At 42.9% G+C, this 103102-nt stretch overlaps 3 protein-coding genes across 14 annotated transcripts in view; 2 read left to right on the top strand and 1 right to left on the bottom strand.

The window, feature by feature from the left end:
- The window catches only part of GANC (glucosidase alpha, neutral C), a 44925-nt gene extending 31400 nt beyond the window's left edge, over window positions 1–13525 (bottom strand). For 3 of the 4 annotated variants that reach the window (XR_004645547.1, XM_034769198.1, XM_034769199.1), the window contains exons 1-6: window positions 13394–13525; window positions 7209–7271; window positions 5614–5722; window positions 3775–3902; window positions 3001–3183; window positions 1075–1123 (exon numbers count right to left, since the gene is read on the bottom strand). Coding sequence is in view for 3 of the 4 variants with exons in the window: in XM_034769198.1 (XP_034625089.1) it covers window positions 1075–1123; window positions 3001–3183; window positions 3775–3902; window positions 5614–5722; window positions 7209–7271; window positions 13394–13422 (561 nt within the window). In the remaining variant the exon portion in view is untranslated. The remainder of the gene's footprint in view (window positions 1–1074; window positions 1124–3000; window positions 3184–3774; window positions 3903–5613; window positions 5723–7208; window positions 7272–13393) is intronic. The other variant, XM_034769200.1, reaches the window with a different exon arrangement.
- A 1619-nt stretch (window positions 13526–15144) lies between these two features.
- Window positions 15145–47921, top strand: TMEM87A (transmembrane protein 87A). Of its 7 annotated transcripts, none has more exons than XM_034769157.1 (20): window positions 15151–15363; window positions 16407–16467; window positions 18556–18653; window positions 20425–20541; window positions 22645–22698; window positions 22814–22867; window positions 23907–24057; window positions 25075–25136; window positions 27178–27361; window positions 29185–29284; window positions 30671–30764; window positions 31437–31508; window positions 33437–33545; window positions 35398–35456; window positions 35778–35881; window positions 36348–36418; window positions 37928–37989; window positions 40286–40341; window positions 41993–42023; window positions 44089–47921. In XM_034769157.1, exons 1-20 carry the CDS (start codon window positions 15229–15231, stop codon window positions 44128–44130), a joined length of 1716 nt encoding a protein of 571 aa, XP_034625048.1. In that variant the 5' UTR covers window positions 15151–15228; the 3' UTR covers window positions 44131–47921. The 7 variants fall into 7 exon arrangements, with proteins under 7 accessions (XP_034625052.1, XP_034625053.1, XP_034625048.1 ...); XM_034769159.1 differs by having other exon boundaries at window positions 15152–15363; window positions 40289–40341; XM_034769160.1 differs by lacking the exon at window positions 31437–31508 and adding an exon at window positions 32155–32223 and having other exon boundaries at window positions 15156–15363; window positions 40289–40341.
- Window positions 47922–52230: 4309 nt separating this feature from the next.
- VPS39 (VPS39 subunit of HOPS complex) lies at window positions 52231–96665 on the top strand. 3 transcript variants are annotated; one of them, XM_034769156.1, is made up of 27 exons: window positions 52346–52433; window positions 54135–54214; window positions 56136–56201; window positions 57624–57688; window positions 57850–58006; window positions 58785–58827; window positions 59808–59902; window positions 62046–62144; window positions 62924–63016; window positions 64126–64309; window positions 64920–65040; window positions 66939–67059; window positions 67432–67561; window positions 68578–68720; window positions 80132–80275; window positions 80956–81097; window positions 81493–81579; window positions 83383–83456; window positions 84160–84258; window positions 84559–84676; window positions 86765–86893; window positions 87491–87593; window positions 90399–90444; window positions 91051–91200; window positions 91404–91538; window positions 91828–91919; window positions 94427–94502. In XM_034769156.1, the coding sequence occupies exons 8-27, from the start codon at window positions 62076–62078 to the stop codon at window positions 94500–94502; spliced, it is 2256 nt and encodes a 751-aa protein (XP_034625047.1). In that variant the 5' UTR covers window positions 52346–52433; window positions 54135–54214; window positions 56136–56201; window positions 57624–57688; window positions 57850–58006; window positions 58785–58827; window positions 59808–59902; window positions 62046–62075. The 3 variants fall into 3 exon arrangements, with proteins under 3 accessions (XP_034625046.1, XP_034625047.1, XP_034625045.1); XM_034769154.1 differs by lacking the exons at window positions 54135–54214; window positions 57850–58006 and adding an exon at window positions 57119–57145 and having other exon boundaries at window positions 52361–52433; window positions 94427–96665; XM_034769155.1 differs by lacking the exons at window positions 54135–54214; window positions 57850–58006 and having other exon boundaries at window positions 52231–52433.
- The last annotated feature ends 6437 nt before the right edge of the window (window positions 96666–103102 follow it).

Raw genomic sequence — 103102 nt, 5'->3', positions numbered from 1 at the left:
TGCAGGGGCTGAGCAGACAATTAACAGCTCCGGCCCTGGGTCAGGGCGGGGCTGCACACCAATAGTCAGTCAGTGGCCCAGGCCTTGTAGCAGGGGCTGGGTCAGTTTGGGTTAGCCCAGGCCCTAGGTCAGGGCGGGGCAGCAAATCAATAGTCAGTCAGGGGCCCAGGCCCCCTTGGACAAGGAGGAGGAGAGACTGCCACCCGGCGCGGGGTGGCAGGGGGGAACACAGGCCCACCCACTCCACTGTGTTCCAGCCCGGGGCCCTATCTGCAGCAGTCCGTCTGCCGCGCAGTCAGTGGGGATCCTGACCGCAACACACTGACATGGGTTCAGGGTCTGCTATCCCCGGGCCACTTCCCATCTCCTCCTCCATGGGTACCTGCTCCTCCTGAGTTCCGTCTGCTGGGTCACAGATTATGGGCTCCTCCGGGCCCCGAGCACCAGGTAGGTGTGTCGCTCCCTCTGGGCCCTCGGCGGGGGGAAGCTCAAACCGCTCCTCAGGATACCGGGCTCTCGGCAGGCTCGGCCAGTCCTCCTCAGGGTACCGGGCCCTCGGCAGGCTCAGGTCCGCGGGAGCTCGGGCACCAGCGTCTGTCCTCTCCCGCTGCCGGCCAGCTACTGAGCGCTGGGGCCTGGCCTTTATACTTCCTGTCCCGCCCCTTGACTTCCGGGGGGCGGGGACAGGCCGCAGTGGCTCCGCCCACTCTGGCGGCTTTTCTGGCTCATCACTTCCTGGGGCGCCTGGAAGCCAGGCCGCCCCGCTACACACAGCCTACTCAGAAAAAGATGTGTGTCTTTATCCACTGCCAATACTAAGTCTCTCTTCAAAGAGAATCCTGCAACAGTACCAGGGATGTATGTGCCTGAGAATATGCCTCTGGCCTATTTAACACAGGTGAAATGTGGGTCTCAGGCTCCTGGCAAGTTGCCAGTGTGGCCTCAGTTTGGCTGTTTGGAAACCCCTGCCATAACACTAGCCCATGCCATACAAACACAGAGTTTGTAATCATGACAATTGATCCATCCTTCCCACAGGGTACTAATGCCAGAATCAAACCAAGCTTGGGTTACCTGAGAGGAGCCAATTGATGTGTCCTCTTTCTTTTGTGCTGTAGTTTTGCTAATGAAAACAAATGAGCAGAAATAACCAGTTAATTGAGAGGATTTCAGATAGAAAACTTTAAAAACTACACCACCTCCTACACTATCTGGAACTTTCAGCTTTCGACTTTTCTGAAAAGCAATCGTGTATTGAGATCTGTAGTTGACAAGTGATTTTGGTATTTAATTTCTTACAGTGATCTTCTTTCCAAACCAGATCTAGTTTGGGTTATTCTGTTCAACTGGTTCCTGGGGTTTCTACAGTCACTTCTAATAATGTCAGCATTTTCCCCTCTTTATCCCCACAGAGAAGCTTTTCAGACTAGATATTTGTGTGTGTTCTGTCATGCAGAGGGCTCTCTGTCAATTACAAGTATTTTTTTAAAGTAATTATTTTCCCTAGGGTAGAGTTACCTACCACGTTGCTTTCTCAGCTCTGCGGAATGTCCCCACATTCCCAACTCCCCTACTTTATGACCCCTCATTCTTCCAGTATTTTGCAACAGGGCTGGAGTGCTAAATATTGCAGCTATATGATGAATGATGCCTTCATAAAGAGCAGGTTCAGCTATAATGAGGATAAGTAGATAAAATTAAGGTCCTGATCAAATGAGATAGTGGGCACCCTCAAATCCCCAGAAAAGTCAAGGGGAATTAAGGGTGCTCAGCATCTTATAGAATTGGCCCATAAATAGGATAAAGAGGCAGAATGAATGGGTTCAAACAGCTTTAAGTTAAACTGGTCCAGAATCCCTTCATCAAAGATTCAAGGAGATGAAAGCCCCTTTGGCAAATGATCTTGTTGCGTGGCTCTCAACCTTTCCAGACTACTGTACCCTGTTCAGGAGTCTGATTTGTCTTGTATACCCCCAGGTTACACCTCACTTAAAAACTACTTGCTTACAAAATGAGATATAAAAATTCAAAAGTGTCACCGCACACTATGACTGAAAAATTTCTCACTTTCTCATTTTTACTGTATAATTATAAAATAAATCAATTGGAATATAAATTTTGTACTTACATTTCAGTGTATATATGTAGCAAAGGTGGCCAAACTTACTAACCCTCTGAGCCGAATACGACAATCTTCAAAAGACTGACAGCCGGGCCGGGCCTGCTGGGGCTCGGGGCTTCTGCCCTGTGGCGGGGTGGTGGGACTCGGGGCTTCTGCCCTGCGGGATTGGGGGGGTCTCGGGGCTTCAGCCCCACAACAGGTGCCTCCTGCGGGGCTGAAGCCCCAAGAGCCCCCTCCCTGCTGGGCAGAAGCCCCGAGCCTCACCACAGGTCAGACGCGCCAAACTTCCCCCAAACAGTCTGGTAGGTGAAGAATGGGCGGGGGGAGGTTGTCGGGGGCTCCAAGAACCGTACTTTTACGCAGAGCCGCAGTTTGGCCACCCCTGGTATATAGAGCAGTATAAACAAGTCATTGTCTGTATGAAATTTTAGTTTGTACTGATTTCGCAAGTGCTTTTCATGTAGCCTGTAATAAAACTAGGCAAATATCAAGATCAGCTGATGTACCCCCGGAAGATCTTTACGTACCCCCAAGGGTACACATACCCCTGGTTGAGAACCACTGCTCTAGTTGAGTGAGCAAAGGGAGAACCCAGGCTTCAATATTTGGGGTGCCCTCAATCAGTGAGAGGATGGATGTGTCCTCACAGGATCAAATTCTGTCCTGACTTCAGTGGGGTCTCGCAGGGAGTAAGTCAGAGCAGAGTCTGTCCTTAGTTGTTGTGCTGGTACTTTTCTGAATGTCAGAGCCAAGAGTATTGCATGTAGATAGTAGCATTACAAATGGTGGCACTGCATATTTTTGCTGATCTGAATTCTTGTTGGTTTATTTTCAGCAGCATCACAAACACTGCACTGTGGGATATGGAGATTTCACACCTGTTTTGGGGTGGCGGTTGTAGATGCTCAAAGTACAACAGGCCATTGGTGTTCACGCTCAGTACGGTCTCACCCTTGGACTCTAGTTCTATCTTGAATGGATTTGCTGTGATATGAAGCTTGCGGTCCTCACTGGCACATGTCAGTACCAGAATACCTGCCTCCTTCTGGGCTATAGAGAGCCTGGCAAATAAAAAAAAAAAAAAAAGGGGGGGGGGGGAAAGGATTTCCATAGGTTTTAGATAATTGTAGATAAACAAAAAATTAGACAAATTAGACAAAAGATAATTTAAGGATAATTGTGTAACATAAAGCCAAATCTTGAAACTGCTATTGAAGCAAAACTCCATTCTCTTAAATAACTGTGGGTTCTGAATAAGCACTAAGGACTCCTGGATCTGGCCCACAGACTGAACAGTGCAATAGCTGGCTACAAAGTTTCCTTCAACATTCTCAATAGTTTTTATTTTCTCAATACAACTAGACTACACATTAGGTCAAAATGATGCATACTAAGGTCTCTAGCCCACTTTCTGGCTGGCTCATATAGTTACAGGTTTCACATATGAGGCTATATCATCTTTCTCAATGTGCAACATTTATCCTTAGGCACAAATTCACCTTCATAAGCCAATTGCTTTTTTTCTATTCCTATAACTTCCTGATATTCATGAGGGTAAATACAATTGTACTCAAATGAGAGGGACGAGAACACACAGTTGAGGGGAACGGGGTATAAGCAATTAAGAGACTATATCATCTTCCAGAGCTTACCTCTGAGTGGTAGGTTCTTTTATGAGAACATCAGGGACTTCATACCTTGATTTGAGAGGAGATACCTCATTAATTTTAAGCCTGAAAATGTTGCCTTCTATTGCATAAATTTCCACTAGGAGAGGAACCTGGGAATAAACAAACAGGTACATTAGCAGCTAGTGCTACACTGTGATAAAGGCATCGATTTATATTTTGATTCAGAAATTCTGGATCTCATATCATCAGACATTTATTTTTTGAAAAAAATCTATGTCTGCCTTCTGATCCAGCATAGTTTAGTAGGCCCAAAACTGCACACAGTCACTATGCATTTGAATTTTCACCAGATAGGTCTATTTCACTGTTTTTAAGAAACAAATTTTCTTAGTTTGTAAGTGAAACTGGACTGAATTTTTTACAAACAGCCAAGCCGGAGGCTTTGTTTAGCATTTTGCAGGAAATTGCCACTACTGTCTCCACCAATACCAACAACAGCCAGAGCACTAGTGTCAGGGCCGGCTCCAGAGTTTTGGCCGCCCCAAGCAGCCAAAAAAAAAAAAAAAAAAAAAAAAAAAAAGCCGCAATCGCGATCTGCGGCAGCAATTCGGTGGAAGGTCCTTCACTCCGAGCGGGAGTGAGGGACCGTCTGCCGAATTGCCGCCGAATAGCTGGATCGGCCGCCCCTCTCCGGAGTGGCCATCCCAAGCACCTGCTTGCCAAGCTGCTGCCTGGAGCTGGCCCTGACTAGTGTCGACAAGGCTCGAGGCTCAGTCGTTGAGAACTGCTGTGGTAGGGTTAGGTGGCATGGTGTTAAAAATGTCAATGCCCTATCTACAGTAGTACTCCCAGTGGTGCTTACACTATTAGAGCTGCACAGTGGGAAATTAAAAAAAAAAAAGGTTGTAGAATTACCTACCCAGTAGGTCTATAACTGGTCTTTGTAAACTTGGTAATTCAGAGGTATGTAAAGTGGAGTGTAAGCCACATAACTCTATCTCACCCCAAATAACTCCTTTTTTTCCCCACCGTGTAGTGTCTGCTACATGCAGGAACATTGAAGATCTTCACAGTGGCATTCCTCCTCCCCTCCCTTCCCCCCCTTTTCTAGGATGGAGGAACGTCACTGTCATTCCTTCTATCAGACTGTAGGGATTCTTGTAAGGCAGTTCCTCACCCTAACAGCTTACAATGCTAACTTAATAGACTGGACTTATGCTCCTATTAGTGTGAGAGGCTGAATTTGGCTGATCCTGGATCTTTTGTATAGGAAATCACTAGAACCATGAGATAGCAATTGTCTTTGCTCATTTAACTTCCTTATTTGTAAAATTTTGAGAAGGAAAACTTTCCAGACAAAATGTTATAGGATGCAAGATTATTATTTTGAAAACTACAGGAGTTTTCATTATAGCTAAAGTTTTTCAATTGGCATGCACTACAACACACAAAGGAAATCACCTTGCTCTCATTCCATTTGGGCAGACTTGAATTTGTTATTTTGGAATGGGGGAGAAAGCCCTAAATCTAAAAAACCTTTTTCAGGTAAAAAAGACGTCTGTTTAGGTTTTTTGTATTGTCACTGAAACTAAAAAAAAAAAAATATATATATTTTATTTCTTTAAATGAGCCTCTCTTTATATTCATATAAATTATCTGTAAAATAAAGGACATCTTTGTGATGATAATATTTTGCATTATATCACAGAACTACCTACATCCAAGGATCTCAAATGACTTTACAAATGTGGGCAAATATTATCAGTCTCATTTTAAAGAGAGTCAGTAGAGAAAGGACTCAGTTTCCCAATTCACAGTCTCATCTTTTACCATTGCCTCCCTTAGTGTGCGAGATCTTACCTTATTCTTCTCATTAATTATTTGGAGTTTGACACTATCATTGCATAATGTAACTGAATTCAACAATGCTTGATACAAGGACTTCCCAGGATGCAGAAGTTTCTGACGCCTGCAAAGACAGAATTGTTGTTGGCGTCTATAAATGTCATGGTTTACATGATGTTAGGGAATACTACGTTAAATAGGAATTGTTTACTGAGTAGGATAACTCTCTCTTGCATTTTTCATATACTGGCTATTTTTCATTATGTTAAGACATTATTATTAATTATTTATAGCACCTGGAAGCCCTGACCAGGACTAGGTTCGGGCTGTGTCAGGTGCCATACAAAGATAAATAAAGACATGGTTCCTGTCCTGAAAAGTTTATAAAATATATCATGTGTATGAGTTACAAAAGGGAGTTTTTTGAGTTCATAATCACTAAAAATATCAGTACAACTGTTTTTGCAATAATAGGGTTAACCCAAGTGCCCTGGCCAAATTCCAAGTTAGGCAATCATATTCTGCCTCCTTAACTTCCTCCTGAAGACAGTTTAAAATGGATAACGTTTACTTCACTTTCTGTCATATTCCTGGCTTCAGATACCCTGGTAAATAGCTACTGCATTGCACTGGTGGGTGAAGCAATTCCCTTGTGTGTATGTATGCATGATTTATCTGTATTTTGTATAGATTAGAATACTATGGAGAAATATAGACTCATTTAAAAATGGTGTCTTTAAAAGCATGACCAAGAGGGGACCTAACATAAAAACTACTAATCAAGAAAAGCTATCCTGCTGTGCATAATTAGGCCTTTAGGATGGAATTTGCTGCAGAAGAGAAACAAACATGTAAGATTAAAACCTTAGTCAGATGTGTAATTGACTAATTGGTACAACTGCTTTTCTCCACATAAAATCAGATAATAGTTGGAAAATGTATTCCAGGTAGATATAGGAGAAGGGACTGTTTATATTTGGAGTAATTTCATCAGAATAATAGGGCATGGAGTTCAGGTTTGATGTTAAACTATGGCTATAGTTCAGGTTCAGCACCACTGAAATCCTCTGAGTTAGTCTTATAAAACTTTGGCCCCAAGGGGCAGAAATCTCAGGAGAACAATTGATCTCTGTGAGATTTCTGCCATTTTGGGCCACAGAAGAACAATAACCAGAAAACAATCTCCTACAGTCTTATCCAAATGTAAATAGTATAGGTGCTTGTTAAGACATAGAGATTCAAATTCAGATTTTTCTGGAATTTTGGGGGAGGACGAGATGCTGCTGCATTTGAGATTTCAGTCGGACCCCATTTCTATTTAGAATATACTAATTATTTCCAAAAATGGTATTGCTGTTGAGTGGAAAGTTCTCCTTTAAAGTCATATTCATTCTCAAACTCTGTGTATTCTTTGGTTGCTTTAAACTAAGGTATGGTTATGAACTGTAATTTATTTTTTGTTTTAACTTTAATATTGTTGGCTTAAAAAAAACCAACAACGCCACCTCCCTTATTTAGAATCCTTGTTATAGATGTCCATGTAATATAATGAAATAAATCAATCATGCTGTGTGTGAAAAATACCCTTAGGTTGGAGCCCACATCCTTACCTGTAGAAAGCAATGTGGTTGCAGTTCTTAAAGTTGCTTTTGTCCACAGCCTCATCTTGAACACTAAAGAAAACAGATCGTTTAAGAAGTCTGTTTTCTAAACACCTGCTAAATGATCATATATTGACAGCCCCTGCACAAGAGCAGGGGGGATTAAAGAAATTGCTTACAGTTTACATAGCACTGAAATGCAAAGAGTATTGGAACTGAACCATTTTGAGCTTTCGTACCGAAATAAATGAATTATTCTTATGATTTTGAGTACTAAATGATTTCCATTTAATACCTTGATATTTAGACAAAAATCATTAAATCAGTGACTAAAAGAGCTGACTATTAGCACAAATAACTACTTGGGGGTTCTGCAATTTGAGGTGAGTTGTCCTACAGCAGTCTCAGTGACTCAGTTAATGGTCTACTTCTAGAGGTGGGAATGGAGAGGGAGAAACTCAGAAATGCCTTCTCTTGCCTCCCCTACAGCTGGCAGGGTGAGGGGAGTGCTGGCTATGCCTGTTGTAGAATTTATTACATCTCTTCTGCTCAGCCATTGTGTGCTTCCCCATTATCTCCGGAAGTAATTGTTCTTCCCAAAGGCATAGTGGGTCTGAACCTAGTAGGTACTGAGCACATACAACTCTCACTCATAGATGATCAACCCTTTTAAGAACAGGCCAAAAGTTCCCAGATAACACAACTTGGGTTGTGAGAGTCAGCCCTCTAAAGTATCATAGCTGAGCCCAAAGAATTCAGAAAAATAGATGCTAGTAATTAAGTACTGTGCTTTAATTAATGGCTAATTAATAACTAAATACTTATGTTATCCAGAGGAAAATAAGGCCAGTAGTTCTGACCATTCTAAAAACATAAGTGCCTTACATCTTCCAACAGATTTTGATCTCATTTGTTGTCAATATGTAATACCTGCCACTTATAAAACATACATTCAACAAATTCAGCTAGTTGTGGGGGAGGGATAGCTCAGTGGTTTGAGTATTGGCCTACTAAGCCCAGGGTTATGAGCTCAATCCTTGAGGGAATCACTGAGGGATCTGAGGCAAAATCAGTAGTTGGTCCTGCTAGTGAAGGCAGGGGGCTGGACTCAATGACCTTTCAGGCTCCCTTCCAGTTCTATGAGATTGGTATATCTCCATATATTTATTTATATTTTATTTCTGAAAAATGTCAGCTCAATGCATAGCAGTGGTCAAAAAGACTAACAGAATCCTAGGAGATATTAGGAAAGGGATAGAAAATAAGACAGAAAATATCATAATGTTTAGGGTTACTTAACTTAAAAAAGAGACAATTAAGGGGGAATATGACCAAGGTCTATGAATAGTGTGGAAAAAAGTAGAGTTATTTTCCTTTTCCACAGTATAAAAATCAGGGGTCACCTGGCAAAAAAAGTAGGCAGCAGGTTTAATACAAATAGGAGGAAGTATTTTTTCATGCAATGCACAATTAACCTGTGGAACTCATTGCCATATGATGTTGTGATGGCCAAAAGTATAATTGGGTTCAAAAAATAATTAGATTAATTCAAGGATCATAGGTCCATCAATGGCTATTAGCCAAGATGGTCAGGGATGCAACCACATACTCGAGATGAGCCTATACCTCTGACTGCCAGAAGCTGGGAGGGGAAAACAGGGATGAATCACTTCAACTGCCCTGTTTTGTACACTCCCCTGGAAACTCAAGCAATAGCCACTGCTAGAGACAGGATACTAGGCTAAATGGACCATTGGTCTGACTCAGGATGGCCGTGCTTATACATGCAACATATAAAATTGCAGATAGATGCAATATATGCAACTATGGCCTGATCATAAACAATATTATAGTCAATACATGGATTCATACATTGTAAATCAGAGGGGACCATTATGATCAAGTCTGACCTACTACATAATATAGGCCAGAGAACTACAAGTGATTCCTGAATCAAGCCCTAACTGCTGGTTGAAATAAACAAATACAATGGCAAATGTATTAATTAATCTGTATCTTTATAGATAGAATTGACAGTGACTCCTGTATTTAGGCTGCTTAAAATGTTTCATTATGAAAGGTTTTTTTGACCTTTTTTTGAGAGGTTTGAATACGTCCATTTTTTGCAGTAGTTTTTGGATTTCCACAGGGAGAGAAACCTCGGGGTAGAGAAGTGTTTTTTCTTTGTCCCATTATGATTGGGTGTATTAACGCCGTACCGGCCCAGCAGGGATTAACCACTCACTGGGGGCTCAAGAGGCCACGCTTCCTCACCCTTGCTGGGCATGCTCCAGCTGGTCGTAGGGTATAAAAGGAAGCAGCTCAGCTCAGTATGGCCTGCCTGAGGAGGTGAGTGGATGCAGGCCGTGAGCGCCTGCTGGGAAGTCCCCAGACTGCAGAGGCTGAACACACTAAGTCCACTGCAGGACCCCAATCAACTGGAGACAGGTGGCTACTGCCCCTGGGGGAATTGCTGGAGCTAGAATCCAGGGTAGGAAGTGGCCCAGGGAATCTGTTTGTTGAGATAGGAGTCTGAATCTGAAATCAGGACTACTGGTTCTACAGGGCCCTGGGTCGGACTCGGCAGAGTAGGGTGGGCCTGGGTCCCCCTACCCTTTCCAGCACCTACTATGGGTTATGGCAGCTGCCTGAGGGATTAAGCGCTATTGCCAGATACACTTAATACAGGGTGCTAGTACCTGAGACAATGGCCCTGGACAACTGACTTTGGCTGCTAGGCTTTGCCTCCCAGAAGGTGAAGGGCTGCAGTCTCTGAGAGAGGGCAAGGGCCCTCCCTCCTCTAGGGTCTGATGCTCCATGACAGCCATGAAATATTCAGGCTTTGCTGAGATATAAACTTTAGAAAATCACCATTTCTCTTCTCTTGCTCTCATTCCTCAGGAAAATTCTGGCAGCATGTCAAAATAACACAAACATTCTAAAGTGCCAGGCTCACGCCACCACCAAAGCAGTTGGGGCAGCACATACTGTACTGGGAATTAAATCTCTAGGATCTGCCTCAGCAGCTGTAGTAGGGGTGTGGGGAAAGAGCTTGGCCTAGGATCCCCCCATTCACACCCCCTGCAGACTCAGCAAATGGCCCGAACAGTCCAGCTTCCCCACCTCTGGAGCTGGGGGTGGCAGAAAAACTAGCTGCTCTTCTTCCAAACACTTCCAGGCCTGGCAGGTGGTTCAAGCAGCCCATCTCCTTTCTGCCAAGAAGTCATCTTCTGCTGCCAGCTATTGTAGGACTAGATTCACAAAGGGATTCCGGGATGTAACTGCTTCTTTGGGTGCCTAAATCCAAAATTTAGGCACCACTGACCACCAAGCAGCTGCCACCTAAACCTGTAGGGGCCTATATTTTTGCTTGTGGGCATACACAAAACTGCCTGTGTCCTGACACAGCAGAGCTGCTCAGCACCCTAGCTCACACCTAAACCCCAGCAGGCTTCTCAAACTAGACTTTCCCCACTTATCTCCCTGTGGAGCCAGATCCAGTAGGCATGCTCAGAGCACTCTTAACCAGGGCCGGCTCCAGCATTTCTGCTGCCCTAAGCAAAAAAAAAAAAAAAAAAAAAAAGCCGCGGCAGGTCCTTCGCTCCTAGAAGGAGTGAGGGACCTGCCGTCCCAGAATTGCCACAGGTGCCGCCCCTCTCCCTTAGCCGCCCCAAGCACCTGCTTGTTAAGCTGGTGCCTGGAGCCGGCCCTGCTCTTAATCCCACAAATGAAAGCTGGGATGAGCAGGTCAGGAATTTTTCAGGCTAGTGGATGTGTTTGTATACCCTGTGGTTAGGGCACCCATCTAGAATGTAGAAGACCCAGGTTTGAATCCTCCTTCTGCCTGTTTTAGAGCACAGACTTGAATCCAAGTTTCCTATATTCCAGGTGAATGATCTATTGGCTATAACTGGTTGAGGGTTGGTCTCTGTCCCCCATGAGAAAGGGCTTCTGTGCCTATCTCCAGGAGAAGGCTCACAGATGTGAATCCTCAGTGGCAGTAGGCTCCTTCCTCTGCCCCACTAGTTGGGTACCAAAGGCCTAGATCTGTGGGAGGTTGATGCTTAAGTCCCTTTATGGACATGGGTCCTTAGCCCCCCTGCTTTCCTCTGTGTGTTACTGCTGGATAGCTTTGGTGACTCCTTGCTGGCTTCTGTAAATCCCCTTCTTAGGTGCCTAACTGTGCCCCCAGAAGGCATGGGCACCTAAGTGGGCCTGGCCCAGTAAATTCCATTGGGAGGCAGATCCCTAGGAGCTGGAACATCTAAGTCCCCTTTGATAGTCTAGCCCTTAGTTCTTTAGCTCAAGTGGTAGAAGTCTATACTGATTTGTTCTGGTTCAAACCCTGATGTCCATGCATGAGGGAAAGATTCTTCCAGCTTGCAAGGGCTCCTGCCTCTTGGGTCAGGGCGCTCCCTTCGGGAGGTGTGTGGAGGAGTCAGTAGGTCAGCTGCATTTTGTCGGGGAGGTCTGACTTGTGGTCGTGGCACTGCCCACTCTGTACTTCCAATCTCCAATGGAGGACCCAGCACTCAGCCTATCAGCTGGTAGCCTGGGCCCCTGGATAGAATAGGGTTCAGGCCTCCTGAGTGCAGGCTGAGTATGGCCCACAGCCTCCTGGCTGGAGCAAGCAACAAGAGTCTGGGCTTGAACAAGCAAATAATCTATAGTCCTTGGCCTCCTGGTGGAGGAAATCAACAACAATCTGGGGCAGGCTTCCTGGCCTAAAGTAAGGACGCAGCAAGCCCACATGGGGGCCAGTCACTGGGGGGGGGGGGCAGTTGGGAGACCTGTATGCATCCTGCTCCACCAAGTCCCAGCCCAGTGCCCTAGCCATGGCAGGTGATCACACCACGGTGTCAGCAAGGGAACATAAAATCACTGCATCATGTCCTGGCAGCACAACTGTACCCAGGTCTGGTTTCCCTGTGCTACTTGCCACCCACTTCTGCTGACGCTGCTCTGTCACTGCCAGACTCCAGCTCACAGCCCTTCCTCTGGTATCTCCCCAATGTCTTCCATCTCCTGGGACTGTAGGATGCCAGTCTACTGAGGGTTCAGCACTCCAGTAAGGAATCTGCCTGTAACTGAGCTGCAGGGCCCTACTCTACTTCCTGCTTTGCCCCTGCACTTCCTGCAAGGGAGGTGGGGTTGGGTTAGCTGTGCCCACCAGGAAGAGTATAAGGCAGTGGTTCTCAAACTTTTGTATTGGTGACCCCTTTCACACAGCAAGCCTCTGAGTCTGACTCCCTCCATATTAATTAAATACACCATTTTTAAAATATTAAACGCTATTATAAATGCTGGCAGCAAAGCGAGCTTTGGGGGTGGAGGATGATAGCTTGAGACCCCCCACAGAATAACCTTGTGACCCCTTTATGGGTCAAGAACCCCACTTTGAGAGCCCCTGTAAGGGTTCCTCCCTCTTAGGACTAGAGGGAGGCCAGTCTGTCTCACTGCACAGCTGCACATAACAAAATTTGTTTTTACCTTTTTCCTTAAAAAAAACAAAACAAAAAAAAACACCTAGGAAATTACATACAAAATACCTATGTTAAAAGAATGTTCTTTAGGTTGCAAATTCAAGCACTCAAAAGTTTGGACAACAACCCAACTCTTAAAATTAACCACCTAGAGATGCACATGCCTAAACTGAATAACTGCACAATCTGATTGCTGTCACTCTTGACCTTTTCCACCCCATCCACTTCTCATTCTTTGTAATGTGACGAAATGGGGTATCATATAAAATTGGATTATAAACTACTGGGGCAAGGGCTGTACCATTCTGTGTGTCAATTCCATGAAAGTAGACCGATTTGGTCACCAAACATACTTTATACATATTCAATATATTTAGACATCAACATAGAAAAAGGTAGGTTTTTACAAATCTGAGTGTCAAGTTATTTCTCATTATGTTGTTTTCTAATAATGTTTGCCTGCTATTTTCAGTGCCTTCTCAATATTATTCTGTAAATATTTGACCCATAACTTTTCTTATTGTATGTTAAAGGAACGATGTCCTCAAATGATGACAGCCGTTAAGTCTGCAAAGTAAAATTGAAAATGAGGAAAGAGTGTGCTGGAAGAAAAAGTGCCTTTCTCTCCCCTCCCTCCCTTCCTCCCCAGGCAAGCACTATCCTGTCAGCTCAGATGTGTAGGTAGCAATTGCACAATTATTTGTGTTTTACCTGCTTTCTTCTTCCTTAGCTGGTTCCATTAAACTCAGTGTTTTTTGAACTACAGTGCTCTGATCTGATCTCTGTCTGTCGGTAAATGTCTCCTCACCTTCACTACTGATCCTGCAGTACCAATCACAGAGGGAAGCCTTCAGCCAATGACAACCTTTGACTCCACAGTCTCTGAAAGGATTCTGGGAAATTGAGTTCTTCTTTAGTCAGCAGTTCATCTGAATGCCAATTTGCTTGTAAAGATTAACTGCAAATGACAGTATGGCGTGACATGTTTATTAGTGTGGTACCCAGAGAACTGCTATCAGGGATGGGATCGAGAAGGTATTTAGAAAACAAACAGCTGGCAAACATCTACAAGCCTGCATTTTTTATTTAAGTGCTGGCAGCATCACCAGACTTGCAGCTGACAATCCTATGGGCAAACCCACAATTTATTTATAGAGCAATTTCACTAGAGGCAAATTTTTCCTGCCTGCCCTAGAGGTCCCTCCTTTACAGTCAGATGGGAATTCAGTTCACATGATCAGCCAGTTATTAGTATCTCTGCTGTGATTACCAGTGAGTTCCATATTTGGTGGTAGTTCTTATAATGTGGTCACTTGTTTACCAGGAAATGGACTGTGTTCCTTCCAACAACTCATTTCATATAAGCCACCAAACCTCTTTCAGAGTGTAACAAGTTTGGTCATCACTGACCTGGGTTAGACTCAGTTCCCTGGATCAGGTTTATACTTTAAAAAAGAAAATGTGGTGGTGATTGGCAAATTTCTCCCACTTTTAATGGCTTGACTGACTCTGTGACAGTTTCTAATGTAGTCAAAAGCCTCATAATGGGATTAGACTTCATCTCCTCACTCTAAAACAACTAAAACTGCAATCCTTACTCTTCTGGAGACCATTTTCTGTAAACGGACCTGCATATGGAGATTTCATATTTTAACTTCTTATTAAGCTTTGTTCTTCTTTGTAAAGTAGAAAACCAGGCACTGTTTAGTGAAATCTAATAAAAGTAAATAAATATGCAACAAAATGGTGTCAATGCTGTGCCCCAATACACTCTGAAAAAGGCTTCAATGGCTGGGAAAGTATGATGATAAAATCTGCCCAACCTATTTTTAGTTTGTGTAGTTGGACTAACTTTTGCATCGCCTCATCATGTGCCACAATTAGATGAAAGTGACAGTCTATAGCACAATGTTCATCCTTTTTACAAAACTATGATACATTTTGTACAAGACATGCATTGCGAGGTATCAGTTGAAAACTCACAATCTGCTGCGCATTATTGTCCTGATAAAATATGTGTATCAGCATTGTATGCAGCGTTATAAGATTCTTATTCCTAGGGAAATTCTGTGCCTAAAAATTCTACACACATTATTTTAAACTTCTGCATGTTTTATGTCAAAATAACACTATATCATCATGCCAGTTTCAATTATTTGGATAATTTATTTCAAAATACCTGTCAGCAAGTATGTCTGTAACAATTTAGACACCTGCTGGGATATAGTAACTATTATCCTGGTGGGACAGGACCAATACAAATTGATGTCACGACATCACTAGGATGATGCAACACTGCTTGTGCGCCCCTGGCGGGGATGCAACAAGATGATGTCACCTCAGCACATCAACACAACCTGCTCCAAGAGTGATAGCATCCCTCTGCCTCGCAAGGTTGTGATGACGCATGAATACTACGTGAGCCAGAAGCTCGTCCCCCGTTCCCCTCCCCGACGCTGGCGGCAGTGACACGACCCAGCAGCCACGCCCTGCCGTCCAGGCGTGGAAGGGGCGAGGCCAGCTCAGCGCTCACTCGCTGCTGCAGGATGGCTGCTCCGCGGCGCTGGTGGCGGCGACTCCGCTTGATGCCGGTGGCGGCCCTGCTGCTGCTGCTCCCGGGCCCGGGCCCGGGCCCGGCCGGCGCCGCCCAGCACTCCAAGTGGAGGCTGCCGGTGCCCATGGTGAGTGCGGGCCGGGGGGGTAGCTCCATCCCGGATCCCGGGGGCGGGGCAGATCCGGGACGCGGAGGCCGGGGGACGGGACGTTGCCCCGCCCTATCCCCGGGCGGGAGGGGGCTGCGGTGCGGCGGGCCCCGGCGCAGGGAGAGGCGGAGGTGTCGCTGGGGGTGTCCCGGCGAAGCGCCGCTAGGGTGGCCGTGGGCTGACGCCGGCCCGCCCGGGACAGCGTGTGCGCGGAGCTGTCTGCTCGTTTGCTCGCTGCACTGTTGGGTTTTTTCCTGGGGCATGAGAGTCTTGCCATTGTCTTTGCTCAGTAATATGGTCCTAGACTTAAAGGTGACCTTCAGAAGGGAACAAAGTTGGGCTTGTTGGGCCCCTTTTTCTTTCGATTTGTGTAGAAGGGCCGAAAACTTAGATTTATTTATTTTTGGCCTCTCCTGTTTTGCATTTGTATAGTCCAGAAGACACTCCGCTGCCTTTGGTGCTAGTGAAATGACCTCAAAAGAGTCTAGAAAATGAAAACTGCATTTGAGAGGAGGAAGGCTTTCTTATCAGACTGCTAAACTGTGTTTTATACCTGTTTAACGTTAGTGATTAAAAGCTCTTGGTGAAAGGACTTCTCTTTTAGAGAATCAGCTTCTCTCCACTGTCAGCCAAGCTGTGAAAACTAACAGCTCACATCCTCTGAGAAATCCTTGAGGTCTTCCAGCAAAATTAGAGAGGATCACAGCTCCTGTTAGGTTTAGGGCTAAAACTCTTTTTTAAAAAACAAAATCTAGACCTTTTTTATAGCTCACAAAGAAGCAAAGTCTGATTTAAATAAAACACTTTTGCAAGAGCTCTTTTGTAGGTGTGGCTGGATATGTTGGAATTGGGGGTGGAAGAATCATAAATACTAAATCAGTTAGGCTACTTCTTGCAAGAGTTTGGCTTCTCTTGACTATTGTGCTTGAAATTCTGGGTGAAAGAAAGCAGTGTTTACTTATTTAAATGATCTAATGCTATCCAATCGTCTTCCTCGTCTCTTTACTTGTTTGTCTTTGCAGGGGAAGAAGTTTTTTCATTTTGAGAAGGTTCTCTTCAGCAACACTACAATTTTCCTGAAGTGTAAGTGCTTTTGGTGGATGAGTCTGTTATGCTAGTCTCTACGCAAGCTAGTAGTCATCACACTGTAGTAATACTTGGATGAAAGTGCTTGTAAAACTGTGACTTATCCAAAGATATTAAACTGGTTACATTGGTAGATTAAAATCATGTGCCCATACTGATACTGTTAGATCTGATAGCAGCCTTTGACACCTCTGATTAAGAGGTGGTGTTTACTTGCTGCAAATTGCAGTAGGAGTGGATGGTGCTGCTCTTGGGTGGCTTCCATCTTTCTTGACTAAATATTTCCGGAAAGTGATATGGGAAAGTTGCTTCTCTTTCCTTTGGGTACCATAATATGGACTTCTGCAGGGATCTGTCTTGTCTCCCTCCTGTTGAATGTGTGGGGCTGTTGGGAGGGTTAGTCAGAAGATACAGGCTGCGGTGTTTTCAGTAGGCTGATGACATTCAGCTCTGTCATTGTCTCCTGATATAGCCATGATAGGCCAGTGTCAGAGGAAGATTGGGGCAGTGGTGGAAGCCAGCTAGCTGATGCTCAATTGAGATAAGACGGGTACAGTTGGGAGTTGGGGGAAGCAATTGGGTAATATGGTGGTGATGATTTCTCTCCTTTTGACTGTGGGTGTGTTCCTACCATTTGTTTACCCACCTTCATTGGGAATAGTATGGGGTCTGCAGGTGCTGTTAGAGGATCAAATAGCAGCAGTGTCCAGGAGAGCTTTTTACCATCTGTGTGTGGCCAGGAGACTGAGACTGTGGTTGGGTTTTTTTTGTGTTTTGTTTTTCTTTTCAAATGCAAATCCTCTTGCAGTGATCCTTGTCTTTGTCACTTCAAAACTGGATTATTCCAGTTGACTCTGCATGAGGCTATAGTTGAGGTCAATTTGGGAATGTAAGGTTGTGTAGAGTGCGGCAACTTGCCTATTAACTGGTGGTACTTGGTGGCAGCACATGTTACTGGTGCTCCATGATGTGCCCTGGCTATCTACTGGTTTCCAGATGGAAGATGCTGGTTTTGATATATCAAGTCTTAATTGGGACTTGATACTCTGATACTTGAGAAGACCACCTCTCCTTGTGCCATATTGCTATCATTGCTATCATATCATCATTATCTGGTCTGACCTCCTGTATAACACAGGCCATAGAACTTCCCCATAATAATTCACAGATCATATATGTTAGAAAAACATCCGGTCTTGATTTAAAAATTGTCATTGATGGAGAATCCATCATGACCCATGGTAAATTGTTCCAATGGTTAAATTATCCTCACAGTTAAAAATTTACACTTTGATCTGACTCCACCTTGATTTAAACAAGGTGGCTGATGATAGTGTTCTTTGTGAGGGGTCATCATCTCAGGAATAGGCTTTCCCCACTAGTCCAAAATGGCCCAAAGTTCCACTGAACTTTATAGCACCCTGCAAGATGGCTGTTATGCAGGCTGCTGTGGAGGCAAGCCTTGGAAAGAAATCTGATATGTTGGTGAGAGGGATGGCTGGTGTTTTTAAAAATTTAAGGCATGGGCGTCTAGAGCCTTAGTACTTGACCCTCTTTATTTCTGTATAAATCTTATTATAATTATTAATTTGCATTACAGTAGTGTGTAGAAATCAGGGCTGTAAGTAAGGATTGTAAGACAGATTGTGAAGCATTTGCAACTGAAATAAATGAGCAGGCAAAGGGCAGGAGGGGAACCAGAGGCACATAGAAATGAAATTTTGTCCATGGTCACACAACCGGTCAGTGGCAGAGCTGTCAATAGAATCCAAGACACTGTGTTAAAGAATAATTTCACACATCTTCAGTCACCCAAATGGAATCCTGTAACATCAGAATGAATGGAATTCTAGTCTCCATATGGATCACTTTGTGTTCTTTTGAACAATAGTGACTGTCTCAGAAGAACACACTTTCTGCTTTTCTGCTGCTGGTCCCTTGTTTGAATAAGCATATTATTCTTCATTGTTTATTGTAGTTGGTCAGGGGAGTAACATTATATATGGTACTAGTCCATTAACAGCTAGGGGACAACCTGGCATATGAGGGCTTGTTATATTTTTTTCTGTCTTGTTTTCCTTGTAGTTGAAGGAGACGAGAAAGCTTGTGATCCCTTGCAGGGTTACAATGTTACCTGGTACTTTAGATATTCTGATTGCTACAATGAAGTCTCCAACTTTGGGGTAAGAATCATCTGGAACTGCATGGTGGGTTGTTTTTTTGGGGGGGTTTTTTGGGTCATGGTGGCTTAGTGCAGGGGTGGCCAAGGTGTGGCTCCGGAGCCACACGCGGCTCTTCAGAAGGTAATGTGCGGCTCCTTGTATAGGCACCAATTCTAGGGCTGGAGCTACAGGCGCCAACTTTCCAATGTGCTGAGGGGTGCTCACTGCTCAACCCCTGGCTCTACCACAGGCCCTGCCCCCACTCCACCCCATCCAGCCCCCTCCTCTGAGCCTACCATGCCCTCGCTCCTCACCCCTACCCCGGAGCCTCCTGCATGCCAAGAAACAGCTGATCAGGAGGTGTGGGGAGGGAGGGCACTGATCAGGAGGGCAGCCGGTGGGTGGGAGGCGCTTGGGGAGGGGGAGGGTAGAGCTGATGCGGGGCTGCTGATGTATTACTGTGGCTCTTTGGCAATGTACACTGGTAAATTCTGGCTCCTTGGGCTCAGGTTGGCCACCCCTGGCTTAATGGATTTGAGCTTGGATACTTCATTTATATCTCATTCCTGTCAGTCTGCTGTTCTGTGGAAGGCATCTGTACTCTGGTGGTAAGACTCCTCGGTAACTGGGAAATTCAGAAGGCATAACCCAAAGCTTATTGAATTCAAGGGGAGTCTTTCTATTGACTTCAGTGGATTTTGGATCGGGCCAGTAGCTCTTGAGTGTTTACACTAATTTTCTTCATCTAGATGCAGAGGATAAAAAAGCAACTAGAAAAACCCAAACAAACCCATCAACTCTGATTAAAAACTCAAACACTTAATATTCAGTACAAAAAAAATTAGAGAATTTAGCACTCCAAGGTCAGCAAATACCTAAACTGAGTTTGTATTCAACCTTAATTCTTCCCCCATCGCATATGCTATTTACAAGTCTGTACATTATATAAATGCTACTGTCTCTCAAATACAGTAGAACATACAACTTTAGATACTTCTGTGTGGCACTTTGTGATAGTTTTCTTGTTTACTTAATTTTCATTCTCAGGTTCATAAAATGTACTGAATATAACTTTTTATATTAAATTCTCTCTTCTGTCTAAGGTATTTTAATAATTTAGATTTCCATGTTGCAGATTTATGCTTCTCCTCTAAATTTAAGCATATAAGTAATCCCACTGATTTCATCCCGATTACTCATGTACTTAAAATTAACCACAGGTGTAAATGTTTGCAGGCTTGAGGCCTTAACAGCCATGTTGACTTTTTTTTAAACCAGTGGTACAATCTTATTTCAGGTGCAGTTGATTATTAAGCAAGTTAGCTCTGAACTTAGGTTCCTTTTATATGGTAACAAATATTCACTATTAGTATTGTATAATATATGTTGTATATTTATAGTTTACAGTGCAACTTTAATGAAAATAACTTTGTAGACTGCATTCAGTTCTGTATGTATATAATTGTGTAAGATTATGTTTAAAAAATCATGGCAGAACTAGTTGCCACTCTCTGGTTAGAGAACGGAGAGTTCAGTTATAAGATGTGTTTTGATCCCCATTCTAAATTTACATGGAAGGATTTTTGCTATGAATATCTTTGTAATTAATTTGGGTGGATTCATTTTGTATGGACAGGCTGGGAAATACTTTTTTTGTTTTAGATGTCCTTTTCTCTTCATAGATGTTTGTATGTTAAGAGAAATTGTGTTGCTTTCCAGTTTTTCTAGCTGCGGAGAAAAATCATTTTATATATCAAATGCTAAAACATAACTTATATTATGTGTCTGACAGGATGATCAAGCAGTGTCTTATTTTGGAACCACTGCTGAAGCACATACGGGTTGGTCAGGATCCTATGCCATGGCTTCACTCTTCTTCCCCAACTGTTCTGAGCTCTTCAAACCACAGGTATGATGTTGGTGAAGGCTTTGTAATCCCACCATGTTCTCTAATACCACACTCAGAGGAAAGGATTGGGATGATTCCTACTGGAACAGTGGGGTTTGTTGCAACTATTGCCTTAGCTGATGAGTACATATCCCCTACCTTAAAGCGGAGAAGATGTATCTTTATGTGTGTATATAATTTGTTTGGTTGTCTGTTATTTGTTAATTATGATTTCTTTGTTTTGGTTTATTTAATGTTTACTGTTCAAAGTCTGGCCCCAAAAAGCAGACTTAAATGGTGGAGTTTTCCATATTGGCAACACTGTGTCTTCTTCATATTGGGGAATGGCATAGAGCTCACTGCTGGGAAGGTTGTGGGTGTGTCCATGTAGTCAGAATGGGTGCTGCTTTTGGCGGGGCTGTGGGAAGTACACAGCAAACTGGGGTTTACATTCCTTGCTGAATAATACCCTCAGCTTTTTGCCAGGTGAGTGTACAAGACTAACATTTAAATAAACATAAATTTAAAGACTAGGTGGATAGGTAGATTATATAACACATTGTCGATAAATTAGAAACTTCAAGCAACTTTTGCCTTTTCAAAAGAGTACTTAAAGCATAAGACCAAACAAGAGGGGGAAGAGGAGGGCCCAAGTGGGCAGTGACACGTGGAGGTATGTGCTTGTGGAAAGGAATCCAGGGGGCGTGTACAAGTACACGCCCTAGACCAGTTGTATCTTGCCACGTGAATCTGCACAACTCTGTTAATACTAAATGTCAGTAAACGTACTGTTTGTTTAACAGTTTGTACATAGAGATTTCAAGGAGAAATGTGCAGCTTGGCATCTGTATTAGACTGTTCCCAGTTGAAACAAAGGACATTCTGTAGTGAACACCAGGAAATTTCTCTTAACTACTGAATCTGGCGTACTAAGTAAGCAATGAGGCATAGTTAAAGGTGACTGGAAAAAGAAATTTTAAAAATCATATTTGTGCTCTTTTAACTACTTTGATGTATAAAGATGGCTTGAAACACATTTTAAAATACGTTGCCTGCTTTTACATTTAGAAATATCAGAACTGTCAACTGTTTTCTCTGCTTTTAGTGGAAGAGCTCTTGTGCATCTCAGCTAGGTATTAGGAGGCCATATATTAATAGAATGGCCAAGGTGGCAAGGGTGGGATTTTCAAAAGACCATAAGGGTATGTCTACACTGCAATAAAACCCTTTATCGCTGGTCTGTGTCAGCTGACTCAGGCTGCTGGGGTTATAAAATTGCAGTGTAGATCTTCAGGCTTGGGCTGGAGGCTGAGCTTGAATGTCTGCACTGCAGTTTTGTAGCCCCGCAGCCCAAGCACCCCAAGCGCAAGTCAGATGACACAATTAGCTGTGGATGTATTATTGCAGTGTAGACATATACCCTATGTGACTTTTCCTTGGGCGCCTTTGAAATCCCAACCAAAATCTTGAACAAAGACATCCTTTCTCCCAATGTGTATCAGCTAATAAACGATTGTAAACAGTCTGGCAAAGACTCTTTCACACTCAGTTGCTTAGCTTTCAGGGTCTTCTAAAGTAGTAGTTTCATTAGTTTTCCAGTCGCTGTACTGTCTTTCCAGGTAGTAAAGATCATGTAAAAAACAAGCAGCAGCAAAAAAAGTCTGCAAATACAACCCAACTAAACCCACCCTTTCAGGACTCTTTTATGCATAAAGAAATAAAACGGCTTGGGTCCAACTTTTTTCTTCATGAGTTACCTCTCACAGGGAGGTGCCTAGAACTCTCTAAGTGGTGCACACTTTATTATGGGAATTAACTTCTTTACTCCTCAAATTAAATCTGTCGGTTCATTTCTAAAAAATGAAACCTGTTGTATTTAGTAATTCCGTCTCCTAAAAGGGCTAGTCTAAGCAAGGGCACAAAGCTTTATCCCAGCTGTGGAGAGAGTTTGGGTTAGGGAAATGAGAAAAGGGCTTCTCCCTGTAAATTAACCCTCTGTTGCTATGTTTCAGAATGTGCTTTCTTTCTTGTAATCTAATTTTAACAGCAGAAGCACTGCTGGTATAACTTGTCTTTATATTTCTAAGAAAGTGTTTATATATATATATTTTTTTTATCTTAAAGATTTTCTATAAAGAGTATATTCCCCTAGAACACCTCTCAGATGAAAAGCAAGAGGTAATTATGTTTCTTTGGTGTACATGATTTTAAAATGGGGTTGATGGTGGTGTGTGTGTGTGTGGGGGGGAAGCTTTTGGAATCTTGATTAATTGCTGCTTTTCATGTCTTTAAGAGCTTAAAAGATAAGGAGAATGCAACAAACCACACAATGGTGGCAGAGAAAACTGTAAGTATCTGAGGATTTTAGGCATAAAGGGTGGTGTGGAATCTAGCAACTCTAAATAAAATTGTTTATATTTGCACAAATTCTTTTTAGTATCTATTAACGGTAGTGCTATTAATTTTGCTACACTGAATTTTATGGAAGCTAGATATGTTTTAGCCTTGTCATAGTGTAATAATTATGTGGAACGTAGGTAATTTGGCAATAGTTCTAGGTGTTCCACATTCTTCATATGAAATGTTTAGTTCTTTTAAGTCCATGTTCTCTCTGGATTCCATTAAAGGTCAGACTGGTTTTATCAGAAATAAAATTAAATACAATAGTTAGGTTTAAATTTTTAACACACTGATGTTGGTATATAATCTATATCAGCTTTCACAGATTTTTATCATTGATAACTTTGTCTTCTCAAATATCTGATTTATTGGCAGATCTGAGTTGTAAGCATGAGGGATGTCCCACAGCCAATAGTAATTTCTACAGCAAATGATCAATATGGAAAGTTCTTAGTCCATCTCAATAACCTTTGCTGTTTCATGTTATACAATTTGAATTGCTACTATCAAAGCCAAATAACTCGGTATAGTTCTGTTGTTGCTTTCAGAGAGTAAGAAGCAAAATAGTCTTGGTGAATGTGTTTGTTAGTGGAGCTGAACCCAGGAAAGCGACTCTTTTCTGACATCACTGTAGCTTTTGTGGTAGTCTGTCTGATTAGCTTTACTAACTTTTAGTGCATTGCATATAAACCACATTTTTTTAGGAGCCTGGCTCTAGTGTATTACAAGTGTGAGAACAAGTTGGAGATTGAATGAAAAGTATTAGTATATATCCACTAGGTGGACATCTCCCATCGTGTTATGTAGTCGTATTCATATTTCCCAGCATAAGGGCTTTGGGGGAGAACATCGTGATTGTAGCCTCATCTGTGAATACTGTGCCTGCTTAAAATCTTTTCAGGAGTCTTATCACAAGATGTTAGTTTTTCATTGATCTGATTTGCTCTGTGTTGGTCTGTACATACATCTGGAAGCTTGTTTTTCAGGCAAGGAATGCTGTGATCCAAACCCGGAAAGATGGGCCATATATCTTCATTGTACAAATTGGGATTTCAGCCTTGAAGGAGTCTAGTATCAACATGAAAAGGAGGGAGATAATGGCACCCTCCTCTGATCCAAAAGAGAGTCTCTTTACAAGTAAGCTGTATATAGCCATCTTTCATTCTCTTATTTATTTTTGACATATTGAATGCTCTTATCAGACATTCTTTAGGTGCTTTTATGTAATATATACTGTGCAGCCTAGTGTCAGTTTAAAGACTTCCATCTTCTATCTCACACACAATTACATTCTTCATTACAGCTCCCCTCAGCCTAAGGCAATAGATGAGCCATGCGTGGTATCAGGAGGATAACAGCTTTAGGTTTTGTCAAACTAATGGTGGAAACTATCGAGTCGTCAGTAATTCAATTCTGAGTATTGTCCCTCCATGTAAGGATCTCGGAAGAACACCCAACTAATGTAGTTGTTTATAGTAACGCTCTTAAGTAGAAAGAACAGGAGTACTTGTGGCACCTTAGAGACTAACATTTATTTGAGCATAAGCTTTCGTGGGCTACAGCCCACTTCATCGGATGCATAGAATGGAACATATAGTGAGGGGAGATATATACACATTCAGAGAACATGAAAAGATGAGAGTAGCCAGGCCTCAAGTGATGTAGCATTGCAAGATCAAAATTAACACCTTGCAGTTGCTACTAGCAGTGACTTGGAACCATGTGCACACCGTTGAGGAAATACTAAACTCTTTAGCATATCTTAAATTAAAATTTTATTGGCACGACAATTGTTTTAAAAGTGGCTACAGAGCGTAGGCAGTTAAGAAAAATAAGGAAATTCAAAATTAAGGCTTAAATGTTGTCTTGAACTAGCCCTCGTCTGCACAGGCTCTTCGTAGCACAAATTAATATAATTTACTTTTCACTAATGACTCCTATATATAACAGGGCATGTCATTTTGAATACAAGCATGTAATTCATTGTTTTATATAAGGTTTAATCTTTTGTGATTGAAGTACAAATTACATTTAAGAGGTGCTGCACTATGTAAAGATTTGGAATATCTCTGTTATTGTGCTGATGTCAGAATTAGGTTGTTCTAGTTCCCTGTTTTGGTTCCTGTTCAAACCAGTTGGATTGTTTTTTGACAGTGACTGTGGAACTGAAGGGTCCATATGAGTACCTCTCTCTTGCAGACTATCCTCTCATGATTGTAAGTAAAACTGGCTTTCTTTAGTTCGCCTACAGAGTTGACATAAATCCCAGTAAATTTTTTTTCTTGAGCACTGTAGTCAACCACAGTGACTTAGTGGCTCAGCATGAATAAAGAACATTATTTTTCATGTATTTTCCCTACTCTGCAAAGTTCAGGAATTAGCATGTTCCAGTATTAATTTTTTTTTTAGTGTCTGAGTGCTATAACATAGCTGCCGTAGACTAGTCATGACAGAAGGCAACAATATCATTAGTATAGTTATCCACTCGTGAATTGCAACTTTCAGTACATACTCTCCTGTCTTAGGTCATCTGGGGAAACTCATTGTTCTTTTTTTTTTTTTTTTTTTTTTTTGCTTAATGTTACCATTTTGTGTGTCATTGCTTTCTCTGCTCTTCAGTGGTAGCCACCCCCTACTGTTCTTCACTGTCACCAGACAGTGACCGAATAACTCAGCTTGTAGCTGACTCAGTTCTTAGTTGTTTCTTTCCAGGAGATGAAGTGATTTCCTGCTGGCTGAAGAAGTAAAGGGACTTAAACAAAATGTTCATCCCCTTTATAGAGACCTTGGAAAAAGACTGACAAAAAGTAATGTCTCTTTAGCTGATTGCAGTGATCTCTGCTACTGGGCGGGGGTAAGCAGTAGTCTCTGGTTGTGATTGAGATGCTGCACACTTCACTTTCTGCAGAAGTAGAAAGCATCCAGCAGAATTTTCTAAGGCTCATTTAACCTGTGTGAGTGACCCAATGTGAGAGATCCAGGAAAAGGGCCTTTAAGTCTAGAAGGTACCTGTGATGGAGGGCCTTGACTGAAGCTGCTGTGGCTAGGTCCTTCTATTTGAATTGTATGCCTAACCTGGACATGCAGGTGTATAGGGAAGAAAATCCTATCCTGATCAGGAAGTGCTTTGAGGTTCTGCAGTTTGTCTCTCGATGGCCTAGTTTAAAAACCAGTTCACTGCAGGGAGAGACTTCAGTTGTGCTTATGCTGTCCCCCTTTGTTCTGGCCATGTAGTTGATCCATATTGAGTGGCCATTTGTTTTATGTGCTTTATTGTCTTCATCCTCATCTTTCTTGCACATTGAACCTCGGTGATCTATTGGAAGTTCACCATGATTTGGTTGGTGTTCTAATCCATCAAATAACTTATGAAATCTGTTTTTCAACATGTCAAGTTTGCTTCTATGCAATGCGTGTCTGAAAGATCTTGATGACTTGACTTTTTTAAGATACTTAAGTCACTTTGGACCGAAAACAGCAGAGTGTTAGTTGGAACATTCTTTTGTGATTAATTTCTGAGACTTTTTCTAGGTCCTGTGTCTTACTCATCTCTTTTGAATGACCTCAGATTTGGTCAAAAACTTTGTTTGCTGGCCACATGTGTCAAAAGGTGATTTTGGGACTGGGGGAAATGACCAAACAGATCTGTAACGAAAAGCAAGCCTCTTTCCTACCTGGGAGGGGAGGGTTCCAATAATCACCCCGTAACTTGTGCTTTACAGAATGGTATGAGAAATAAGCCTGCTTCTTACATTAAATCTTTCCAGGATAGATTCAGGAAAGTTTCTGAAATGTCCCTTAAGGGTGGCGGAGAAGTTTGGAACTACAAGAACAAACAGGTCCAAGGGGGGTGATATTTCTTGGTGTTCGGGGGATGATTTGTACAAGCGCAGATTCTAATTGGAGTTTTTTTAGGCTAGTGATATTTGCTTTACTCCTTTGGAAGAATCAGCTGAGAATAAGTTGGGAAGCTCCTCTTATATAAGAATGGAATCACTCAAACTCAATTACATTGATTCCACCTGCTGGCAGTGAGAAATTTGTACCATGCCTCCAGACTGTTACAGAACCCCAGGAAAGAAATGTGAAGTGGAACTTTTTTTAAACTTTCCACAGTAGTTGGATATAGACATTTCAAAAGCTTTACCAAGAAAATAAAGCTGTATTAAATCCATGTTTAAACTGTCCTTCCGTGGAAATGGAGTTGGGTCTAACCATTCTATTAATCCCTTCCTTGTTTCCCTCCTCATATAATAGTTTTTCATGGTGATGTGTATCGTATATGTGTTCTTTGGAGTTCTGTGGCTTGCATGGTCAGCCTGTTATTGGCGGGACCTCCTGAGGATCCAGTTCTGGATCGGTGCGGTTATCTTCCTGGGAATGCTGGAGAAAGCAGTCTTCTATGCAGAATTCCAGAACATCCGCTACACGGGAGAATCTGGTATGTATCAAGGACAGCTTATAATTATGGGTATATTGACACTGCTGTCAGAAGTGTGACTCAGCACACGTCAACATCCTGAGGTAGCTTTGATTTAGCCAGTTGAATAAGTCTAGCAGTGGAGCTGCGGCACTAGGAGCTGTACAAGCCCTTCCGGGACGCTAGATATGTATTTGATCAACCAATATGTGCTGCTGTGGCTTCGCTATTATTGTTTGAGCTAGCTAGATCAAAACTAGCTCTACATATTCTGCAGTCACCCCTCTGATTGTAATGTAGTCATACCCATTGTCATGGGCAGGGTAAGGTGGTAATGACTCATCCTAATATATAACTAATTAGGTAATGTATATTCAATAACTATTTGATTAGTTGGGCACCTCAGAACAAGGAATAAGTAGTCAACATTTTTGGGTTCTGTTCCCAATTGTGCCACAGGCTCTCTGGGTGACCTCTGGAAAGTTAGTAAACTGAAGTCTTCAGTCTTCATTGTCCCATCTGTAAAAAGGGTATAATACCTACTTTATAGGGATAATTGAATCCTGTTTCTAAAGTGCTTTGACATTCTCTGTGACTTAAATTCAGTGTGCTATGTAGGTTATGTCTGTATAGGAAAATCTTGCTAACAATAAGGATAGTTGAGCACTGGAGCAGGTTGCCTAGGGAGGTTGTGGGATCCCTGTCATTGGAGGTTTTTTACAAACAGATTAGACAAATATCTGTCATGGATGGTATACGTATGCTTCTTCCTGCCCCAGTGTGGAGGGAAGGACTAGATAACTTTGAGGTTCCTTCCAGCCCTACACTTCTATGAATCTATAATGTAGTATTTTAGAAAATATTTCAAAAACATTTTAGGATCTGACTTAAACTAATTTAAAGCTGATACTTGTGCTGTTTTGCTCACCCATACATCCTTATGAGTTAGAAGTTTGTGCTATAGTACATCAAAAAGCCTTAAAACACAAGGTAATAGATTACAAATGCCAAATCTAGATGCAACAAGTTGAGTTATAGACGGAGCTGGGTTGTGAATTAATAGGTTGTGTGACTTGCTTTGGGATATGACATTTCACCTATCTAGATCACTAATTATAATCTGGCTCAGGCTTGTAGCAACCAAAATTAATTACTGTACCAACTCACTGTCAGATTGCAATTGAAGCTGATTGGAGTGTGTTGGGTTCTAGGTGGGATGCACTAGCACAGGGCTTTGCACCAAGATCTTAAAGAAGGATCTGAGTGAGTGGAAACTACAACATGGTCTTACAGAATTTTTACATGCAGACGTCCTGATCCACAATGTAGAGGATCTTGTTAGTTGGTTACTTGGGATGCTATTAATGCCCAGGAGATGCTTAAGGGCTATATCCAAAGTATTTGCAAGAAGGAATGGGGAAGGGCATTACCATATTTTGGTTTCTGCATGAATTAAGATCATTAGGTATTCAGTCTGATTTAATGACTTGTGTATACCCTGTGATGAGGTATGGGACTGAAATAACCTTCAGTTCATCTCTCTGCTAGAAGATACTTAGATTAGATAAAACCTACCTTTATCTTATATAGACCTTTCGCATACAGACATTTTCTGAGAAAAGTTTCTCATTAACTCCTTTGGTGCTGAATGAAGTATTCAGCTCTTCCTGGAAGCTTGCTCCAACAGTAGATAATAAAAAGATTAAAAACACTGATGCATTTTAATTTGCCTGCGTTTCTTGGAATAGTCTTGACCACTGTAGTGTTGCTCTTACCTGCAGCACTTACTCAGAACCTGAATTATATGTTTAGTAACTAAGTTTCTTGTGCTTTGTTCTTGGTAGTCCAAGGTGCACTGATACTTGCAGAGCTGCTTTCTGCAGTGAAACGTTCACTGGCTCGAACACTGGTCATCATCGTGAGCCTGGGATACGGGATAGTTAAGTGAGTAACAACCTCATCTCATGTTACAGGCTGAACACGTTTCTTTAAAGTGGCTAAATGACATTTGAATGTTATTAGCAAACTTGGAAAATGGATGCTGCAGTGAGACAAAATGAAGTAAAATGTTAAATACAAAAACTATTGGAACCAGGAATGGAAAGAGAATTTTAAAGAGAGAGAAGGCAAAGATCTTTCTGTAGTTCAACACTCTTCTCTTTTTAAAATAGGCAAATTAGAGACACTGTCAGTGAGGAAGCTGACCTATCTACTGAAAAATGACATTTCGTAATGCATATGAGCTTAATTAAATGTTTCTTGAAAATGTTAAAAATTAACCCTGTTTAAAAAAAAAAAAAAAAGTTGCTGACAGCACTAAGTAATGGATTCTGTTAACGCTGTCACTTTCCATGATGTAGTTAGGTGCGTGTGAAGGCTGTGCGCATGCATGAACAGATACTAGTATGCAGTGAATATAATTGAGTACAAAGTGCTCAGTGTCCAGGAGAGGGAGAATATCAGCAAGTAGGTGAGTTATGGGGAATGGTAGAAGTGTGATCATTCATTCAAAATATTTTCTTTAAACCCTTTAAATGTGGATAGTAACAGGACTAAAACAGGTGGAGATAACTCTGTTCTTAAGTGCATTTGCTGAATCTTCTTGAGATGGGAGGAAGTATGGAGATGAGTGGGTGGGGATGACTTTAGAAACCCACTTGGGGGAATATGCAATTCTGGATCTGATCTTTTTTAAGAAAGATGTGGAAAAACTAGAGAGGATGCAACAAATGCAAAAGGATTAAATAAGACCTATGATGAAGGACCAAAGGCACTAAAATGTGTGTAATCTAAAGGGGAGAGAACATGGGGGGACAAAGCTTGGCATAGAATAACTCTATAAATGAAGAAAAGTATTTCATAAGATGGTAGAACCAGGATTAAAGGAAGCCAAGAAAGGAAAATGTTAAACTAGATTTTGGGGATGTTATGGTTCTTAGACTAGACTGAGATTAATCCATTATCTCTCACAATGAAAGAGTCTAAAACTCTTTTGAATGTTCAAAAAGCGGTTGGAGAAGACCACTTGTGTATGTATATTTTAAATTCCTATAAAGTGTGAGACAAACTTTTTCTGTGTCTGAAATTAAGTCTGGGTCTTGAAGTGGTTTTTATCTTACACATAGCGTGTGAAACTTTCATTGTACTGTACTCTTAAAATCACACCTTTAAATTCAAGCCTGGACAAAGCCTAACATGACACCATGAGCCTAGCGCACCATGACAAAATAATTTCCTAGATCTATAACTTGTGATGAGAAACCTTGAATCGTGTGCCTTTTGCCAAAGTGTGTGTTAGCTTTTTTCACTTTTTTTTATATTTCCCTGCAGGCCTCGTCTTGGAGTCACTCTTCACAAAGTAGTTACGGCTGGAGTGCTCTATTTATTATTTTCTGGCATGGAAGGTGTCCTTAGAGTCATAGGGGTCAGTAGACACTTACCTGTGTTTTCATGTGTGCCACAGATGTAGCAATTGTTGGTCTTGTGTGATTACATATACTGTAATGTAGTGAAGGATCCTTGGGTTGTGCTATAATAAGGAAATTTGGAGAATGAAATTCCCAGCGCCTTAGGGGGGAGAGAGTACAGTTGTGGAGTGTTGAGAAGGCTTTATTTTTCCAGCTATTTTCCCAATTTCTTGCCGTGTCTCCTCCCCAAAATGTAATTGTTGGCAATGGAAAATAATTTTGGTGCTTTGAAATAGGAATACTTGAAAATAAGTGGGGTTTTTTGGGTCCAGAATTGACAAAGTTTTGAATTTGTGCCTACTAGTCAAGGGAGGTTTCACTGGGCCTTGTGCAGTGAAAAAAACACGTTGGCAAATAGAAATCGGTGCTTCTTGCAGATTTTTCAAGGTACATGTTTTAATAGCCCGATGAAGACTATTTTAATTCTTAAAGCTTTTATTGTAGTTACTTTTTAGGTCGATGGAGTTCGGCTTCACTAGGACAATATCAGTCCTGCAGTGGCACTGCTGCTTTTCACACTCTAAAACTTACTTTATCGGAAGAGTCTTTGTCTTTGGTTCTGCACCTGACTTGATTGAATTCTCGGGACAGCTTATTTTGACTTTGTCTCTTATTTGATACCCTTTCAGCTTTTCTATGGCACTATGGCTCTGATAGCGAACTTGGGTCTATCAGTGATTGATGCCTGTATTATTTTGTGGATATCCTTTCAGAAGTTGCCCAATATGACTACATTTTCTAGGAAATGTTCAGTGCCTGGTGCAGAGACCAGTACAAGTGAATTTCTTACACAAATTCATTCAGGATGTTATTCTCCTATGTGCAAGAGGACTGTTGATCGCATCTTGTATGTTTTCTCCTAGTGGGTTCCATCAACTTGTGCCATTTTGTTTAAATTTAGTGCTCAGCAGTGGAACATGTAGTCTTTGGCACCAACACAGTACCTGCAAAGATCTATAACAATCTTTCTGTAAGAAGTGTGGTTATTGCAGCGCAGCACCATCAAGGCTGTCTGCTCATTAGCGGTGCCTTTTCAATGAGTTACTCACCTGACTCTAAAAACTTACTTCTTTGCCATATCAGTCGCTTGTGGGGATCAGAACTGTGTGTGGCGTAGTCTGCTTTTAACTCTGCTACAAAATACTCTGTCCTTTGTGGTGAACACTAATTCAAACCCTCTGCTTCAACAGCAAAGCATAGGGGCTTCATAGCTTTCCAGTTCTGTATTTATGTTCTCTGATGGTAAAATGATAACCTGGGACTGAATGCTTGATGATTTTTGGGGTGTGTGTGTGCTTTGCTTTCCCAATCATTTTGTTCTCACTGGGTCTTTTTCTTTATCTCTAGGCACAGAATGATCTTGCCTCCTTGGCTTTTATTCCCCTGGCTTTCCTAGATACTGCCCTCTGCTGGTGGATATCCTTCTTCACTGTTTAATTTGGTGCAGTGTTTTTTCTTTGGAGTTTGGTCTTCAGGGAGTCTTTCCGCAGCAAACATTTTTTGCCATCTTGAATGACATGCCATCTTTTTGTCGAACAGCTACCATAGGCCCTGTGGCCTAAAGGTTCAGGTAAGCTCTATTTCCATAACTTGTGTAACAAAATTTAAATTGCCAACAGAGGTTTGTGTATTTTTTTTGAAACAGGTCCTAGCCCTTACCATAGTGAACATGTAGTTTTTGTGTTGTGGTGTTCTCTGATTATTGATGTGAATTTACTCTAAAGTTGTACTGAAGCAGTAGTCAGAACAGCAGTTTTTGGACTATGGTCTGTCCTGACCTTACTGTGGGTGTTTTTTGTTTTAAACTGGTAGAAAACCCTTTCTTTTGACAACACTAGTGCTAAAATTTCTTCTCAGAATTTGTTGGTCTCATAAAGTAGTTTGGGGACAAGAAAGAGTTGAGTTAACTTTTTAAGCAGTTTTCTGAATCATTTTTCTAAACCTCTTCCCAGCCTCCTCTTCCACGTTTGCCATTTGTCTTCTGCTGCGCTGAGACCCCTTTGAGTTTAGGTCTTGGCTAGGTTTAGTATAAACTCCCGAAATTACCAAACCTGAAAAATTAGGATATGCCAAAGTTCACCTTTCTCTTTCCAGGCCAGGGCAACCCTCTTATTCCTCTTACAATTATGTCGGTCTTTTGTCTAAACACATGTTCGATTATTGTACAATTAAAATTGCAGGCAAGATAGGTAAAGACAAACATGGATGTGCTGTCCATTTATATTAATCTCATGACCAGGTTTTAAACTTATTTTTCTCTTCTCAAAATGCATGTAAAGTTTTCCCGCGAGTATGAGCTAGTTGGAGTATAGTTGTGAAATTTTGCATCAGGCTAGCTTACTGATGTGGTGATATCTGAGTACTAGGCCTGGATGGGGCTGGGTGATGTAAAAGGATGGGTATGGAAAACTTGTTGTAGTAAACCACTGTTCAGGAGCACTGCCTCTGGATGACCACCTACTGCTGTGCGGGAGGGCTGGGTCGCTGTGGTTGTGCTGCTGTTAGAAAGGGTTGCAGAGGGGCTATGTCTGTATGGCATGATGGTGTTGCTTGAGATGTGTACAAAAGCTGTATCCTACTTGTTATCAAGAACTTGATTCTTAAGCTTGCTTTCCTTGACTTGCCATACATATTCATCAGCTTGACTCAAACGATGAAGCTGCTAAAACTTCGGAGGAACATTGTGAAACTCTCTCTTTACCGGCACTTCACCAACACTCTTATCTTGGCAGTAGCAGGTGAGCTGTGGATTCCATTCCTCACTAAATAGTCTACTTTCCAGGTATTATGGGTCTGGTTTAGTTTACTAAAGCTCTTCTTTGGGTCAGTTTATTGGCCTTTGGCATTTCAGTGTTTGCTCTTGAACACTCAGCCTTGCATAGTGGTGTGCTTCTGACAAATTTTTCTGATTACCCATAAACTGTAGCTTCAAATTAGCATTTATCTGAATAAGCTTAATAGTTTTTTGGAGTTTTTCATTTTGGTCCCTTTTCCTCTCCCACCTCCTTGCCACAGACATCCTCATGCTTTGCTAGCAGCTACATCCCATGCTGAAATCTGCTGCTGCTGAGATGGGTAGTGGCTTCCTCCAAAACTGCAGTACCACTTTGTACTGGTTAATAGGGGATTTTAAGATGTGTTATGGCTCCACCATGCTGACAGCTTAATATTTGAGCAGAGTGGCTTCGTGAAAAAGAATGTTTGCTCATTTTAGAAAGGAGAGGGCAGGCTATTTTGGGATGGGAAAATTCAATTTAAAGTTTGTACCTATTTGCATCAAATAAAATCTAGTTAACATCAAGGACATACCTAATAATGCTGCCAGACTCCTAGTTTTTCTCACCCATCCACAAACCCTATCCAGGCAGTGAGCAGATTGCTTTTAACTCAACTCTCATAAGGGACTGAGATGTTTGACACTTGTTTTACAAAATCTGCCCATTAAATAGATGGGTTTGGTTGACATTCTTGGCAGCATCTGAAACTAAGCCGCTCCAAAATACAACCAGTATAAAAAAACCCAACCCATTCTTTAAAGCCCACTATGGGGAACGCTTAGCTTCTGCATTAAAACTTGCTTTTGGTCCAGGGTAATAAGATCTAAATTCCAGGAATGGTGGGTGGGAGGCTTGGTTACTTTAAAATATTTTGCACTTGTAATTGATGATAAAGAGGCCTGATGTCTTTGAATGCCAGTATCCTAATCTGTCCTTCTAGAAGAAGGAAAGTAACATGACAATGGGAAATGGAGGTTTGAGGTTTAGCTTAGACTTTTTTACGTGAGGTATATTTTTTTCATTTTTGAAGAGATAGCATATAGTATTTGAAGCCTCTGATCTGAAATATCTTGACTTCTTGTCATAAGGTCAGTTTCCGACTGGGTTAACCTAACTTTTAATTTTTTCCGAAGGCTGATAAATTGAGTTACGTGCAGTTCACTCTGAAGGTCTTTGGAATGAAACCTTTTAAAAACGAGGTTCTGCTGATACTGTGCAATCATTAGATTCCTTGGCCTTTTTCATAAGATGGAGGGGTTTTCTTTGTGTAAGTCATGCAATGTATTGTGTTCTAATTGATTGCAAGTATGCTTGCTCGAGGTGACTATTCTTCACTATTGCTGTGGATGTAGCTTGTAAAGAACTTTAGTTTTCATAAATGTTAAACTGTTACATTGTCTAGAATGCTGCTAGAAGGAAGTTAAGTAATTCTTCAAAAAATAGTCCCATGGGGAAGAAGGAAGTAGTGGGGGATCATTCCTTGCCATGTCTTGGACAAGGTGTTGAAAGCATGCCTTTGGGGAAACAAGAACACTGAATTCAGCTCTTAATTTCAGTGGCTGAATTAACTGATGTGAGATGACTTCTGGAGAATCATTGTCCCTTTGTGATTGGAAGAAAAGGATGTAACAGGAAAAGATATAGTAAATTGTTGATGGTTTAAAAAGACTTTTGCCTTTGAAGTCCCCGGGGGAGTGATTACTTAGTTCTTAGTTTTTCTATCACCAGAGTATCTAAGAGGTAACAAGCTTCATGCATTCATGTCTGACTTACCGGTTTTATCAAGTGTTCTTTTTTTTTTTTTTGCCTTCAGCATCTATTGTATTTATCATTTGGACCACCATGAAGTTCAGGCTGGTGGATTGTCAGTTGGTGAGTTTGCATCTTGTACCTAAGTGGTTTCCATGATTACTACTTCCTTTCTTAAAATCTGGATTTGGAGGTAGAGGAAGTGAGGTTGGGGAAGCTGGCAAATGCTCTTCCTATAGAGTCCCCTTCATGCGGAGGAGCATACAGTGAAGTCTTAATACATGGAAATTTACACCCTATGTGAAGCCATTTAGTACAGAACTGCAACTTTACTCCTTATCACAGGTATTTCTAGTTCACCAGTTTAAAAAAAAAAAAAGAGGACTAAGGGCATGCATTCTCTCTGTTCCTGGCATGTTTTACTTCTCGTACTTTTCTTGACAGGACTGGCAGGAGCTGTGGGTGGATGATGCCATCTGGCGACTGTTGTTCTCAATGATCCTTTTTGTCATCATGGTTCTGTGGAGGCCGTCTGCCAACAGCCAAAGGTTTAATGCATCTTACGTTTCTTAAAGTAATCTTGAATTCTTAAACTCAAGTCTATCCAAAGAAAGCATTTCCAGCAGTCCTGGTGTACTACATGGTCACTTGCTAAACTTTTCTTCAGGCTCTGTGTGTGTGTGTGTGTGTGTGTATATATATATATATATAGGGATTGAGAAGGAAGTATAGTTCATGTAGTCTCTCTCCTGATCTCAGAAAGTGGAAGCAACATTTGTAGATTTATAGGCTCTCCTTAGTGACATTTCTTTAAAAAAGAATGGTATGAGTACTTAAATTACCTCAGGCTTGTGGTTGATCAAAAATCTAACTTACAATTAGAGTGAGCTGTCCAGAATAGTCAAATGATAAAAATGGCAAGATAATCAGTTTCTTCAAAATGACATTTATGTAAGATATTTTGACTTTGTGCGTCTGTCTCATGTGCCTTTGTTCTTTTCCTCTTCTCCAAAGGTTTGCTTCCTCACCATTGTCTGAGGAAGATGAGGATGAACAGAAAGAGCCCATGTTAAAGGAAAGCTTTGGTAATGTTGGAATTATTAATATTAATGAGGGAGACCGCCAGACACTAATTCAACCATAAATTCCTTTAAGTCCAAAGGCCAAATGGTGTTTTATACAGTTGCTCTAAACGTACCTAACAGCCTAAAAGTAAGCAGTCACTACATCCAATACAGTAACAAAGTATTCATAAGCATGTGATCAGTATACTTACAAATAGGCCAGACCTAGAGAAAACCGTCTTATCCTGGTGTGCTCCAGCATGATCAGGTAGGGGTCTGACAAAGAAGCTTCAGATTCATAGCTTTTCTTTATACCCTTCAGCTAACTCGCTAGTTTTAGCAAAAGTCCAGTTTGAAGCAGTTTCTCCTTGCTTCTTTCTTTCCTTCCTCCAAGGCCTTCCTTTATCTCCTTCCCCAATCCTTGCTCACCAGCAGAACAGTGGGAAGGTTTGTGTTTGTTTCTCTTAAGACATTTTTTTTCTTATTCTTGTTACTGCAGCTCTTTATTTTATTAGTTTTTGAACCATACTTCCTTCCCACACTACAAGTAATACTATTTATTATTCTCATGGCTGCCTTTTACTTGCTAATGAGAGCCCCTTCCTTACTGGCCACAAACCTGAAAGCAAATATATTATTTTCTCAACCAAACTTAAACTAACTTTTTAATTCTTTTAATTTCATAACTATCCCTAAAGGTAGGAACAGAATTTTTTTGATTTTTCTTTTCTGTGGGGGTGGGAGAGGAATCTTAGTGCTGAATTAATCAAGAACAGGTATAGCAGCACTGTCACCAGCAGCGTAAACTTCTCCACGCTGCCACTAGACTTAACCCTAGCCTTCGAGGAACACCACCACTAACTGTTCAGTCTCTACAAGGAACTGGACTGAGCTCAACAACTTATTTAATGTAGACAACTAGCCTTCAGATGGTGGGGACTTTGAGATGCTACTGCTGAACAGCAAATTAAGATGGGTTTGAAATGATGATTGAAGCCCTGAACTCTCCAGTCCTAATCGTTTTGCATTTCAGAAAGGCGCACAGAAAAGGTGGGGGAGCTGGTTCTACAGGAACAGTGAAATGGATAATGTATAAAGTAGACTGAAGAAAGATCCTTTCCCTCTTAGAGTTATAGTTATCATAGGTGTTCACTGAGCTTCACTTTGAGCTTGCCTAGACAGTGCGGCAATGCACACTAAGGGGAGTGATTTCTAAAGTATGTGAATGTGGTGTGCACTAAAGTTCCCTGGAGTGCTTTAACATAGTGCTGTTTCCACACCCACCTAGGGAGCATTGTCACACCATGCAGACCAATCCTTAGTATTGTTTGTTAAAAACATATATTAATTTTTCTGAGAAGTTACTTTTGGTACCTGGAAAGGGGACTCTCCTTTTAAACAGGTAGCATGCCCTTTCCTCTAAATAATGATCTTTGGTTTCAGTGGAGTATTCCTAATAGATATGCAATCTACAGTTTACATACTGACCTAGTTTAATCATCCCGTTTCTACCTTGTCTCCCTTTTGCAGAGGGAATGAAAATGAGAAGTACAAAACAAGAACCAAATGGAAATATGAAAGCAAACAAAGCCGTGAGTATGCTCTTCCCACCTTGGCCCTATCACTAGGTAAAGGTAATGCCAGATCACTCAGTTGGCAGCCACTTAAATAGGAGCTGTGTAACAGGATCAGACCAAGTATCTGTGTTTGTCCTTTCCAAGAAGTGTGAGTGATTTGGGTCAAAACATGGTAATCGTGGTGCTTGTGAACAGATTTTGAGTCTTGGCTTTCTGGTAAATCAGAATTCAGTATGTGCTTTGAGAACTTGCACATAATGCATTAGAGACAGAACTGAATTTCATATTTACACCAAGTTCTCTGAAACTGGCTAATTTAGCCTTTGTGTAGCTAGTGTCTCAGGTTCTGAGATTGCTTCAAAACAGAAAAATATGTGGAAGCAGAACTGGATTCAAAGAGAATTTACACTGCTTACCCTGTGTCTCCAAATTCTGTATGCTTTTCAGTCAGATGCATGACCACGTGAGGTGCATGTATATCTTTTGTGAGTGCATTTAAGATGTCTGCATTTTCCACATGTGACCCTATAAAACTCAGGTTTTATTCACATTGAGGAGGTAGAAAATGCATTACAGAGTTATTTCTCAAAAGCCTTTAGAGTGGAGCTCATTTTTGTCTAAAGCATGCATAAACTGTAGAACCCTGATGCCCCCTGAAATCTCTGTTCTGCTTTGGCAATAACAAAGAGTTCCTCAAACTCTTGAGTCAGCAGCAACAACATTCAAATAAAGATGACTTCTAATTCACAGATATCCTAAATATAAAGATAAAACTGCCCGTTGTTTTCTGTTCAGCAAAAAAGCAAAGTAGAAATATATTCAGTGCTCAAACATCCTATGTAATATTCTATATCGTAAACCAAAATGTCAGTTCATACAAACTTGTGGCAAAGTTTGCAGATGATACTAAACTGCTCAAGATAGGTAAGACCAAAGCAGACTGTGAAGAACTTCAAAAAGATCTCTCAAAACTAAGTGATTGGGCAACAAAATGGCAAATGAAATTTCATGTGGATAAATGTAAAGTAATGCACATTGGGAAAAAATAACCCCAACTATACATACAATAATATGGGGGCTAATTTAGCTACAACAAATCAGGAAAAAGATCTTGGAGTCATCATGGATAGTTCTCTGAAGATGTCCACGCAGTGTGCAGAAGCGGTCAAAAAAGCAAACGGGATGTTAGGAATCATTAAAAAGGGATAGAGAATAAGATGGAGAATATATTATTGCCCTTATATAAATCGATGGTACGCCCACATCTTGAATACTGCGTACAGATGTGGTCTCCTCATCTCAAAAAAGATATACTGGCACTAGAAAAGGTTCAGAGAAGGGCAACTAAAATGATTAGGGGTTTGGAACGGGTCCCATATGAGGAGAGATTAAAGAAGCTAGGACTTTTCAGCTTGGAAAAGAGGAGACTAAGGGGGGATATGATAGAGGTATATAAAATCATGAGTGATGTGGAGAAAGTAGATAAGGAAAAATTATTTACTTATTCTCGTAATACAAGAACTAGGGGTCACCAAATAAAATTAATAGGCAGCAGGTTTAAAACAAATAAAAGGAAGTTCTTCACACAGCGCACAGTCAACTTGTGGAACTCCTTACCTGAGGAGGTTGCGAAGGCTAGGACTATAACAGCGTTTAAAAGAGAACTGGATAAATTCAGGGAGGTTAAGTCCATTAATGGCTATTAGCCAAGATGGGTAAGGAATGGTGTTCCTAGACGCTGTTTGTCAGAGGGTGGAGATGGATGGCAGGAGAGAGATCACTTGATCATTACCTGTTAGGTTCACTCCCTCTGGGGCACCTGGCATTGGCTACTGTTGGTATACAGGATACTGGGCTAGATGGACCTTTGGTCTGACCCAGTACGGCCGTTCTTATGTATAAATCAACAATCCTATGAGTGCTATAAAAATGCTAATAGTCTCAACAAAAATTAGGAAGGTTACATTAACGTATGGTGTACTCTTTAATCTTTTAAATCCAACATTATGAATCATATTTTTGTGAGTTAATACAATGTTTTATTAATTATCATAGCATTTTAAGTTAATTCTTGGCTGAGTAGGCAGTGGCTTAAAATTGCTGAAAAATGTTTAAAAAATGTATTGTGACTTCCCTGATCCTCTGAACTTGATTCCTTAATCCAAAAATAACAATTTGCATTTCTTGTGTGAGCATCCACTGTAGTTAATGCTGAGCTTTTCAGGTAGGCTAGAGGAAATGTATTCATTTGCAAAGCCCTTCAAAGAATCTTGTCATTTTTGTTTTTTATGTTTTGTTTCTGTGCTTCTAGCAGGAAGATGATCTGAAGTGGGTAGAAGAGAATGTTCCTTCTTCAGTGACTGATGTGTGAGTATCTGTACTGTGACAAACAGTAGTAGCTGCATTGGAGTCAGAAGCACTGGAAGTATAGTTAGAATGCCAGCAGTTCTGATGCTGGCTCTGTCTGGGCAAGTGCTGAACTCGGCCTCTGACTTTAAGGGTATGTCTACGTAGCATACTAAGCATACATTTTTAGCCATGTGTAATACTTAATTGAGTTTATAAGGTTTTTTTTTAAAAAAAATCCCCAACTGCACCTCCTTTAAATCTTGGTGTTTGTCCTTCTCTTGCTGCTGTGGTGAAATTATCCTTAAATGTAATGCATTTGCTCAAAGGGGGACTGGAAACTTCTTAAATGTTCACTGAAGTTGGTAATGGTAGGTACAAACAGTCCCTTATGAGGATTTGACCTCAAGTTGAAAATCAACAGTGCTACATAGAACAAGTAAGTCTATGGTTCAATATTTTGGTTTGATTTTAAGCATTCAGCATTTGTATAGTTAGAGGTCTCACGCATAGGTAAAGTCCTAGTCCTAGTTAAAGGACCAAGACATTTAAAAGATACAGAACAGAGCTGACACATTCTTGTGCTCTGCGGATGGAGAAATCAGTGTGATTCTGACAATGAGTAGTGATACTTTGTATGATAGAAACTTGTTCCTGTTTTGGCTTCTGTATACGACCTCATGACTATGAATAATGAGCTGAAGTTAGTGTTAGCTGCCTGTGTTTTGAATCCCATGTCTAATGGCTTATTTGATTTTTTTTGTGAAGTTAAAACCAGATTAGTTTCCCTCAGTAGTATGCTCTGGATGTACACTTGAGTGTTTTTCCTAATATAATATAAATTGTGGATAACTTTTATTAAGTTTGGTAATTAAGACAATGTCTGAGCCTTCTGTTTAGTGACACTTGACATTGGCATTATGGAAGCCCACTGTACACAACTGGTATCACTTCTGTCTTAATATAGTGATTTTTACAATTTAAAAACTTTGGTGTTCTATGCCTAAAATTTATCTTTGTTAAATCATATGTAAACCATGATGGGGATACTAGCTTACAATTCTGATACTGGCATTCCAGTAGAAGGCTCAGATCATGGATTTAAATACACATCTTTGTTTACAAAAATACAATTCAGTTTATACATGATAGGATACTAAGTTTCAGAATACTACACTAAGGAAAAGAGGTGTATCTTGTGAAAATTTATCATAATTTGCCTGGAGTTTGTCTTTATAGAATGAGTAAGGATTTTCTTTTTTAAAACACTCTAATTAGAGGGTACTGAAAGCTAGTAAAAGGCAAGATTCTCCTCTCCACCACATAAAGTAAATAAGAGGCTATAAAAGACACTTGCATTTTACTTGAGAGTTTTTGATAGTTGATACCTTCTGGCTGATTTCAAGTGATAATCGGAATTTGAGAGCTGAACAATGAAAGCAGAACTTAGAAACTGATTTTAGTATTTGATGATACTATTTAGGTCCCATCTCACTCTGTTAATATCTTTCTCTGTCTTCCTCCAGTTCTCTAATTTTAGCGAAAGGTTGGTCCTCTTCTCCATCATAACCTACTCCCTGTCAAAAAGCTGGCAGTGTTAAAACGGACATTGATATTTTCAGTCATTTAGTGCCCTGGGTCTGTGTAACAATCTTTGTTTGTTTTACTGCAGTGCTCTCCCAGCCCTTCTGGATTCAGATGAGGTCAGTAAACAAGCCTTCAGCACAAATTGAAGTCTTATGACATGCCAAGGGTGTCATGAGTCTTTCATTAAAGAGGTTGACTTGGCCTGTTAGAACTGAGCTCTATGTTCCTATAAATGCAGCAGGAAAGGGGAGAGGAGAAGTACTGATGTTATAATTGAATGAAATACAGTAATTTTGCCCTAAATATGAACAGTATAAACTAGTGTTCAGCCAAAGACTTTCAAGAATGGTAGAACCTGTGCAGCAGATTGCAATTTATCATGAAACAATTGTTTTAAATGCAAATGATTTAAAATACTAGGCGCTCCCTTCATACAGTAGTGCCATGCATGTTTATTCAAAGTAAAGCTGCATTTCCCCGTCTCCTGCCATGTTTGTGTGTGAATTCCAGTAATGTGTGTTGTAGCAAAACAGCTCAGTTTCTGGCTTTGCAGATTCCATTACATAAATTAGCAGCTATTTCTAGAACAGTGGTCCCCAAATTGAGGGGCGGGGGCGCATTTGGGGTGTGTGTGCGGTGGGACCTCGGCCAGCCCTGGTGGGGAGGGAGCACCATGCTTCCAGCCCAACTCCGCCTCCAGCTTCACTTCTCTCCCAAACTCATTCAGCCCCAGTCCTACTCTGCCTCCAGACCTGGGCCAGCCCCCGTGGGGGGGCCGGGAGGGAGTGCCACACTTCCAGCTCCGCTCTGCTGTGATTCCCTCTTTGCCCCCAGCCAAGCTCTGCCTCTAGCCCCAGCTCCTCCCCCATCCACAGTTCCGCCCTCAGCTCTGCCTTCAGTCCAAGCTCCGGTGCTGGGAAAGCCTTGGCGGTGCTGTAATGGAGGGCAGGCACAGACTGATTCCATTAATGCAGGGGTTCCCAAACTTGGTTCGCAGCTTGTTCAGGTAAGGCTTGTTAGGGTAAGCCCCTGGTGGGCCGCGAGACGCTTTGTTTACCTGAGCATCCGCAGGTACGGCCGCTTGCAGCTTCCCAGTGGCCGCAGTTTGCCATTCCCAGCCAATGGGAACTGTGGGAAGCGGCACCCCTGGCCGCGGTTCGCCGTTCCCAGCCAATGGGAGTTGCAGGAAGCAGCGCGGGCCAGGCCACTACTTCCCGTAGCTCCCATTGGCCGGGAATGGTGAACCGTGGCCACTGGGAGCTGCGAGCGGCCGTACCTGCGGACGCTCAGGCAAACATGGCAGCCCACCAGAGGCTTACACTGAACAAGCCGCAAAACAAGTTTGGGAACCCCTGCATTAATGGTAAGTGGGGTGGGGGCAACTGGAAGTTTGTGCACCACTGTTCTAGAAGTTGAGTTTTGGTTAATACCTTCATTTGCATGTTGCTTTTGGGGAAATAAAGAGTTAATATGTGAAATCTATGCCTCATGTTGAATTACAATAAAATCAGTCACCTAAATAATGCTATGAATGTTAATGAGTTGATTAAATTCTTGACAAATGTGTGCTCTCTACTATATCTGGAACCACTAGGCAAAAATTGTTCTTGCTTAAGAGGACTTAATGAGAGAGATGATGGATTACTCCACAAATTATTTGGTGAATAGTTTTTTCCTTGTCTTTAGCACATATTTTTCTTTCCGCTTTTTGTAGTATTAGATGAGTTCCAAACTTTAAGGTTTGATTAAGAGTGCCCTTTTCACCTATTTGGGAGTGACAAAACGCAAACCTCCTGCTAGTTAGGGAGAAACACATTATGTCAGTATTTGAGTGTGCTTCTCTCTAACCAGCATACAAAGTTCTGTAATGTGTACATGACCGGTATCGTCACACATTCAGAGTTAACGTTGTAATGATCTGATCGAAACAGAGATTGAGTAGCAGTGTATATTCAGAAAGGTAACTTTGCCCCATATGTGCAGTTAGATTTCTGACTGGACAAATTTTTATCTTGTCAAAATTTGAGCACTCTTTATATATCTCTTATTCCGTGTATAATCACTGTTCTGCAATGCATGTGTGTATCTATAAACATGTGAAGAGTGGGCTCTTAGTTCTGAGTGATGTAAACACAGAGACAAAAATTACAAACTTCAATGACCTTTCTTTGAATCTTTCAGGAAAGAATGATTACACACTTTGAAAGATCCAAAATGGAGTGAAGAAGAAGCTTCTTGAAAGTTCTGTTTCCCGTAGGCTGCCCAGTGGATCAGGTGCATTCTGCTGATCTCTCTTGATCTTCATCTTTGGAACTGGACACTGTATTTGAGTGAGGGCATCTTACACAGTTCACTGTGGAAGAGGTTCGCAAGGACATTGATAAACCTTTGGAAAATGTTTGAATTTATGGTGTTGCTGCAAGTTTGGATTTTTAAGTGATTTAAATGTGTGTTCCAGCACCTTCTGTAACTTTAAATATCTGAAGAATCTGTCAAACTAAAAGTCCTAACATCTGACTGAGGGACTATGAATTCAATGTTACAATTAACTTCCACAGGTCAACTACCTGCTTTTGGTGGAGGGTAGAAGAAATTGGTGAAGAGTTATTTTAGAAACAAGCTTCCCATTTAATTGGAAATAATGGCTAATAGATGGAGACTGCACAGCTGGCTTAGAAGGAGAGGAGGTTTTTGAGTAAGAAGCCCCAGTAATTGAAGGAAATCAATTAAGATACCAAAAAGGAAATATTTGAAAAAGTTACAATATTGATGTTTTTAACAAAACCAAGTGCAATTTTATTAACACTGTGTAGGAAAGATTTTCTATTTTAAATGTCATTGACCTAGGAGCAACAGTTGCATAACTTTAGCATTTGTTGTGGCACATCTCATTGCTGGCAATGTGGTGGATGCCTGAAAAATGACTTACCCATACCTTCAAAGTGTTGCGTGGCCTAATAAAAATTTCCTGCAACACTTTGCTAATGTTTGTCTGACTATGAAGTTAAGCAAATATTAACGAGATATTTCAGTAGAACTCTACTCTGTGCAAGTGACCTGTCTGCCAAGAGGTCCATACTCATCCATGAGAAGTTGGCACCACCTCCCAGAAGGAGCAAGTTCTACTTTCCCCTGCAGGCAAAAGCTTTGCAGGTTTTGATGCTAATATGTTCTGCTAGGATATTTCCGCTCCTGAGGTCTATTAAGGAGAAGGGGTGGGGGGAGTTTAAAAAGTCACCTGTTACATAAGTGGTTTAGTGATCGGTTTTCCTGTCCAGTCCATCCCTGTGGCCAACAGGTGCTCTTTGTTCATTTGATCAATGTCTGAGTTGCAGATTTCTATTCTGTACAGAATGTTCTTCTCACTTTTTAAAAGCAGGGAAAAAAGTCTCTGCTTTTGGTTTTTTAATCATCTTTCATACTTTCTAGCCTGGAAGTTTCACTTGCAATAATTTAAATGTGCATGCCCATTGTAGGCCACGGGTTTGCACGTGTAAGTTGCACGGGTGCTAGTGAGGCTATACTTGGCCTGTAGAGTCTTTACTTCTGATAATGACAGGAGGCAACAACAGCTTGACTTTTACATCCCATGTGGAGTTTGCAGTTAAACAGGTTTTTACTTGTAAATTGAGCACATTTGATTCAGAAATTGATGAGATAATATGTAATGCTCAAAGTGCCCTTGATAGAGCTGCCCTTGTGGAGGAGAACTGCACTAAAATCTCAAACTCATAGACTTTAGATGAGCACAATGGTCCCTTCTGGCCTTAGTCTGACCTCCTGCACATTGCAGGCCACAGAACCTCGCCCATCCTTTCCTGTAATAGACCCATAACCTGTCTGAGTTACTGAAGTCCTCAAATAATGATTTAAAGACTTCAAGTTACAAGGTATCAGCCATTTACTCTAGTTTAAATCAGCAAGTAAACCATGCCTAATGCTGCAGAGGAAGGCAAAAACCTACAGGGTCTTTGCCAATCTGACCAAGAGGAAAATTCTTTCCTGACCCCAAATACGGCAATCAGTTGGACACTGAGCATGTCAGCAAGATACACCTGCCAGACACCTGGGAAAGAATTCTCTGTAGTACCTCAGAGCCCTCTCCATCTAGTGTTCCCATCCCTGGATATTTGCTAGTATAGTCGCAGATGGGCCACATGCCATTGTTGGCAGTCCCATCATACCATCCCCTCCATAAACTTACCAAGCTCAGTCTTTGAAGCTAATTAAGTTTTTTTTGCCCACACTGCTCCCCTTGAAGGCTGTTCCAGAACTTCACTCCTCTGAGGGTTAGAAACCATCATCTAATTTCAAGCCTAAACTTGTTGATGACCAGCTTATATCCACTTGTTCTTTTGTCAACATTGGTACTTAACTTAAATAACTCTTCTCCCTCCCTGGTATTTATCCCTCTGATTGTATTTATAGAGAGAAATCATATCTCCCCTCAGCCTTTGGTTAGGCTAAATAAGCCAAGCTCTTTCAGTCTCTTCTCATAATCTAGGTTTTCCCTTCCTCTGATCATTCTGGTAGCTCTTCTCTGTACCTGTTCTGAATTCATCTTAAACAAGGGAGACAAGAATTGCACACAGTATTCCTGATGAAGTCTCACCAGTGCCTTGTATAATGGCAGTAACACTTCCCTGTCCCTATTGGATATGCCTTACCTGATGCATCCTAGGTTTGCATTAGCCTTTTTCATGGCCGCTTCACATTAGTAGCTCATAGTCATCTTGTGATCAATTCTTATAACCAGGTCTTTTTCTCCTTTTTCACCTCCAACTGATAAGTCCTCCGCTTACAGCAGACATTCTTGTTGTTAGTCCCTAAGTGCATGACTTTGCACTATTAAATTTCATCCTATTTCTTTTTCTTCCGTTTTCAAGGTTGTCCAGATCTTCTTGTATGATATTCCAGTCCTCCTTCCAACTTTGCCATCCGCAAATTTTATTAGATCACTCCCACTTTTTATGCCAAGGTCATGAATGAAAATGTTAAATAAAACTGGTCCCGAGATGGATCTCTCAAGAACTCCACAAGTGTAACCTCCCTCCAACCTGACCGTTCTCCTTTGTAGAGACCCATTGTAGTCTCCCCTTTAACCAGTTAATTATCCACCTTTTTAGTTCTCATATTAATCCCGGTCTTCTCCAATTTAATTTATAATTTCCCATGTGGAACTGTATCAAATGCCTTACTGAAATCCAGGTAGATTCGATCTACTGCATTTCCTTTGTCTAGAAAATGGATTATCTTAGAGAGAAAACCATGTTTGCATGTTTTGTAACACCATAGTCACATGCTTTCATTGGCCACTTTCCTCATCCAGCAGTCTACCCTCACAATTCTTTAGTCCAGCTTCCATCTGTGAGTCTTGAGTTTTCCCTTCTGCCTTCTCTCGCCTTCTATCCATCATCTGCTTGAATACCCTTTGAAACTCAACCATGGTTTACACCTGCATCTCCAAATCTTGGATCTTCTCTTCCATCAGCTCTATCAGGCGGCACTTCATACAAATGAAGTTTTTGGGCTCTTTGGGTACCCACTCCAGGATAATGTACATCCCGCAGCGTCCACATCCAGTCATCTTCACTGTTTCTTCCATTCCTTGGATCACTACCACTGCTGCCTTTGTGTCTGTCATAGTGTTCCCGCCTAAACTCCATTCAAACCCTGCAAGCTCAGAACACCACACTCCCTCTCCCAGACTCCATTTTCTGCTGTGTTTGCTATCTCCTGCTGCTGGCTGGCTGCTTGGCTGCCTTTATAGGCCTGCTAATCAGGGCTCTGTTACGATCAAAGGCCAGACAGCAAACTAGCAAGCAAACAGACTCTCAAGAACTTAATCTCTGCCCTTAAGAAACAGGGGCTTGCCTCCCTCCTTTCTCTAACAGCTCTACACTCAAATTCCTCTGTTTGCTGGCTCCTATGCTGCTGCTAACTGGTTCTTTTGTGCTAGTCTTCATATTTTCTTTTAACTCTTGTTTGATATTAAAGGTGAATGGAACAAAAAATCATCACGTGCCCTGGAACTGCAACAGTGTGTGTGTGTGTGTGTGTGTGTGTGTTTTTTCGAACAAAACCTAGGCCAGGGCACTGGAAGGACCTAACTCAGTTTGATTTCTTTTGCTGAGCAGTTCTGCTTTGTGATGGGAAATGGACAGAAAGTATTCTTCGTTCTTCAGAAGAGTTGCAAGGAACTTGGCTTCTTTAAACCAAGCTCTAGTTTACTATTTCCCTTTTAACCCTCAGGTGCCTGCTATCTTCTTTACCTCTTCTCTGATTCCTTTCTAATGGTTGTCCGATTCCCTGTTATAAATGAAGCTCAGCAATAATGGTGATGTCACTTGCTGGTTGAAAAGCTCTTGAGATGGTTGTCCAGGACATACATTTGAGTTTTGAATCTAAGCTAAGAGGTATTTCAAACAACTTTCAAAATTGGTAAAACTGGCTAGGTGTGCAAGAGGTTTAAGAGTAGAATAAATATAGCAGAGATCGTATACTATCAGCCAACAGCTATGCTGGGCTCTTGATCCATGCTGTTACTTGACTCTTCTCAAGTGGTAGATTGATTCAATATTGAATCTGTCTCTCCATCCTATTGGATGGATACTACACCTAATCAACAAAATGCACATTGTTTCAGTATGTATTCTACACAATTTCTTGCTCTCAGCTACTTTCCCTATTTTTGTTTTGACATGGGTTTCCTATATCTTTCAGGGGTGAGAATCCATTTCCTCTCATGAAATAGCTTAATGCTATGGGCTCAGCTGTACCATCACTCTGGATAACTTATTTTTGAGAGTAGTCTTATGAGCAGTAGGGCACTTCACAGTGCAAGTGGTTACTCCTGAGGGAATTCTGCACCAAAAAAATAAAAATTCTGCACACAGTATTTTAAAATTCTGCAAATTTTACTTGTTAAAAGGTGGAGGCCCCAGTATGACATTGGGGAGCACAGGTGGGAGATCCCTGTGCAGCTCCCCCTGGGACACAGACCCAGTGGTGAGGCTACCCCTAACCCTGACACAGCACAAGCGCTGAGATATCCCTCTCTGCCAGATGCACCAGCTGTGGGCAGGCAGGCTCAGCAAGGCAGGATCCGAGTGTGGAGGGGATCCAGGTGTGGAGGGTTCTGTGTGGAGCAGTCTGGGTGGCTCATTGGGGGGATACGGGTGTGGGGGGGATCTGGATGCACAGGGGCTTGGGGGAGTTCTGGGTGAAATGGTAATGGGATTCTGCAGGGGTGTTCAGGTGAAGGTGGTTGGGGCTCAGGGGGGGAGGGCACTGGGTGTTGTGGGGATAGAGCTTGGCAAGGGGGTATGGATGTAGGGGGTTCAGTGGGGAATCCAGATGCAGCTGGGTGGGGACTGGGGGGGAGGAGCTAGGTGCAGTGGCTCATCAGGGTGGTCCAGCTGCAGGGGGCGTGGAGCTCATTGGGGGGGGCGTTCTGAGTGTGGTGGGGGTGAGGCTTGGTGGGAGGGTCTGGGTATGAGGGGGTCTGTATGCACAGGGGTTGGGTGGATGGGGGTGAGGAAGAGGAAAGGGGAGTTTGCAGAGCTTCCTGCAGCTGGGATGAAATCTGGGAATGGGTCTGACCTGGAGGGGAGGAGGAAGTCCCATCCTCCCCAGCCCAGCCGGGACTAGCAGCTGAACCCAGTGCAGGGTAGGAGCCACCAGCTGGGTCTTTCCCAGTCCTGCCTCCTGCCCCATAGTGATTTACTTCTCTGCCGGCTGCCCTGGGCCCCCAAAACATACTGCGGGGGAGGATCAGATGACTGCTCTTGTGGCTTCCCTTTGCTTTCTGGTCAGAAAGGCATTTTTCTGCGGGGAAGCAAAGAAATCTGCGGGGGACATAAATTGTGCACATACACAGTGGTGCAGAATTCCCCCAGGAGTAAAGTGGTGCAATATAAACTATGACTTCACAAAAGAGGAAGCTAAAATCCTGTAAAATGATTGATTAACTTTAGTTACATTTTCTGACTGCACAAAAGCAGTGGTGATTAAAATCCAACTGTATATTCACTCTTTAAAAAAATACAGGTTAGATTTAAAGCACAAGGTAGAGATGGCTTAATTTGAAGACTTAAAAGGTAACAGTGGGTGTGAGAGAAGATGCAAGATTCATTTTCTTCCAATGCTGTCTGAGAGCAGAGTGGTCCAGGGGCTAGAACAAGGTGTAGAAATCAGGTCTGCTATGTGTTTTTTAAAAGTTTTGCCACTGATTTCCTCTGTGATGTTGGGCAACTTTTTAAGCTCTGGGTTTTTTTTAAACCTGTTTGTAAACTGGAAATAATATTTAAGCACAGTACATTTATTAAATAGGTCAGTAAAGAATATTTGAATAGTCTTTGTTCACAAGTATATTATCTTACTCTTTTTTCAAAAAAGAGTTTTTCTGCCCTTAAAATGGGGGCTTTCTTGTTATCAGAAATTGGACAGAGTAACATTTAAGTGAATGGGGAGGAACAATAGATCAGTTAGAGCAGCAGTTCCCAAACTGTAGGGCATTCCCCCTTTTGTGGGGGTAGGGTAGTGGGGAGAGTGCCCCCAGCAGGAGCAGCAGCAGTGCCATTCTGCCCCCAGATCAATTCTGACGACAGGCCAGCTCAGCCTCTAGTCCCAGCTCCTCCCCTATCCCCAGTTCAGCCCCCAGCTCCACCTTCAGCCCAAGCTCCTCTGCTGAGCCAACTGTGCAGTAATGGGGTGGGTTATATGATAGGAAAAGTTTGGGTACCACTGTGGATGACAAAAGTAGCACATAAAATGAGTGACCATGAGGAAGAAGGTATAAGTCAGGATCTGATGAAGGTGGTAGAAGCTTGGTAGAATTATATGAGGGAGAGACTAGGGTCAAATGGTGAAGGGAAGAACCATCCCACTCTTGAGGGGAAAGAGAATGAATAAGGCTCACATACAATTGTTGAAGAGGGTGATAGTGACTGAGTTTGGCTTCCACCATATGAAGTAAAGGGTACAATTGTATCATAACTACTGTAGATACATAAAGATACATACATCCTTACTGATAGTACAGAAGTCAAAGGGAGTAATATGTTTGTTTCAGTACACTAACATCACTACTATTCTCACTTTAACTGCGAGAGGCAGTAAAAAGTAGGATGACAAATGGTTACAAAGGCATGACATGATTACATTATCAGAATGTAAGCTTCATTTTATTAAACCTGATACTCAAGCTTTATTAATTTTCTACTATAAAGTCTCAGGGAAAGGAGAAAAGATCCTAGGCTTGATGGCCAACTGATCTTAGCAAGTTGATAAATTGTGCTTTTGGTGCATAGACACAGGCTGCCACTTGGTGTTTTAGCTCTAAGGAAGCAGATGATGCTGAGATCATGCATGTGCACGTCTAGGAGTACTGGAAAGGAACTGCCCTTTTTTAAATTTTAGTTTGGTCTTAGTGTAAGATGGGTCATGCTTACTCAGGTGACTAATAACTCCTGTTACGGGGTGGGATGCACTCCTTCGCCCGCCCATCCCCCCCGGAAGGCTCTTGGTACCTTAAAAACTGGGGAAACGGTCAGAAGTAAACATCAGCTTGAACTCCCTGTGCCAGCTCTTGTGTTTTAACTGGATGCCTTCCTGTATGCCCCAGTATTTACTGCTTCCTAGCCAACGGCTGCAAGGCTGGTGGCTGGATGATGCTGCCAAGCTGAGCAGCAGTGAAGTAGCGAGCATTGTACCCATTTAAGGAGGCAGCAGCCTTCGATATTTCAACCCCCCACTCCCCCAATACCTATTAAGAGGGACGGGACGTTCACGGCTCTCAGGGCCTGGGTTCCTGGCCGCTTGGCTCCAGCTGCAGCCAGCAGGTTGCACGTCACTCGTGGTGAACAGCGGGTTTGCTTGGTGGTCATGCCGCTGAGAAGTGACAGTCACAGCGCACAGACTAGCTCTGAGCTACAGATCGGGGCGAGAGGGGCTGAGCTACTCCGCGGGCGGGCCCCACGTGCCTGTGCAGTGCCTGGGCGGGGGGATGGCGAGGGGCAGTGCCAGGCAGGGGGGCAGGCAGCCGGGGTGATTCGCCCCGTGCGGGGGTGGGGGGGAGGGCCCTGGAGCGGAGTCCGCGGGAGGTGCCTCTAAGGGGCACAGGCCTTGCGGGAGGGGGGAGGAGCCGTGAGCGGGCGGCACCCAGGGCGCGAGGCCGCTGGCTCGGGGAGGGGGTGGCGCCTATGGCGGGAAAGGAGCCGGGGGCGGAGCTTACCCCGTGGAGGAGGCGGAGCGTGTGGGCGGGGCTCCAGTAGGGAAGCGGAACGGGCCGGGCGCGGGGGCTGCTGGGAAGGGTTGGGATCAGCTGGGCCTGTACTTGGGGCCGCGGGGGCCCCGCGGGGGGGAGACGCAGCGTTCTCCAGCCTGGCCGGCCTGGGGGTGCGGCTGAGGCGGAGCCACCGGCCCGGAGCAAACGCGGAGAGCTGCCGCCGCCATGCACGACGCCTTCGAGCCGGTGCCGATCCTGGAGAAGCTGCCGCTGCAGATAGACTGTCTGGCGGCCTGGGGTGAGCGGCGGGGCGGCCCCCGGGTCTTCGCCCCTCCCCCGGGGACCCCGCGGCGGGGTGGGTGAGGGCTGGTCACTCCACCTGCCCTTGGGACCAGCTCCGAGCCGCGGCCCGCTTGTGACCCCGCGCCCTGACCGGCGTGGTTGAGCCTACTGCCCCGGAGACCAGCGTCTCCAAACGCCCCCGTGACGCTGCGCTGCCGTCAGCCTCCCGGCTCGCTGCGGCTGTTCCCGTCCGTGGGGTTCCCCACAAGAAGGGCTCGAAGCTCTTTCTAAAAACACACGCTCCAGACCTTGTGGTGAATTTTGGGGTCTCCATAAACCACTTGTGTGACCCACCTTGAGCGTGGCCCAGGGCTACGGCCAGCGGGGATTGAGCCCCCGTTACAGGGAACAGAGAGAGTGGGGACTGGAATTGGGCTGAAGTGGGATTTGTAGCCTTCACCCATCAAAACTATTTTTTTTTGAAGGGTAGTAGAAGTGACCCACTTTGGTCTGGTTATGAGTCTGGTTTTTAAACATTTGGGTGAACTGACTGATCTGGTTGCGCTCAGTTTGTATCAGTGTCTCTGATACTTGAAGAGGTTTGTTTCTTGTGGGATGGAATTTTTTGTTCTGGTCTTGTGCATCATCCTCCATGTTTTCTTTCTCCATTGTTTAAGTGTGAATCTGAATGGTAGAAAATGTGATGTTGTGTAGCACAACAAGTGTCACTTTGCCTTGCCCTACCTGGTGTGTTTTATTTGTGAATAAACCCATACTTTGTGTCTTAAATACAAAACAATCTGACCTGGTGGGTTAGAACTGTTACCTAAGACTGTGTATATACTATGGGACTATCTACGGGCATAGCTACAGCACCATAGCTATGCTGATGAAAAGTCATAGTGTAGATGCAGTCTTTGCTGGCAGAAGGTGATTTTCCATCGGTATAGGTTATCCTCCCCCCCCCCCCCCCCCCCCCAGGTTAGCTAGGTTGATGGAAACATTTTTCCATTGAACTAGCAGCATCTACCCTGGGAATTAGCTATGTTGCTCAGGGCTATGCGAACCTATGTCGGCTCAAATTTTAAGTATAGATCAGGCCTAAGTGACAATTCAAGTTACTATTATTACTGTAGATGGTGCAGTGAATACTTACAGTAGTATAAAATGGTCCAATATTTATAAATATGGCTTAGCTAGTTTCTTCCTGTAATTGTTTCTTATTTGTAGATTGCTTGTTACTATAGCAAAGCTGTGATATTAACAAATAACGTTTAGCAAGTAGACAGTTCATAGCAAATTTTGTTAGATACCTAGGTGAATAGGTTTTATTTATCATGCACCTTTGATTGCCTCGTCTGTGCTCTAATCAGTTTTCTCTGGGACTCTTTCTAATACTAAACCATTGGAGCAGTTTCAAATAAATGTTATATTATGGAACAAACTCTTTCATGTAAAAGAGTAACTTTGTCAGAAACTTGGTTTGTTTTTGATTAAGCCTTAAAAATAAAACACAGACTTAAATTCTGTAGCTAAATTGAATATATTCCATACAGAGGCACTAATACAGTGGAAAAACATTGAAATCGAGAAACTTCATTGCAAAACAAATGTATTTGTTTCATTGAAGTCATAATCCTGGGGATTTTTTGAACAACATAGTCTCATGGAATAGAGATGTCCTTCCAGTTTTATGACTTAATTCTTGATTAAATAGGAGAAGAGGAGGCGCAGGGGAAGCAAGATCTTGTTAAATCACAAGTAGCTTTGAGAAAATATGGTGTGAAAAAGGGAAAGGTAAATTTTATATGTTTAGTAAAGATTTCCCTGTTATGAAGCTAAAGATTAATTGAAATTTCATTAACAAGATTTTTGTGGATGAGGTGCATAGCAATACTTAGATTCAAAGCCTTCTAATATGCAATGTACCAAAGTGTGTTTGTGTGGAATAACAGTGGATTTTTCAAGTGTTCTACTTTGTAAATCCAAAATGACTTTTACGTGTCACCGCAACTCAAATACTATTTCTTTGTAACTTATGTAATCACTTCAGACATAACTGAATAATTCATGTGGACCACTGTGACTTCTAAATGTTTAACTACTGTGTTCAAAGTCAGAACTCACAAATGGTAGTATCTAAATTTGTCTTGCTCCCTCCAATTTTTCACTGTGTAGACCAGGCATCTATATGCAGCAGCCAATGCTTGAAAAGTAGTTTATCTTCTGTTTATGTATATTTATGAAGAATGTGGAGCTCTCTCCCTTTTAGTGTACTTCATTATGAGTAGTGCCCTACCAAATTGACAGTCCATTTTGGTCAATTTCATAATCATAGGATGTAAAAACTTAAATTTCATGATTTCCACTATTTAAATCTAAAATTTCATGGTGGTGTAATTGTAGGGGTTGTGAGCCGAAAAGGAGTCCGGGGGCGGGGGAGGGGATTGCAAGGTTATTGTAGGGAGGGTGGCGGTACTGCTACCCTTACTTCTGCACTGCTGCTGGCAGCAGTGTCGCCTTCAGGGTTGGGCAGCTGGAGAGCAGCAGCTGCTAGCTGGAATCCCAGCTCTGAAGGCAGAGCCTCCTCAAGCACCAGCACAGAAGTAAGGACGGCGCCCTTTATGGTATTGCCACCCTTACTTCTGCGCTGTTGCCTGCAGAGCTGGGCCCTCAGTCAACAGCCACCAGTCTCCAGCCGCCCAGCTCTGAAGGCAGTGCAGAAGTAAGGTTGGCAATACCATGACCCCTCTAAAATAACCTTGCGGACCCTCCCCCCCTTGCAACTGCCTTTTGGGTCAGGACCACCACACACAAGACCAGATTTCACGGTCCAGGACACATTTTTCATGGCTGTGAATTTGGGAGGGCCCTAATTATGAGCAAGTAGGCTCCTGTGTCGGGATTGTGTTTCATACTTACTTCCTGATCCCTGGAAACCTTTGTTTCCCAAAACAAAGGTTACTCCATATGTAAGCACTTCCTCTAGGACAGGAGTGGGCAAACTACAGCCCAGGGGTTGTATCTGGCCCTTCAGATGTTTTAATCCGGCCCTCGAGCTCCTGCCAGCGAGCGGGGTCGGGGGCTTGCTCTGTGCGACTTACGGAAGCAGCGACATGTTCACCCTCCGGCTCCTACGTGTATGGGCAGCTAGGGGGCTCCACACACTGCCCCCGCCCCAAGTGCTGCCCCCGCAGCTCCCAATGGCTAGCAAACAGGGCCAATGGAAACTGCAGGGATGGCACCTGCATATGGGACAGCGCACAGAGCCGCCTGGCTGTGCCTCTGTGTATGAGCTAGAGGAGGGACGTGCTGCTGCTTCTGGGAGTTGCTTGAGGTAAGCGCTGCCCGGAGCCTGTACTCCTTACCCCCTCCCACCGTCCGAATCCATCGATTCCCACCCTTCTGCACCACAGAGCCCGCACCCCCAGCCAGAGCCTGCACTCTATCCTGCACCCCACCCCCAATTTCATGAGCATTCATGGCCCACCATACAATTTCCATGCCCAGATGTGGCCCTTGGGCCAAAAAGTTTGCTTATCCCTGCTCTAGGGAAACAATGGAAGAGCCATGCATGTTCCCCAGCTGAAATTTGCCTTGGTATGTTTTGGACCATTCAACAATGGGCTTCAGTTTAAGAAGATGAAGAATTTTCAGATTAATTTTAGCTGAGAGTCGTATTCTTATTGGTACTGATAAAAGAATTTTTATCTTATAGAGGAATGGCTGCTCGTTGGCACCAAACAAGGACACCTTCTTCTTTACAGGATCAGGAAGGATATAGGTGAGCTTGTACAAACAAAGCCAAGCTTTTGCGCAATATTATGCCAATGTATCATTCTCAACTCTTCAGTGACTCTAATACTGGTACCCTGGTACATTTAGTATACTAAACAGCAGACTGTCACCTATAGTTCATGAAAATGTTTATACGAGGCCACTGCAGTATGTACAGATCTTACTTTCCTTTCCTTCTTTTCTGTTTACTGTCTTATAGAGTTTACCATCTGCTTTAAAATTACCCTTTCTCTCACGATTCCACCAAAGCTGATACTAATCTCTGAACTATAATGGTTTCCACATTTGTATTTACAGTAAATTAATGTAATGTGCATGAATAAAATACCCACCATGCATAAACTCTAACAGAACCTAGTGAATAGATCAGATTGGCAATGCAGTAAAAGGGCAACTTATTTAAAACGCGAGGCCCACCATCTTAATCAATATACATAATAAAATTAAACCTGGTTCAGAATCTTAACATTCTAATCTAGACCAAAAAGTATTCCCCTCTCTGTCTTTTGAGGAAGCAGTCACAAGTGGCCTTAATCCATTCTGGTGATGCCACAAAGAGCGCCTATTGTATTTAGAATCAGATATAAAATTACTCATGTTAAACAGATCTATATCTCAGCTATTTACCAGTTATAATGTGCAGAAAGCTATACTATTAAGTGTACCTAATTTAATAGCTCATTGGATTGCAAAGTAAAAAGATGTGGCACATCTGTCCCAAATTACACCTGCTCTCAGAAGGATGCTATTTCTATTGTAGCCACTTGGATTACTAAACCCTAATTCCAGCTCATTTTTCCTAGCCTCCATAGGCAGTCTGTTTCAATAGATCATGCTGACTTGAGTTGCTAGTGTCTTTTGTCTCACTTGGTAAATTTCTCCCCCTTTTTGCATCAATACCAGGAGAGGTTACGTCATCAGAAAGTGGCTGTAAGTTTGTATCCATAAAACTTTTAAACCCTTGTAGTGAAGTATTTTATTCTTTGTCCATCTTGCAGTGATGTGCTTCCTGGAGATCTGAGTTGCTGGTATTTGATTGGCTGGGAAAAAAGGTGCTTTAGTGCTGTCTTCATAGCTTGGGGTTTTTAAATATTTAATTAAATTATATTAGGATCTGAGATTACAAGGCAAGGATTTAGCTAATGATGGGACCTTCAGATTTGCTGACTTCATGAAGTTCAACCACGTTTTTGGACTCCCCAGCTAGATATCAATGACAACCTCAGATTCCCCAAACTGGTTTAAGAAAAAGGAAGCACACACTTCTTACAAGACATGCAATCTTCTGGCATTAGCTGCTTAATTTGAAATCTGCTATAATTTTGTGGGATTTAGAGTAAAAGTTTATGCAGTAATAAATCTGAAGGCAACTGTGATTTTATGTCACTCGTTAATCTCTGCTTGGTAGGTTGCAACAGATTTGAAGTGACACTAGAGAAATCCAACAAGAACTTCTCAAAAAAGATTCAGCAGGTAGGAAATGGCAGTTGTTGACACTAGGGAAAATTGCTAGTGTTTTCACTAAGAGGGTGCAATGTGAAATACTTTAATCTGGAATCTCCAGAAGTCTCTTTTTTAACAGTAAACTTTGTTGGGAGTGGCACAGAGTAGCCTAACTGTACGTTTGTCCACAGTCTCTTCCTACAGTAGGAAGGAACTTGGTTTGGTGGTTACAGCAGATGACTTGGAGTTAGGACTCCTGGGTTCTTTTCCTGACTCACTGAATCACTGTGACCTCCAGCAAATCATATATATTTGTACGATGGAGATAATACATTGCTGTCTGACCTGGTGAGAGAATTAATGAAGTAAAGCACTTGATCTCCTTAGATGAAACATGCTATTAAAGTGCAAATATTGTTTTGGCTATTAGAGGCTGGAATCTAGAATAGCTGTGTACTGACTTGCTGTCAGTTTTATTACCATTTTAATTTCAGTAGATGTGAGCACATTAAATGTATCACTGCAGTAGAGCACCTTGCATTTTCATTGGAGAAGAACAATAGTTTTTAAGGAATCATTTACATCCTTTTATTGGTAAGGCACCAGAACATGGTTAAATCTTGTTAAAGGGACCTACGTTGTTAAGCTTTCTCACTAGGAAAGGATATACAGGTCTGTCTCATCTTACACTGGGGTTACGTTCCGCAGTCACCGCCTAAAGCGAAAATCGCGTATAGTCAAAATTACATTGAGTGTAATGGCGGGCGGAATCGCCCGCACTACAGAAACAGTATTTAAATTGTTATTTTTCTCTTTTTTGGGGGTTTGTTTTTGCCGACCGCGTACAGCTGAAATCGCACATGTTAAATGCGCCTAAGATGCGACAGACCTGTAAACAATATAAGCTAGCTTTATCAGACATTTCATGAGTATAGGTGTGGGATTGTACAGTAGCTGTAGGAATGTTGCACAGAAAGTAACAATAGCCCCATCTTCATTGCCTTATGTGGGTAAATAAAACTATTTGCATAGACTAATTAAATCTCTGTCCAAGTTGGGGGGGCGGAGGGCAGGGAAGAGTGTTTTGGCTTGTAGAGATGTTGCTTTAATACAGTTCTCTTTTCAGATTCATGTTGTTTCCCAGTTTAAAATTCTGGTCAGTTTGTTAGGTAAGTGAAGAATATGTTTTAGTAGTATTCAATTCGTTCTTTTTTTGGTGCAATTACTTGGCTGAGCATGAACCCTGCTCTTCTCTACCCCCTTCTCCCGCAGTACAGACATCTGTTTGTTGTACCAAGGAAAGTGAATAATTCACACTCACCTACTCTAAGGCTTATTCTTAAAACAGTTTGCCACCACCTTGATTTGGGGAGGTCCTTCACACCTGCATGAGGGTCTAGTTGTTGAAAAGTCATTGGGTCTAGAATTCAGGCCTCTAATTTGCAGGGAAGTGTTATGCATTATAGGTTAAGAAGCAGCTGGGCTACTCTTAAGCCAGTAAAGACATCTGGGGAACAGACCACTAATATTCAAATAACTTATGCAAGAATTTTGAGTATTTTGAGTACTGTATGTTGGGTGAACTTATTCTTGAATTATGATCTTCCTTGTTTCTTTTTACTTATGGTACAACTCCCTCCTTTTTGACCTCCAAGTCCCAGCAATCCCGACTCCAGCATGTGTAGAATGCTGCTGCCTGCGTTCTCGTGCGTACAAAAACTTGACCACACCAGCTCCAACTTTCAACTCTATTCACCACCCACAAATTTCAGGAGCCAGTTCAAAATGGTGGTTTTTTTTTTTAAATAAGAGCTTCCATCATGAACTTGCTGTGGCCTGCTTTCTCTTCTGTCCTACTTCCACTTTGTTTGCTTGTTAGCACCCATTCTTGGTTCCTTCATGCAGTCTTGCCACGGTTGGTGTGAGAGTCTTCTGCAACCCAGAAACCTTTTTATCTCACTGATTGTTTTCAAATGCGGGGGAACCCATCCCCTTCCTATGCTGAAACTCTTAATTTCTCTCACTAGTTTGGATCTGCTTTGTAAACATACTTACATTTATAAAGTGTTTTGTGATAGTTTGTGTAAATTAAAAATGAGTTGCATGTGTTAAATTATTGAACAATAATTAGGAATTTTGTCTAAAACAGAAAATAACATTTATGTCCACGACCTGTTGACATTTCAACAAATCACCACAGTCTCTAAGGCAAAAGGTGCATCTCTGTTCACCTGTGACTTACAGGTAAGTGGAGGCAGGTTAATGTTGCAAGCGTTCTGACAAAATCTCATAACAAGGACTAACTTTCGAATTTCTCAGAGGGTTTGGTATGTTAAATTTAAAATGAAAATAATTGTATTATATGAGAAATTAGGAGATGTTGTGGTTCAGCACTTCTGAAAATCAGGCTGCTTATTTACATATTTAACAATGGACTTAAGAACTTCACTCCAGGAATACAAGTTTTAAAAATGTTGGTCTTGGTCCCTCCCTCCACTTTGTAAGAGTATACTTGGTTGTAATTTTGGCCTTTCACCCATCGATTCAAGACTTAACTGAATTTTCATCCTAAGTGATGAGATTTTTAAAGTGTTCTTCGAGTGCTTTTTTCATTTGGAAGCCATCCGCATCTTGGGACTTAAAATGGGGCTTACAAAGGTAATGGAATCACCATTTGAGTGATTCTTTGAATTTTCACTTCACAATCTTTTTCTGAAGATTTGTTTCTGGTAACAGTTACATTAACCTACAGTGTCTTGGAGACACTAATGGCTGATTCAATCTATATAATGTTCCATAAGGATAAGGTGGTCCTTCATCCGGGTCCTACGGTCTTATAAAAATGGTCTCTTATTTACACGTAAATCAGTTCATCAGTTTACCTGTACTTTGGTCCCCAAGCCTTGCTCATAGCTAGAGGAGACTTAAGTTGATGGTATACCTCTAGTGCTTTGATTTACTCTTCACAGGAAGCTTGGTCTTTGTAATTAGGCAAGCTGAAACTTTTGCCCAGTGATAAACATTTTCTTATAATTATTTAGTCTTGGGCTTCTAGTGTTAACATACAGCATAATGCTAAATCTTATGAAACATGCAAATCCAAGTGTTAGTGTCTTGGTTTACTTTTTGTGTGTGGGTGTCTGACTTAATGTGTACTTGCAGTGGTGCTTCTTGTCAAACTGTTCTAATTAACTAGTATACAAAACATAGATCATAGTTCATTAATATGATCATGTCTCCCTTTCTTTGAATCCCTTGTTTCCCACTCCTTCACCACATAAGTGTCTAGTTTCTTCTTTACATTCAAGATCCTGACTAATGCCAATTTCTAATGCTTATCTGTCCCTGTCTTTTTCATATTGCCACAGTCCTTTCCACTTCACCAGTAATATTATTTTCCACCTCTATCTTTTTCTCCCACCCTGCTCAACTCCATGTGGAACCCCTCTTGGAGCTGATATGTAAAGCACTGCCCTCTCCATATTCATATTCCTACCATGATGCTGTCAAGCAATTAATTAACTAATGATGAGGTGGAAGGGTAACTGGGGACAGCAAAACACCATTGACCACTTAGAGTAGGAGAAAAAGGTACAAACAACTTCTCTCTTGTTGACTGAAGGGTCTTGGGGAAAGACAGTGCCTTTCTTTGTTTGTACAGCACCTAGCACACTGTTGGAGCTACAGGAAAAATAGTAGGAGTAGATGGCTGAATAGTGGGCAATGGCAATTGGTGGCTTTCACCTCTTCAGATCTAGCTCAGGGTAGTAGTGACTGAGCCATTACCATCTTGAAGGCTGGCTGGTTGACTACATGAAAGAGTTTGGTGCATCTTGTCCTTGGGGAAATGGAACAGGTGTCCTCATTGCATAAACCACCATCACAAAGTTTGGTCTCTGCAGAAAGGTCAGTCTATGCCTGTTCATTCAGTCTTTGGCCTATCTTTTTCTGTATAGAGGCCGTCTCACCAAAATAAGGTTGAGGTACAGTGGCAAATGTGGGTAAGCTTATACTGCTGCTACCCAATTCAGTCTCCAGAGCTGTTATCCTGGTAGCTTTCATTAACAGTAGAGTTCTTGATAAAAGACCTATTGTGGCCTGGATTTATCTTGCATTAATTATTTCAGAATGCATCTCAAAGAATCTTTCTTCTGGCCACATGCACATCTGAACTCAAGTTCAGCACCTTGATTGACATCCACTTGGGGTTTGGCCCAGTGAGAAAATAGTCCATGGTGACCCGATGGGAGCATGAAAGTTTACTCAGCTGCAACGTAGCTCTTCCATTGGCCAGTTGTGCTATAGGTTTAGGATTAATTATGGCCCTATATTATCTTCCTTATTTACCTTCTAATCCTAATGCATGTGAGGCTGTCTGTTTTCACAGCACTCTGATACAGGGGAGGAGGTGCTGAGGATGTGCGTGGCAGTGCGGAAGAAGCTACAGCTGTATTTCTGGAAGGACAGGGAGTTCTATGAGCTACAGGTGAGATAGTGGTGTGGGAACCACTAGACTGTATGAGAGCCCTTGCAAGAGTATCAAATTGTTTTTAATACCCCAGTTTAATCAGCAGTATAATTCAGAATTAGTGCTCTTGATAATGCATGGTTTAACAAAGAAGCAGCAATTGAAAGCAAAGTGTTGATACCATTGAAATAATGGATTGGGAGCTAGATATGGATGAAAATCATCAGGAGCCAATAGACTGACTCCTTTCTTGAAGATGATGTGTAGTGATAGAAAGATACAATTTGTATACAATCCTAATTGTCCTCTGCATTCTAGCTCTGATCCACTTTGAGACCCAATTAAATAACTGTTCAGAAAGGTCACACTGTCTAGTTGCAGAATGCCCTGCCGCTGTGCAGAAAACTGGAGTTGGGACATTCTAGCTAAATCCTGTCATTCCCTGGCCAGGAAGGGTTGGGAGTGACTCTAAAGTAGACTCCACTTCTTAAACAGATATAGCCTGCCCTTTCCTGCAGCAAACATGATGCTAGTGAGAATTATTCAATGAGCATATCACTATTTTGCAGTAATATCTAATGTTTGAGGACTCTGCAGTTCTGTAGCTAGTAATCTTAAAAGAAACCTTTCCTACTGTGTAAGAGTGAAGAAAGGGTTATGTGCTAGTGTTATTGTACTGCCTCCTCCGCAATTAAATATGAAACAAACTTTCCAGACCACAGGTTAACAGGAGCCCGGGGAAGGCATAGTTAGCTCCTAAGGCAGCCAATGTGACTTATTTTCCTTTCATTCTTCAGGGGGACTTCAGTGTGCCGGATGTGCCCAAGTCTATGGCATGGTGTGAAAATTCTATCTGTGTAGGTTTCAAGAGAGACTATTATCTGATAAGGGTAAGAACAGGACTTTGAACTGAGTATGTAAGGGGATGTTAATAATTTTAGGGAGAGTACATAGACTGCTCCCAGGGAGGGAGGATTCAGAGTGAGAGACACAATTTATCATAAAAATGTGCCATTTTTGACATGCTGTCTTTCAACTGACACCTCCTTCCACAAAAGCATGCATGTTCCTTTAAATTGCCTGTCTTTCTGAAAGAAAAAAACTATCTTGCTGTTGCAAGTAATGCCTAAGATTAGTTTAACTGAAGTAAATTAAGAAAACATTTTTTCATCTGGGCAGCACTTTAACTCAGTTTCATAGTTTCCCTTTTGTATTTACACCTCAACATAAGAGGGGAAAATATTTTAAAGATAACCTATTCAGTAGGGTTTTTTTAAGCGAGGTTATTCAAGGGGCAGAGTAACTTCACCAAAATTATTTTAGTCCTTTCGCTGAAATTAAACAGCTTCAATTTGACAACATCCCTTTAAATATCTAAATTCATCCACTGTTAATTATTTGAGATTCCACAGCAGGGATGAAATGAAATAGTGCCTTCTATTCGTTGGTTAATTTGACAAACATTAACAATAAAGTCATAACTATTACCATTACTATAATTTTCCATCTTTATCATTTTATGCTGATATTTTAGGAAAATGGAATCCATACCTATGGTGCTGTCACTTAAATAAGGCCCATATATGAATGAGAAGGGTGTCCAAGGAAAATCCATGGACTACTGCACACTTTTACTGACATCAGTATTATCTTGCTATACAGACTCTATGCCTTGGTGGCTAAATAACAAGATCATCCAGTTACGGTAGTCTATTAGCAATAGGAACAGGCTTCCTCAAATTAAGAGGGAAAAACACAAATTTATTTTTAAATTGCAATGCTAACAAGTAATATTTTGATACATACAGAAGATGACCTACAAATAGCCTTCAAAGCTACCTTCATGTGTTAGTGGATATTTTGAGACTCCTGTATCACTTTCCAAAAAAAAAAAAAGCTATAAAGTCAGTCTTTTCATCAAGTAGTCTTCTATAGTTTTGAGATGACAACTCCACTGTGAAAGCTGAATGACCTTTCCCCTCCCCCCTTCCTCTCACAGGTGGATGGGAAAGGGTCCATCAAAGAACTGTTCCCCACAGGGAAGCAGCTTGAACCATTGGTGGCTCCCTTAGCAGATGGAAAAGTTGCAGTTGGTCAAGATGATCTAACGGTAGTACTTAACGAAGAAGGGATTTGTACTCAGAAAGGTGCCTTGAATTGGACAGACATTCCCATAGCTATGGGTGAGAACTAGAAGTTTTTTCCTTGCTGTAACTAAGCCAGGATTTGTCAGCTTTCTGTTCCTTATGAGTGGAGCAGATTTAAGTTTACTAGCTTAATGTATGAGGCTTTGATTGTGTCGCACTGGTTTTATTACAGTCATCTGAGTGCTAGTTAGCATGACCTATTGATTAGAGCAGAGCGGCATGGGTTATATTTTTGTCTCTACTTCCTTGCTCTCAACTTCTGTGCCCTCAGTTTCTTTTTCAGTACGGTGGGGCTAACCCCACCTTTGTAAAGTGATTTGAGATCTACAGATAAGACACTACATATGTGCCACTTGTTTTTGTAATTTAAAACCTGATTTTTGGCTTTTGTGAGCAGTTGAGTACTGCAGAATTTGCATGTGGTGAGAGAGAAGTGGCAAGGAAAACGGGGGGGGGGGGGGAGAAGAGATAGTAATGAATTGCTGTTAATTTTTAGCATTAAGCTCATTGATGGATTTGGGGGATGGGTGAGAAGGGCGTAATGTACTGAAAATTTCTGGAAAGAAGTTATGTAGTGAGTTGTGGCCCTTTCCAGGGTATATTGGAGAAATCCATCTGATGCATGCTTGTTCCATCTCCCAAACAGAACATCAGCCTCCATACATCATTGCGGTGCTACCAAGGTATGTGGAGATTCGCACTTTTGAACCCCGGCTGCTGGTGCAGAGTATTGAGCTGCAAAGACCACGCTTCATCACCTCCGGAGGGTACAAGAGCACTTCCTTTTTCATCTCTACCTATACCTAGTCTTTCTTCTTTGACAGCTTCTGTGTATTGTGCCCTTCCATACAATCTGAAATACAACTCTGGTAAACTAACACCATGAGTTCATCATCATGTTGTCTCTTTTCTGACCTGTGGAGTCAGAAGTTGTCAACAGCTCATAGCCAGAACCTTAATAATCTGCCTCTCTTGCCCCTACACTATGCTGTGTTGACCTTAGGGTTACTGTATAAGGGACTCTGTTCTCTTGTGTTCTACTGCTTTCTTGCAACTAAATTCCTCTGTACTTCTCACAGCCCTCTTCACTCTGCAGTGGCTAGTATAGACCGAATACTTGTATCCTTATTGCTTAGTTATGTAACCTGTTTTGATTTAATCTAACCTGATGATTTGGGGGTATAACTGCCCCCCCCCTTTTTTTTTGTAGAAGGCAGCTAGAAGCACTGACAAGTTTGCACAAAACTTTCTCTGGGAATTTATTTTTAAAAAGGCTTAAGATTAACAAAATGTGTCTGTGCTTGTGGGGTGAGGGCTGGGGAGGCTCATGTTCTGAGCACAACACAGGAAGCTAGAAAATCCTTAATTCTGTTCTGACTCCCTCCGACCTTGACTAAGCCACTTAAACACTCTTTCTCAGTTTCTCCATCTGTAAAGTAAAAGGTAATACTCACCTACCTCGCGTGGGCATTGAGGATTAATTGGGTGTTTAAGTTGCTCTAAATATGAAAAGTGGATGTTATTCAAGGCAGCATTACTGTCATCAAAGTAAAGTGAACATGTATAAGCTGATCTCTCATGGCTTTCAAGGGCATAGTGGAGGTTCCCTTGCTCTCTAGTAGAACCTTTGATTCCTGTTTCAAGCTTGATTATTGGGGTGGCTGCAGTAGTGTCTTGATGACAAGCTTCTTGTGGAAATGGAATACTGTGACCCTTTACGAGGGTACCCAGGATTGTGAGGCACTTTACTGCTGCCCTTAGCGTGAAGTAGTCTTGTCTGTGTATGCGTGATCAGTTCCCCGAAACCACCACCAGCCTCTGAAAGCATAAGCACTACCTCCTAGGCCTCTCCAGAGCTCACTTTCTCTGTACAGGTAGCAACAGGCACACAACAACCCCCAAATACTCAGTGTTCCCTGTAGCGTCCAGCCTTTATCAGTTGAATACTCAGACTCACCGGTCTGCTATTCCCAAACATCAGCTTCTAAGATTTAACTCAAGAGGAGCACATTGCTTAACACTTCTACACTTAAACTTGTTTTCATTATAAATATATATATATTATCAGTGACTAGAGATGTAAGTAAATAATGAGTAATAACATTGGAAACAAATGGTTACATATAAAACACAATTGTAACATGCTTTCTAGAAACTAATCTTAACTAACAAATTACTCTTTTGTCCAAAGAAATTTCTCACTCAAAGTTCTCCTCAGTGTTTTCAGCCAAGCCTGGTTGAGACTCCTTTTGCATGAAGCAAAAGCACTGTCCTTTTACTTCCTCAGTGAAGGGTGCCTGGGTGTCCCTTTGTACCCCCAAATATACACAAGCAAGCCTTTGATAAGCACCCCAAGATAAGGGTCTCTTCCTTTTAGTTCCTTTCTGAAGTTGTTTCTTGCAATCCAGCTGCAGGTATCTAATTGCAGTGTAGACATACCCTGAGTGTCCTCAGGAATTCATAGTGGTGGTTTAATCGCTTTCTGTTTTGCCTTCACCACCATGTTGAGCAGGGGAAAGGAGAACTTGAGTAACCTCACCACTTCAGTATATCTGGTTAAGTCATACATGTGTTAACCAGGATTGACTGTTCTTGCAAAATATGGGATAGAGTTCCTGCCTCACTATTACATCTTAGTAACCTGCCTTTTCTCTTCCAATTATAGTACGAATATTGTGTATGTGGCCAGCAATCATTTTGTTTGGCGTCTCCTTCCCGTCTCCATAGCAACCCAGATCCAGCAGCTTCTCCAAGACAAGCAGTTTGAATTGGCTCTGCAGTTGGCGGTAAGTTGTCTTCTTTAGTGGTGTAGGTGGAATACACTATTTGTAGTGCTGGGGTATAGAACCATGGGCCAGTCTCTGTAGTTTGTTTGGTAACTGCTGCCACTAAGCACTGTTGCAAGCCCTGAGGTCTTAACCTCCTTGATGTCCACTTCACACAAACTCTCTAGTTCCTCCTGATTAACCCTTTAGCCATTTAACATCTTCCTGTCTCCAGGTTCTACTCTGCTATCCAGTGCTGCCCATCCTTGACAAGCTGTCTGTTTTTAGAAGTTTAGGTGCTTTTGGTCACCTCTTCAATCCTGGATTTTTCCATTCTCTTTATATTTAAACACAAGAATTCTTCCTATTATTCCTGGGTTTGTATTTGTGTAGGAAATGAAAGATGATTCAGATAGTGAAAAGCAACAACAGATTCATCACATTAAGAACCTTTATGCCTTTAACCTCTTCTGCCAGAAGCGCTTCGATGAATCCATGCAGGTTTTTGCCAAGCTTGGTACAGGTAACTTGGTATAGTCTGGGGTTGAAGAATGTGGGTGAGGGGAGACTACAGTAAATCTCACCTGAAATTGACATTGGTGCTGAACTTGATTTTGTTTGAGAACAAGTAGTGTTGTCTTGTGCAGCCCAAAGATTAGTTTGTTGGTTAAATGCTGAAACCCCCCCACACACTACTCCACAAAAAGTGTCACAAGTTGAAATAGAAGTATAAGGGGCACCTGTACACTTGCCAATGTCTTCACTCTGAGGTCTGAGCACCAGCCACTGCTAAAAATCAGTGAGCCCTACCTGTTTTTCTGCCTGATGGACATTTCATGGAATGGAATACGAATGGAGTGAATGTCAAAAGTTCCTGAATAATCAACTTTCAGCTAAAGCCATGACTTTCAGTGAGTCTTAGGCACCTAAGTCACTTTTGGGCATTAGGACCTTTTGAAATCTACTCCTGGGACCAGAGGAGCAGATCAGGAACCAGGAGGGTCCTAAATTCTAATCTAAGTAATGAACTTTAGAGTTCGTAAACTGTGTGAAACTGATACTCATTAGTAAAGGGAACTGCTGGTCAGATCTGTCATTGTAATCTGTTCAGAAGGTCATTGGATTTATTATAATGGTGTCTTGTTCTTAGGAGCCTTTTGCAACCAGCAGTATTAATTCACAGTCCTGCCATTGTACCTCATTATTAGTGTTAGGATTCTGCACTAAGCTCTAGCAACGGAATGATTATCATGGATTGGGGAAGGCATGAACTTACAAGTTCTGCTCCAGCTCTGTCTGTCTCCCCCTTGCCTCACTTAACTTCTGCTTCCATTTCCTTGTGTGTAAAATGGGGCTATTTGATTAGTGATTTAATAGTGTAGAGACAATTATTTGTAAAGCACCAGGAAGATGAAACTACTAAGTATTGGGGGTTTGTCTATGATCAACTGCACTTATTACCGGAAAGCTATATAATACTGGTATTTTGGAAAACAAGATGCTATGAAACTTACAAATACTGGTTGTTTTTTTGCCTAGATCCCACTCATGTGATGGGTCTGTATCCTGACTTGCTGCCCACTGATTACAGGAAACAGTTGCAGTATCCTAATCCTCTGCCTGTGCTCTCTGGGGCTGAGCTGGAGAAAGCACACTTAGCACTCATAGACTATCTAACTCAGGTAAATGCTGTTAATATGTACCTCTAGGGAGTTTGGCTTCTGATGCCCAGCCCTGACCTGGTAACTTCAGTAAGGGGGCATTGCATAGCAGGGAGATGTGTCAGAAGAATACAGTGCTGGATTTGAAGCATACCCTAAATGTATCTGGTAGCTATGCTTTCCCTCTCACGGGTTCCCATGGACTACTATACTGTTCTCTCCCTTGAAGCCTTCTGTATAATAGACTGAATGGATAGTTTGTGTCTCTACTTATATTTTTGCTGAATAATAATTAAACTTCTCTATTGATTTTAAGAAATTGGAAAGCTGTTTAATGCCTCTAGCTTTTTAAAAAATGTCTCCATTCATCCTTGCTATTTTGAGGGTTTCCTTCACTTTTTTCTTAACTTTACAACATTCAAATGGGAAATTGGCCCTTTTCTGGATTTCTTAATAAATATGAACATTTGTCCCTTTATTACAGTGAACAGGTTGGCAGTAAACATTTTTAAAAAATACACATTGAATCTTTCTGGGGAGCCAAAAATAGATGGTTTTAATGTGTCTGAAAATTATTGTTCGATATTTGTGTAACATAGGACTAAAGCAATGGACAAGAGAGCTATTAAGTGAGCATTCTGATAGTCAAATTAATGCTGCAAAACTCATCTGTTTTCTTGGGACTTGGAGACGTGCTGGGATGAGAATTAATTGATGAGTTTAGTTGCAATAGAATTAATTTACAGAGTGGTTTTCAGATCTTTGAGTAGATGCAACAGTGTATTCCACTTAATTTTATGTTTGCACAGTAAACCGGAGCCGGAGAATTTTGCCTATCAGTACCTGTAGAGTGGTGATGGGGCTCGTGCCTCATGGTCATAGTCCCTCCCATGGCTATATGAGGGGGTGGTACCACCTGGACTTGTCTCAGTTCCTTCTTACCGCCTTTGGCCGGAGTCAGGAACCGCACAGACGTCCAACCTTGCAACCTCTGTTTCTTAGTGACTTTTCTAGTTGTATATAGTTAATTAGTGTTAGCTTTCGTTTAATGACCAGGGAGGAGTATAAAAATATTGCTCAGGCGTGCAGGAGTGAAATCAGGAAGGCCAAATCACACTTGGAGTTGCAGTTAGCAAGAGATGTTAAGAGTAACAAGAAGGGTTTCTTCAGGTATGTTAGCAACAAGAAGAAAATCAAGGAAAGTGTGGGCCCCTTACTGAATGAGGGAGGCAACCTAGTGACCGAGGATGTGGAAAAAGCTAATGTACTCAATGATTTTTTTGCCTCTGTCTTCACGCACAAGGTCAGCTCCCAGATTGCTGCACTGGGCAGTACAGCATGGGGAGAAGGTGACCCACCCTCTGTGGAGAAAGAAGTGGTTCGGGACTATTTAGAAAAACTGGACGTGCACAAGTCCATGGGGCCGGATGCGCTGCATCCGAGGGTGCTAAAGGAGTTGGCGGGTGAGATTGCAGAGCCATTAGCCATTATTTTTGAAAACTCATGGCGATCGGGGGAGGTCCCAGATGACTGGAAAAAGGCTAATGTAGTGCCCATCTTTAAAAAAGGGAAGAAGGAGGATCCGGGGAACTACAGGCCAGTCAGCCTCACCTCAGTCCCTGGAAAAATCATGGAGCAGGTCCTCAAGGAATCAATTATGAAACATTTAGAGGAGAGGAAAGTGATCAGGAACAGTCAGCATGGATTCACGAAGGGGAAGTCGTGCCTGACTAACCTAAGTGCCTTCTATAATGAGATAACTGGCTCTGTGGATGAGGGGAAAGCAGTGGATGTGTTATTCCTTGACTTTAGCAAAGCTTTTGATACGGTCTCCCACAGTATTCTTGCCGCCAAGTTAAAGTAGTATGGGCTGGATGAATGGACTGTAAGATGGATAGAAAGCTGGCTAGATCGTCGGGCTCAATGGGTAGTGATCAATGGCTCCATGTCTAGTTGGCAGCCGGTTTCAAGCGGAGTGCCCCAAGGGTCGGTCCTGGGGCCGGTTTTGTTTAATATCTTTATTAATGATCTGGAGGATGGTGTGGACTGCACTCTCAGCAAGTTTGCAGATGACACTAAACTAGGAGGTGTGGTAGATGCACTAGAGGGTAGGGATTGGATACAGAGGGACCTAGACAAATTAGAGGATTGGGCCGAAAAAAACCTGATGAGGTTCAACAAGGACAAGTGCAGAGTCCTGCACTTAGGACGGAAGAATCCCATGCACTGCTACAGACTAGGGACCGAATGGCTAGGTAGCAGTTCTGCAGAAAAGGACCTAGGGGTCACAGTGGACGAGAAGCTGGATATGAGTCAACAGTGTGCTCTTGTTGCCAAGAAGGCTAACGGCATTTTGGGCTGTATAAGTAGGGGCATTGCCAGCAGATCGAGGAACGTGATCGTTCCCCTTTATTCGACATTGGTGAGGCCTCATCTGGAATACTGTGTCCAGTTTTGGGCCCCACACCACAAGAAGGATGTGGAAAAATTGGAAAGAGTCCAGCGGAGGGCAACAAAAATGATTAGGGGTCTGGAGCACATGACTTATGAGGAGAGGCTGAGGGAACTGGGATTGTTTAGTCTCCAGAAGAGAAGAATGAGGGGGGATTTGATAGCAGCCTTCAACTACCTGAAGGGGGGTTCCAAAGAGGATGGAGCTCGGCTGTTCTCAGTGGTGGCAGATGACAGAACAAGGAGCAATGGTCTCAAGTTGCAGTGGGGGAGGTCCAGGTTGGATATCAGGAAAAACTATTTCACTAGGAGGGTGGTGAAACACTGGAATGCGTTACCTAGGGAGGTGGTGGAGTCTCCTTCCTTGGAGGTTTTTAAGGCCCGGCTTGACAAAGCCCTGGCTGGGATGATTTAGCTGGGAATTGGTCCTGCTTTGAGCAGGGGGTTGGACTAGATGACCTCTTGAGGTCCCTTCCAACTCTGATATTCTATGATTTCTCTGGTGGTGATCTCACCAGGATTTAAACATTGTGCAGAGGAGCAATCTCCAACGATCCCCATGCACGGTGCTTGCTGTGCTTTGGCTACTAATACCCTGTCTCTACCAGTGGCCTCCATGCAATCTGGGACACTGCAGAGGTCCAACTCTTCATCTTGTTCTAAAGCAAGATCACTGGGCGGGTCTGTGCCTGTGACAGGCCCAGGCACTGGTGGAGTCTTCCCGGCCCGAAGCCTCCAGTGTTGTCCAGGTCCGTCAGTCCTGGAGCTGGATCCATCTCGGGCACGTTTAACTGCTTCATCTTCGTCCCTGGACAATTCCGTGGTGCCTAGTTCTTCCTCTCCTTCAGTACCAGAGGATTTCAAGACCTACCAGGGCCTCTTGTGATGTGTGGCTGCTTTCCTAGCTATTCAAGCAGAGTTCCTGCAGGCGAATACCCATAAGCTGTTGGCTATCCCGCAGCTGTCTGCCCCTGGGAAAGTCACCCTCTCTCTTAATGATTTGCTCTGAGAGCCTGCTAATGTTCTCTGAAGCATGCTGACTTTGATAGCACCTACTGTGGAGCACGTGGAGAAGTGCTATTTCATCCTGGTGCAGGGATTTGAGGGTTTTTACTCTTGTCTGGCCCCAAATTCCCTGGTCGTAACTGCAGTGAATGATAGAGCTCAGCAGGGCAGATTTAAGTCTACTCCCAGGGATAAGGCCTCTAAACAAATGGACCTGATGGGTAGGAAGATTTACACCTTCTGATCCTTGCAGATGTGTGTTGCTAATCAGCAGTCATTGCTGTCCAAATATGATTTTGTAAACTGGACGGCTGCGTCTAAGGTTGCAGGCCGGCTGCCTGAAGCCTTGAGAGAGGAATTTTGGGCCTTTATCACTGAAGGATGCTTGGTGGCTAAAACTTTGTTGAAGTCTATGCTGAATGTCATGGCTACTTTGGCTAGAGTGGCCTCAGCGGTGACCATGAGAAGGGTGTTGTGGCTGCAGAATTTGGGCACTACTCCTGATGTGCAACAAGCCATAGAGGATTTGCCCTTTGGTGGCCTAGTGCTTTTTTTTGAATGGATGACTCTGCATTCCTTCAAGGACTGTAGGGCTACATTATGTTCTGTGAGGGTGTACACACTGTCAATGCAGAAGCACCACTTCAGTGATCATCATCAGCAGTATTGTCTGCTGTATACACTTGGTCAGCCTTTCCCTCCTCCAAGACAGTGGAGTTACCCCAGAAAGTGGCATAGGTCCCAGAGGAAGAGGCATTTGGCTCAGGGGTTTGGCCAGTCCATATGCCTTCCCCAGGCATCCCCCAAGCACTCATTTTGACTCCTTAGTCCGGGTCAGTGTTCCAGTCATCGCTCCCTTCTCCCTGTCCCCTGATTTGGGGACAAGCTGGCTTGCTTTCACAATGCTTGGGGCTTGATCACCACCGACAGTTGGGTCCTAAGCACGATCAGATTGGGCTGTGCCATCCAGTTCCTTCCATTTCCCCCCACCCCTTCTTCAGGGATCCCTCACAAGATGCTCTACTGGCTTTGGGAACGGTGAAGGGGGTTCTGCTAGAACACTGGAGTCAGGGCTTCTATTCCCAGTACTCTCTGGTGCCCAGATCGAAGGGAGAGGTAAGACCCATTCTTGACATTTGTGGCCTTGACAAATATCAGATACATGAGGTTCTCAATGGTCACTATCGACTATCTTCCCCGCGTTGGCTCAGAATGACTGGTTTGCTGCTAAGGACCTTCAGGATGCCTGCTTTCCTGTGGCAATTCTACCGAGCCACAGAAAATTCCTTTGATTAGTCGAAGCAGAGCTCCATTTTCAGTATATGGTGTTTCCCTTCAGCCTCTCTTCTCTCTTCAGATATTTTTACCAAATGCATGGTTATGGTGACTGCATACCTCAGGAGGAAAGGAATCCACACCTCCCCATACTTGAATAACTGGCTACTGAGAGGCAAGTCCAGAGAGGAAATCCTTTGTCAACACTACACTGCGCTTGCTAGACCATCTGGTCTCCTCCTAAATGCCAGGAAGTCATCTTTGGTTCTCACTCAGAAAATTGAGTTAATTGGGACCCTAATAGACTCTATAAGTTTCAGAGCATTTTTGCTGACTGATCACTTTCAGGTGATTTGCCACCTGTTCCTCAGTCTGCGATGTCAGCCTTTCATGACAGTTTGGATGTGCCTGAGGCTCTTGAGCTATGTGTCTGCTTGCACACAGGTGGTCCAGTTTGCAAGGTTGTGTCTTCTACCCCTTCAAAAGTAGCTCAGGACAGCTTACTGACAGATTGTTCACTCCTTGGACAGATTGGTCCATCTCCCTCCACTGGTCCTGGACTCATTGCAGTGCTTGACGCTTTCCAAGAGTGTTTCAGGGCATTCCCTTCGTCTGGCCCTTACCAACAAAACAGTTGTCACTCGTGTCTCCCTGATGGGCTAGGGAGTGCATCTGGGATTGCTGCAAGTTCAAGGTCTGAGGTTGGAGCAGGAATCCACTGCCTATCAATGTGCTGGAGCTTCGGGCTATCTGTAATGCTTGCCATGCTTTTCTGGACCATTATAGAGATATACCATCTCAGCAGGTATTCTTCCCTGAGTCACAAATAACCCGGAGGATACTTGCCTTTAGTGATTATCTTCGCAGCTTGGGGCATTCCGATGATTGATCTTTTTGCTACGCGGGAGAAAGGAAACATCTGTTATTTTCTCGAAGAGAGCCTCAATCTGGGCTCCATGTCTGCTTTCCATCTTAGCTGGCAGTTGTCTCTCTTGTACGCTTTCCCTGATCCTGCTCATCCCAGAGGTTATCCTCAAGCTAAAGGCAGACCTGGCCAAGCTCATTCTCATAGCTCCGGCGTGGCCGAAGCAGTGCTGGTTCTCCAACTTTCTTGCACTGTCAGTTCAGCCTCCCATACCCCTTCCCCCCCCATCTCGTCCTACTCTGACAGAATCATGGTCACACCTTACCAACCAAATAGCTTTCTTTGACAGGGTAACAAGCCTTGTAGATCGGGAGGAAGCGAGTAGGCGTGGTATGTCTTGACTTTATTAAGGCCTTTTGATTCTGTCTCTCATGACCTTCTCGTAAACAAAGTAGGAAAATACAATCTAGATGGAGCTTCTATAAGGTGGGTGCATAACTACTGTCTGGGAATGGTTTTCAACCAATTATCAGTGGTTCACAGTCAAGCTGGAAGGGCATAATGAATGGGGTCCGGCATGGATCAGTTTTGGGTCTGGTTCTGTTCAATATCTTTATCAGTGATTTAGATAAAGGCATACAGTGTACCCTTATAAAGTTCCCAGATGATACTAAGCTGGGAGGAGTTGCAAGTGCTTTTGAGGATAGGATTAAAATGCAAAATGAACTGGAGAAATGGTCTGAAGTAAATAGTACAATAAAGACATGCAAAGTACTCCACTTAGGAAGGAACAATCAGTTACACACCTACAAAATGGGAAATGACTGCCTAGGAAGGAGTACTGCAGAAAGGCATCTGGGGGTCATAATAGACCACAAGCTAAATGAGTCAACAGTGTAACACTGTTGCCCTCTCCTCTCCCCCCCCCCCCCCCCAAAAAAAAAAAGCAAACATCATTCTGGGACGTATTAGCAGGAGTGTTGTAAGCAGGGCATGAAGGAAATTCTTCTGCTCTACTCCATGCTGATTCGGTCTCAACTGGAGTATTGTGTCCAGTTCTGGGCACCACATTTCCGGAAAGATGTGGACAAATTGGAGAAAGTCCCGAGAAGAGCAACAAGAATGATTAAAGGTCTAGAAAATATGACCTATGAGGGAAGATTGAAAAAAAAAAATTGGGTTTTAGTCTGGAGAAGAGAAGACTGAGAGGGGAGAGTTTCAAGTACATAAATGGTTGTTACAAGGAGGAGGGAGAAAAATGGTTCTTGTTAACCTCTAAGGATAGGGAAAGAAGCAATGGGCTTAACTTAAACTGTCATAGGATAGGTCCTCTTATGGATCGGTAACTGGTTAAAAGATAGGAAACAAAGGGTGGGAATAAATGGTCCGTTGTCAGAATGGCGAGAGGTAAATAGTGGTGTCCCCCAGGGGTCTGTTCTGTGATCAGTCCTGTTCAACATATTCATAAATGATCTGGAAAAAGGGGTAAACAGTGAGGGGAAAAAATTTGCAGATGATACAAAACTACTCAAGATAGTTAAATCCCAGGCAGACTGCGAATCGCTACAAAAGGATCTCTCAAAACTGGGTGACTTGGCAACAAAATGGCAGATGAAATTAAATGTTAAGTGCAAAGTAATGCACATGGGAAAACATAACCCCAACTACACATATAAAGTGATGGGGTCTAAAGTAGCTGTTACCACTCAAAGAGATCTTGGCGTCATTGTGGATAGTTCTCTGAAAACATCCACTCAATGTGCAGCAGCAGTCAAAAAAGCTAGCAAAATGTTGGGAATCCATTAAGAAGGGGATAGATAATAAGAGAGAAAATATCCTATTGCTTCTATATAAATCCATGGTACGCCCACATCTTGAATACTGTGTCCAGATGTGCTCGCTCCATCTCTAAAAAGATACAGTATATTGGAATTGGGAAAAAATTCAGAAAAGGACAACAAAATGATTAGGAGTATGAAATGGCTTCTGTATGAGGAGAGATTAATAAGACTGGGACTTCTCATTTTGGAAAAGAGATTATTAAGGGGGGATATGATCGAGGTCTATAAAATCGTGACTGATGTGGAGAAAGGAAGTGTTAAATAAATAGGGAAGCGTTATTTACTCCTTCTGTTAACACACGAACTAGGGGTCACCAAATGAAATTAATAAACAGCAGTTCTAAAACAAACAAAAGGAAGTATTTCTTCACAAGAAGAACAGTCAACCCATGGAACTCCTTACCAGGGGATGTTGTGAAGGCCAAGACTATAACAGGGTTCAAAAAAGAACTAGATAATTTCATGGAGATTAGGATGGAAGAATCACATGCACTGCTACAGACTAGGGACCGAGTGGCTAGGCAGCAGTTCTGCAGAAAAGGACCTGGGGATTACAGTGGATGAGAAGCTGGATATGAGTCAACAGTGTGCCCTTGTTGCCAAGAAGGCTAATGGCATTTTGGGCTGTATAAGTAAGGGCATTGCCAGCAGATCAAGGGACATGATCATTCCCCTCTATTCAGCATTGGTGAGGCCTCATCTTTCATAGAATATCAAGATTGGAAGGGACCTCAGGAGGTCATCTAGTCCAACCCCCTGCTCCAAACAGGACTAATCCCCAGACAGATTTTTGCCCCAGATCCCTAAATGGCCCCTTCAAGGATTGAACTCACAACCCTGGGTTTAGCAGGCCAATGCTCAAATCACTGAGCTATCCTGCTGGAAGCGGCAGCCAGTACGTCCCTCGGCCCGCACCGCTTCCAGCAGCTCCCATTGGCCTGGAGCAGCGAACCGCAGCCACTGGGAGCCACAATCAGCCGAAGCTGAGGACGGGGCAAGTACACAAACTGGCCCGGCCCGCCAGGGACTTTCCCTGCTCAAGCGGCGGAACAAGTTTGGGAACCACTGATCTAGATAATACTTAGTCCTGCTATGAGAGCAGGGGACAGGACTAGATGACCTCTCCAGGTCCCTTCCAGTCCTATGATTCTGTAATCAACTCCCTGCATCGCCTGGTTTGGCTGCTTCATTGCTGAATGAGGAGAAAGTGTGGTATTTGGCAGCTGTTGAACAGGTCCTAATCAATAGATGAAAGCCCTCTACCAGAATGGCCTATTCAGCTAAATGGAAGCAGTTTTTGGTGTGCTCGTCAGCCCTCAAAATTCAACTGACCATGTCCTGAATAGGAGCCAGCTTGGAGTACTTGCTGCACCTTCAGGCATTGTGCTTGGCTTGTTGAGAGTACCTCAGGCAGCAATATCAGCATTTCATCCCTCTACTCAGGGAAGATCAGTCTTCTCCAATGCCATGATAGCAAGATTCTTATAAGGCTTCGTCTCCATCTTCCAGTCAGTGAGTTTGGTCCTCTATGGGACCATAAAATGGTCCTAGTGGCTTTAATGAGACCTCTATTTGAGCCCCTGGCATCTTGCCTTTTGTTTTTGTGTCAGAAGGCTGTGATTTCTGATAGCAATTAACATCTGCAAGGAGAGTTTGAGAGTTGCAGGCTCTGATGTAGAGCCTACTTATATGCAATTCTCTAAGGACAAAGTGACTTTTTAGGACTACATCCAACATTTTGTCAGTTCCATTTGAATCAGGTAGTATATTTACCTCTTTTCTTTCCTAAGCTGCGGTCATCTCCGGAGGAGCAGCGTCTTGACACATTGGATGTCAGGTGATGTCTAGCCTTCTGTCTGAACAGGAATAAACCATTTTGTGCTTCCCCTTACCTGTTTGTCATATTCAGATTGTATGGAGGGGCAAGCAGTCTCTTCAGATTATCTCTAAATGGATAACATCCTGTATCAAGGCTTCACATTAAATAGCTTCAGCTGTGCCTCCTCAGCAGATATGAGCTCGTTCTATGAGAGCACAAGGAACATGGATAGCATTTCTCAGTGATGTCTCAATAGTGGACACTTACAGGCTATTACATGGTCGTCCATACATTTATGAACCTTTATGCCATTTCTGCATCTTCCAGGACGGATGCAAGTTTTGGTAGGGTGATTCTTATTTAGGTAGACTCTGAGCCCCGCCTCCTGGGGGTGGGTACTGCTTGTGAGGCAGCTAAGTTGAATACACACAGCTGTATAAGAATGGCCATACTAGGTCAGACGAAAGGTCCATCCAGCCTAGTATCCTGCCTGCTGACAGTGGCCAATGCCATGTGCCCCAGAAGGAGTGAACCTAACAGGTAATGATCAAGTGATCTCTCTCCTGCCGTACATCTCCACCCTCTGACAAACAGAGGCTAGGGACACCGTTCCTTACCCATCCTGGCCAATAGCCGTTAATGGACTTAACCTCCATGAATTTATCTAGTTCTCTTTTAAACCCTGCTATAGTCCTAGCCTTCACAACCTCCTCAGGCAAGGAGGTATTTCAGACGTATCTACTCAAAGAAGAAACGCTTACTGTAACTGTAGTTCTTCAATATATGATGCAGGCATGAATTCCATAATCCACCCTCCATCCCCTCTGCCTTGGTCTCTAGTCTCTGAATACTTGGTGCAAAGGAACTGAGGGGAATTGGGGCAGTGCTGTCTCATATAGCTGGGGGGTTGGGGGAGTGTGTGCCTATGGCCACAAAGTGTGAGTGCTGCCCTCTATGGGTACTACTAGGCAAAATTTTCAGGTGTGCGTGCGCACCTAATATACTGGAGCTGAAATGGAATACATATTTGCATCACCTCTCAAAGAACCACAGTTGCAGTAAGTGACTGTTTCTTATGATTTTACGCCTGGTCAGAAGTGCATTTTAGCAGTTTAATGTAATTGTAGATTGTGTATTAAAATTGGAAGAGGACCCAGACTGCAGTATTGGTGTTCCTAGTACATAGTGTAAATTTTAAACATACTGTCAATAACTTGGGTTGATAGCTAAAAAGCCTAACTACATTGTGATTTATAGGGCCAAGCTATTTTGGTAAAGATAAAAAAAACAGAACTTCAGCTAGCGTGCAATCAGTGGCGCTATACCAGCTGAGAATTTGGCTGGTTTCTATAAGGTACTTACAATGCTGACAAACTTTGATAGTTTACTTTTCTAGACTTAAATAATTAAAAGTAGTGATTAAATGTTACTTTTTCTATTCATAGATTTATTCTCACTAGTTTGTGACATGCTGGCCTATTAAGGGTAGATGGTGAAAGACACCACCCAAAGGAGCTGGACATTTGCGCTTTTTTCTTAAACAAAAATCTTAAATTTTTCTTAAATGTCAAATCTTAAATTTTCATAAAACTTAGTTAATGTAGATTAACAGTAGGCTTCTCAGATTAATTGGTGGTGTAAAATTAGTATACTTTGGGGACTACTCCTGTCATGGTGTGATATGGAAGGTGAAATTAGTTGAGGCCCTCGAGCTAAAAGTTCCCTGGCATAAACTGGGAAGGACTGGAGGCAAGCTATTTTCAGGGAGTAATCATCCGTTCTGTAATGCCCTTCCTCTTTGACCACTAGAGAACAAATATATTGACCAATAGATTACACTGCAGATGAAGCTTATTTGCCCAGGCTTTTCCCGGACAAGAGGGTTGGCAGAGCAAGCAGAAGTGGGTGGTGGCAGAACTTTGTTTGTGGGGACACTTGCGCTCTGGACACTAGATCCGATTTTATGGGTTTTAGTAATTAAATCTTTGAAATGCACCTAGATTTATGGATGGACACCTCTTAAATCTAAATTGAGATACTTGTGGAGGGACAGTTGCTGGGTGTGTATAATGCATTATAATTAAGAGGGTTTAGGTTGGCCTATGTTTTCCTTTGGAATTGTATTAGAGGGATGGTGGAATAAAATACTTTTAAAATCTCATTCTATGTTCTGCAGAAAAGAAGTCAGCTGGTAAAGAAGTTAAATGACTCAGACCACCAGTCCAGCACCTCACCCCTCATGGAAGGAACACCCACCATCAAATCCAAAAAGAAGTTGCTCCAAATCATTGACACCACCTTGCTCAAGTGTTACCTACATGTGAGTTCCCTGCCTAACCTAGCGAGCCTATAAAAATCTATAAAAAGTAAACTCCATTAGGAGTTTGGGGTGGGGAAAATTGGAAGACAGGATAAGGAATAGTTTCATTTGAGGTTGTTGAAGTGAACATCTGTCCTTCATGGACTAAGGTGCTTTGTGGAACTTAATTTCATCTCATCTTATTTCTTCGTTAGCAGCAGACAGCTTCACCGAACTTGGCAAGCATATCTGTTTACTTCCCTGGATTTGTAAGGTTGCCTTTCCTTAAAAAAGAGCAATGTTCTGTTTTGAACTATAGAGAAATACCTACATATTTGTAAGCATGCTTGTCTCTTATTGCTGTGCTTAACTAGAGGGAGACAGTTGTCTGAGACTATTACACCTGAAGTTAATGTTTCTCAACAGCTGGCCTCCACCATAGTGAGTAAAAAAGTGCTGGTATATAGGCCACTGGCTATCTGCTTGCTCACTGAACACCGAAGTTAAACTGCATGTAAAATGGACAGAGTAGAGGACTCGCTTTCAAATGTTAAAATCCCACTTCTTGTGCCATAATGGATGTTTTCTCTTTTCTGGATCTCCACCCCTTCCTGTGTTCTTGATTATAGTGTTGGACACTATGAGCCTGAGTATACAGTTCATGAATCTGAAACCTCTAAATGCCCTTCCCTTTCTTGCAGACAAATGTAGCTCTGGTAGCACCGTTGCTACGTCTGGAGAACAATCACTGCCACATAGAAGAGAGTGAGCATGTACTGAAGAAGGCACACAAGTACAGTGAGCTGATAATACTGTATGAGAAGAAAGGGCTGCATGAAAAAGGTAAGTGAGGAAGGAAGAAGGGTGAATGGAGTGCACACTTCTGCTGTACATCTTAACCCATCCCTTGTGGACAAGAGTCTGTTTATCCATTCTTAAACTAACAGTATTTCAGAATGGCCTACCCATTGTAGCAGTCTCTTGATTAAATAATTATTTGACTTTAGGCAATTAACAGGGATAAATACTCGAGTATGTCCTTGCCAAGAGCTGCTTGTGTAGCAAAAAGTTGACATGTAAAAATCATTTTTCCTGATCTGCTGCATTGGTTAAACTAATGGGGAGCACACTTTGTTGGCCTGCTCTCCCAGGAACACGAGTTCTCAGTGAATGCAGGAAGCTGCTTTCTAAATTTAAGGATAATCCCCATGGAATTGATCTCTTACTTCTACTAAAAGCTCTGCAGGTGCTAGTGGATCAATCAAAGAAAGCCAACTCACCTTTGAAGGGCCATGAAAGGACAGTGCAGTATCTACAGCATTTGGGTGAGTGCAGACCGGGGGTAAGTGGGAATCTCTCTTTTAAAGGGACGCCTCTAACCCTCATTACCTAGATTCTTTTGTGAATTTTCATAAATTGCAGAGATGCCAACCATCCATATTTTCTGTAATCCTCCCTCCCAATTTGTACATGTAGTTACAAAATTACTAATTCTGGTTTAAATCTATGAATTTTGCAAACACACACATTTTTATATGTATAACATATAAAGTGCGTGCAAGCATCAGTCACTCACCACCCTCGTTCAGATGAACACCGCAAGTAGTGCCATGGCTGCAAGGGGCTTTCTGCTCCAGCACCCATGTGGTGCAGTAAGGGCCTGATAGAAAGCAAACCGTGGCAATTTTGAATGGGTTAGGGTGCTGTTGGGTTATGGTAATGCGCTCTGGGTACCTAGAATGCGCCAGGGGATTCCACATAGGGCCGTTAAAGTGCAACACGCAACATGAGGCTTGGGTAATGAATCTGTTCCCCAAACCCCCTGACAATGGCTTGTTTTCTGGCTGACCCTTAATGCACACTCTGTGGGAGAGAAGCCAGAGGGGCAAAAGAAGGCAGAGGAAGAGAGGATACATGACAGGAGGGTCATCCTGGAAAGGAGGTCCAGGCCTGGGCTGGCCAAGGTAATGAAGGGCCCTAGGCAGAGTCAGAGGGCAGCTTTCTTAAGGCCAGTATTCCCCTTCTGCCTGTTTTGATGGAAGGATGTAACCAGGGGGGCAACTCTTGGCCACAGATGGAGGTAGGGGCAGAGGTCCCTGTTTCTGGGAGGGAGGCACGGGGGAAAAAGAGGTCAGGACTATGCAAAGGAAGGAACCTCATATAAACGTGCATGCCTCTGGGGGTGGGGCGGGGGTTGCCCCTCAGGAAAATTTTGGTTGCACCTTTGATGGGGGGGATATTGCCATGGGAGGAAGCAGGCGTGGTTGTGTGTTTTTTGGTATGCTGCAGTGACTCGCCCCAAAGTTCACCAGCCACTGCTGTTAATCAAAATGACAGATGTGGGTGATTTTAAAAATGAGTGAGGATATCACCAAAATCATGGTTTGACCTGGTTGTGGCTAATGATGTTTATTGTTACTAAATGTCACTTCATCTTGAGTACTGTTATTACTCTGATATGCACAGAAGTGCTTCTAATATGGATTAGATGCGTTAAGGCGCTACTCCAGACTCCCATCTGTATTTGGCTTCCCAACTTTGGCAGTTGGCACAGGTCCAAGCAACTTCCCTATTGCTCCCTAACTTTTTTCATAAACATCCCTAAGATTCAGAGCAAGGTTGGCATCTCTGAGATTATAAGGTCAGAAGCGTTGTGACCATCTAGTCTGATATAGCATAGGCCTTAGGACTTCCATGAAATAATTCCTGTTTAAAGTAGACAATATTTTTTTAGAAAAATTTTAAAATTTCCAGTGATGAAGAATCTACCACAACCCATGGCAAGTTGTTCCAATAGTTAATTACTCTGTTTTATTTTAAAAGAGCATCTTATTTGTCTAAATTTTGTTACTTCAGTTTCCAGCCATTGGATCTTGTTTTTCTTGTGATTGTATAAGACTAATGGTACCATAGTATCTGGCTGACTTGATTTTCAAGTGGGAGCTAGCTGAATAGCAAACTGGGGCCTTAGCACAGAATTTGCTCTCTCTAATTCAAGCTCTGTTTTTTCTTAAATCAAACTTCTTGCATCTCAGGTTGTGAAAATATTTCACTATGCAAATCACTGCTTGTGCAGGACCTGGTAATTCAGATAGTGGTGAGTGTTATTACTTTGGTTCTTGTTCCAGGCACAGAAAACTTGCACTTGGTGTTCCTCTATTCCACGTGGGTGCTCAGAGACTTTCCTGATGATGGTTTGAAGGTAAGAGTTGCTACATTAGATATATCTTTCATCTGGCTATTGATACCATTAGTATAGCAGCAGTTGTTTGTCCATGTCCTCAGAAGCCTGGGTAGAGATTGGAGTCCAATTATTACATTGCACTGGAGTTCAATGGTATAGTTTTTCACTTACGTTCAGTGCAGAAATTATCTTTCTAGTAATGGAAGCAGGTAGATAAAGCATTCCTACGTGTTTCCTTATATAGCCTTCTACTTGAAGATGAGCATGTGGAAATAGTTTCACTACAACTAAAGCGTCACATCCATGCAGTTCCCTCTGCACAGGGGGCTTTTGCTGTAACCAGCAATAAGGGCCCTATATAATGTTACTATTAATGATATTTTGTGGTTGCACATAGTTTCATATGGTATATTTAAATACCAACTATAACTTATGCTCTTGTTTTTCATTCCTTCTCTGCTGCAGCTTATGGTGGTAGAACACAAGCTTAATGCACTTTTTAATAGGCAATGTATGTGATAGCAATGGAGAGTGTTGCTGCTCATTCCAGATACAAGGCAGTGCCAAGTGGGTGAATCTGCTGCTATCATTCTTCAGAGAGCTCCCATATTTGATTTGAGGGCTTGTGTGTTGCAATACCTCTGACCCTTATGCCTCAGAAGAATGAGATGACACTCTACATTTTAAAAATCAATCTCTGAATAGAAATTTTGTTTGGCAGATATTTACAGAAGACCTTCCTGAAGTAGAATCCTTGCCTCGAGACAAAGTACTCAACTTCTTGATAGAAAGCTTTAAAAGCCTGGCCATCCCTTACCTGGTAAGAACTTGTAGTGAAAAAAGTGCTGCTAATTTAACATGTCTATATCAAGCTTCTGCTCTTGAGTGTTGAATCTGAAATTTTGTGAAGAATACTAAGTTCAGCATGAGGTGAAATAAACAAAATATACAGTTGTTAGGAGATGAAAAGCGAGTGGGACTCGAGAGCCATTTTTGACATTCCTAAATGGTGGTCAATGGAGAAAAGTGTGGAACTGTTGATAGACTGCACTGAATCACTTTCTGAAGGAAGAGGAAGCATTTTTTGATGAACTTGTGAACTGTGTGTTTATGTTCACAGGAACACATCATCCATGTTTGGGAGGAGACGGGCTCAGAATTCCACAATTGTCTGATCCAGCTGTACTGTGAGAAGGTGCAGGGATTAATGAAGGAATATCTCAGCTCCTTCCCTACAGGTACTTCTAACCATGCTCTGCCTTGCCTTGCAACAGGCAGTGACACAGGAAGGGGAGATTGCAGAGCACACTGGCTAGACGTTGCCTTAGAAGTCTCTTGGAAATGTAGGGGTGAAATGGACCTCAACTGGTTATCTGGTCCATCCTCTTTGCTGAGGCAGGATCATGTATACCTAGATCATCCCTGATAGGTGTTTGTCTAACCTGTTTTTAAAAACCTGCAAAGATGGATTCCTCCGCCTTTTTTTTTTTTTTTTTTTTTTTTTTATCCTTGTTTCAGTGCTTAACTATTCTTACAGCTAAAAGCTTTCCTAATATCTAGCCTAAATCTCCCTTGCTGCAGATTAAGCCCATTACTACTTCTCCGAGTCCACTAAAGGCAGGACAACAGTTATCATACTCTTTATAACAGACCTTAACATACTTGATGACTGTTATCAGGCTCTCCCTCAGTTTGCTTTTCTCAAGACAAAACACGCTTTCCTCATAGGTCAGGTTTTCTAAACCTTTTATCATTTTTGTTGCTCTCCTCTGAACTCTCTCCCATTTATCCACATCATTCTTAAAGTGTGGGACCAATTCTACAATGTATCCAGGTCCTTCTGAATTCCAGTCCTGTCCTCCAAAATGCTTGCAACCCCTCCCATCTTGGTGTCATCCACAGATTTTATAAACCAACTGTCTACTCCATTATTCATGTCACTAATGATTTAAATTATAGGTTCTCTTTGCTAGTGCACTTCCTAGGAAAAAGAGCACAGCATGCTTCTAATATGGGATGAAGGGAGTACAATAGTGGTGAACTTACATGGAGCTTTTAGTTTCGTGTGTTAAAGGAAATTCTAGGAAGCAATGAGAAACTTTTTTTTCTTTTCATGGTTGTGTGGAGTTGACACTACCCTTTCCTGAATTCTGGGGTTTGGGAAAGAGAGGCTTTCTGCTTCATTATCAAGTGGTCCAAAAAAGGAGACCATAGTCCTCCAACTCCCTAAGAAGAACAGGAGTACTTGTGGCACCTTAGAGACTGACAAATTTATTTGAGCATAAGCTTTCGTGGGCTACAGCCCACTTCATCAGATGCATAGAATGGAACATATAGTAAGAAATATATATACCTACAGAGAACATGAAAAGGTGGAAGTAGCCATACCAACTGTAAGAGGCTAATTAAGATGAGCTATTATCAGCAGGAGGAAAAAAAACTTTTTTGTAGTGATAATCAAGATGGCCCATTTTAGACAGTTGACAAGAAGGTGTGAGGATACTTAACATGGGGAAATAGATTCAATATGTGTAATGACCCAGCCAGTCCCAGTTTCTATTCAAACCCAAGTTAATGGTATCTAGTTTGCATATTAATTCAAGCTCAGCAGTTTCTTGTTGGGATCTATTTTTGAAGCTTTTCTGTTTCAAAATTGCCACCTTTAAGTCTGTTACTGAGTGACCAGAGAGGTTGAAGGTTTCTCCTACTGGTTTTTTAATGTTACGATTCCTGATGTCAGATTTGTGTCCATTTATTCTTTTGCGTAGAGACTGTCTAGTTTGGCCAATGTACATGGCAGAGGGGCATTGCTGGCACGTGATGGCATATATGTTCTTTTTGCAGATACAGACTAACATGGCTGCTACTCTGAAACTCCCTAAGAGTTATTCATGCATCTTTTATTCCACATGGTCCCCAGTGCATGGAGTATTGTAAACAACATTTGACTTCTTGCAGAATAGTTTAGTGAAAAATGCTCTGTCTCCCTGTTCCCTTATGTTATTGTGGGAGAACTCATATGACACTAACTCTGACAGAGGGTCCTGTGGAAATCTCCAGAGGCAGGTATAAATCAGTATCGAGATAACAAGGTTAGTTCAATCAGGGAGGATGAGATGCTCTGCTAACAGTTGAGGTGTGAACACCAAGGGTTTCTCACCCTCCTTGCATCTGAAGAAGGGAGCATAAGCTTTCGTGGTTAAGAACCTCACAATACTTCTGTTAGTCTTAAAGGTGCCACAGGACCCTTTGTTACTTTTTACAGATTCAGACTAACACGGCTACCCCTCTGATACTTAACTCTGACAGTTTTCTCTCCCTCACAGATAAAATTCCAGTGCCTGCTGGAGAGGAGGAAGGAGACCTGGGGGAGTATCGGAGAAAGCTGCTCTGTTTTCTTGAGATTTCTAGCTGCTATGAACCTAGTCGTCTCATCAGTGATTTCCCCTTTGATGGTGAGTGCTAGTCATGCTCTAGCTTCCTTCAGCTTGAGGTCTGTTTAGTTTCATGTTGCACAACAATATCTTTCTGTGCTCGCCTTCCTGTTTATAGTAACTGAAATGGAAAAGAACTATTAGTTGCCAATCATTGTTGCATGCACCAGTGTTGGCTGTTTGGGCTTTGTGACAGGTATAGTGGGATTCCCCTCTGGGTCTGTGGTGGGATAAGACGAGCTGCTGATTGACTTCTCTTTTAAATTTATACTGTAACCTGTAGATGAGCTTGGATTGCTCCAGACCAGTAATGGCCCTTGAAGCATCCTATGCACATTGCTAAGAATTCCAAGCATGTTCAATAAAAAAGGTGGTGGGGGGCACTGGCAAAAATAGTTCAGGAGCCAGGAAAGTGATAGTATTTGACCTGGTCAGACACCACCGATAGATCATCTAGTTAGTAGTCTCTGACCTTCTGTTCATGCCACAATTTATATTTTTCTCCTGCTTTTCACTCCTGTCCCCATGCCATTCAGTTCCTGGGTCTGTTGTTGTAGTGGAGCTTGAATATTCCCTTTTCTGTGGCAGGCCTGATTATTCCTTTATGTTCCCCTCTAGGCCTCCTAGAAGAACGTGCCCTGCTGTTGGGTCGTATGGGGAAGCATGAACAAGCCCTCATTATTTATGTCCACATTCTGAAGGATACCAAAATGGCTGAAATGTAAGCCTCTCCCTCAATGTCCATTTTTTTGCAAGGTTTTTTTTTTAAATAGCTTCTCCAACCATTGCTGCTTCATGTCTCTGTGGGTGGGGTGGGGTTGTTAAATGTTATATGTGCACTTAGAACATGATAGGTATTGTAACCTTTTTGATCTCTCATACCTGCCACGCTTGTTAGTTAGGATTCTCCCTGTGCGCCTTCTGATCACAGCTAGCATCCCCGCATTTCTTGGGGCTTGGCCTTCCCATGCTGTTGCATTTGTCAGTGCCTCAAGCCAAGTACCTGTTTCTTTACTTGGGCTCCCATCAGTCTTGAATAGCAGAGCAGTCGCTCACAGGCTTTTAGTTTTTCACCCTGTAATCTAAGCACTTCCTGTTGTCTCTTAGCTTGTGCCCTATTATTACTTGTTGCTTTCTCTTTGTTTAGCTATGAACAGCTCTCATTAGGGTTAATATTAATCTTCTACTGCAATATTCTTCCTTAATTAGAAGGAACTACGTTAGCAAGGAGATTCTTTTCCATTAGCAGTTGATGGTAGTTAAACAGCATGTTTATTATGATGGGGCCTAAGAACCAATTGAGAGTGAGGCCCCATTGTGCTAGCACTTCACAAAGGCAGAACAGCAAACAGTTCCTGCTCTGATCTTACAATCTAAATAGACAAGACAGAGGCTAGGGGAAAGCATACAACACAAGCAGAGGAAGCACTGTCATAATTGTTCCATTTTTTTTTTTGGCAGCAGGCAGGAGAGAGGGGTTAGTTGGGAGGGGCGGATAAGTTGCATAAAAAGAAAAGGGAAGGTGGTGAGGGGGACGGGTATGGAGTGAAACTGAGGTTAAGAGAATGGGAAAATGTGAGGGCTGGAACAAACAGGCAATCAGCACATGGCAGAGAAATTTCAGTCAAAACTGTGGAAAGTTCTCTGCATGACTAAAGGTCCCTGCCTTGGCTGCTTTTGCAGTTGCTCCTGTGGGCTTTAGTTCCTTGCAGTGTTCCTCTGCAGTTTTTCCCTGGGGTCTCCTGGTGAGGGAGAGGTCCCCATTTGAGTCCAGATGGTGCTGTGGAAGGGGTGGCCCAGCTAGGGCCACATTTTACTCACTCTCGTGCAGTAGTCCCTGCTTTGTCTGCTGCTGCAGCTGCTCCTACTAGGTGAAATCGATGGCTGATTCCTCTCTCTATTTTTGAACAAATTCAAAGCATTTGGGTGAAAATACAACTAAGCAGCACCTAGATATTGGCAGGTGTTCTTCAAAGGGTTTCTTTGTACTCCTCACTTAGTCGTCTCAGTTAACGTTGTTTTGTTGTTCTGCTGATCAGTTAGGGAACATGCTCGTTTAAAGTTGTGCCAATGCTCCCTTATAACATTGTTTGGCAACCGCTTGCTTTGTCCACTGCTTGCAGGAAGAGCAGCCCATTGCAGCTAGCTGGTGGGGGCTTGGAACCAGGGTGGATGGGCACCCCCCCATCAGCTCCCTGCTCCCCTAAGTTCCCTGTGCGGCAGCCACCCAGCAGGCTACCAATTGCCGGCAGTTCAGCTGTCCCTCCCCCCACTGCCATGTGCTGCTCCTCCCCTCTGCCTTGGAGCTGCTCCCCGGAGCCTCCTGCTTGCTGTGCAGGGTGGGGGGGGAAGAGAGGGCTAATGTCAGGGTGTTCGCCTTCCCCCTGCTCCTGCATCCAGTTTACTCCATCTTCCATAGAGCGGTGGGGGGGACACGACAGGGCTCGGGACGGAGGGAGCTTCGTGGCAGCAGCTGCCATTTCAACTTGCTGATCTACTTAAAAAGGCAGTGTACTTAGAGTGGGGTCAGCGTACTTAAAGGGGTAATGCGCATCTCTCTCTCACACACGGTGTGTGTCTCTGTCTGCCATGCTATCTTCCTTCCCTCCATTTGTGCTGTCTTGTAGAGTGTGAGGCTACGTTAACAACATTGAGTTAATCCTTGAGGGCTCAGCCAATTGCTAGTTCATCATTTAGCAGTATGGCATTCCCTGGGAAATTTCCCACCCTCTGACTTCACCACCTCAACCAAGCTTCACAATCATCATTGCTGTGTACCAGTACTAAATTGTTTAAAATGGGTGTGTGTGTATGTGTATAATTTTATTTTTTTATATATATATATATATATATATATATATAAAAATAAAATATTAAATTTGTCTGGTTGAAAAAAATTTCCCTGCAACTTAACCCCCTATATTTACATTAATTCTTATGGGGAAATTGGATTCGCTTAACATCATTTCGCTTAAAGTTGCATTTTTCAGGAACTCATTCCTCACATTGCATTCCTCACTTAACATTGTAGTTACTGTAGCTAGACATGGGGGCTGTTAAACCGAACTTTGTGCATTCCTCTTCAGGTAATACCTATTGGGAGGCATTCACCCTGCTGTGTGCTGATCAGGCACCTCTTTTTTATATTTTAAATTCTGTTACTATTCATTGGCCTGTTACCCCAGGATTTCTCTGTTTATTTCCTTGGCTGCATTGATAGTCAACCTAAGTCAGGTTTCTCAGATGTTTGTTTTTGTGTGTTTACACCCCAGAACTCAATTCACTGTCTATTTCAAATTTAAATATCTTGGACTGACACAAGTATTTTTAAAAAGTTTTAAAATCTCCCCTTTTTACCAGCATCACATAGTTGAGAATGAAAAGTGCCCCTCGTAAATGCTCTGCTCTACTTTTAGTACATGTTCTGTATTGCTGAGGCTGTCCAAATTGTTAATACTTATAGCTTGTGTGGATTTATTGGTTTACAAGACAGTCCCACATTTCATTTACTTCACGTCTGTTGTAGGTACTGCCATAAACACTATGATAGAAGCAAAGATGGCAACAAAGATGTGAGTAGCTTTATGTCCATATTCTTGTTGTTGATGTGAGTGATACGTGAATTATAACTATTATCTCCATATTCAGCCAATTTAAAGTAGACCTATGTTTGCTCAGAACTTCTCAGGGGCAGGGTCCTCTGTATCATCTTCTACTATTGAGGAACTTGTACATTTTTCACAACTTCTCTCCTGTTTGGAATGTTGCTGGGTTGTAGGAAATGGCTGAACTTTTTCATTGGCCAACAATTCTGTTTTACAAGTAGGAATAGAATCCAGTTCTGTCCCTCTGGGCTGTGTTGATGCTGCTAACAAGAATAAAAAGTAGTAAAACTTGCTACTTACTAAAGACAACAGATGAGTCTGAATACACGCAACAGAGCTGTAGAATAAGGAGGTTCAAATTTTAATATCTAAAACTTGTTCTGTGCTGAAGGCTTGGAAATTAATCAATGCACAAACTTGTTCAGGAGACAAGCTGCTTAACACTAATAGATTTTAAATCTGTATCAAAATCCCTACTTGCCAATGCCATGGTGTATTGCAGAATTAGCCCTGTAACGGTTAGAGTTCAGTGGTGTCTGTTTGCTATACTTCAGTCTTTATTGTGTGAAACAGGTGTATCTGTCTCTGCTCCGGATGTATCTATCCCCACCTAGTGTTCATTGCCTGGGGCCAATCAAGATGGAACTGTTGGAGCCTCAAGCCAATCTCCAGGCTGCCCTGCAGGTTTTAGAATTGCACCACAGCAAATTAGATACTACCAAGGTAAGGATTCCTTCCTTTATAGGTGGTGGTATGGATAGTTGCTATATCTTGAATTACAATGAAAAACACAGGAGTTAAGGGTAGGCCCTGGGAGCAGATCCTAAAAGTATCTAGACCAAAAATAAATGGGACTGAGATTCATTTTATTCTTTTTCCTACCATATCCCTTTGTCTTTCTTACAACTTGTCCTTGTCCCTTCTAGGCTATAAACCTGCTCCCAGCAAATACTCAAATTAGTGAGATTCGAATCTTCCTAGAAAAAGTCCTTGAAGAAAATGCCCAGAAGAAGCGATTCAACCAAGTACTCAAAAATCTTCTCCATGCAGAATTCCTGAGGGTTTGTACCCACCTCTTTCATCCTCATTTATCAGAGTGAATTTTCAAAAGTTCTGTTAAATGGAAAGACGGTAAAAAATTGAGCTCTTCATTACCAGTACAGGAAACTTGTCCTCTAGATGGTGGTGTAGTGTAGCCAAGATTACTAAATGCACACTAATCAGCAAATCATAACTCTGGCATTTCAGGATAGAGGGAAACTAAAGGTAGTTAAAAATACTATCCTTCTGTCTATTCAGACTAGAAAGGTGTAGCATTACATTGCTTACCACATTTCCATTCTCCTACAGGTTCAGGAGGAGAGGATTTTGCATCAGCAGGTGAAGTGTATCATCACAGAGGAAAAAGTGTGCACTGTGTGTAAAAAGAAGATAGGAAACAGGTGAGTAATACTTCCTGGGAGAGCATTCTTCCTAAAGAGGCTGTGGTACAAAAACAAATTAGTCTGGCTTATTTTTGCAGAGCAGTAAGTATGTGTAAATCCAGGAGCAAACAACTGAGGGAGAACTTTCAGAAGTGTACAATGAATTGGAAACTGTAATCTTAGCAGAGTGGCTGGAAAAAATGCCAAACCTCTTGATGCCTATGACGAAAGAAAATGAACTGCAAAAATAACTTCTCTTGGATTTTCAAGCCTCCAGTATAGACCCAGTAAAGCAATTTCAAGTTTCATGAGGCTTTTCTTCCAATGATGGAGCAAGCAGTTGATATGCTGACCTCACCTGAGATGTTGTCTGCAGAGCTCAGAACTCTGTGCAGAGTGGATGATAAGAACTATAAAAAGTTGTTTTCCATCCTGGAATCTGAAAGCTCTTTGTAAACAGGTACAATTGGGTCCATGTGGAGTGGCTCTCATTGGGGTTAATTTAATTAATGGAGATATCCTATCTTCTGGAAGGGACCTTGAAAGGTCATAAAGTCCAGCCCCCTGCCTTCACTAGCAGGACCAAGTACTGATTTTGCCTCAGATCCCTCAGTGGTCCCCTCAAGGATTGAACTCACAACCCTAGGTTTAGCAGGCCAGTGCTCAAACCACTGAGCTATCCCTCCCTCCATTGCACCAGGTAGCTGGTGCAACCACCAGGGCAAGAAACAATTCCCCTCCCCCATCCATCCATCTACTCTCTATTTAGGTAACAAGGATGCCACCCCGAGATTAAGGGCAGGGGAAGCAATTGCTAGTCACTTCTGCTTCTAGAAGAAAAAAGGTCCACAGCCCAGTAACAAGTCCATCTAAACATCCCATACACAAAACCAGCCTCCTGGTTTTGCACATGGCTTCTTTATATAAATCTTTATAGGTGGTCTCTCAGTTTTGAAAGTATAATGTATATAATATAAAGGCTTTGTAAATCTGAAACCTTAAGTATGGTGATGGCTACTTTGTGCCTCCAAAATCAACCTGTACCTTATGTGCCAATGACGTTAATGCATCTGAGCGGCAGCAATGGTTTTATTTGTGTCAAAACTTCCGATAATTATTCTCCTCCCACCATTTTCATCCCTGGAGTTTTCAGGAAGAAATCAGGCTGATGTGGAGCAGAGACTTTGTTTCCTTCTCTCGCCCAGTTCAGTGCGTCAGCTCCAAACTAAATCTTATCTATCACCTAACAACCTTTAGCTACTGTTACTGGTGGTGGGATTAATCCCCTCTAAAACATGACCGATATTCAGAATCTGGTGGGGAATAGATCTCTCTCTGCTTGCTGCTTTAATGAGCACAGTCAGCTGTCTCTGAGAGCACTGAATTATTGGTATGCATTGATCCAGTTTTCCCTGTTAAGTATGATCTCGAAGTACTGGGTGAAGGTAGGGTTAGTGTAAGCATGCAGGATTCACCCCTGCAGCCCCTCCTGCTGGTCTCTGTCGGGAATTAGCTCTCCAGCCGTCGGAGCACCCTCTGCAGGCCGGTGATCCACCTTACCGCTGGCCCCGTGTCCCTCCCAGGACCTCGGTGCCCCTTTCTCTGGGGTGCTGCCCCTCTGGCAGTAACCTCAAATCTCAGGGTCTCCCTTCCCAGGAGAACCCCCACCCTCTATCCCCACCTCGCCTCAGTCTTAGCTACTGCTAGTCACCACTTAGCCCCTGTTCACCGGGGCAGACTGCAGTGTATCAGTCACTCATCACAGGCAAGGGGGGTTTGCACCTGCTGCTTCTACCGTGCCTACCCGTGGGCTGCCTCCTGCAACCCAAGTGCCCCCTTGGCCTTACCCTAGGCCTGCAGCCTGGGGCTTTCCTAGGCCAGAGCTCCCAGGCTCCCTTAGCCTTTCCCCAGCCCTGCTCCACTCTAGGCACTTGGTTAAGCTCCCTGCAGCCAGGTCCTTCTCTCTCTGAACACAGAGAGAGACTATCTGCTTGAGCTCCTGGTTCAAGCCTTTATAGGGCCAGCTGGGCCCTGATTGGGACGTGGCCCCAGCTGAGCCTGCTTCCCACTCAGCTTGGGCTGTTCTCCCAGCCCTCTCCCAGGGCTGGTTTTAACTGTCAGGGCTGGAGCGGGTAGCCACCCCCACACAGTTAGTATAGACTATGTGCTTCGTTTTGGGAAAGTTGGTCATTTGGATCATACCAGACTTAGAAAAGTGATCATGTTAAAATCGCACTTTGTGGTTCCATGTTTGTATAGCAGTTACTTCCAAATCAAACTTAGCTAACTAGCATTTTTGAGTCACGCTGCTGCAAAGTCCAGCTAAATTCTTTGCTTGGGACATCACCAATAAAACTGATGCTATAATTGAAACTTAGTCAGGAATTCTCTTCATTAAGAAAATAGCAGTCTTATGGAGTCACTTTTCTGACTGTAACAAAAATCAAACTTGTATAGTGAACAGGGAAAACTGTGTATTGATTATACTGACATTTGATCTTGTGTGCTATTCTGTTTCTTCACAGTGCATTTGCCCGATACCCTAATGCAGTAGTTGTGCACTACTTCTGCTCCAAAGAAGTCAGTACGGCAGACACCTGAAACATGTTGCCATACATTAGATGGACTGCATTAGCCACAACACTCGCATGAAATACAGAAGTGAAGACTTGTTTGGGAAAATTGATGCTCTGGAGTTTTGAGGCATGTTGCTAGGAACATCTTACAAATAGTTTGTACCCAGCGTCTCTCTGGAATGACTCTACCTACGACTTGGCAGTACTGACTTATTCGAAAATTGACTTTTTAGCTGTTAAATTGCTGGCAACTATATATACCTCTTAACACACCAAGATGAGGAAGAATGGAAAATTGATCAGCAATGAGCTTGTATTGCACTCCAAACCTTGCAGCCTAGTTTCTGAACACTTCTATGGTGTTTACCAATGAGGGCATGTTTTAAAGTGTATATTAGTATAAAAAAAATTCTATTCAGGTAAAAACTTCTTGATCTGACCTTGTTTGTGGCTCATTCTAATATTCCTCAAAAGGCAAAATCCTTGAAAAGTCACTGCAACTGTATTAACACTGTATTGAAATCTACTTTTATCCACCAAGTTGGGGGAGGGAGGGAGCAAGCAAGAGGATGAGAGGCTCTTGTGCCTGATACTTGAACAATTGTCTGATTTCACCTTTCTCCGAATGTTGGGAATAACTAGATGTTGAACAAAGGAACTTTTATCTTTGATGCCAAGAGTGCTTATCTCCCCTTCTGATACACAGAAGTTCCACAGGAGTTAGTCACACACTATAGGCTTCACTGCTAAGCATTTATTTTCCCCTTTTTGACTTTAGTTTGTTAGAGGTATGTAAATATGAATTAGCTCACACACTGTTTGCACTATGTACAGTCACTTCCAACATGAGTGGATGCTTTTGAGAAGCAGCAACAACTATCTGAAGAAGGGAAGCTCTCACTTGCACTTGTACCAAAAAGAACACTCCCTGAAAGTAGTACTTTTGACAGGGACTGAAATGTATCTCTTGCTTGAGTTTCTAGAGCACATTTGAGATCCCTATGTATGTAAATAGCTCTTCAGTCTCTAGTTCTCTCTCCAGCATTAAAGTAAAATATAGACTGCATTTCGATGTCCCTGAGGGCTTTAGATCAACTCCCTTCTGCCCAGGCTGGTATTGTGGTTTTTTTTTTTTTTTAATTTTTCCTTTGGCCTGAGGATTCTAAATACACAAAACTGGATGCAGTATACTACTTCTTAGTCTGTAATACTTTTGTTTTATTTTTCCATGAACTTTAATCTGTAGCAAAGTTGATATAAGGGTACTTGCATGTTCACTTACTGTACAGAGAATTTGAGCAGCAGTGAATAAAGGCAGCAGTAGAACATGGTTCAGTGTAATTGAATGTGGGTAATAACATCCCAGTTTAGCCATACTTCTATAATTAAGTATTAAATGATATGGAACATGGCACACTTATTATACACATTTTCTTTTAAAATCTATCAGACTCCCCAAACAAGGAGTCGAGAAAATAAATTTTAAAAACAAACCCATCTGCCCAGGATGTCATTGAATTTCACTGTTTACATGTTTAAGTCCTTTTTTTAAACACTTTTAGCAACAGGTCTTCTGTAGGATATAATTGATCCTACCTCACCTTCACATACCCTGGTTATATAGCCTGCTCCTTCTGCCATCTGTTTTTTGTTTCAAGGCTATGGTTGCCAATAACCTTGGATGTCTTGGGTAATACTGCTGGTGGTGCCTTTCTGTAGAGGTTAGGGGAGTTCCTATGCTGAGATGAAGTTACTTTTTTAACTTTCTATTTGAACAAGAGAACCTAATACATGCTTGTATTCAATTTGCACATATTCTTTATAGTGTTTATCTACTAGTTCAGGTACAAGAGGAAGATGTTTTGGGAGTTGACAGTGAAAGAAGGGTATCAAGGTCCTAGAGTTTTTGCATACAGAAGTCAAGATCTTTCTGATATTGGTAAGGAGGATTGGTAATTCAGACTATCTGCTGCCAGTAAATCTGCACTCTCTCACAGTTGGGGTCTGTAGTGTACTCTTCTTTCACGGTGATGCTTATGTGCCTCTGTTCAGCTTTTTTGCATACATTTGCAGAGGTGTGGTTTGAGCTACAATTCTGCTGTCTGTTCTCCTCCCATGGCTTAGATTTACTAGCCATATGGAAGTTTTGTTTAAAGCAATATATTGTAATAATAAATATTGTGAACCAGTCTGTTCATTTTATTGTGTGGATGATAGTAACTAGCTGAGCTGCTCTGGATTTACATATTTTCCTTTGCTCCTATAAGAGTCAGTGACACACAGTTGACATCCCCAGTATTATTCCTATTTACCTGCTATTAGTCTTCAGAAGTCATTTCATGTTACTGAAAATAATGCAGGTGGCACTATCCTGTTTTTAAAAACCTGGGCCAAGGCCCATCTTTCTCGCCTGTTGGTTCCTGAACTTGAGCACCATCTAGAGAGCTGAGGCTCTACTATTCACTTGAATGTTTTAAAGCTCATATTTTCTATCCTTTGTTTTTTTTAAATTATGCTTTGAAAGTTGCTCCCATTCAAGAGGCATTTGCTCATGTCAGACATTCATAACTTAATTACTGAAGTTATTTTCTTTGAGCAAGACTTTATATTTTTAGCTCTTGCTGAGGTCTACAAAACAGTTTGGGAACATAGGTTTAAAGCTGGTATTTTCCAAGGTCCCACAAGAAATCTGTGGCAGAGCCAGAAATAGATAGAACCCCGATCTTCTGACTTCTCCATTCCAATGCCCTAGCCCCAAGACTATTCTTCCCCTCTGCCTTAACATTGATTGTATAATGCTATTTTTAACATGAAATAGACAATATTTCTGTGGTATAGTGTTTTTACAGGTGAACATATGTCAAGGCATTGGGAGAGAAAAATACATCAGTCCTGTCAGGAAATGTAAAAGAAATGTGTTCTGAGAAACTTTTCTGTGTCTTCATGTTTTGTGTAAAGTTGAGTGTGCTGGTGCTTAAACTTGCCAGTATCCCTTGTAATCTTAATACTTCACATACCTGTCCACAACGATTTCACTCTTGGTGCGCGTGTGCCCCAGGCACATGAGATTGGTTTCTTTTTGCCAGCTGTGTCTGTGGCCAACCTGCACCCTAAATGCCATCATGCACCACCATCTAAGGCCAGAATGGGTCCAAATGTGCCTCATTTGCCTGTACAGGTTCCATCTTAGTGCTAGAAGCAGTAAAAGTGTCTACTTTGCACACTGCCAATTTACTTACCCTTGTATATAGTAATGTAGTTAGTATAGTTGGCGGCAGTGTAGTTAATGAAGTTCTTTTTTGTGCTTGGCAAATGTGTATATATATTTCATATACTGTACATAGATAAATTTTAGTTAACCCAGGCCCCTCCTGTACAGGTATCCTAGCATCATGGCAGACGCTAAGTAGCAAGGAGCCTCTTTTATATGCTTTGATGCCCATTAATGACAGGCACTCCGCATGCTTGCTTTGTCTCTGAGAATGTCCCAGAAAGCTCTTCCATCTTGCATTTTCTCCAAGCATACCAGAGAGCAAGGGATTTGAGGCTGAAACTTTTCCTCCGATAGAAGTAGATGCAAACCTTCTCAGACGCAGAGGAGAGCTACAACCAGGACTCAGTCATCGGGTCTGTCTCTTAGAGAGCTGTGATTCCACTCCAAGCTCCCATTCTGTATCCACTCAGGCCCTATTTATCCACCATTATATTGGTGTGTCTGACAGGCAAAAAAGAGCACCAAGCCAAAGATGAGCTCAGATGCAAGCAAGAGACAGAAGGGTCGTCACCTGCGTAATTTCTCAGGCTCATACATCTAAGAGCTATAAGCCTGAGAAGTTCCAGGACTGACAGCCAAGGCAGCTTACATGGTACCCTCTAAATTAGCTGATCACACTGCCCTCGGTAATGACTCCTCTGCACTGTGTGTATATTGTGGTCCCAGTACTGATTGCTCTGTGGTATGCTCTGCCTTCATATTATCTTGGCACTGAAACCTTATCCAGTGTTGAAGGACTTTCTGATAGGCCTGATACTGGAGTCACCTCTAAGTGAAAACAAAGAGTTGATTTCCAAACCACCAGCCTTGGAGTCACCAGCACGCCAGGCTAGAGAGTTGTCTCCGTACCAACATCCGTGATACAAAAACAGGGTATAGCTGACAGGACTGCCCCTCCCTTAGGGGATGTATACTGTTTCCTCCTCTTCTGCTGAACACGGCAGAGAATCTTCTACGTGTCTACCAACCCCTTACTGGGAGTCAGGGAGTTTTTCTAGGAGAGAGTCCATGTGGGGTAATAGAGGCCTGGATTTCATAGGGACCACCATATGCTCTGACCCCACTACTCTGGCCCATTTGTGTTGTGGTATTACTGGACCACCTGGGATGTGTAACCTTACTCCAGGAAGCCTGCTTCTACTGTTTCCATGGCTAGGTCACTTCCTCAAAGAAAAGCCACTTCAGATGAGTGTGTTGGTCTAGTCACAACTTCAGAGGCAGGAGAAGTGAAGAGAAACAGCTACCAGGAGAAGAGCAGCCAAACCCTGTTGGAATAGCTGTCTCCTCACTTGAGACTGTGAAGCCATCTACCATTGGCCTCAGCTGATGAGTTTTAAGGTATTCCAGGACCTGAATCTGGTGAAATGCATGGTGGAAATCTTTTGCATCACTTTCAGAGGTATGCCTGAGAAGTGGCATAAATTTGCCCACTTTGAGCTGCAGTGGGAGGGGGTGGAATATGATTGAAAAGTGGGAATTTGGGATGGTATTCAACCAAAACATCTGCAGGGAAATTGTATCACATCTGTGCCTAAACTTAGGCCTGGTCTACACTAGGCGTTTATGTCGAAGTTAGCGCCGTTACATCGAATTAACCCTGCACCCGTCCACACCGCGAAGGTATTTAGTTCGACATAGAGGTCTCTTTAATTCGACTTCTGTACTCCTCCCCGACGAGGGGAGTAGCGCTAAATTCGACATGGCCATGTCGAATTAGGCTAGGTGTGGATGGAAATCGACGCTAATAGCTCCAGGAGCTATCCCACAGTGCACCACTCTGTTGACGCTCTGGACAGCAGTAAGAGCTCGGATGTTCTGAACTGCCACACAGGAAAAGCCCCGGGAAAATTTGAATTTGAATTCCTTTTCCTGTCTGGCCAGTTTGAATCTCATTTCCTGTCTGGACATCGTGGCGAGCTCAGCAGCACTGGCAACGATGCAGAGCTCTCCAGCACTGATGGCAGTGCAATCTCAGAATAGAAAGAGGGCCCCAGCATGGACTGATCGGGAAGTCTTGGATCTCATCGCTGTGTGGGGCGATGAGTCCGTGCTTTCCGAGCTGCGATCCAAAAGACGGAATGCAAAGATCTATGAGAAGATCTCTAAAGACATGGCAGAGAGAGGATACAGCCGGGATGTAACGCAGTGCCGCGTGAAAATCAAGGAGCTGAGGCAAGGCTACCAGAAGACCAAAGAGGCAAACGGACGCTCCGGATCCCATCCCCAGACATCCCGTTTCTACGAGGCACTGCATTCCATCCTCGGTGCGGCCGCCACCACTACCCCACCACTGACTGTGGACTCTGAGGATGGGATAGTGTCCACGGCCGGATCCTCGGACATGTTAGCGGACGGGGAAGATGAGGAAGGAGATGAGGAGGACGAGGCAGTCGACAGCGCTCACAACGCTGATTTCCCCGACAGCCAGGATCTCTTCATCACCCTTACAGAGATCCCCTACCAACCCTCCCCAGCCGTTACCCCGGACACAGAATCTGGTGAAGGATCATCCAGTAAGTGTTGTAAACATCTAAACATTTATTTGTAACAGAACATGAATATTAACAATTTAAAAAATGGGTTTCTCATGATTAGTTTGATTAACTTTACGGTTCAGTCATGGGCAGTGCAACTATTGAAAAAAAATCTAGCAATGTCCGGTTTTGCATGATTGTCCTGCCCAAGCCGCTCTACTGTTTAGTCCCTGCTACTGCAGCTACAGTAACATGCGGTCTATATGTCCGGGGATGGAGCAGAAATCCTCCTGGGACATCTCAAGGAAGCTCTCCTGCAGGTAATTTGAAATCCGCTGCATTAGGTTCTTGGGGAGAGCGGCCTTATTGGGTCCTCCGTAGTAGGACACGTTGCCGCGCCACGAGACTAGCAAGTACTCCGGAATCATTGCTTGGCACAGCATGGCGGCATACGGCCCTGGTCTTTGGAGGCTTTCCCGGAGCATTCTCTGTCTGTCGCTCTCAGAGATCCTCATGAGGGTGATGTCGCTCATGATGACCTGCTTTGAATGAGGTAGGGGAATGTTAGTGTTGGGACTGCTTTACCGTTCCTTTACAGAACTGTAACCGCTGGTTTGCAGCCACGCGGTGGAGGCGGGAGAGGGGCAGCCGAAAGGGATCGTTCCCGGGGACAGCCGCGAGGGTGTGGCACAGGAGCAGACTTCCTGCTTGCCGGATTGCTGGCAGCAGGGACCGACATTGATTTCAATGTGAAATGAGGCCATTGCTAATATTAAAGTTTTAAGCTGCCACGAATCTACGGCTTACCATGTCTGCGTGCAAGAGCAATTCCGTTGTCCTGACACGGTTCTCAAATGTGCTCTGCAAAACCCCAGACACTGAATGCGAAGGCCGAGAATTCGACCTTGTGCTGAGTGCGCATGTGATAGGTGCTGTGCATGGTCCTGTTCACAGAGAAAGACTATGTTCTTTGTTCACAACTACATTTATCTTTCTGAGGAATTCACTCCCTTTTTCCCATTCCCACAGCCCCATCTGCGACTGTCTCACAACCTAGCCTGTCATCACACTCCCAGAGGCTAGGGAGGATTAGGCATAAGAAGAAGAGGACACGGGAGGACATGTTCTCAGAGCTTATAGCCTGCTCCAGAGCCCAGGCAGCACAGCAGACCCAGTGGCGGGAGAACTTGACCCGAATGCACCAAGCCAACATGGATCGGGAGGAGAGGTGGCGTCAGGAAGACCAGCAGGCGACTCAAACCCTGCTTGGACTACTGAGAGAGCAAACGGACACGCTCCGGCGCCTTGTGGATGTTCTGCAGGAACGGAGGCAGGAGGACAGAGCCCCGCTGCAGTCCATCTCTAACCGCCCTCCCCCGCCACCAAGTCCCATACTCCCCTCACCCAAAGTGCACAGAAGGAGAGGTGGCAGAGTCCCTGCTAACTCTCACTCCACCCCTGCAGAGAGCTCGAGCAGCAGAAGGCTCTCATTCCCCAAAGTTTGACAAGTTCTTTCCTTCCCGCCTGACACAAGCCCCCGTCCAAGTTTCACTTCCCAGTTCCATGTGTAGTTGATAATAAAAAATATGTTTCTGTTAACTACTGTTTCCATCATGTTCTTTTGGAGGAGGGGGGGAAAGGGGGTTGGTAATTGGACAGGACAGTCACCTTTGGCAGGGTACATAGTCGGGGGCAGGCACAGCAGCAGGGCACATACATAGTGCAGTGATGCAGTGACTACTTACCCTGGTTAGTCTGGGAGGTTGTTTTCATGTTATGTGGTGGGGGGTGGGTTGCTCTGTGACTTTGTGGCAGGGGAGGGCAGTTAGAGATCTTAAGCGGCGGTCCTTAGGCAGGATCACAGAGCCACACAGCAGGGGATCTGTAACCGTCCTCCCCCTGCCACTAAGTCACATAGACCCCCCCATACACACAGTCCCTATCAGGAGGGGTGACAGGCTCCGTTGAAACAACCATCCCACCGCAGCGGAGCCTGTCAGTCCTTGAGTTTAGAAGCTGCATTCGCGCGACTACACTACACCCGCTCCGCACCACAGTCTGCGTCCCAGTTTTAAAAAATTCCCGCGAAAACAGTATTAAAGAAAACGGTGTGCTTTAACAAAGTAGAACTATTTTTATTTTGAAACGTGTGTTGGAAGTGGGGTGAAGGGGGTATGTAACTGGATAGGATAGTCAACATGAACTGGGTAAAGAAACGGGGGCAGGTTCGGCTTCTCTGTACACAAACTTTAAAGTCACAGGTTACCCTGCTCACTCAGGAACTTTGCTTTCAAAGCCTCCCGGATGCACAGCGCTTCCCGCTGGTCTCTTCTAATCGCCCGGCTGTCTGGCTGTGAGTAATCAGCAGCCAGGCTATTTTCCTCAACCTCCCACCCCGCCATAAAGGTCTCCCCCTTGCTCTCACAGAGATTGTGGAGCACACAGCAAGCTGCTATAACAATGGGGATATTGGTTTCGCTGAGATCACAGCGAGTCAGCAAGCTTCTCCATCTCCCCTTGAGACGTCCAAAAGCACACTCCACCACCATTCTGCACTTGCTCAGCCGGTAGTTGAAGAGTTCTTTTTCAGTGTCCAGGGCACCTGTATAGGGCTTCATGAGCCAGGGCATTAGCGGGTAGGCTGGGTCCCCGAGGATGACTATAGGCATCTCCACATCCCCAACAGTTATTTTGTGGTCCGGGAAGTAAATACCTTGCTGCAGCCGTCTAAACAGACCAGAGTTCCTGAAAACACGAGCGTCATGAACCTTGCCCGGCCATCCCACGTAGATGTTGGTAAAACGTCCCCTGTGGTCCACCAGTGCTTGCAGCACCATGGAAAAGTAGCCCTTTCTGTTAATGTACTGGCTGGCCTGG

This window comes from Trachemys scripta, chromosome 4, assembly GCF_013100865.1.
Source record: "Trachemys scripta elegans isolate TJP31775 chromosome 4, CAS_Tse_1.0, whole genome shotgun sequence".
Classification (NCBI taxonomy): Eukaryota; Metazoa; Chordata; order Testudines; family Emydidae; genus Trachemys; species Trachemys scripta.
Note: the sequence above shows the minus strand (reverse complement) of the source record. Positions and strands in the feature narration are given on the sequence as shown.

Coding starts and splice junctions, on each gene's coding strand:
- TMEM87A (XM_034769157.1), top strand. CDS start 15,229: ATGGCTGCTCCGCGGCGCTGGTGGCGGCGACTCCGCTTGATGCCGGTG. Junction 15,364..16,406: donor GGAGGCTGCCGGTGCCCATG/GTGAGTGCGGGC, acceptor TTGTCTTTGCAG/GGGAAGAAGTTTTTTCATTT. Junction 35,882..36,347: donor CCGTCTGCCAACAGCCAAAG/GTTTAATGCATC, acceptor TCTTCTCCAAAG/GTTTGCTTCCTCACCATTGT.
- VPS39 (XM_034769154.1), top strand. CDS start 52,361: ATGCACGACGCCTTCGAGCCGGTGCCGATCCTGGAGAAGCTGCCGCTG. Junction 65,041..66,938: donor CGCTTCATCACCTCCGGAGG/GTACAAGAGCAC, acceptor TTCCAATTATAG/TACGAATATTGTGTATGTGG. Junction 81,580..83,382: donor GCAGTATCTACAGCATTTGG/GTGAGTGCAGAC, acceptor TTCTTGTTCCAG/GCACAGAAAACTTGCACTTG.